This window comes from Lichenostomus cassidix, chromosome 13 (assembly GCF_008360975.1).
Source record: "Lichenostomus cassidix isolate B80296 chromosome 13, HeHo_3.0, whole genome shotgun sequence".
Taxonomy (NCBI): domain Eukaryota; kingdom Metazoa; phylum Chordata; class Aves; order Passeriformes; family Meliphagidae; genus Lichenostomus; species Lichenostomus cassidix.
In genome coordinates this window covers 18166594-18297678 of record NC_139494.1, presented here as the reverse complement: position 1 = coordinate 18297678, position 131085 = coordinate 18166594, and the positions used below count along the sequence as shown (strand labels likewise).

The 131085-nt window shown below is 48.1% G+C and overlaps 5 protein-coding genes and 1 long non-coding RNA gene across 12 annotated transcripts; 3 read left to right on the top strand and 3 right to left on the bottom strand.

The window, feature by feature from the left end:
* Window positions 1-1829: 1829 nt before the first annotated feature.
* POU4F3 (POU class 4 homeobox 3) lies at window positions 1830-3404 on the bottom strand. Its single transcript, XM_085073209.1, has 2 exons — window positions 3114-3404; window positions 1830-2840 (listed from the first exon to the last, which is right to left on the bottom strand). Exons 1-2 carry the CDS (start codon window positions 3231-3233, stop codon window positions 1980-1982), a joined length of 981 nt encoding a protein of 326 aa, XP_084929335.1. The 5' UTR covers window positions 3234-3404; the 3' UTR covers window positions 1830-1979.
* Window positions 3405-10134: 6730 nt separating this feature from the next.
* Window positions 10135-32189, bottom strand: RBM27 (RNA binding motif protein 27). 4 transcript variants are annotated; one of them, XM_085074107.1, is made up of 22 exons: window positions 32029-32189; window positions 29212-29330; window positions 28288-28412; window positions 26392-26498; window positions 25633-25823; window positions 25137-25220; window positions 24553-24816; window positions 23756-23989; window positions 22536-22670; window positions 20439-20588; window positions 18405-18552; window positions 17974-18127; window positions 17217-17474; window positions 17001-17126; window positions 16072-16194; window positions 15569-15643; window positions 15296-15460; window positions 14773-14877; window positions 14485-14679; window positions 14137-14223; window positions 13586-13696; window positions 10135-12945 (listed from the first exon to the last, which is right to left on the bottom strand). In XM_085074107.1, exons 1-22 carry the CDS (start codon window positions 32085-32087, stop codon window positions 12859-12861), a joined length of 3102 nt encoding a protein of 1033 aa, XP_084930233.1. In that variant the 5' UTR covers window positions 32088-32189; the 3' UTR covers window positions 10135-12858. The 4 variants fall into 4 exon arrangements, with proteins under 4 accessions (XP_084930233.1, XP_084930231.1, XP_084930234.1 ...); XM_085074105.1 differs by having other exon boundaries at window positions 17001-17474; XM_085074108.1 differs by lacking the exon at window positions 20439-20588.
* A 145-nt stretch (window positions 32190-32334) lies between these two features.
* LARS1 (leucyl-tRNA synthetase 1) lies at window positions 32335-56647 on the top strand. 3 transcript variants are annotated; one of them, XM_085074102.1, is made up of 32 exons: window positions 32335-32589; window positions 33443-33561; window positions 35395-35482; window positions 36134-36214; window positions 36661-36801; window positions 37905-38066; window positions 38713-38825; window positions 39227-39290; window positions 39808-39875; window positions 40221-40446; window positions 40978-41065; window positions 41156-41232; window positions 41912-41965; window positions 42658-42798; window positions 43147-43224; window positions 44126-44211; window positions 44302-44367; window positions 44455-44537; window positions 45033-45171; window positions 46159-46371; window positions 47227-47284; window positions 48027-48090; window positions 48690-48873; window positions 49094-49184; window positions 50017-50157; window positions 50703-50843; window positions 50927-51037; window positions 51888-51998; window positions 53889-53993; window positions 55084-55179; window positions 55528-55660; window positions 56346-56647. In XM_085074102.1, the coding sequence occupies exons 1-32, from the start codon at window positions 32584-32586 to the stop codon at window positions 56549-56551; spliced, it is 3534 nt and encodes a 1177-aa protein (XP_084930228.1). In that variant the 5' UTR covers window positions 32335-32583; the 3' UTR covers window positions 56552-56647. The 3 variants fall into 3 exon arrangements, with proteins under 3 accessions (XP_084930228.1, XP_084930229.1, XP_084930230.1); XM_085074103.1 differs by lacking the exon at window positions 32335-32589 and adding an exon at window positions 32659-32804; XM_085074104.1 differs by lacking the exons at window positions 32335-32589; window positions 33443-33561; window positions 35395-35482 and adding an exon at window positions 35686-35712.
* Window positions 56648-61191: 4544 nt separating this feature from the next.
* SH3RF2 (SH3 domain containing ring finger 2) lies at window positions 61192-84769 on the bottom strand. 2 transcript variants are annotated; one of them, XM_085074101.1, is made up of 8 exons: window positions 83342-84769; window positions 72317-72574; window positions 70282-70605; window positions 66617-66711; window positions 64539-64709; window positions 64148-64362; window positions 63293-63654; window positions 61192-62822 (listed from the first exon to the last, which is right to left on the bottom strand). In XM_085074101.1, the coding sequence occupies exons 1-8, from the start codon at window positions 83711-83713 to the stop codon at window positions 62535-62537; spliced, it is 2085 nt and encodes a 694-aa protein (XP_084930227.1). In that variant the 5' UTR covers window positions 83714-84769; the 3' UTR covers window positions 61192-62534. The 2 variants fall into 2 exon arrangements, with proteins under 2 accessions (XP_084930227.1, XP_084930226.1); XM_085074100.1 differs by having other exon boundaries at window positions 61192-62825; window positions 83342-84767.
* Window positions 84770-92488: 7719 nt separating this feature from the next.
* Window positions 92489-97131, top strand: GRXCR2 (glutaredoxin and cysteine rich domain containing 2). The gene is made up of 3 exons (XM_085074098.1): window positions 92489-93670; window positions 95143-95358; window positions 96404-97131. The coding sequence occupies exons 1-3, from the start codon at window positions 93326-93328 to the stop codon at window positions 96581-96583; spliced, it is 741 nt and encodes a 246-aa protein (XP_084930224.1). The 5' UTR covers window positions 92489-93325; the 3' UTR covers window positions 96584-97131.
* An 11543-nt stretch (window positions 97132-108674) lies between these two features.
* Window positions 108675-114387, top strand: LOC146431452 (uncharacterized). Its single transcript, XR_014854839.1, has 6 exons — window positions 108675-109967; window positions 110444-110518; window positions 110750-111018; window positions 112289-112585; window positions 112773-112839; window positions 113018-114387. It is a non-coding gene; the product is annotated as an uncharacterized LOC146431452 (long non-coding RNA).
* Window positions 114388-131085: the final 16698 nt, after the last annotated feature.

Here is a 131085-nt window from a genome sequence, read left to right as displayed (position 1 = left end):
CAGGAAAGAGCAGATAAGTTTCCTGTGTCACAGTGGGTTTACTCCAGAGCACAAAAGCTTTGGGAGCCAAACCCAAGGACAGACTAAGGCACCAGTGATGACCAACCAGCACGTACCTGACCTCCAAAGTAAATCTCAAATGAAGCGATCAGGTCCTGTATGTGATGTCTGGGTGCAGCAAGGCGTGAACCTGCACATGTGGAGTGAAAATAGACCTGGGATTTGCAGGCTGAAATCTGTGCAGAGCCCCTGCAGTACTGGTGGGAGAAAAGGAGCCGGGAGGGAGGGACAGTGAGTGAGAAGGTCCAGGGGCTTCAGGTCCCCTTGGCGAACGTGTTGGAGATGAGGAGGAGCTCACAGGATCTGCTTTCTGGGACAGTAGCTGCAGGTTTGGGAAAGTTCGTTTCGGATTTGTTTTACATCTTTAAGGCACTCTCCGGAGCTGTGAAAAAGGGACAAATGCGGAACCATCACAAAACCACAAACCTAGGCGATACCGGAACAGCCGCAAGTAAAACCGCGGTGATCCCTTTGCCATTGTAAGAACAAGCCCGGTCCGATCTCCCTTCTAGAGGCCAACAGGGACAGAGGTGGCGGCCCTGGAACTGTGAGGGAGTCCTGCCATGCCGGGCAGGAGCGGGGACTCGGCGAGGAGCAGACTGGGTTTAACCCAAACCGGGAAGGACACTAATCCCATCTGAGACCAGCGGTAGGTTTGTATCTGCTGGACGCTGGAACACAAAAGACGTGAGCCTGCATATCCCCGTGGCAGTGGCACCCCCTGGCATCTGAGCTGGATCTCCGCTCCCGTGTCAGGAAATGCTTCCGGCCCCGCGCCCGCTCCCGCCGCCGACCCCCGGGCCAGCGCGGCCGTGTCCGCTCGCCCGATGCCCCGACGGCAGCGGGGCCAGTCCTCCACCCGCGGCCGAGGCGGGGGCCGCTCCCAGACACGCACAGGGACGAGGGAAGAGAGAAAAACACCTCTTACCTGTAAAAACACTGCCCCGGAGCCGGGCGGTGCAGAGCAGCGGCGGGGGAAGATGCCGTCGGAGTTGCCTTCTTTATAGTGCGGAAGGCGATTAATATTGCATCGCCTTTATTCTAAATTTTCAGACCCCACAAAATAATGTAATGACATAAGGGCATTTATTATTAAAGGACATTAGATTGGGGCAAAATCATTGAGGCTGATTAGAAGAACTCAGTGTCAGGAAGCCTTACCGGGGGCCCTGCGAGGAAAAGGTGGATTCGTGAGATTGTTTCCTGACGGGGGAGGAGACTGAGACCTGGTTCTCAAGTTCGATGTTTGTCACTCATTGAAATGCTAAAGTGGAATATTCAAAGGAGGCTCACGCTTCGAACATTAATCTTTATTCGTTAAGGTGCTTCTGGGAATCGCAAATAAAAACCCTTTCCCCCTCCTGAACAGCTTCAGAAACCAACCCGGCATCGGTTTTTGTGGGGCCTTGTTTCCGTTTCCCCCGGGCCGGTGGCAGCGCGGGGCCCGGCGGAACGAAGCCCGGTCCCATATCACGGGGCGTCGCCCAGCTGAGGGGAGTTTGTTGACGGTGCGATCTCTCTTGCACGTTATTTACGGTATTCCCGTCGGCGCTGCGGCGCGGGGCGGCGAGGAACGACACGTCCCGGCAGGTTGAAAAATAAACCTTTATTGGGGAGCGGGGCGCGGAGCTCACCCGCCGCGGCGGGACGGGGCGGGACGGCGGGGCGCGGTGGGAGCGGCTCTGCCCGGGGCGCGCCCCGAGGGTCTTGCCCGCCGCGAACGGAGTTAGGAGACCCGCGGAACTGCCGCCGCGCCGCTTCGCTCCTTGGCTCCGCTCCCCGGCTCCGCGCCCTGCGGGGCTGCTGTCCCGGGGCGGGCTGGCTCGGCGGGGCAGTGCGCACTCGGGGCCGTCCGTCCCGTCCCGTCCCGTCCCGGGGGCCGAGGGGCCGCGCCGTCGGGGCGGTCGGGGCAGGGGCCGTCAGTGCACCGCCGAGTACTTCATGCGCTTCTGCTTCTGGCGCTGGTTGCAGAACCAGACGCGCACCACGTTCTTCTTGAGGTCCAGCTTCTCGGCGATGGCCGCGATCTTCTCGGCCGAGGGCCGAGGCTGCAGCGCGAAATACGCCTCCAGCGAGCGCCGCTCGGGTGCGGCGATCGAGGTCCGCCGGCGCTTGCGCTCGGCGCCGGGCGGTGGGTCGGGGCCGGCGGGGCGGGCTCGCCGGGCTGCTTCGGCGCCCTCCAGCCAGGCCTGGAGCACCGGCCGCAGCGCCGTCATGTTGTTGTGTGACAGCGTCAGCGACTCGAAGCGGCAGATCGTGCTCTGGCTAAGCGAGCCGACGCCCGGCAGCTTCAGCGCCGCCAGGGCCGCCCCCACGTCGGCCTGGGTCACCCCCAGCCGCACCCGCCGCTGCTTGAACCGCTCGGCGAACGCCTCCAGCTCCCGCGGGTCCGCGGCGGGCGCGGGACCCCCCGGGGCGCCCACGGGCACGGGCAGGGGTCCCGCGGCGGCGGCGGGCAGCGGCGGCGGCGGCAGGGGCGCGGGCAGCGCGGGGGGTTCGGCCAGCCCCGCCACGGCCAGCGACGGCGAGAGGTGCTCCAGCAGGTCGCCGCCGTCCAGCGCCGGGTGCGGGAGGGGGTGCGGATGGGCGGCGAGGGCGGCGGGGTGCGGCAGGGCGGCGGCGGAGCAAGGGACGCCGCTCATGGCGTGGAAAGAGGCGTCCGGCTTGAAGTGGGGGTGGAGGTGGTGGCCCTTGGCGTGGGGCGCGATGTCCGCGGCCGCCAGCGCCTCGGCGCGGGCCAGCAGGCTCTCATCGAAGCTCCCGAATATATTGCCCTGCAGCTGCGAGCAAGAGCACGCATGGCGAGGTCAGTGGGGAATTCTGTCATCTCTGCCTGAAAAACCAGCCCCGGCACCGCGGGTCCTCCCCGGAGCTCAGGTCATAAAAATTAATAGGAAGGCAGCGGCCCCGCTCCGCATCGCGCGGATCAGGGGCGGGCACGGGGGGGGCGCGGGGCCGCGACGCGCGATGGTGCTGCCGACATGAAAAAAACATTAACCCGGTGCCTGTCAGAAAATGTAGCTTAGAGCGGTAGCTGCGCTGCATCCACGTACCTGCGGGGCCGGGAGGCAAACTCTGCGCATCGCCTCGGCGCCGGCGTGCAGGCTGGGGAACTTGGGGTCCTGCAGGGCGGCGGGCACGGCAAAAGGCTGCTTGGCGTCCATGGCCATCATCTCCACGCGGCCCGCGGGCGGGAGGCCCCGGACATGGGCGCGGAGCTGTGTCTGCCCTCGGCACTGCCCGAGCGAGCGGTGTTCGATGGCAGAGCTCCCCCGGCGCCCGCCCCCCCAGCGCTCCCTCACTCATCTTACACGCTGCCCGCCCGCACGGGCCGCGCACGCGTGATGCGCCCGGGCAGGACGGGCGGGACGGGCAGGGCAGGGCAGGGGCGCATCACTCCTCAGCCCCCTCTCGGGGCTCGGGGCCGGGCGCGCCGTCGCGGATGTCCGCCTACCGCGTGGGGCCGGGAGCGACTCGCAGTCCCCGGGCCGCTCCCACTCAATCCCGCTCTTCCCTCGGCCGGCAGCTCCCGGGGGAAGAGGGGCGAGTGGGCGTTTCTCCGTGGGCAAAAGCCGCGGGCTGACGTTTGGAGCAGAGGGGCAGACGTCCACACCCCCACCCCCCCGGGAAAGGGGTGCTGAAGTCGGCATGGTTCTACTATTGAGTAGCCCTTTCATTTTTACTCTCCCAGTCTTCACACATCTTCAGACACTGCTGGACTTTGAGGGACCAGAGATCAAAATATTTTGTAAAATTCGAAGTTCTTTAGCAAAAATTAAATCCATCCCGAGATTTAAAGTTTCCAAGACTTACAAACCGCGATAAATACGACCAAGAGCAGAAGGAGCTGCTGTCTGGTTTCTGACAAAGGTACTAACTCTGATCGTGGGCAGAGAAAAGAAGTGGCACCTCTGCGGTGAAACGGCTTCCTTTGGGAAACACACACGGAGCAAAGATCACGGAATCAAGGAACGGGCTGGGTCGGAAGGACCTTAAAGATCTCCTCGCTCCCCCGGCTCTCACCGCGGGTCGGCCCAGCCCAGCACCGCGGACAGCGCCGGCAGCGGGGGACTGAGGCTGTCCTGCTCCCGCTCCGCTCCCGTTCCCAGTCGCTCCGCTCTCTCCTCGCTCCCATCCCGCCCCGCTCCCGCACCCGTCCTGCCCGGGGTCCGCCGCTGGGCCCGGGTCGAGAGCTCGGGCCGGGCTAGCAGCTCCCTCCTGCCAGAGGGAACCGGCACGTTGTGGCGAAGCTCCGTGCCCTGATTTATGATAAAACATTTAAAGGAAATCATTTATATTTCAGAGGCCCTAAATAGCTGCATGAAAGTTTTATCTGAAGTGGCACCGCTTTAAAGGCGGCCCTGCTTGCTGGAAGTAATTAATAGAGGGATAAATTTCAGGCCTTTGTCTCGGTTTGGTTTTGTCCCTCCCTTTATTTAGTGCTGTCTATTAACGCCAGTAAACAGAAAAATGCAAAGAGTGGCTGCAGAACCTGATTAGCGGCTGCTGGTCAGAGTCCTACTCCCCTGTCCCAGCTCCGAGGGTGTTCGCACAAGGTTGGCAGCTTTTTCCGTCTCTCTGCTGTCGTTTCATTCTCTCCCAAGCGAGGAGAAGACGCCGGGGACCCCGCGCCCTCCTTCTCCTGGTCCCGGTGTCACTGCACGGACTGTTCACTGCCACAGCCGAGCATCACTTCCGTGACTGCAGTGCTGGGCTCGGGGTGTCACAGTTCAGAGGGTCCCTCTCCCAGCCCACCCCAGGACACCTCTCCTGGCCACCTGATTCAAGCACGGTCCTTCCCTCCCCTCCCGCAGGCAGCCGGGCTGGAGGGAGCTGCCGAACTCCCTTTAATTAATGCTGTAAAATATTGATGCTCCTGGCCTAGTCTGCTGCCGTTACACCTTACAGCCAAGGGATAGGAGTCCAAAGGATAAACAATAACAAGCTAAAGGAGCCCAGATGGTTTGCCATCAGAAACTCTCTGCAGACTCAAAGGTGTCACTGCAATAGATTTCAGAGATCATTCACCTACTGGTAAATAATTAATGGTATTTCTGGAAGAAAAAAACTAAACCCATACCCTGATGAAACATTGCTGGTGACTCATTGGAAATCTGAAGGCAAAAGTCAGATTAAAAGCATGTGCTATTTTATCCTTTGTCACAGTTCATGGATTGTTATCCATTTTTCCAATACATCAAAATATTCTGTTCTTATGTAGATTTAATTCAAAGCACATCACAGAGTGGTGTCAATAGGCTCTTGGTTTCATTGTATTAACTCAATTTAGTTTAAAAAATATGAAGTACATGCTGACACAGGACTGATGGGAAGTTCGAAATAAAACCACGAGTTATTTAATCCACAATTCATGTTGATACCCTCTCTGCCATGGACTGGGAGCAGCACTGTGTGTTACAGTCACAAAGCTGACAGAATTTGCCCCTTTAAATTGCTGTTGCCTCTTCAATTGCTGTTTAGAATAACCACACAAAGTCCTGCACACCCAGCTCCTCCTCCGGAGGCTGCTGCCGTATTTACCTGCGAGGCAGCTAAAACACACAAAGCTCACACAGGGACATCTCCCTTCTGGGGCACAGAGAACCTTCATCCTCCTTCTGCTCCTGCTTTGGAGCCTTTGCTCCTCCCCAGCCCACCTTGAGCGCTGACTCTGGAAGGTTCCTCTAGACCCTGAGCTTGCACAGCACACTTCCAGCACCCCAAAATTGTGAGCCATGCTGCACTCAGATGATATGGTTGTTCCACTGCACAATCTGATCAAGGAAATATCTAGAGTTACCCAGACAGTCAATTATTCATCAGCTAAACGGCCAAGCATCAATTACCTGGCCTGATTCTCTTATTCATTAAGGAGATTGAAGAACTCACCTTAACAAAGCAGAAAGAAAGTTGCTAAGTTACAGGAGCTGTCCGTCAGCGAGGCAGTGTCCGGCTTCCAAAGGAAGTGGTCTGGCATTGATGAAGTCTCTGAGGCTACAGAGTGTCCTCCAGAGTGCCCAAGGCACTACAGAATGTCCTCCAGAGGGTTTGTGGAGCTGTTCCACTGCAGGGCTGGAAACAACTGTCTTAGGGAGAGCAGCTCGAGTTCTGATTGTGCCCTGAGTGGTACTGTGGGAGTCAGCAGGGCCTGAAAGGGAGTTTTGAAGAACTTGAAGGGTTAAAGGGAGGAGCCAGGGCAGGACTCTCATCACTCTTCGAAGTTTTTAATACAGGTGGGGATGGTATGGAAACTGTTTCAGAGTGCAAAGCTGCCAGTGGCATCTCACGAGGATGGGCTTCCTCTGCAGACAGAGAGCACTTGCAGGGGCACACCGTGAGGGCCACAGCACACAAACCCACAAGAGAGCTCCAGATGGACTGAGTATCGGGCCAGTTGCTGAACTTCCTTCCAAGGAGAGGGAAGGGGAAGCATCTGGGGTCTGTGTATTACTTCAGTTTAAATTAGAAGTGCGTGCTCTCCTCTTCCATAATTAAAATCCAAGCAGAGCTTTGCTGGCTGCAGAGGGGCTCTCAGCCAGCAAAGCCTTGGGCGTGTCCTTGGCCTCAGGCGTTGGCACGGGTGGCTCCAGGGGCTGCGCGAGTGTTTGTGGGTGTTAATCGCAGACCAAAACCGAAAGCCTCTGGCATTAGCAGAGCATTGTGGCCACATTACAACATAAGAAGTGCTGAAGCTGTGTTGCAGCTTTTCCGTGCTGGATAATGGGGGCAGGACGAGCAGCCTTAACCAGCAGCAGCAGGTGGAAAAGTTCATCATACTTATTTTTTAATTTCTCAGGAAACAAAGTTTTGATTTGAGGTCCCAGGAAGCCATATTCTCCCTTGGGATGGGCACCCTTTACTCACTTGTAATGTACATGAATTATAGAACTTGTTTCTTGTATCGTTCACAGAAATTAAAATTGTAAAAGAAAGGACACATCCGTGCTTGTTCAGAACAAACTCGGTCCCTCCTGCTGGAGAGAATGGGAGCAACAGGGCAATGCTTTCCAGGGGTGGAACAGAACACTCAGCCACCAGGCATCTCTTCTTGTATTTGCTCCTAATTCTAGAAATACATCAAAATGCATCTAACAGGACTCTGCCACAAGAAGTTAATGAGGAACAAACATTAATTATTCATGCTCTGAAACAGTAGGTCTCCTAATGTTTTTGCTAATCAACAAGTCAAACAGCTGTATCTTTGTCAGGGCAATCTTGGGGGACAGCAGAACAGCACAGACACGTTGGACTGTCCCCAAAGTCTCACCCTCTGTCCAACTCAGTGAAGGGTGTTTATTCCCAGCCCAGCAAAGGTGCCTGGAGTGTAGCAGCACGAGCAGCCTTGGCCCTGCACTGCCCAGGAGCAGCACCTCTGCATCCTCACACCCTGCTCCTACATCCAGGGACACTGACAGGTGGGTTTGGCCAGGGATGCCCCAGGAAATGCAGGTGGAAGTTCCCAATGCCAGGGAAGGCTCAGACTGTTTAAAGTCAGAGTTAACTCCCTTTGGGTAACAAACACCAGCAGCTGGGAGTGAGCTTCTTCCAGGAGTCGCCCTCACTCCTCTGTGACCTGCAGGTAAGCCAAAGTCATGTGAAATAGCAAAAAGGAAGAATGGACGGAAGTGTTGTCTGACAGAGCTTTTGCCACCAGAGAGCACACAGAGGTGTGTTATATGTTGAGTTGACTCCAAATGATTTTCACATGAATTACTGAAGAAATGTATAATTTATCAGTGTTTAAATAAATCACAGGCAGGAGTGCTTTAAGGTTACTGGTGCAGGATTGGCTATAATTAACTCCCACGTCACGGAGCCCAGGGCTGCTCCAGCAGCACCACACGACACCATCAAGGCTCAGAAAGATGAGGTACAAAAGGGATTTGGCTCCTAAAAATAAGATGAATGACACTAGAGCAGTCAAAGCCCTGAGAGGGGGAGATGCTGGTGTCCCCTGGCCCTGAGCTCCTCCTCACCCCTGGCAGTCCAGGGCTTTTCCTCAGGGTCCAGGACAGGCGCTTTCCCCCCAGAGCAGTCCTGGCAGTGCAGCAGCCCAGGCTCCCAGCAGCGAGAGCTGTGACAGCCCCCAGCTGAGCCCAGCTCTGTGGGGTGACATGATCCTGAGGGAGGCTCCTGTCCCCAACCACCCATAGCTGCCACGGGGTCACTGCTGTGCTGCTGGGGGACCCTGCTGGGGTCACTGCTTCCGTTCCTGCTGGGGTTTCCCCTCTGGCTTTGGCCACAGGCTCTACCCCAGCTGGAGGCAGTGAGTGGTGACAGCCATTGTTACAAGCTCTGTTTGGGATGGAATCTATTGACCAGGTAAAACGTATTTTTGAACTTCAAATCCAAGAGCTGTTTCTGACGAAAAATGTATTTGCCATATGCCATGTAAAAGCTTGTTTTTGTTTTTTGGTTTTTTTGTGGGCAAAAGGGGGAAGTTCCAGGTGAAGGAAGCACCTGGCAACATTGCACAAGAGGTCTCACTCCCACCCCACTGTCAGCCCTGCAGTGGTTCTCCCTGTCTGGCTCAGTGCACCCAGGATCCCACATGGATCAGCCCGCCTGAGAATTACCAAGCAGCCACTGGAAATTGTCTGTGGAATGATCCTGGTGGGAGAGAGACAGAAAGTGCTCTAGTTTATGCATTTAGGTTTTGATCAGCACAGTTGTAAATCTGTTGTGGAATAAAGCAGTGGAAGCACAGAGAAACATCAGAAAAACTTATTTTCCCCTTTTCAATGCTCCTTGTGTCAGTGATCTTGTCACAAAGGGCCCAGACATGTTACACAACCTGCTCCACAGGACAGAACTGGGTCCCACGTTTCCAGAGATGAGTTAAAATTAGATCAACACCTTTGGGAACCCTCTACAGAAGTTAGTGCTGTATTCCATAACACCTCGACTGGAGACAACAGATTCTTGGCCTGACAATTACACCAACAACTTACCTTCTTGTGACTGTTCCCTTCAACTAGCTCCTGTAGACATTTGCTTCCGTCCTACAGGGTCCCAGCAGGACTGCAGCCCATGGCTGTGCAGGAGCTGTGCCACCCTGCTGAATGCTGTTGCTGTGCTCAGGGAACTCTCAGATAATATTTGTAATGGCTGGGGGAGAAAATACATCCAAAGCCACACGAAGTCACACAAATGCTACTCTCTGTCCAATTTTTTATATTCCCTTTTTCCATTAAAATGAATTTTAATAATATAAGAAGCAGTAAATGCTTTGGACAAACCTTTCCTGCTCCATGTCAGGATGTGTCTCCTAAAGGACATTGCTGCTTCCCAGAGAGTGAAGATCGTTGGTGGTTGTGGACAGGGAAAGGGTCTGGGGAAGATTCCAAAGTTTAACTCTTGGCACGGAGATGTCTCGAAGTCACAGGTGTGTCATGGAGAGGATCTTCAGTGGCACAGAAGAGCCAGATTGGGTTTTATATCACCCTCCAGCACTTGGACACAGTAGGTACAGGGAGGGGCTGCAGGAGGGAATAACAGGAACGAGTAAAAGGGGCAAAGACCAAGAATAAAGGTAATAACAGAATAAATTAGTCTTCATCCCAATCTGCAAAGGAGTCAAAATTGGCAGGTGTGTCAATTCTGCTAGGATTTGTGTCCAATAGTCCAGGACACTGCAAACGTGTGAGAGAGCAGGAACCCACTCTAGACTGTACAACTCCCTTGTTTCTGTTAAACTTTGAACCCCCTACCAAATGTCAAACAGCCTTTACTGGACTCCCTCCACCCTATGCCCTCCCCCATCCATTCACTTGTCTTAACTCATTCTGTTCCAGAGCACTGAGACCCTTGGAAGATTTATCTCTCAGCTCTGACATGAACCAGACCTGCATACACGTTACACACACATAAATTCCCCTTCACACACCCACTTCCCCCCAAAGAAGTGATAATGCTCTTTTTCTGAGAGTTGTAATTTTTTTGAATGGTTCTCCTTCCATTTTATTTGTTACAATTTTGTGTTTTCTAAATCTTGAACCATTCCATAGTATAACTTTATTGCAAAAAAGTCAACATGCATCTTAGAAATTTGGCTTGTAATCAATGAAACAAACATTACATATAGGAATTTTAATGTATAAACAATTAGAAATTCAACAATATCTCCTATTATCCTATTACACAAGTTCACAACCTGTAAAAACTATAGTACAAGGTTACTATACACCAAGAGGAGCTTTGTTCCTTTTCACATGATTTTATTAAAGTGGTGCTTTCATAAGTAGGTGGTTTCAGATTTGAGGTGGTTTTGCTCAGGCTAAGTCAGCAAGGAAAGGAGAGGAATTCTTCCCACAGTGACTTGCTTTCCCCATGCCGTGTGCTTTGTGTCAGGCTGGTGCACTTGGCTGGGGCACACAGGTACCCTGGGGGTTGTGTTTTGCCCAAAGTACAGGTGAATTTCCAAATAAAGCATCACCATGAACTGAACTCAGCTGTACTGCCTTGCTGCCTATGGAAACACAGAAATCCAAACCCAATCACTCCAAGAGAGCCCAGCATGCCCTAAAATATAGGGGGGTCCATAAGCTTTGGCAAAAGGCAGGTTAGTTTCACACAGCTCCCCTCCTCTTCCTCCAGCCCCTGGCACTGGATGTGGCCCTGCTGACCCCTGGGTACAGCCAGGCTGGGGGCACTTCCAGCCCCAGGGGCAGCAGCCACCCTTGGGATGACACCAGGTACTTAAGCCAGCCTGTCAGGGGTACTCTGAGGGCAAAATGTAATAGGATGAAGCTCTCAAAGAAGGCCCTCGCTCCCTAGCACATGGCCCTGGACACAGGTGCCACCCCAATGTCACTTTAGAGCTAAAACCATATGAAAAGGAATCCATTCTGTGTGTGTCAAAGGCTACTGCAGGTTTTCTTACAGCTTAATTAATCCACTGTAGTTTTCATTTTCCAAATACAAAAATACAACAATTCTTATTGAAATCTATATGCCAGTAGTTTTAGTACACAAAAAAAGCAAAATATTTACAAAATTATACAGCTTAAGAAAAAACTCTGTACAAAAAATATATAAATCCTTTTGATCCCTCTCTCATTTTTTGTCAGGACTTGAACATGTTTGCTGCAATGGACTTCTCAAGATACACACTGTGCCACAGACATTAAAACCCTTAAGAGACGATGTGAGAAGAGCAAGATATTCTTCTAAGTACATGGGGTGGGTTTTCCCTCCATTTCTCCATGCCTGGAATTTAGCCTCAGCAGTAGCAGCACAATCCTAATTCTAGGAAGAGGGGAAGTTTGGAAAGAAAATACTGGAGACACTCCCTTCAATTGACAGGAAAGAGGACATTATACTGGTTGGATAACCCACCACAGCACAAGGATAGAGTCAGCAGGCTGTGATCCCAAAGGGTGCTCAGCACCTGCCCCAGCCACACTCAAGAGCCACAGCCAAGGAGTTTGGTAGATATTGTCCTTCAGTCAGGAATCACTGGAGACTACACTGGCGATCATTCAAGAGAGAAGAGCACTGCGCAGGGACATGGTGTTTATTTTGTGTAGAAATGCACACAAAATGGACTGAGGAGCAGCCAGGGCCAGTGGGCAGTCAGGGCAAGCACTGCTGGGTGCCCCAGGCGTGAGGCACAGAGCCCACAGCAGGCCCAGCCCCAGCTCAGGCACCCAGCCTGGCTCTGTGTCACCATCAGCACACACCCTGTGCTGGGGCTGCACGGCACAGCAATAAGGCCATGGAGAATGGGATGGAGGGAAGCTCAACACCTCGGAAAGAACTGCCCTTGGTCATGAGGGAGCCACTTGGGAGACCCAGCTCTGAGCACCCTCAGCAAGTGCACCCTGCTTTGGGGCCAGGCTAAGCAAGACAGCCCAGTGCTGTGGGCTGAAACACATGCTGCTCTGAACACTGCAGGGCTCTGCCTGGAACCCAGCTGGGAACCGAGGAGGAGAGCTGGTCCTGGCTGGTGGACAGGGACCAGTTGAGCTGCTTTTGAGGAACTCATTCCATTCTTGCTCACCAATACTTAAATGCAATAAACAGTCTGATTTACACTGAGCCTTACATTGAAATGACAGAAGGAAATCAAGGAGTGAAAATCCACTCCAGTGTGTGTACCTGCTGATGTTTTCTGTGAAGCAGAATTTAGAGAAACAGAGAGAACTGGACAACGTTATAAGACGACCCTGTTAAATTGTTCCTTCCACCTCCTCTCACAAAAAGTAGCACAACATAGAGACTGTGTGGCTGTCAAACATACTGCAGTAAATGATTAAGAATCTAGCCACAAGTAATTCCTACAATAAGAGACTCCACAGGAAATAAAATGCTGCCTTTTTTCAACGAGCAAATGAGGCCAGTTTTTCTTTCATAATATTTAATGAAAGTTTGTCTTTCCCCTAACCCCATAATATTGCTAAATAAAACCTGTAATATCTTTTCAATTATAAACTAACAAACCAATCACATTATAAAAAACCCAAAACAAGGTAATACAGGTGACACAAAAAGAGGACAAGAAAATACTGATTTCCACGTCCATCTGTCCTGCCCCCCCCAACCCCTTTTTATCCTTCTTAAATAGAAAAAAATCACCACCCTGGTGAGCTTGATAATCCTGTAAGAAGTTCCTGGGCCTTTGGCTAGCTCAGTCTCACAGCTCTGTGTCCCAAATGTTTTCATACCAACTGCTCATGGTAAATCTTGTGGTTTGAAAAGAAAGTAAAGCTTTTTTAGCTCATCAACTTCCTTAAATAAACGTTTAAAAGATGTAGTCTGAACTATATTCCTAAAATTATACATTTCCAACATCAAGTTTCATCTTCTCCAAGAACGGGATTCATCCTCATCTTCATCATCATCATCATCATCTTCGTGCAAAAATAAATCTGAGGTTTCTGTCTCCTGGAGGAAGGAAAAATGGACTTTTAGACACAACACTAGATCCAAGCTATGCCCTGAGACAACACAATAGAGGACACAGCACCAGCTGTACTGGTATCTGGTTCTGGTGTTATCGTGTGTCTCACAAACACACATGATTACATCCAATCCATTTTAGGGGAAGAACATCAGCCTCATGTCAGGAAAGAGAAAGAGCAAAGCTTCAGAGGAAGCAGGAATAAACCACCACCCACCCTCTCCCAAACAAGGTTTCTGTTAAGTGCCACAACACAATAACCTTTAAAAGCTTAAGGTGGTTAAGAGTGAATTAGAGAAGAACAGACGTAACTTCTGCAGTATAGCACTAAGAGTGAAAAGCAAAAGGCTTTGCAACCTGCACATACAGAACCCGTGGCTTGTTTACATCACTGACAAATCAACAGCCCACCCACAAATTATCATTTTTTCCCCCATTTTCTCTGTTTTAAAATGTGGGAAATGTACCCGACTATTCAAAACCAGCTCAGTTTCTGGTTTCTAAAAATATATTTTAAGAAATTTCTTCAGCATACAGGAAACTGTCTCCTAAGAGCTCTCAGCTGGAATACTGGAATTCTTAGATTCCAGTAAGAATGATCAGGTAATTAATAGATTTTCATACCTCTTCCTTGGACTCCTCTTCCTCGACTTCTGTGGACACGGAAGGTACCTTGGGTTTGTGCCATGAGATCTGGAGCCGCCGGTCCTTGAACCGCGATCCCTGGTTAGCAGCCTGAGTTGTGTTTAAATGAACAGATTTTCAGAGGGAGGATCAAGTAAAGAACTTTTAACATCAGCAGTGAGCCAGATCCAGTGCATGTGGTACAGAGGCATGTTTGAAGATCCCAAATACATAAGCCACAATCACCTATTTCAGTGTTCTCAGAGCAACTTCACCCACACCCAAATCTGCCAAATCCTGCTCCTGCCCTGGCACTGTGAGAGGATGAGCAGAGCTCTGAGCTGCCAGGGACATGCAGCTTTATCAGCCCTGTGTCACTGCTCACAACCATCAGGTTCAATTCCCCTTCACTGGCACTATCTGCAGCAGCACCAAGAACTATCAAACTCAAACTGGGGGATCAAAGCCTTTTAAAATACAAAGGTAGACACAAGTAATTAAAAACTCTTATTTTAGATCTGTGAAAGAAATGAATCCACGATTCTACTTACATTCTCAGCTTCTGAGCGGGACTTAAAAGTTACAACGACACTTAATGGGGAGTCCTCTTCTTGAAGGTCTTCAATATCTCCAAATTTCTGTGAGGGAAAAGTTCATTAGGACTGGCAGTAATGTTTTCCTCCACCCCCACAATCATGTGGTACAATTGTAGTGTACTGAATCGACACTGAAATCTGATTTTTTGGACTGAAGTGAGTCAGACGACTCCCAGCTGCATCAGCCAACAGTATTGCAGCACTTATATTTTTGGGCAAAAGCTCAGCTTTATTGCTATTCTAAGGGGAGCTTAATTTTACAGGAGGAAAGGAAACATGCACTAATTTACAGGTTGCACTTACAGAGAAGTGCTGTAACAATTCATCTTTCTCCTCTTCAATGAAGCCTCCCACAGTGAGTGCTTTGGGCCGATGATCCACCACCATATGGTTCAACATTCCCCGTCCTCTGCCCCCACCACGGCCCCTGCCTCGGCCTCTTCCTTGGGCTGCCACTGTCTTTCCTCGACCAACAGGCAAGATGCCTAACCGGGCAGCCTGGAGAAAGAACACAGCCATCCCCACGATGAGAGGATCTGAAACACTCAGGGTTCATAAATTCATTGACAGCATCAGTGCAGATCAGCTCACCTCCACTTGTAACTGATTGAGCTTTTTCCGCAGTTCAGTCGTGTCCTCTCCAGAGGACAGCCTCTTATGGAAGTCCAACTCTGCATCCAACAGTTCCTTCTGTGCCTGTGAGAAAAAGAGGTGGGAAAATAAAACAGCAGGAAAGGGTAGAACTGCAATGCATGTTTGTAATGTGTTATTCCACTTCAGCAATACATTCATGTAAACGATACAGACAGATCAGGACACAATAGTCATACTTTTCTCTAAATTCAGTTTGTTTTAATTGCCTCTGTGTGTGTGTGGTTTCCCCCCATTTCTTGAAGGACACAGAATTCTCCGCTTTAGAACTGGAACAAGAATGAATGAGCTACAAGCAAAATTAGGTCATGGAGTTCCTTCAACCATGGCTTGTTTGTCCATAGTTATCACACATTAAAATACTGCTTGCAAGTGTTTTGATCTAATGCTGCTGCATTTTTAAGACCTATTATTAGAAATAGTTACAAAAACTAAGCAGGCAAGTGGGTTGCACAATAAATACCTCTGTCTTGGACTTCAATTTGGATGGTGTGGAGGTTGTAGATGAAGTTTTTAATTCATCCTTTAACTGAGATATTTTTCCTGTTAGTTCTTTTAAAGTCTTCATAATTTCTGCTCTCTCTTCTGGTTTCATGGCCTTGTTTTTCTCCAGCTTAGATATCAACATCTATGCAATAATAAAAGAACAGGAACATAAAATGCCAGGAAAAACAGCCCTGGACAGACAGGTATCTAAAAAATCAGAATGCATTTACTAGACACATCCCAGACTTACCTTCTGGCATTCTATTTGTTTTTCTAACATCTCCTGTTTCTTTTTCCTCATATCTTGCTGGAGTTTTATTGCCTCCTATATGAGGGGAAAATTCTTTCCGTCAGTAAAAAGCAGTCTAGCATTATACACACTCATACAGATCATATATATATGAGTATATATCTTCAAGCTATGGAAGTGAAGTCCACGACAAAAAGCACTGTCTGAAAAAAGCACAAGCGTGAAGTGCAGCTGATCCAATAAAGAGCTGGTAATTTCCTGCTGTGAGGTACTTTACTAGAAAACCCAACATGGCCAAGTGTGTCAAGTAAGACACCCCAAAAGGACACTCCACTCATGATTAACCCCAATGTGTGTTTGCAACACCATCCCATAACGATGAGCAACTCCACACCCACATATAAAGCTGTACGGCAGTAGTTGAGATTTCAGGTGCTCATCAAACCTTGCATTTAAAGCACTTTGCTTGCTACACTGTCAGTAACCCATCAATCATTAAGTACCTGTTTTTTTTTAAGGGCTTCTTGCACATCGTGAGGTTTAGACCCTGGACCAGACTTCAGAGTTGTCTTCAAGTTTGGAGAACTGTAAACCATTTTTGAGTGGCTTGTAGAAGTAGGAAATATCTGAAATAGTAAAAGCACACACCAAAATCTGGATTAAAGTGACTGTGATATACTGTCAGGGAACTTCAGAAGATCATGTTCCCTGAAACACCAATACAAATGTCCAGATGTGTCCAATGAGGAAGAAAGACCAAGGCAATTAAAACACATGGGTTAAGATCAGTCCGGTTAAAAGGATTTCTGCAAAAGATACTGTCTTTCCTTCTCAATGGCAGACTCCCTTTGCATCCTGATTCCCACTAGGACACTGCTGAAGGGAATGATTTGCATCTGCCTTCGTTTCAGCTTTGCAGTCACAGCCTAACATCCCACTTTCTGATCAAATAAGGCAGCAAAAGCCACTCCATGCTTCCTTTCTTAAAAGGACTTCCCCATGGCCCAGAATAAATGCTGCACTGTATCAGCATGAATTGAACTGTAGCAGCTTGAACTCTGGGTACAAGTACTCGCTAAGTTCTAGCACTACTGTTAAAACACAGCATAAGCTCAAAAAATCATTGGGAAAGCCATTTCACTTGTCAACAAAAGGCTGGTCTTACATACAGGTTGTCAGATTTGTTTACTATGAAGCACTGCCAAAAATATTTTATGCTATTTAAAACATTGATACTTTGTTTTAAAGTCATTGGTCCTATTTCACATAAATAGCTGATGAAATGAGGAAGAACTGACTGACCATGGCTGCATGGAACATTAGTGAAAAGGAACAAGTGGGAACAATTTCAAAGTTCTTTTTGCTTGTTCCTTCCTGGCTGACAAGGCAAAGCTGTACCTGAGAGCATGATTATGGTGCACCCTCAACATACCTGAGACTCCTCCACTCCAGCCCCAGGCTGGCTCAGCTCGGACTGGCTCCCACTTGCTGCTCCAAGGCGCCGTTTCACTGGAACTTTGTTAAGGACGTAGGCACCAGATGCCAGGGGTTTGTTCACCTGTGCATTCATACATTTGAAAACATGAGGATCAGATACTTTGCTTTTCTGTCCCTTGGGAATGCTGCTGACCTCCCTGACAGGACGTACCTTGGACAGGCTGCTGTGCACAGTCACGGCGGGCGGTGTGGCCAGGGCCTGCTGCTGCAGGTGCTGCAGGGCCTGCGGGGTGGGCAGAGGCTGCTGCTGCTGCTGCAGCAACGGGGGCTGCTGCTCGCTCTCCCTGTGCCACAGCACCCGGATGAAGCGATTGCTCAGCACTGCCTCCGTGCTGGAAATTGCCTTCCTCGCCTCGTCATTACTCAAGTACTGAATGAGAGCAGCTTCGGGATCATTCTGGAAAGCAACCTAAAGCAAAAGTTCATAAATGCATTATTTCTCAAGGAAGAAAACATTTCAATCATGACTTTCATTCATCTCCAAATAATTTGGAATGATGAGTTGGGTATCCAGTGTATCAACAGCTCAAAACACAGGTAAGACAGACATTCTATGTAATTAAAGCCGAGTATCTTTTGGCAATCATTACATGTACTTGCAGCAAAGTCTATATACATTTAAATAAATAAATAAGTAAGACTCTTTCACCAACAGCATCTCATATTCAGAGCCCTGTGCAGTGCCACTGGGGTATGCCTGGTATCACTGGTGCTGACCCAAAGGCTCTTTATCTCAACCTCCTGAAGGACAAGTGCTGCCCGAGGGTGCACAGTTTCTCTGAACTTGATTACCTCCTCTACCAATTTGTCTCCACTAAGATTTCTCAAAGAAAACATGCAGTATTCAATAGGCTTCAGAGAAAATAAAATACCCACACACAGACATAAAACTGGACTTTGGTTTTTACCTGAATGTTTACAATAGTTCCAAATTTGCTGAAGTGTTCATTGAGCTGTGTAATATTGTTCAATTCTGGTGGAATTTTTCGAACTTCTAATTTTGTATTAGTATACTGATTCTTTTTCAAAAATCCTGGCTTATTCTGGTTGTTATTTACTTGCCTAGAGAAAAGGAGAACAGAAGGAGTTCAGTAAAGTACATATGTGCCTAAGGTAGCAAGTGTTAACACACATCTAAATGGCATTTTTCCCCTAACAAGTGCACCCTCTAGACACTAACAGAAGAGAGCTCCCCTACCACCCCACATTTAGTCTCCATATTGTGTGGACACAGATTTTCTGACCCAACCATCCCAAATTAGAGACTGGTGAATAGCAGCATTCACAGCACTGACAGCAATCGAGTACATTCGAATTAGCAACTGCAGCTAATTCTTACTTTCCCAGCCAGGGTTTCTTCAATGGTGGACATTCCATGCTGCTTGGAGATCTTTTCCTGCTATCTGGTTCCAGGACAACTCTAGTGACATTGCTGCTGTTATTTGTAATGGGAATGGGAGGTTCAGTTTGGATGATGATGTTGGCAGCTGGAGGGAAGGAAAAAGGCCTGTGTTATTCCACCACACATAGCAAAGCTTTCACACAGCAAAACAGAACTCAGGTTAAAAACATACATGTTAGAAAGACTTTACCAAATTGGTCAGTTTTGTTTCTGAAGTAATTCCCAGATCATTCCCTAGCCTAACTAAACATCCTGAGAGAAACACAGAGTCCAGCTGAGACAGAAGAGATTTTGACCTTTAAGGTCAGTATTAGCTTGAAGAAACAAAACTAAAGCTTCATCTTTCAGGTACTAAAAACTCAAGATTCTGCAGGAAAAGGAGAGTAAGAAGCAAAAAAAAAAAAACAAACAAAAAAAACCCCAGAAAAAGAAAAAACCCCACCCCAAAATACCAACAGAACAGAAAAGGAGGCAAAGAAGCAAGGGTGGGCTCCCAGGCTTTAGGTTACAGCTCTGCAATGGGCAGGGGCTGAAGTAACATCCAACTTTCCCTGTGTGAACCCTTGACAGGGCAAAAGCAACCAAGTACCTGTTCTTTCCACTGCTGTCCCACTGCCAGCCCTCTGGCCAGGTTTCAGCAACAAACTGTTAGTTAAGCACAACTATTACACTCTTTCAGACATTAGATTTAAAGATTGAAGTAACTTCTACCAACACAAAGTTTGCTAGAAATTTATTTGCAACCTTTTCAAGATTATGCCCTTGGTATTAGTCTCCTGTGCATGTCAAATATTCAACTCCTAAAAAGAAGTCTGAGTTACACAGCAATTTCTGTGGCTTTTATATAAGCCAGGGCTCTGCTGGTTACACTTGTGAGAACAAAGACTGAGTATTTCTGGGTGTGGCTTTAATCTCACTCTAGAGGATGATCTGAGAGCAAACCTTTCACACCTGTGACAAAGGCAGTAAAACAAGTGGTGTGAAGCCCCACAACTGAGCACTCACCCCTGCCTTACCCCTGGGATGGACTCTCAGAGAGAATGTGAGGGGCAGCAATTAAGCCCCAACCCTGCCTCTGTGACAATCATTAAGATGTAAACAGCAACAGCAATTTCTGCAATAATTTTTAACCATGTTCTTTATGGGATGACTCACTTGAAGGAAATACTGAACCCCCTCCCCCCAAAAAAAACCCCAACAACAAAAAGAACTTTCTTATCTACTGAATAAGAAACACTGAAGTATAAGAGTAGAAACCAAATTTTACCATCTTTGCTTTTAAGAATCAGGGCAGGAAAAACAGGTGGAAAAAGAAGTTTTGCTACCACAACTAAACTCTCTTTAAAGAGGCTCGACTTGCTCTCTTCCCTAAAAGATACTTTGTACACATCACCACAAAGAGACGGTACCCACATCCATTCAGGTAGGGGCTACGAATCATTTAAGTGCACACTGGGATTCCCATGGGCTGGAAAATTGGAATGATACTTGCAATGTTCATTTCAGAGAGAACATCTGGCTGACAAAGTCAGACCAAAACATGCCATGATAGTTCCTTTCTTCACTACCATCACAACAGCCAAGGCAAGGAGCTCAGATCATAACCTCTGTGCCAATGGCGAATCAAAAGCAGTCTACAGACTGCATTGCTAAAGCCATCTTTAGGCACCATTTTTCTTTCTAGGAGCTCCCAGTACCTGGAAAATGCTTTCACAGGCTAAAGAGGAATAAAACCCCAACCAGCCAACAAAACCCTTGTAGCATTCCCAAGCAAGTGGTTATTTTTAATCAAAAAGGCTGCTTTGACTTTAATACGGTCATATTAGCACTTAAAAAAGGTAGAAATGTCCAAAAAAGTGCCCTGATAACTAGATTAGTGATAAAAAATTACTGCTTTCAGCCTGAAAAGGGGGAAAAGTGTTGACGGTCTTGGACAAAAATAGCAACAGCAATGACCAGAACCCTTCCTACCTCGAGGGTTTGTATCCATCTCCCCAGATGTTAGGCCAATTAGATTTGGACGCTGCATTTGTGCTCTTGTAAAGAACTGCCGATACTGAGATCTACCAGCACTGGTAATACTAGGAGCTTCAGGGTTATAGCCATCTGGCTCATATGTATCTACAAAAAAAGGAGAGAAACGACAGAATTTTTCAAGTAAGTTTAAGACTCGGGGTTAATTTTCCTTTAAGGAAGTGCATGGATGTCCAAGAGTCAGAAGTTGTTTTGGATGAAGAGAAGAGAGGTGGTACAGCCAACCTGTGCAGCCATTCAAACTCTCACCCGATCTTCAGGCCTAGCCTATCTGGACACATTCTCTTTTGGTTTTTAATCTTGTACTGTTTGTCCAAAGCACAAACGTCATAATACAGAGTATTGCTGACCCACTGCCTGGAAAAGCCTGAGGTGTCTCTCTGACAACCTGCACAACACCTGGCAGTGTTTCAAGGGCAACAACACAAGGCTGGGTTTGGGCATTTATACTGTAGGGTCTAAGATGCAAAGAGATTTTCAGTCTTTGCTGCCCAACAGTCTAATTCTCTTCAGAACAGAATTTTGGGTGAAGAAGATACTTAAATGATTTCAATCAAAGAAAACTGAGAAATGAGGTAATGGAACCAATACTTACCTACTGAATTGTCTTTATGTAAGAGCGAGATCAGCTGCCTAGCTTAGGTAAGGTGCTAATGATCATTTTCATTAGAAGGGGTCACCACAAGAATATAAGATGACACAATCGACTCCTACTGTTCCTCTAGCCCAAGGTCCAAATTGAGGACAATGCATTTTTTTAACCTTAAAAAGGAAAAGCTGTACAAGAACTAGAATGAAGTCTATGAAGAGCCTCCACAGAAGCAGTACATCCTGGAACAGAATGAATGCCTGTACAAGTGAACCTGACAGACGTGAACCCCTCTAAAATCTTAGCTCCTTATTCAGCAGCAATGAAGACAACTCTGCAGTTTAAAACAGATGCCCCAGAATATCCACTCTGATAGCAGAGCCTGAAACTGTAAAACAAGAACTTTCTCTAGTCTCAAAGGAGCTGAACCACAAGCTTCTCTTCCCTGATTTAGAGCATGACTGACTGCAAGAGGGCAACCAGCAGGTGCTACCACAACAGGCCAAGAACAGGACATGAGAATCTCCACAGAGGTTCTGGAGAACAGAATTACTGTGAAGCCCTGTGAGCTACAACCGGCAGAATCACCCATCAGATGCTCTGGAGCTGAAAGGATCAGAAGTTCTGAAAAGCATGGAACTCACAAACAAAATGACATGGACCATGAGCTGAACTAGATCCCCTCTCTAAATAAAAGTCAGAGTATGTATGTTAAAAAACCTGATGAGAATATTATGAAACGCTGACATTTAATTATCTTATTTTGGTCATATAGAACATGGAAATGCCATTAATCCTTTAATTATAAAAAAAAATAAGATTTGTTGTATTTAAATTGAGCAATCAAGGACTTTCCAGGTATTTTTCTACTTTCCCTTGTAAAAACATACTTTTCAGAATTTTGAGCTCTGTGCAGAAGAGTGACATGCCCAATGAAAGCTATCCACTTTAAAAAAGCTAAAGTTAGGGTAATTCTGGAAAAAGAATAGAAAAAGTACTGATGTCTATGTAGTCTGTACAGATTATTGTGATATACAGCTGGGGAAAACAAAAAAAACTCTCATCTGTATTAGTCCAAACTGGAGAGGAATAAAGTCCAAGTTAAACAGCAATTAGAGGTTTGCAGATCCATCTTTTGCCTACTAAGGGCCTACTGAATGGCTTGAAGATGAAAGGAACATTTCTTACACAACAATCTGATTGCTGTGAGCACATGAAACCCAAAGGAAGCTCCCCACAGTGCTCTTTCTCAGACCAGGACAGAACACTGCTGCCATTCCATACTGGAATGGACAATGGGCTGATCCAGGGAGAGCCATCAGACTTCTTTTTAGATTTGTACATATTTGAGGAAGACAGATCATAACTTCTAACCACACATCAACAGAGAAAACTTAATTTTTTTTTTTTGTCCAAAAGATTTAAACCAAAAGGCATTTGCTTACGTTCTGACACTGTATAGAGCAGGTTCTGAGGCAGAGGAGGAGGCAGCCTTGCTCCCACAGGTGCAAGACTGGGCACTGCACTTGTCCCCGGCTGGTCACGATTGTTTATCAAGCTGGACTGCGTTAAAGGTGGTCCTACAATGACACCACAGAACAGATCACATACTGACAGCTCAAAGACAAAATGTGCAAACAATTCAATGCTGTTTATGCCTTACTTTGAGTAAGGTCAGGGTTGGAAATATGTTCAGTTCCACTACAGTAACAGTAAACTGAGAAGCCTGTTAAGGTAAGTTACTCTGATTCCAACACTTTGTCTCAGGAGAGACAAAGTTTTAAGGGAAAAGAAAAAATTGTCTTCCCCAGGGGTTTGTCAGTGCTAGAGATGCCTTAACTACAGCAGCTCCTCCCTCAGCTCTGCCATGGAGAGCCAAGGCTTGCTCAGAGCAATAGATCACATCAGCAGCATGTAGACTGCAGTTCTGAAACAAGAACTGCAGGGCAAGAGGCATTCCCAGACAAGGAATTTATGTAGCTAGTTGTGTTTTGGTTGCCCCATGTACCATACAGACATTGCTACTGACTGTATGCCCAGAAAGGAGCCTGAGTGACACAACACATCCTGAACACTGTCAATTTTCTCACAGCACGTCAGCTCCACCTGCTAAAGGGCTCATGCAAAGTTCAGGTTTAATCCTGTATCAAATTATTCCTCATCCAAAAATTGCTGCTATTGGACACAACTATCACAGCATGTATTTTGTCCCTAGAATAGAGGGCACTGAAACAGAGTGAGCATGTTCCTAATATGCTATTTATTATCAGAATTTATAAGATGCAGTTAGATAACTCAAAAGGCTCAATGTCTCAGATCACTGCCAAGCTAAAACAGATCTTAGACGTGTCAATAATTTATTGTTTTCTAGTGGCAGATAATGTAGCACCAGCACTGGAGCTTTACTAGCTTTAGGAACCTTTAGGAGATTGAATCTCAACATTTTTTGCATTATAGGGGGGAAAAAAAGCTAGTAAGCATCAGTGACCAATCCAATCCCCACTAACTATCACTGCGATGAGCTGAAAGATCCCCAGCTCCACTCCCCTGCCCAATTTAATTCTGTTTGGAGCTCTAGGAATGGCACCGTTTACAAGCTGAGTTTTCAGAATTCTTTTGGTGCTATTCTGAATAGCGCACGGCAAGCACAGAAACTGCAACTCACGCGGGACAGGCAGCACGACGGGCGGCGGTGGCTGCGGGTGGGGCTGTGGCACCGGCAGCCTCAGGCCGCGCACAGGGCCCGGCAGCGGCGGCAGCAGCATCCCCGGCGGCGGGGGCAGCCCTGGTGGTGGCGGCGGGAACGGGATCATACTCGGCAAGGAAACTTCGTCTACCACTAATGGATCATTTCCGTGATCAAACTGGCAGAGATCACCAAGGACACAATAGCCTCGCTCTACAAAACAGGGCATTTCACGTGGTGTTAGAAAATAAATCCAGTGGTTCGAAGCAATTTGTATCATTTCAGATTTTCCTGGAATTTTGAACTAAAGAAAACATGCATCCACTGACACATTATTACAATTGTAAGGTAAGGTTTCACAAAATAATTCAGATTAGAATGACCTTTCATAGAAGCATACAAACTTACATACATTCATCATAAAAGCTGTGGAAAAAATAGTCAGAAGTAATGTGGTTTATTTTAAACACACACACAGACACTGCAATCTGCAGCAGGACTGCCAGTGGTTGAGGTATTTATCTAGCACACAGAGAGCTGCGAACAAACTCCATATGTTCTTATCCAGCAACTGCCACAGCATATGCAAACTGCTTCCAGTAAGACTAGTTATTCTTCCAGTACAATACAAGGTCATCTCTGAATGTGTTACATGCAAGGTATACATCACATGCTACTGCAGTGTCACTTGCTGCTCACACTTAGTGAATACCTAAAAGAAAAAGTCACAGAAACATTGAAATAAGGCATGAAACTGAAGACTAAGCAACAGTTACCATCATAATCTTGACATCTTCTTTTAGGAGGAGGGTTTCTGCCAAATGAACTGGGATTGCTGTGATTGTTGAAGTAATTTGACCAGCTCTCTGTGGTGCTTTCAAGGTGGTGTGCAGGTGCAACTACAGTTACAGCACTGGGAATAGCTTGTGCAGAGGAATACTGTTCAGAGGATTTACTGGGAGATGTGGACACCGGATTGTATGAGCCTTCGACATCATTTTTTTCACTCTTGTATTTTGATCTCTCTCTCTCTCGGTGCTCTGTTTGAAAAAAATAAAGTTAAGTCTTCATGCTCTGTTAAGTCTTTTTGCTCTGTACATCAGAGCCATGAGCAAAAGATAATACACATTTCCTGAAATATTCAGCATTCTGTATGTTAAGCTGTTCCTGAAGGAGCTCAAGCTTACCAATGGAGTAAGAACTAAATACAATGCAAACAGGTTTAACTTCAGAAATATTCAGAAATATCAAAGTTTTCTTTGCAAAATGCACATTCATTCCTCTACTACTTATTTCATTCTGGTTTACAGCTCTCTTTTAAAGGAGAAAGAAGGGCAAAAGCCTGAAACAACAAACCTACCTCTGCCCTTAACTAACGCGGTCTCAAGGTGCGTGGAATGCTGTAATCTGTGCCACTTACTTTTCCGACAGACCTGAACTAGCCCTAAAAGAACAATCATATGGTAACCACCTGCAACTGCAAAAAAGCCTTCTCTAAAAAATACACAGTAACAAAATAAAAAACAGGGAAACATGGCTTTGCAAAAAGCTCAATCCTTAGAAGGAAAAAAAATCAACAGCTTTGTCAGAACACACAGCACAAAAATATGAGCTACTGATATCCACGGGTATACACCTGTGGATAAATTAAGAGGTTAGCAAAGAAGAAAACAAACCCCTTAATTGTTCTACTCTGAAGAACAGCATCTTAATTAACAATTTCAAGAACACAAAGCTATTAGAATTTGCTCCAGCTACTTAAGGGCATCTCCTGCCTGCTAGACCACACCGAATGCAGAAGTCACAGCCGTCACTGCAATGGGATGTTCTCCTGCAGTAGCACCCCAGGTACTCACCACTCCTGCTGCCATCCCGGTCTTTGCTCCGACCCCTGCTGCGGCTGCGGCTCCGACTCAACCCTCTGCTTTTGCTGCGGCTCTTACTCCTGCCCCGGCGCCAGCTCGACTTCTCCCTGTACAAGTCACTCCTATCATAGTACCTGTCATAGTCCCTCCATTTCCCATCATCCCGCTTTTTCTCTCTGGTTCTAGAAAAAAAAACAGACGTAGACCACGTTCACGAAAAGGGAAACAAAATTAAAAAAAAACAAGCTTGCAACATGGTAAGATAACAGTTATCCTTCCCATCCATTTGGGCAGTGAAACACTCTAGTCAGAATTTCACAAATTACATAGAGAAGTATAGAACGTTAAAGGTGAATCACTGGTTTGTAGAAAGCGGGAGTAGGAATTGGCAAGGTGAGACAGCTATGATGCTCAAACCAGAATAGGCTTTAAAAGGGATGCTGATGCGTGAACAACTGCTCCCAGACCCTACAGCCCCCACAATACTCTTCATTCATATAAAAAGGGAAACAGTGGAACTGATGACATTCCTAGGAATTATCATTTGAATACTATCATTTTTTTCTAAGAAACCAACTTCTCGTGAAGACTTCTGATGTACAGGATCCGCATGCACACAATATATCACAGACAAAGGAAGGAGAAAATGTCTATTTTTCATTAAAATCACTACCTACAAGGTAAAAAAACACAGTTAAAGATTGACAGCAAATACAGAAGAATATCTTAATATTGTGGTTCAGAGCTAACCTTTGCTCACTGGAATCTGTACGGCTCCTCTGGGGACTGGAATACTTCTTCTTCCTGCTCTCCCGCTCTTCTTCAACAGATTCTTGAAAATTCTGTTTAACACACAACTACCAAACAAGGACAAGTATCACCCTTTTTTAATGAAGAAAATGACACCAACATGTAGTTCAAGTTCAGACAGCATCCCATATAAAACAATATTCAAGTATTACTTGCCCAGAGTACTGAAGCACTACAAGTAATCAAGCACTGAAGTCTGTTGAAGGGTTTTGGTCTCAAAACTTTTTTTCCTGCAGCGGAGATGCCCTCCGAATAAAACCACTCTGATGTTTTGTTTCTAAACACAATTCATGAAAGATCCCTCTCCACTCTACTGCCTTACTTAGCCACAGCAATTCTACAAGTGAGGTATTTCCCGAACCTTTGAACACAATTCTGGAATCAAATCACCAGGCAGGGAAGTCACTAGCTGACATTTTAAATAACTGCTTTAAGGCAAAAATCTGCTCACATGATGGAACTGGTCACTTTTTTTGCTGGCCTCCACCAAAGCAGGTTCAGAAGTCTGTCAGCTGTACCACTACTGCAAACCACTGACCCATTTTGGACTTCTGCTGCCATTTCACACTGCTCACAAGTTACCATAAAATTTGGCAGAAAAAGTTTACATGTAGTAGTCTTTAGAGGACTTTTTTTTCCAATTGAAACAAAAAGGAAGGCTTCCTGCATCCTTGTGTAACAAGATTATGCAGGCAGAACTGGTAGAAATACTCAAAACTTGGCTTGACAGGGCTCTGGACAGCACCACCTACAGTCCTGCTCACAGCACAAGGCATATCACACAGGACCTGGAGTCCCCTCCAGCCCCAGCCTCACTGTGATTCTACATGTCGCTTACTTTGGAATCACACATGAATCATTGAGCTTTATGACAGATCATGAAGGCCTTGCTGATGACAAAATAATTCATTAATGTCCTGATTCTGTAATGCTGTCCCATAAAGCTGTCCTAGATATCTCCTTTTGCTTATTGCCACTCCTCTTCAGCTGCCCAAACCTCCTCTGCCCCCACCAGAGCACTGGTTAAGTCAACTGAAGGTAGTTCTAAAGGACTTTCATAAACTTTGACAGTACTTTGAGAATGGAGGGGAAAGCTCTTACAGAGAAAGTGTTCTATAGTGGCAAACTATGCACTTCCATAAGCAAAGCTACTTCCATAAACTCTCATAACTCCACATCACATCCTCAGATATAAAAAAAGGACATCAGAAAAGAGAGGAAAAAAAGTAAAAAGCAACTTTAAATCAACTAATGAATCACATTCTGGTAAATAAGAACCTGCATTTGTTTGGGTTCACCTGGGTTTGGTTGCTGATAATTTCTGCAGTTATTTGTCAGCTTCTCTCTAAAACTTGATTACTTTCAATTTTGCAACAGAACTTAAAATCAAGGTAAAAGAGAGAACTGTTGGCAAACAAACTCTGCCTGAGTTTCTGAAGTAATTATTCCAACACAGAGTTTGACATATTTCACTGATTTTAAGCATCACAGAAAACATTTTAAGTAATTTTCATTCCTCACAGAATATACAAAATTGGAAATGTTTTGGAATGGTATTGCTGCTTCTCCCTCTCAAACCCTTCCAAATCATTATCAGCTGGCATTGCCAGAGCTGTGAATTCTGAGTGCTTGATCAAAGGTAGCCTCAGCAAAGGGATTTAAAATGTTCTTGTCTGAATCGTCACCTTCCATTGTCACTTTCCACGGTTCTTTGGGACACAAAGAGATCATAGATCTCATTAATCACAATAGAGTACATTTCTCTTTCACGTTTTGCCTCACAAACGTAGGAGAGCTAATTTGAAAATAAAAGGCAGGCAGAGTAAATAACATTACCTCCTCCTTGACCTCTTCTTTCTCTTGCCCTGCAGGCTTCACCTCTGCCTTTGTGGGCTCAGCAGAAGGAAGGTAACTCTTGGTGTACAAACTTTCAAAAAGTTTATCTACAAACCCTGAAGTTTCTGAAGATACAGAACATAAGAAAATACTGTTACATATGCATTCAAGTGCATGATTACATTTACCAGAGAAGACCCTGAAAACCAGTTGGCCAGGTGGGCTGCTCACAGGGGCACCTCAAACTAATGAGCATTATCTCCACTGAAGGAGGTGGAATTACATTTGTGGCACTTGAGGCTGTTCATTTAGAGGGAGAAATTCATCAGGTGTATCAAAGACAGCAACAGAGGCTTCTGTTCTAAGGGACAAGCATGACTGGAGCCTGTGATCAAAGAATAAGTCCACAGCTATCCACAAGTTCCATCAACTACACTCAGCAGCCTCTTTAGGGCAATTTTTATGAGAGTAAATAATTCTCAGCAGCCCCATCAGCAGCTCAACATCACAAGAAATGCACAATAACTTTCCCAGCAAGTGTCAGAATTTCAGGGGTTTAAATCCTTGGCTATGAAGGAAATTGCCACATGCAAAGCTCCCCAGGAACCTGAAGGATTAATGTGGACCAGGTTTTCAAAAGTTACCGAACACCTCTCAGAGAAGCTTCTGGCAACACGACTGACACTTTAAACTAAATTGCTTTCATTTCAGAGCATTTCCTCCCATCACTGTGGACAGTCCAGGTCACACAGCTTCATCTTACGATTATTATTTTTTTAATCACAAGATCTTTATTCCTTCAAATTCTCTACGAAATATTCATGGATACCAAGAAACATTTTGAAGGCAGTAATGGTGCATCACCCTCCCTCCTCCCACAAAGAGCCAAAGCCCCCAAACAGCTGCAGCTGCAGAGCACCACACCTTTCTGCAGAAACACATCCAGCTGGTCAGCACAGAAAGCTTTCAGCTCCTTCTCGGGCTTGTCTTTCTTGACTAACGCCACGACATAGTTGGCCAAGGCTGAGGGGTCTGCGTCACATCTAGTGAGAAAGAGAGCTGTGCTTGGCTGCTGCAGGATGCTGACCCCAGGGAGAGTCACTGGAGAGCCCCTGCAACAGCCCTGGGCTGCTGGGCTCACACTCAGCACCAGCACAGCTGCACTGGGGCCATGGAGCCAGCAAGGAGCTTTCTGCAACCACAGCCCAGTATCTCAGTTGTGAACCACCCCCAACCCCCTGATAGAGGTCCCATTGCCCTGCTCTTCCTGAGCTTTGCTGAGGGAAAACAACCTTTCTTTTACCCAGACAGACCCACTCAAGGGCAGCTGAGTAGCTGCCACTGCTGCTGAGCCTCCTCCTAGCCCAGCAACCACACCTCGAATGGCTCTGCAGGCACAGCAGAGCACACACCAGGGAAGGCACTGCACAAGGACTCTGAAGGATTGAACTGTGTTTAAAAATGAAAACACTGTTATAAAGTAGTTCAGAAAATGTCACAGAGGTCAGTTTTCAATACACACACAGACATGTTCTGCATAGCTTCAGTGACTATCCTGGGGTTTCCTCCGCAAGGATACTTCCATGCCATATTTTCCAGCAATGTTATAACGCTGGTAAAACACCCCAAGGGGAGCAGTTACTGAACCAGGTTCTCTCCCCACACTCCCTCACCCTTGTCTGACTCCACAAAGACCAAAGATACCAACTTTGTGCAGTGATACTCCACCACTAATCTTTAAATTGGATGTTGCTGTAGATTCAGCTACTAGAAACACTCCAGGTATGAAACAAAGTAACAGTGTGACGTGATTAAGTGACAGCTCCTTGTTTGTCCACTCAGAAGGTGCAGATGCCAGCTATCAGACTGGGGCAGGAACCTAAAATACTCAGAAGATGTGAAGATTTTTTAATTTTAATTAACATTTAGAGAACGGGGTTGTGTATTTTCTGAAAACAGTAAATCTGGAAATAGAAGGAAAAATGATGAAGTATATATGTCAAAATAACCTCAAGTACGAAAAAGATCAAGAAAACAAGCAAACGGCAAAAAGCCAAGCAGAGGGCAACTAGTGACAGAAATAAAAATCCTCAGTGAGCAGCAATCAAGCAGCTCTACTCCCATATAGCCTGCAACAACATCCAACCTCCACTGAAAGCCAGAGTAAATGGAGCAATTAAGAACAAAGAAACCACAAATTGACAGATTTTACAATTCTTACACACACAGAGAAATGACCTGTATGTGATGCATTCACTGTGTGTGATGTACTGGGACCTTCACCGACTGACTATAAACCTTCAATTTCAAATGGAAGAGAACATCCCTCACTTCACAACCATTCCCTTTCCTTCCTCCATATGTCAGTCCCTCTCAAGCATCTCCTCCCATCCCATTATGCAGTACAGGAGCACACAAGGCGAGTGCACTCCTCCAGGTAAGTCTGTACTGTTGCTCTAAGTGTCATTACAGAGTCCTTGACTGTCAGGACCCACTGGGCAATTCCTCGATTGTCTGCCTCACATCCCACAGTACAGCTCAAGTGCCCAGGGAATGATGGAGACCCACTGGAGCTGGCAGGGAAAGTGCAAGAGCCATCCTCCAGTCTAGAGACTTTCACTGGGGCTTGACCAAAGACCACAGAGACCAGCGATTCTAACAACGGAAAAAGGAAGCTGTGAAGAGCTTCCAAAAGCCTAATACTTAATGATGGCAACTGAGCAGAGCTATTTGAAACACTTCCACATGCCTTGGTTGTGCTTCATGGCAGACCAAAGCCTGGAAAGGCACTGACAAGCAGCTTCCCTTGGTGAGACTCACCGACCCCTCGCTGTGCCTGCACCACCAGCACCAGCTGTGTTCAGGCATCACAGAGCTCAGGACCAGCACAAATCCAACACCACTTTGCAGCCAGCATGAATTATCAGAACACATAAAATGCGTTATATGACCTGGATCTATGCTGACTCCATCCCGATCCTACTCTCACTGTAAGCACCAGCAGGATGTAAATGCAGAGTTTCCACAGTAAATGCAGAGTTTCCACAGTTTTAGCATTATTCCTGGTTTTGTCAGCTCCTGCAGCAGCCCTTGGCTCTGCTCTGAGGTAACAGAGCTGGGACTGAGGTCGACAGCACAGCCAGGGCAGCAGTTGGGGGCACACAGAGTCACTGAGGCTGGGAAAGAACTCCTGGACCATAGAATCCAACCTGCGACCGAGCTTCACCTTGTTCCCCAGCCCAGGGCACTGAGTGTCACACCCAGTCTTACCTGGACACCTCCAGGGTTGGGGGCTCCACCATCTCCCTGGGCAGTCCCTGCCAAGGCCTGACCACCCTTTCCATGAAGAAATTCTCCCTGATATCCAACGTGAACCTTCCCTGACACAATCTGAGGCAGTTTTCTCTCGTCCTCTCCCCTGTTCCCTGGGAGAAGAGCCCGACCCCGACCTGGCTGCACTCTCCTGTCAAGGAGTTGTGGAGAGCGAGGTCCCCCCTGAGCCTCCTTTTGTCCAGGCTGAGCCCCCCCAGCTGCTCCTCGTCAGACCTGAGCTCCAGACCCTTCTGCAGCTCCGCTGCACGCTGTGGGACAAAAGGCCCCCGGCAGCTCCCTGGGCCCAGGCTGTCCCGCACTCCGGGCGCGCCGGGCCCGGGCCGGGGTAGGGCCGTAGCGCCTCGGCCGGGCCCGGCCCACGGGAAGCGCTGCCCGCCCGGTCCGCCCGGCCAGCACGCCCGCACTCACATGGGCTCCAGCAGCTTGGCCAGCCAGGACTTGAGCGCGTCTACGCTCTCGATGATCATGGTGGCCCCGCGCCGCCCGCTCTCCAGCTACACCGCCGCCATCGCCGCGGCCTGCCCGGCACCGCCCGCAGCGCAGCCTGCTGGGCATGGCCGGGGCGGGGCCGCGCCGCCAGCACCAATCAGACAGCGCCGCCCAGCGCTACCAACCAATGGCAGCCGCTCCCAGCCCGAGCCGAGGGTCAGGGAGAACCAGCAAGTTCGGTGGAGCGAGCACATGAACCCGCGGCGACATCTTGGGGGGAGCTCTTTTAAAGGGACAGCGGCTCCGCGGGCGCACACCTGGGACAGGCACACCGGGCTCATTTCCCCCTCCCCAGCCGGAACAAGTGGCCGTAGTGATCTCTCCGCTCGCTCTCCCTCCCGTCTTCCTTCTCTCCCCTCCCTTCACGCTAAAAAGAGCCCTGTCTCCCCCCGCCCGCCGCCTTGGTGCGGCTCCGGCTCCCCCGCCCGCTCCCGCTGTTGGTCCGGCCCGCGCGGCCCCGTCAGGCGCGGCAACATGGCGGTGAGTCGCGGAGCAGGGCTGGGGGGGTTTGGGCTTTGGGGCTCTTCGGGGCTCTTGGTGTTCCCTGGGCTTCCTCACCGTCCCGTCAGGGTCACTCCTCGGCGCCGCGGCCTGCGGGAAGAGGGTTCTGTAGGGGGCACTGCCGGTGGCTGCAGCCCCTCGCTGTAAAAGTCTTAGGAATGTCTTGGTTTTGATGGAAAAAAGCTAAATCCTCTGTGAGTGCAGAATCTGTAGTGCTTGTGTGCTTTAGCAATTCCTGTGCGTTATATGGGGAAAGAGTAAGATCCTTTAATACTTGGCATATGTTAAAAAAAAGTGAGGGGAAAGGCTATTTAACACAAATTTAATTAAAATCGCTTGGAATACTTTACCTGAAGAATTCAGTGAATTACAATTATAGTTGTTACTAATCCCTCTTCCTGGCGGAGGGAGTGCTGTTCCCACTTTATGTGTGGCAAGAGGGAGATGTATCACATGGGTTTATGGAGAGTCTGAAATAATATCAGAATTCTACTGTTTTTTTCACGTAGAGTTTATATCCTCTTCTGCCTCCCCAGTTCAGACCTCTCTGAGTTTGTTCTTTATTGGCAAGGAGGTCAGTGTGTGCATGGCTACTGGGGAGTCCTTTGCCTTGGAGAAAGGTTGTTTATCCTTCTCTTGCAGGTCTTAGTTTCAGAAGATCTCGATACAGGTTTGCAGAGTAGCACTGCTGCTCTCCTGTGAGGTGATGCTGCAGTGCCCTGGAGCAGTGCTTGCCCACAACCAAAGGAGTTCAGGAGTGGTCTGTGATAGGTTACAGTTCTGTATTTCGTACCTGTTCAGCCAGGCTTTTCTTCCTTACTGTGTTGAACAGGAGCGTAAAGGAACAGCGAAAGTGGATTTCCTGAAGAAGATTGAAAGAGAGATCCAGCAGAAGTGGGACCATGAGCGAGTGTTTGAGATCAATGCTGCGGACAGGAAGGACCAGAGGAGGTGTAATTGTGTTTGGTTTTCTACAGGTTTTATCTTTAACTGCTTGAAATGTCTTTTCATTCAAAATCTGGGTGGGGAAAAATTGCCCCCTTTTTAATGAGCAGTACTCATGGCTCAGCTGGAGGGACTTACTCACACATTGTTGACATTTCTGTGGCTGATGGCATAAAGCAGCTGAGTACGTGTGTGGCCAAGTTCCAGCAGGATGAGAGAAGCTTTTTCATTCCTTGGTGGTGTCAGCACCCTGAGGTTTTCAAACCAGGTTCACTTTGGTAGCTTGTGCTCTTTGACATTCTGGAGGGTCTTCAGTGTGATGCCTGAGGCCTCACCACTCAGGAGGTTTCCCTTTAAAGGAAGGTCTGTCCCGCTCTGCTACACTGAGAGAACAACAGTGTTACACAAAATCCTGGGTCTTGCTGTGGACCAGCCTCTTGTGTAGAAATGGAGGAAGGCTAGGTGTGTGACCATTACCGTTGGGCAGATGAGGGGTTGTGTTTTCTTTTCTGACATGAACCACATCACACAGGTTTGTCCCACTGCACGGTTGGTTGTGGTGCACTCTGCCTTCTGTCTGTGCTGGGTTTGGTTAATGCTTTGCTTTGATAATGGCTTTCTGCTCTGGTGGTACAATATTCCTGAGTTGCTGTCTGTCGGTTGTGTTTATCTGTTGGGTCGCATTTCCTTCCACCTGGTTGGTTACATGATTGTTCTCAGCTGTCTGAAATTGGCTCTAAAGGAGTGGGCAGGTGTGGCACTCCCAGGTGACACATGAGCACTGCTGCAGTGCCTGCAGCTGCTCTGGCTGAGGGCTTTGCCAGCCCTGTCCTGGGGGAGTTCTGAGGAGTTCTGGCTGCAAGGGCAGTGGATGAGCCACCTTGGTTGCCACTGGGTCCAGCCTGAGAGGGGAGGAAGAGCCATTCACAGGTGCATAGAGTGCTTTGTGCTGTTGAGGAAGACCATATGACTCTCGGTTTTACTTCTGCCCCAGAGTAACCCTGAGAAAGTTGTGTATTCTCTAGGAATGCATAGTATGCTTGAGAGCACAGTTCCTTTGGGATCTGTGGGATCCATGCTCTTCACAGGTGTGGAGAGGCTGCCTGGGGAAACAGCTTTAATCGTGTGGGAAGGTGTCTGACTAGAAAAGCAGTGACCTTGGCAGAGTAAGGTTAATATTTGGTGTGTGGGAAAGTCAGACTAAACCAAGATAATAACTGAAGTGGTGTAACAGGTGGTAGGTAGGTTCTTAAATTGTAGATTTTGTAGGCAAGCAAATGACTTGGCCTTTATTCCTGCATGCTTATGAATTGAGGGAGTGTGTGAAGGGAAGAGACAAGGCATGAAGTAGAGTGCAAAGGTAGAGGTAGAAATTCACAGTGTCCTAAATGTAAATATTGTCTTAGCTGCATTGAGAGCTCAAGTTACAATAACATAGTATGTCTTTGAAATACCCTTAACAATATCCCTGTGAAAGGAGTGACTGCTTGCAATGTACCATTAAAATCTGAATTTACACAGTAGGAGATTAAATAAATGACTTTAAGCCTTTGCTGTAATTAATTTACAGAAGGAGGATTGGAATTTGTCACCTTTGGGAACATATTATATCTATTTCAACATTTCTGTGTGATGTTAGTCCTCGGGTTTTTTTTTCTTTTGTGTGTAGTTTATCAGCTCTTTAAAATCAAAGACTTGTGTCACTGGCAAGGAAAATATTTTAACATCACTGTGGGCTGATAATAGCTGAACATGCCAGTTATCTGTTTTGCTCGTGCATTGTCTGATGGTCATTAAAAAGGCTAATTATGTGTTTTAATTCTTTCACTTTATTCTCAGCAAAGGAAAGTACTTTGTTACTTTTCCTTACCCCTATATGAATGGTCGCCTGCACCTGGGACACACGTTTTCCTTATCTAAATGTGAGGTAAAAATTCTCCTTTGCTGATACCTTTACATACTGCTCTAGCACAAATGCTGCTTCTGTAGTTCAGAAGTTCTGTAGTTTTGAGCTAACAGGATGCCTCGTCAATTCCTTTATAACTTCAGTAATGACTTATTAAACTTTCCTTTTTTCTTGTATTTTTAGTGGAAATATTGCTGGCTGAAGGGAAATGCCATTCATGTCTTTTCTGATATGATGAGATGAGGCTGCAGGTGTTTCCTCCATTTGTTCTTTCAAATAGGATTTGTAGGTGGTGCTGCTAAATGGCTCAAACTTCACAAGAGATCTGTCCCTTTTGTTTGTGCCTGCTGTGCTCTGTGACTTGTGTGGGAGCAGTTTTTGGGCACTAGTGGGTAGGATTCTGCAGCTCCGTCTCTTTGCACCTCTTGGTGTCAGGTCAGAGCCAGCCTGGAAGCTGGGCACGACCATGTCTGAGCAGCCACAGTGGGGCAGGCCTGGCAACAAACTCCAGTTTCACCTTCCTGCCATGAGTTCCCTCCCCAGCTGTGTGCCTGTGCTCACCTGTCTGTCAGGAGCTGCATGCTAGAGCAGAAATCACACCTGGGTTTGAGCAGCTGCTGGCTCAGCCTGGCGCCAGTCGTGTTTCAGCTGTTCTGTTTTCCCTGTCTCTAGTTTGCAGTTGGCTACCAGAGGCTGAAGGGGAGGAGCTGCCTGTTTCCCTTCGGGCTGCACTGCACAGGGATGCCCATCAAGGTGAGAGCTTGGCAGTTGCTGGGGCTGTTTCTGATGGGGTTTTTATCCCTAAGGCTGCTTGGAGTCTTGCTTACTGTCCATCCCCACCACCACCATAGTTTATTTAAAAATTCAGCAAGACTGTGTGTTTTGGAACCTGAATTTGTAATGAAGATGTGTTGTGCTTGAACTATAACACCACTTTCTAGAAGATGATGTGCTGTGAAACTAAATTTTATGTGTTGTATGTTTTCCTTTGCAAGTAAATCCTCATGGTAAACCTCTTCCTGCCCTGGAAGGTGTTCTAGAAGTGGCAGGATCTCCTAGATGTTAATGCAAGGCCCAGAAAAAGTTTAAAGCACTTAAAGCATGGAATGCAAAATGTTATCAGTAAAACTCACTTCCTGGCTGTGATCGCAGCTGGTGCCCCAGAGAAATGCTGACACACTCCCAATAACTCTGTTCAGGCTTGTGCAGATAAGTTGAAAAGAGAAATGGAATTGTATGGTTGCCCACCGGAATTTCCTGATGAGGAGGAGGAAGAGGAAGAAAATTCTGGTAAAAAAGAGGAAGAAATTATCATCAAAGACAAAGCAAAAGGCAAAAAGGTAAAATTTAAACCAAGCCTTCCTGGACTAAGAGCTGTGCTCTCAAAACTTCAGAGTGTGCATTGTTGGCTTTTCCTCTTTGGACTCAGAGAAACCTTGATACAAGGATTTTTACTGTTTTTTCCAAGGTAGCTGAGTACCTTTAAGATAGAATTGAAAAAAAAGCATCAGCTGCATGGTTCCAGAGATGCCATGTTAATGCATGAGCCCTTATTGGTAAGCTGATGCACTGCCTAATAGTTTCCTGAGAAAAAACGGATCAGATCCAGAGTAATACTCTTCTTTTTCTCTCTTTTTCTCTCTTTCTAATCCCTTCATGGAACATTCATGAACAGGTTGTAGGAAATAGCCCTGTTTTCTCAGAAGTAGAGGATGTGTATTCCTGCTCTTCTGATTATTGTCTTTTAAGTTGGTATCTAACCAATTCTGTCTAGATAGGCTCAGTAAAATCATCCAAACTATTTTTGCTTACCAGGTATTTAAATGAGTTTCAGGATTTTGGGAGTATCCCAAAGCAAAGCAAAGACTCAGGTCTATGAAAAGGTTAGAGATGCTCTGTGTGTTGTTTATGAATGCTAAAGAGATTGTCCCATCAGGAGCAGTGGGTTTGGCCTTCTGGCTCTACAGGACAGAAGGTGTGACCTTGACTGCTTGTGGGTCACTGCTGGGGAGAGACAGGAGATACTCAAAGGACAACAGCTGGGAAAAGTACTGTGAGCAAAGTGACAGCAGCAAAGGTTTTTGTACAAGTGTGTAGTGCAGGGCTGTCCACCTTTGTGTGGTGCAAACCCCCAAGGGTTTGAGCAGAGCCTCGAGAACAGGCCATTCCTTGCCACCTTGTTGTGGCAGAGCCTCTGCAGGTGTGTTGGACATCGGCATGGAACAGTTAGGAAGGGGAGGCTTAGGGAATGTACAGTGAATACAAGGTAGGAAAGAGTGTAGAGTGGAAACTCTGATAATTTATCTTCACTGCTAGAAAGACAATATGAGAATATTTGTATTAACTTGAGTATGTGGAATCAGAAACCATAACATGAACAGAGGAAAATGCTGTTGTGAGTACAAGACTGTGGGCTTCTTCCTAATCCCAATTGTTCTTTCAGAGCAAGGCTGCTGCCAAGACTGGCTCTTCCAAATACCAGTGGGGGATCATGAAGTCTTTGGGCCTGTCTGATGAGGAAGTGGTCGGTTTTTCTGAAGCTGAACATTGGTTGGATTATTTCCCTCCCCTTGCTATCCAGGATCTGAAGAGCATGGGATTGAAGGTGACTCTGGGAAATCCAAACCTCAATTACACAGGCAGTCATACCTGTGTTGTTACTGTGCTGGTGAATGTGCTTGTTCTCCTTGAGATTTTCTGCACGATGCCAGCATAATTCTAGGAATGTTTCTGATACTTACAGACTTAGTCATTAACCTCTTAATGGTTTTGGGTGATAATTAAGTGCTTTCTTATATAGAGCTTGTACCCTGTGCAATGATAACAGCTGGAAATGAGTCCAATAAAGGAATTATGACCTATGTGAGATAACTTTTCTGTAGTCAGTTTTGGCAGTACTTTTATATAACATTACATCATTATTCTTCCTAAAAGTACTTGTCCTGCTGACAAAAGATTTTTGAAAATGATGAAACAAGGCAATACTGAAATTCAGCTTGAATGACTTGTTAAAACTACTAGAAAATCTCTAAATTTCTCAGTCAGTGGAGAGACCTCCAGTCTTTGACATCTCTGTTTTGAGAGAGCAGGTACAGGGGTGTGTTCAAGCTTACAGCCTTTGTGGCGTACATACTTGCATTTTCCTTTTGGAAAGAAAGCTTTTTTATTTTAAAAATAATAGGTATGGTATTATGAGATTGCTTTAATTTCTTGATTGTGCTTACTTACCGGAGCCTCTTGCCCATTTTCAGGTGGACTGGAGGCGTTCTTTCATTACAACAGATGTGAATCCATATTATGATTCCTTTGTACGATGGCAGTTCCTCACACTAAAGGAAAGAAATAAGATTAAGTTTGGCAAACGGTAAGCTGGCACTCAGCTCTGAGTTTTTGGGAGTGGATATAAACTCAGCTGTACCAAAGACAGAGCCCTGTGACACATCTCTAGAGTGTGCTTTTAACTCACATGAAGCAGGAATCTTTCATTGCCAGTGCTCTGCCTGACACGATGAAGTGTAGTTATTGTGCCAGCAAAGCATGATTTATCTTCTGGGTTTAGTTTTTCCATGGGTACCAATTCAGAGCAAAAAAAGGTCAAATCTGAAAGCTCTTGTGAACTGAACGTTGGAACTGATGGAAACAGATCTACACAAAATCTGAAAATACCGTTAAGAAGTCTTTTTTTTCCCAGAGAGTTACATTTTTCTTCTTCTTGCTCTATACATTGTTTTACTCACTGCTAAATGAAAATGTACTTTTTCCTAGGTACACAATTTATTCTCCTAAGGATGGACAGCCTTGCATGGATCATGACAGGCAAACAGGAGAGGTAATATTTTTACTTGACACTTTCATGCGTTGCTTATAATCTTAAATACTGAATGGAAAGTAAATTGTATCTTGGAGCAAAACATAGTTTGTATGTGCAGAGTCACAACTGTCAGTTGTCAGTGAAACTTGAATGAACTCCTCTCTTGAGCAGACTTTCTGGAACTATGGGTAGTGTTTTCCATTGTAGCTGGTTTCTGTGATCGTTTGGCAATCTCTGCCAGCAGCATCACTCCATTGTGTTATTGTCTGTTGAAACTAACAAGCTGTTGTTAACTTAGATTTTGCTGAGACAGTGTATGTGACAACTAAATCTTGTCTGTAGGAATACAGTATAACTACTCTGCAGCCAGCATTTTAGTGAATAGCCTTTCATATGAATAGAAATAGGATTTACTCTGAGGAAAGCATTAAATAGGGTTTGGATTAGGTTCCTACAGAATAGGAACCTAATTATTTCTTTCCTGCTCAAGTCAATTTCATTTATTGATTGTTGCATTTTTTTGTGGGAATTGTAGGGTGTTGGGCCTCAAGAATACACACTGATAAAAATGAAGGTGTTGGATCCTTATCCTGCAAAATTGAGGTAGGTCTTGACATTTTAGTGGCAGATAGGCTCTGTCTCCTGGCCAGAACTGATAATTGAATTAAACAGTCTGTTTTGCTTAATGGAGAATTTAATTTCACCTGGTTATTTCCATCACTTCAAAGACCTGGTCAGAATTTTGGGCTGCTCTGTTTGCTATGTCTATGTGAAACTCAAGTTGGAGTTCAAAAAAAGAAAGAAAATGGAAAACCCACAAAGAATTAATGACCCACTTTTGTCTCTTAGGAAATGTTACTGGAAAGTTGATATTAGTTTAAAAGCCTGTTCTGTATGATCCAGAATGATTTTATTTTGGTAACTTACCCTATGCTTTTTTCCCCCCAGTGGCTTGAGAGGGAAAAACATCTTCCTGGTGGCTGCCACGCTCAGGCCAGAGACCATGTTTGGCCAGACCAACTGCTGGCTGCGGCCAGACATGAAGTACATTGGCTTTGAGACTGGGAATGGGGACATTTTCATTTGCACCCAGCGTGCTGCCCGAAACATGTCTTACCAGGGCTTCACCAAGGACAATGGGGTTGTGCCTGTGGTCAAGGAGCTGATGGGAGAGGTGAGCATCCTGCAGCGTGCTGCTCAGGCTTAGCTGGTTCTGTGAGGCTTACGCTTAGAAAGGTGATGGTGGAGTTCTATTGTAAAGAAAATATAGGAGCTGCTACAGAGCTTTTGGAGTGACTAAAATTTTTTGGCAGGCAGCTTCCTTAGCAGCTAAGCCACTGCAGCAGCTGGAAGAATAACCCTGTGCACTTACCTGGGGGCAGATGCATTCCTATTGCCCCAGCATGATCTGGTGAAGGGACAGTGTTGCTGTCCCTTTTCTGCTTGGTGGGAAGAATGAATGGAAAGGGAGGGAAAAAGTAATAGCCAGAAAGGGTTATGCAGAAAAGGCTTTTGTTGGTGCTGACATTTTCAGTACCTGTATGTGAATGAAGCTGTCTTAGCTGAATAGTTGAATGTCAGTGATTTTGGGATTTGCTGTCCTTAACTTGTGTGCGTTGTGCAAGTGTTGTCAGTGGTGTTTATTCATCCTGATACAAAGCACCTTCAGCTTTTTGCTGTAATGCTGTTCCTTTGTCCTGCTCAGGAGATTCTTGGTGCTGCACTGTCAGCTCCGTTGACTGCCTACAAGGTCATCTACGCCTTGCCCATGCTCACCATCAAGGAGGATAAAGGTAACTCTGCAGCCAAGCCTGTTGGATGGCCACTGAAGTTCGGGATGTGGGGACTAATCCTTTCATCTGTTTATGTTTTCCTTTGACAAGGAACTGGAGTGGTGACAAGTGTTCCTTCTGACTCTCCAGATGACTTTGCAGCCCTGAGAGACTTGAAAAAAAAGCAGGTCAGTCTGTTAACTGAATTGTTTCTGTTTCCCTTCCATAGTGAAGAGAGTCAAAAGTGAGTATCAGTGGGTAAAATGGAACTCACTTTAATTGGCATTTTGCCATGGCTAACTTGAAATCAGAGTAGTTAAAAATAAATGTTTAAAGCCACTGAGCTAGGACAGGTATTTTTTCCAGACTTGAAGTCTGAGTTTTGGACAAGAATTAAGTAACTTGTGCTGCATGTTAAGGTAGAGAAGAGCACCAGTGACACAGAAATTAATTGGATATTTGGAAAAAATGTTGTGGAAATGACTTCCAGAAATGAGGTGAAGATTCTCTATGAATTTCAAATGAGACAGAAAATAGTTGTTTGCTAACTGCAAGAGTACATCAGTGTCTGAACAGCTATCCCTGGCTACTGAATTTTTGTCCATTCATTTCAGGGTAGAGCGATAGCAGATTTTCCCCTGTTAAAAAATGTAGACAATTATGGCAAAGAATCACCTGGAAATGAGATGGGGATTGAACTCAGGTGTCAGAAAAGGTGAAGTCAGGGAAGTGGCTTTGTCTGCTTTATAGTAAAACATAATGTATAAAAAAGACACATGAATGGAGTCTTTCATATGAATGGAGAAAACCCTTTAAATTTAGAAGTCTTTTCTTCCATCTATCACTTTTTTTCCCCCAACTTTCAAGGCTTTGAGGGTGAAGTATGGCATCAGAGATGAAATGGTCCTGCCATTCGAGCCGGTGAGTGCACCCAGATGTTTCCATCTATAGCACACAGGAAGTTTTGCTCACTGATGAGAAATGAACCAGGAGCTGGTCCTGCCTTGTCCAGAGTTTCTATCTAAGGTTTTTCTCAGTTGAAAGAGCTGAAAAACTTAGAGTAAAATTTTCATGTTTTCCTGCAGATAAAATATTTGGACTCTTAAAAGTTGTAACCAAGATTTGTTATTCTGAGCTATACTTCAGAGATAAAGGAAAATATCAATTTTTATGGGAATTATTGTTTTGGAAAATGGAATGCATCATAATACTGATAACCTGCTGGTTGATTAAAACTTAGTGCCTTAATGGCCAGAATAGGAGTGTATCTGTTCTGTGTGAGAAGCTGCAGTCCCTCACTGTTAGTGCAGCTTCATGGTTGAGGCAGTTTTCATTAGAAAATGTGGGTTACACATAAAGCCATCCCAGAATTGTGCAGTAGCATTGATTCCACATGCCTGCTCCAGTACTGGGGCTGCTGGGTATGGTGTCATGGCACAGGATACAGCTGGGCAGCTCAGGAGTCACCCTGGGGACTGCCAGGAACTCCTGCTTGATGAGTGGAGTTGCACCAATACATTGGAAGCCCAGTGTAACTTGTGTTAGGTGCCGCGAATTTACAGAGCGAGCAGCACGGTGCAGGAGGGGTTTGACAGCCCTTTGTTAATTCTCAGGTGCCCATCATTGAAATCCCAGGCTATGGCAGCCTTTGTGCTCCGTTTGTCTGTGATGAGCTCAAAATCCAGAGCCAGAATGACAGAGAGAAGCTTGCAGAGGCCAAGGAGAGAGTGTACCTGAAAGGATTCTATGAAGGGGTAAGTAATAAAAGATTTTGGTAAGTGGTTTCTTGGTGAATTTGATTAGGAGGAAAAAAAAGGCAGATAAAGAATAATAATAATAAAAAAAACCTCAAAGAGGGAGATTGTCCTTTTTTCCCAAAGCACTTTTCATTTAGACTCTTCCTGCAGTCGGGTTCTACAGTTGGAACAGTGATGTAGAGTAGGAGAAAGTTTCCATTCATACCTTCCTTTTGCTCTCTGAGTTTTATGACCTGATTTCCTAACAAGTGATCCCCTTTTAGAGAGCTGATCCATTTTGTTGCAAGTATAGATTGGGAAACTAAATTTTGAAAAGAATAATTTCCTGTGACCCATCTTTTACAGGTGATGTTGGTGGATGAATTCAAAGGACAAAAAGTTCAAGATGTGAAGAAACTAATTCAGAAGCTGATGGTGGATAAGGTATGTGACAATGTGCACACAGCTGCTTCTGAATTGTCCATTTTGTCTTTTGCACAGGACTGAGTTGCCAGAGAAGCCCTTGGTGTGGTTCTGCAGCCCTTAGGGTGCTTTGGGTTACTGCAGAGCACTGCAGAGGCGGGGGACCTGGTGTTCTTGGACTGAGTAGCTTAAGTAGGGTTCTCTTATTCCCTATCTTATCCCATCAGCTTGCCTAGGACATATACTGCTCGCCCAGTTTATTATATATAACTGTGAGGATACTGGAAATGTAAGACCTGAACTGTCAAGTCTTTCAAGCCACTAAAGGGGATGCTTGATGTGCAAATGCCCCACTGTTGGGCTCATCCTTCAGAGAAGGCAGAGCAGTAAATGAACAGTGATTGTGCCATCCCTCCAATGAGACTTCCTGCTGAGGATTGGGAGTGGGAGAGGCTTCAGTCATTTAGTCATTATGCCCTTGCTGTTGCAGCAGTGTTATGTCCAGGTTATAGCATAACCCTTCACCCTGCATCAGCACACCTGGTGTGTGCAAGTAGATTTGAAGCTCAGCATCCCATTTCCCTTTGCCTTTCTCTATCCCTCTCTCCCCCAGGGTTTCCTAGGAGCTGTTTCAGTCAGTGGGGCATAGTCAGTGAGGAATATTTTGTGCTTATATCCTCCTTATCCTCATGCACAGCGGCATTCTGTACTAAGTGCAGCTGGTACCTCAGAAGCACACAGTCAAGCCTTACCTCATGTTACCCAAGGGAATACTGAGGCAGAGAGTGGTGAGAGCCACACAGTAAATCTATTCTATTAGATTAGATTAGAATAGAGAGGATGGTTTTTAGTAAATTTTCAGGATTTTCAGGACTTTGCGAAGTACTTAGATCTCAGCTTTCATTGCCCTTTCAACTCCTAGGGTGAAGCCATGATTTATATGGAACCTGAGAAACAAGTTATGTCTAGATCTGCTGATGAGTGTGTTGTGGCCCTTTGTGACCAGTGGTAAGTGAAATAAAGCAGTAGTTATAAAGTTGCTCCAATTGTACCCTACTTCTCGATTGCATTATTGCAATAAACCTTTCCTGGCTGTAGGTATTTAGATTATGGTGAAGCGAGCTGGAAGAAACAGGCGTCGGAGTGCTTGAAACATCTGGAGACGTGAGTTATGAATTTGATTATAAAGGAAAGTGTCTTTGCTGCTGGTGTCTGAGAGGTTTGAGAGCAGTGAGAGCTTCTTTCTTACAGGTTCTGTGAAGAGACTAGGAGAAATTTTGAAGCTACCTTAGGCTGGCTACAAGAGCATGCCTGTTCCAGGACATATGGCTTAGGTAGGCAAAACACTCCTTTCTGGGTAGGTGCTTTGTAAGGATGTACTCATTTCATTTGCAAGGCTTAAGTGTTATGTAACATCCCCACTGGTATAGGGAAGTGTGGGAACAATATTGTGCAGCATCCTGGTAGCTTTTTACCTGGGCCATTGATTTGGAAGGGACCTCATGAGGGGGAACTAATACCATTTCTTGGGTTTTCTCCTTGAATTCAGTCTAGTTTTCACCTTGTGTAGCCTGACATGGGACAGCTGTGGAAGTGGACTATAACTCACAGCAAATGTTCTTGAGCTGAGCTGTGTCAGGAAACTGATTCAAAATCAGCAACTGTCTGCTCTTGAGTAAAATTTTCAAATGCATAATTTAACTTCTAAAGCAATTATTTTTAAAAGCTCAAGCATGAGTACTGTATCAATGTATGTTTACATGTTCCACTGAAAGCCTGTGGACAGTGATGGTGCTGATGGTACCTGACAAGTGCCTCCCTCTCTCCAGGGACCCGCTTACCTTGGGATGAGCAGTGGCTGATAGAGTCTCTCTCTGACTCCACTATCTACATGGCCTATTACACAGTGGCTCACCTGTTACAGGGAGGGAACCTGAGGGGTCAAGGAGAATCTCCTCTGGGCATCAGGTAAGGAGAATAGACCGTTAAGTTCTTATTTAATTGGGTGTTCTCTCCTGAATTGCTCTGCAGAAAGACTTGCCAAGGAGGCTAGATCTTTGCTTTTGTGTGTGAAAAGCATCATTATTAAACTTAACCTACTGAGTTAGAACAGTTAGTGACCTGAGTTAGAACAGGTCTGCAGAGGGGAAATAAGGAAAGAGGGAGAGTGGAGAGATGCCTCTGAAAGCAGAGCTGTGTGGAGAGTAAATCACCTTTTTCAATACTTGACGTGCCTCGAAATGGTCCTTGTCAGGTGATTGGTTTCAGTGGCTGCTGAGGTGTCTCTGCTTGCTGAGACTGCTGTGCACCACAATGACTTGTAGGCTCCAGTGTGCACAGGGGGCAGGACTTAGATCTTAGATTTTGTCACTGTCACTCTCCTAGAAGCTTAGAACCATCTTTTATCTGCAACTTGTCTGTGGAAGTCTTCAGAGCAAGAGGAAGGAGGTGTGTGAGCTCTTGGTTGGAGTGACTGTTGAACTGCAGTGATAGGGATCAGAGAAATGAGATAGTACAGCTCAGTCTGGAGTTGAAAAAACACTTGAGATTGTGCCGTGAATCGTGTGCTCTAACTCTGTGTGGTTTATGAACTAATTTATAGAGTAGTTTACATATTGGAATTGAAACTTTTCTTACTTGATGCTATAACTAATCTGAAAACCATTTCCAAAGTAAAGATTCTGATTCTTACAGACAAAAATAGCTCCGAGAGACTGGGCAAGGCTGTCATTTGGGCTCAAACCTGGCTAATTACAGAGAAGCTGTGCACAAGCTAGTCATGTCTGGAAACAAGCTTTGAAGTGAGCATCCTGGGCCTTGAATCAGATTTGATATAACTAAGCATGTACAATTAGAGTGCTCTCCTGTGCAAGTAGATGACAACATCTTACAAAGGGCTGTGGAGTGTGAGAGGAGCTTTTACTGACATTGCAATGTGGGACTGATTCTGTGCAGGGCGCATCAAATGAGCAAAGAGGTTTGGGATTACATCTTCTTCAAGTCAGCTCCATTCCCTAAAACTGAGATTCCAAAAGAAAAATTGGATAAGCTGAAGGAGGAGTTTGAATTTTGGTATCCTGTGGATCTCAGAGTTTCTGGCAAAGATCTTGTTCCAAATCACCTGTCGTACTATCTCTACAATCATGTGGCTATGTGGTCAGAGCAAAGGTAAGCTGGGATGTGATGCAGCTGTGCAGGAGGTAAAGCTGGAGAGTTTGCAGTTTTGTTGTGTTTACTAATGGCCTCCAGACTGTACAACATTCAGAATTGTGTTGAAAATGTATTCTTTCATACTGTAGCTTTGATACAGTTGTCTGTAATGGAAGTTATTGAAATGGAAAGATTTTTTTTACCATTAGTTCCCCTTTTTTTCTGCAATATCTCCTCCTATGGATTTCCCAGTGTTGAGTTGTCATTGGAATTTGTGTGACTTTTATTAAGTCTTCTTAATTCCTTCTCAAAGATGGTTAAAACAGCCATATATATTCTCATGGACTGTGCAGGACAGGTTGAGAATCTTTGCCCATCACGTGATGTTTTTAGGGTGAAGATACTGTTTGCATTCCCTTGAACTTTGGTTTAAGGGTTGTATAAAACTGTATATAGGAAAAGTGGGTTTCTGATGCACAGTAGAGATGACTGTGGGTAATTTAATATCTCCTTCCTTCATGGGTAGAGATTTGTGCACCCAGCACTATTGTTTGCTCTTGGGCAGTGCTAATCACTGGGCTTTGAATTAAAAATATGTGCGTTGAGGAAGGTGAAATAAATGAACTGTAATTGCAGGTGCAATGCTCCCTGCTTTGCATTGCAGCAATGATAATCCTTGGCCTTTATACTGTAATTCTTTTCATCTTCAGAGACACTCCTTAATATATTAAAGACAACCCTTAGTTTGGGTTTTTTTTTGAAGATTTCACTTAAGGTGTTCATCCCAAACTGGAACATAAAACGTTTGTTCCTTTTTTAAAAAAGAGAAAATGTATTTACTTGGCCAAAGCTGTGTATCTTGTCTTCAAACAGAGAAAAATGGCCAGTAGCTGTGAGAGCCAATGGACATCTGCTCCTCAATTCAGAAAAGGTACGGCGAGGTTTTGTATATTCCGTGGCTTTTGTGTTGTCAAAATAGGCATTTGCTAGCCACATTAGAAGCTTCTTGGGGTTTAAGTGGGGCAAATAGTAACATTTCTTCATCAGTGCTCTCCAGTTTTTCATTCATTGGAGGTAAAGACCTGTCTTTCCCCTGATTCTGTGTAGGACTTCTCTTGAGTTGGCTCTTGTTTAATCTCACCAATTTAGTGAAGAGTTCAGTGCATTTCCACAGTTTATATTTATCCCAAGTTTTAGGGTAATATAGAATGTTTATTTATTTAACTAAAATATAGCTTTTTAGAGCATTGGAGTAGATGCAGTGAGAGGAAAAAGTTTTTGCCAGTAACTTGCTAATATGTGCAAGTTCTGACACTGAACTAAATTAAAAATACCTGAACCCAGGAATTAGGCCTTGGAGACTGTCTGATATGAATCAAAAAAACACCACACCAGACTGTAGCAGGGTCCTTGAAAAATCAATGCAGGGTGAGCTGAAACTGCCAGTTTTAAAGTGGTATTTAATTTTAATTTAGGGAACTCTTGGGATTATATTTTGGTGCTGAGTGCATGCAGAGTTCAGTCTGCTTTTGCTGTGAGACCTTATTTAGATTTACCAAAGTGCTTTTTGCTGTCATTCATGAGAAAATGGTTTGCCCAAACCCTTGTTGGGTCTGACTTGCTTATCCACCAACACAGGGTATGTGTAAGGAAACAAACACTCTTTCTTTCAGATGTCTAAATCAACAGGCAACTTCCTCACCCTCACTCAAGCTGTTGACAAGTTTTCTGCAGATGGTGAGTGCATTCTGACCTGCATCTGATTGTCAGTTATGCCAAAATGACTAAAATGAATGTTTTGAATGAATCAAGGGAGTTTATTGGAGTATTGAATGGCAATAAATCTGCCACTTACCACCTGTTCTTGTTGAAAACCTGAACTCCATTTGGAAGACTGGGATGTGTGTTAGCACAACTGGTTCAGACAGGAGCTGTTCCTGGGCTCCAGGAGAGGCCTGTTTGATCTTTGTGTGTTCACTGAAAAGATCAGAGCACGGGACACACTGTTGGTGTGCACGGGGTGTGTCCATGTGTGTGCCCTGGCTGTCCACGTGTGCCTGTGCTGCTTCGTCCACTCTGCTGTATTTTGGGCAGTGTCTGTGCTGCTCTCCTGGTTCTGGTGTTTGTCTGCTGCCTTCCCAAGGAGGGCAGTGCTTCTCTCCCAGGGAAAGTGTCTCCTTTAAGGCATCTCTGGCTGCCCAGGCAGTTTGTGGCTTCACTTTGCATTTGTTAACTCTGACTGAAGTGAGCTGTCATGGGTGCAGGAGGCACAGCACTCCATGGATATCAGCCAGCTCATGGCATCCAGCCATGGCAACTGATCCTGTTTCCTTCAGGCATGCGTTTGGCCTTGGCTGATGCTGGAGACACTGTTGAAGATGCCAACTTTGTGGAAGCCATGGCAGATGCTGGTATTCTTCGTCTCTACACGTGGGTGGAGTGGGTGAAGGAGATGATTGCAAACAGAGACAGCCTGAGGAATGGCCCAGCCACCACCTTCAATGACAGAGTCTTTGCCAGGTGTAGTACAAAGGTTAATAATACCATTTGGGTCAGCTTTTTCCTTGCAAGGAGGAATCCTGTAGTTACTATTTTTTTCCTACAGATTAACGAATTCCATAAAACAGAGCATATTCCAGAATAAGTTATGGGGTTTGGCTGCACTGGTGACAGTTTTACACAGTGTTTCCAGTATGAGGGGCAGACTATGCGGTATTGATGTTGTCTCTTCTCTCCCCAGTGAGATGAATGCAGGCATAATGAAGACAGACCAAAATTACGAGAAGATGATGTTTAAGGAAGCTCTGAAAACTGGGTTCTTTGAGTTTCAGGTAGGAGTTGTAAGAAACTGACACCTGGCATTTGTTATTTTGTGGATTTATTTTGATCCTTCTGTCTCTGATCCTTAATTATACCCATGAACTGGAATCAGAATTGTGTCAATAAATAACAGTATTTCAGTGGAATAAATGGAATTGTAGTGGTCTGCTTGTGTCAGTTTACAGAGGTCCAGAGGAAAACAAGTGCCATGCTGCAAACAGTCCTGATATCTACTAGGAACAAAAAGCTGCTCGAAAAAGGACACTGTTAAAAAGAGTGTTGCCTTTCTTTAAACCTTTTGTGATAAGGGACTCTTCATAGAAATTCAGATAATACAGCAATGAAATTATTTGGAAGCACAGTGCTTTTTGATATCCTCCATAAACCATGTCTCCAGAGTGTCTGCAGAGCCATGCTGCTCCACTTAATGAATTACAGATGCTCCTTCATGTGGCTGCTTTTAAGATACTCAGGACTAGGGTTAAATAGGCTGAATTATGTGTAATGATAGATCATATTCATTGCCTTTTTCTTAGTCCTTATTAATATCTGTACGTAAGCTATTTGGGATGACAGCACCTGATGCACAGCTGTGGATGTTTTCGGCTTTTATGTTTGTGCCAATAAACTGTTTTTTAAAGTCCCACATGAATCCAAAAATCCAGTGGCCATCTGGCAGATTCACACGTGGGTGCTTCAGGAAAATACAGTTCTTAGAGCTCGATAATGGATTATTACAAGCTGCTCACATTCTGAAGGCATGTTAGAGCCCAGAAGTGTGTGCTTTTTCTCTGGGTGTTTCTCCCTGGCAGCTGAGTGCTAATGGCTGCGTTGTTGTTTCAGGCGGCAAAGGACAAGTACCGCGAGCTGGCGATCGAGGGGATGCACAGGGAGCTGGTGTTCCAGTTCATCGAGGTGCAGACTCTGCTTCTGGCTCCCATCTGCCCCCACCTGTGTGAGCACATCTGGTCCCTGCTGGGGAAGGTACTGACGTTTCAGTTCTGTTATTGATTCTGAAATTTTATGGATTTCAGCAACACCCGTGTGAGGCTTACAGATTTTACTCATGTACAAGTAGGAGAAGTGTGTCAGAACCCAAGGAGTCATACTGGTTTGTTGTCCCTGGGACAGTGACTGCAGGGAGCTGGCCTGTTCCTGTGGTGATATATGTGCAACATTAATACCAGTCACTATATTGCCTGCTTACAAAGAGGTGATCTAAAATTAAGTAAAACAATGCAATAGTCTTACGCTGAAGTGTAAAGCTTAGTTTTGGTTTTTTCAAGCCCTGTGCTTGTAGATGGCATTCTGTAGCCAATGGTAGTTGTGATTGTATATGTAGTCCTGAACACACTTGCAAAGAAGTGCTTGTTGACTGTGTGCCACCACTTTACAACCTAGTTACAGGTGGCTGCCCACTGAGGTCCAGACTGGCTAAACTCCATTTTCCAATCAAGGTATAATGGTTGGAAAACCCACCAGATAATGTGTGTTCACCTGAGTGCATTCATGTCTTCCTCTGCCCGCAGCCTGACTCCATCATGAGGGCCTCGTGGCCAGCAGCAGGGCCAGTGGATGAGGTGTTGATTCGCTCCTCCCAGTACCTGATGGAAGCAGCTCACGACCTCCGGCTGCGCCTCAAGAGCTACATGGCACCTGTGAAAGGAAAGGTGAAGGTCATCTGCTTCAGTGTGCACATGTGATAATTCTGTATCGCCTAGGAACTCCTTCCTAATTCTTTTTATTTCCTCAGAAAAGTACTAAAGAACCTTCCCAGAAGCCTTCTCACTGTACCATCTACGTGGCGAAGAACTACCCGCCCTGGCAGCACACCACCCTGTCTGTCCTGCGCAAGCACTTCCAGGTGCTCTTCCCTTCCTCTGCCCTCCAGCTGCTTGCCTGCTTTTTGTGGGCTCATTCTCCATGTGTAAAAAGTTTATAAGCTGTAACTTGTTACCAAATTATTTAAATAGATTAATTTTCCTTATGCTTTTACAACTGTCCAGCAAGTTTTGATGCTTAATGAAAATGTCCCAGGGACTGTCATTGATTTGACAGTTGGATTTAATTGGTTTTTAAATATGAGTGAAAGCATGCCTGTGCTCTGTTATTTCTTTCATTTGTAAGTGGTTAGCTTTTAAATATTCTTCTTTCCAAGTATATTTTTGAGGAAATATGGTTGACTGACAGACTACTGCTGCCTTACTCTGCAAGTGGGCTTAGAAGCTTTGTTCTGGTCCTTGAGTAAGTGTATACTGCTCAGCAGTGTTACAAGAAATAGGTTGAAATTGAGTAAATCAGTCACAAGAAAAAATACATTAAGAAAGCAGAAGGATTTGTGCTTCTGATGTGGGGAAACTGCTGACAGTGGCTTTTGGGATCCCAATGAACCATCCTCAGCTTGAATGCACCAGGATTGTAGCTGATAGATTAGGGAGTCCTGACTATTCTAGCTTGTGGCAATGAGAACTCAATATTCCTCATATGGAATTTGTTCTTGGATCTATTCACCTTTGGGCATTGTATGGGCTTTTCTTTCTGTGTTAGTGTTAAGTGCTATTTGGGTTTCAAAAGGATGAGAAAATTACCTGCAGAATCAATGATGCTGACAAACTTTGCTGGTATTTATGGGAAAGCTGGAAAGGTATATGATATTGAATGGCAAGTTTTTTGATGGTGCCTGTTCTCTTTAATGATTGTTCATCCATATTTAGGCCAGTGGAGGTCAACTGCCAGATAATAAAGTAATTGCCAGTGAGCTGAACACCTTGCCAGAGCTGAAGAAGTATATGAAGAAGGTGATGCCTTTTGTTGCCATGGTTAAGGTGAGTGTCAAAAGGACAGTTCTGGTACAGGAAAAGCTGTTATGAATGCAGTGTGTCCCCCTTGCCCTTTGCTTATTTGGTATCTTCATGGGTTTGTTTATGAAGGTCTTTAACATTTCTGGAAGAAGTACGTAATAAAATGTCTCTATGTGAATTAGCCCAGGTGAGCTCTAGGTCTGGTTGAGGCTTGGTTCTTTCTCTGTTTGTAGGCGATATAATCTGTGCTTCAAACACACCTATTCCTCTATATTTGGAATGTATTATATTTGACTTCTTCAGTTTTTCATGCTGAAATGAGCCAGGTGTTGCTCTGGAGATATAAAAATTGGAGGTTAAGAACAAGGCCAGAGTTAATTGATTGCAGTATGTTTAAGGGAGGAAAAAACAGACTATTCTGAGCCTTGAATGGAATTGCCAATTTTGTGTGTAATTCTTACGTTTGTCACTTAATATTCTGATAGTCCATTATTTTTCCTGAGTCATGTGAGCCTATGAAAATCTTGGCTTCCATTTATTTAAAGAATAAATGTTGCTTGCTGTTGCAGGTGAAAATTCAGCACAGCAACTAGAGACAGCCAAGAAGCAAAGAATTAGCACATTTTTTTAAGAAATGGGGGGAGTCGCAGAGTATGATTTAAAACCTTTTTGATGACACTTCATGATCTGTAAATGGTGGTCTCTTTGCTGTCTCTGTGGGGCTATTCTGATTGTCCCATTTCATGGAAGCTTGGAAGCCTTCAGAGGAGCAGAGAGCACAGAGCAGCTCTGGAGGTTCCTGTCTAAGTTTGTGAGAATAGTGGGGATGTGTTAGATCCACTGATCCAGCTGAGAAAGGTCAGAGAAGCTCTCAGTCCTAAGAGCTGGAGCTGAAACGTTGCTGTATTTTGGTGTCTTTAGTCTGGCAGCAGTGAGTGATCCTGGGGCACACGGGGAAGGAGCATGCTGGGGCTTAACTCACAATCCATCCTTTCACTTTCAAAGAGCAGTAACCAGTTTCACATAGAGACAGGGAAACATCTGAGCTCAGACTCCCCTGGTCAGTGTTTTTCTCTGAAACGAATTATTTGTCAATTCCAGGCTACAATGAGCATTTCTGTTTGTACTTCCCACTCATCAGAGGAGGGCTGAAATGTAGGAGAACCTCTGTGATTTCCAAAGGGAAGCAGTTCCGTGTTAAAAGGGAAACTTTCACATGAAACTGCCCAGGAAACCAGGAAACCACAACCATGCTGAGGCTGACAAAGCAGAGCTTCAAAGGAGACAGCTGGCTCAGCATGTAAGAGCCAGGCAGGGACAGATTCAACTCCAAAGAGGAAGTTCTCTTTCAGTAAAAAAAAAAAAACCAACAAAAAAACCGTGTGGTTTTTATACTGCCTTTAATACTGTGTCTCTTGTGACTGTTGCTGCTGGCTTTCTGGACTAATTAAGTTACTTTTATGTTAACATACAAAGTGGTTGTTATTTCCCTGCAGAAAATTCACTGTGAGCACATCCAGGTGTTGTGGGCTCGTCCTTTATTTTAAACTGGGTCATAAGCCTGAGTTTCCTGCTGTGAAATACCACTGAAATGCTGACTGATTTTGTGAATTCTCAACCTGCACATTAAGTAGGGATTTAAGTAACTGTGAATGTCAAACACCTTTTCGATTCTATATTAAAAATGTGTTCTAATTGCTCTTACTCCTCCCATCAGTGTCACCAGCTCCCTGTAGAAGAAACCCTGTTACAAGAAAATTATTGCTCCGATGTTAATGTTGTACCAGCAGAGAGCTCTTGGATTTACAAGCCTGTTCTTTCCATGACTAATGTGGATAGTTTGCCATTTTGAAGCATCATTTTACTTGCAGCTTTTAGAAGGTTTTAATACTTTTTTTTTTTTCTCTCTGACAGGAAAACTTGGAGAAAAATGGTTCACGTGTTCTTGATCTTGAACTGGAGTTTGATGAGCGTGCAGTGCTCATGGAGAACATTGTCTATTTGACAAATTCCCTGGAGGTTGGTACAGACTTGGCACCTACTACTTGGCATTTATTAGAATACCTGTAGGAGCAGCCTTTCCTAAGGCTCTAAGCCTCTTTAACTTCTGGGTGTACCTTGCTCAAGTAACAGGTTTTTATCACTTTGTTTCCATTTGTCATGCTTATAAATCTGTCCAATGTTGGCATGAGATACAGGGGTAGATGTGCACTACACAAATACGGTCCCAGAAAACAGGACTGGTTTTCAGTGTAGTACTGAATGTCTCTGTGACAGTCAAGTCCACTGACGCTTTCGAAGAGACATTTTTCTTTGAACCACTCTGTATCTTGCATGTTTCCAGCTGAAGAACTGAGAAGGAGTTGCTTCAAGGTGTTACTAGCAAGAGCAGTCCTTGGGCTCCTACACTGGCTTGTTGGCTGCAGCAGGCTGTGTTCCCTCTGCAAGGAGCAGGCTCTGGGCAGGGCTTTTCCCACTGTGCTGTGTAAAAGGCATCCAGTCTGGTAGCTGTTATGCTGCTTCATATGATGAGCAGAATTTAGTTTAATAGGCAACATGAGGTAATGAGGGGACAGCTCAGGCAGGTGGTATTCAAAAAAACCACAATAAACCCCAACACCAAAAGTCAAAGGCAGTTGTTTCAAGAATTAGAAACGATAAATGTTGCAGAGCTTGATGTGACCTGTACAGTATGAAGCAAGTGTGACTTTATTGGGCTTGTCCCATGCCAGAGCAAAGTGAAGAGTGAGCAGCAACTTTTATTTTAAGCTGTCTGTAAAATCTGCAAACCCCACTGGTGTGGGGGAGGGAGCAGTATATCCTCAGGCCACTCAGAGAGGCTTGGAGGGGTCTCTGGGAATTCCTGTCCTGACAGGCTGACTAGTAGGGTTTTCTGCACCTCACACAGAGAGCAGGTGACCCTCAGAGGTCCTTTCCAAACAAGATGTTGTGGGTTTAGGTGTGCTTTTGTTGCCTTATGTCAGTGCAAGTTTTCTTTCCCCTTTCCTACATGAACAGCTGTTTGATGGGGCTGTAACTTCTGCTGTTCCCTCTGAAGCCATTAAACCCTGCTTATTCCCTCCTCCCTCATTTTTTTTCTCTTTTATAGCTGGATCATATTGAAGTGAAGTTTGCTTCTGAAGCAGAAGATAAAATCAAAGAAGATTGCTGTCCTGGAAAACCATTTTCTATATTTAGAACTGAGGTAAAATCAGAACTTCAGATACTGGAAGTCCAAAAACTTAATTTGAAACTTTAAAAAAACCCAGACAAAAGTAAATATGCCATTTAAAAACTCTGATCAGATAAAAATGTTCATCATATATTAATATTTCTAACTCTTAAAAGTAAAAATGTCATTGATTTCCCTAAATAAGTCCTAAATCCTTGTTATACTGTAGGCTGCATTTTAGAGTTGGAGCAGTGCTGGTGTCCAGCATGGCCAGGCAGGTTCTAAAGGGATTTTATCCCTCCAGAAGATTTATTGGCAGCAGATGTTTATTTGGGATCACAAGCCCAGGCTCTTCTTTAAGGTCTGTGTTGTTTCTCTCAGCCTGGCGTGTCTGTGTTTCTGGTGAACCCTCAGCCCTCCAACGGCCACTTCTCCACAAAAATGGACATCAGGCAAGGGGACAACAGAGAGACTGTGATCAGGCGCCTGATGAAGATGGACAGAGGGATCAAAGGTAAGCACTAGCACAGGTGTACAGCTGTCCCACCTGGTGAGAAGGTGCACACAGGGGTGTGACAGGCCGTGGGACATGCCCTCTGTGTGCAGGGATGTGTGTCTGCCAGCTCCTGTTCACTGGAGGTTTGGGAATGGCTGCAAGCTAGCGGGATGAAACAGGGACTCCCTCGCTGTCTTCCCAGAAGATGTCAGTGTGCTGTTGGGCACAGGGCTGGAAGGCTGCACTTCCAGGAGGGCTTAGCTGAAGGGTCCCAGGCTTCTTGGTCTGCTTAGCAGTCTTTTATTAGTCTGCCTTTTAATAGAGAATTGTATTGAAACCAACTCTCACATTCCTCTTCCTTCCAGTCTCTGCAGTTCATTCCTCAGAAAATGAGGAATAACTGTTCAGTTACTCAGACCTGTCCCAAGCCAGATAAAGCAAATTCAGTGTTTGGAGTGCAGTATTAGGAGCTGATGTTTCTGTGTGGTTTATCCCCATTTCTATTGGTAACTCACTGTGTAACCACTGAAGGACGTTGTTGTATTGGTATAAACCTCAACATGACAGTGATTCCCAAGAAGAATGTATTTCCTTGGAGCAGGTGTGGAAGTTCCAAGGGTTCAGCATTGCTGTGGTTAACTCTGTTGGTGCTGTGGCCTTGTGTGCAACTCCCGTGGTCTGACCAGCTGCTATCTCTGTGCAGATCTCTCTAAAGTGAAGCTGATGAGGTTTGATGATCCTGTGCTTGGGCCCCGCCGTGTTCCAGTGCTTGGCAAAGAGGAAGCAGGGAAATCTCCAATCTTGGAGCAAGCAATCTTCCACATTGACCTGGCCCAGAGGCATGTCCATGTCACTGAGAATGGCCTGACAAGGGACATTGGGGACACAATTGTTTACCTGGTTCATTGAACTGGTGTGTACCAGGCAGTGAGAAGGTTCAGGGAGGGATGTTGAAGCATCTGTATTAAACAAAGAGGAGGATTTGTTCTATTAAAAAAAAAACCACCCAAACCATCCTGAGTTTGTATGTGAGTTGCCCCTGCTTTTTTAACCAGGGATTTAATAAAATTATTTTCCTCTGGTGCTTTGGCTTCTCTTGAAAAGAAAGAGTTACCCTGGAGACTCTTCCTTTCCAGCTGTGGGCAGGGTCTTCAGAAACCAGTTTGAAGCCAACACTTAGAATTCTACTCCTTCGCCAGGGAGCTGTGCTGCTTCTCAGCTGGATTCAGCTCCCTCCACATTCAGCTGAAGGCTTCAATTGAAGAGCCTAGTGCTGCCTGGGTGGGGGAGAGGGGTGGCCCTGGCTGGTGGGAAGTGGTGTGACACAGGGTGAGGAGTGTGGTGATGTCACCTGTGCCAGGCTCAAAGTCCTTCTGGCAGATTGGATGTCTAAGGTCCCATTATTGTTTATTCTTTCCTGGGTAACAACTCAGGGTATAACTTCTTTTTGTTCCTTGTCTTGAGTATGGAGCAGAGTGTCATCCTTGGCTGACACTGTAAATAATCTGATATATAAAAAAAATTGATCTATATAAAAGCCATAGAGCTGAGGAGAGAGGAATGCCCACTGTTGCATATCACCCTGTAAAATGTCTCTCTGCAGAGAGCTGTGGGTAGGAATTCCTTGCTCTGGAATTCAGTTCAGAGCAGTTTATTAATCCCTGTAGGCTTTGCAGGCAGAAGAGAGAATTATTGATTCTGTGACACCAGTGCAGCATCCAGAACTGTACTTTGTTTAAAGCAGCAGCAGTTACTCCTCAGAGAGCCTTACTGAGTCAGAGGGATTGTGTGGCTTTGGGGAATTATTTCCCACTGAAGTGGGGAGCAGCAGAATCATCACCATGAGCTGGAGCTGCACATGGGCTGCTGGGCTGGGGGGATCTGTGGGGAGGAGGCTTTGGAAAGGTCTGCTTCTGTGTCTGGGGATCTCTCTTTGCACAGATCAGCTCCTGCACTGTCTGGGTGGCAGAGCTGGCCTTTGGTTCTGTCTGATTAGTGTGATTGAGCTGAGGGCTTCCTCAGCCTTCCCTTTTCCCCCCATTCCTGTGTGTCCCCCCAGTGCCCCCATTCTGTCCCACGGTCAGTGCTCAGAGGGAGACATCCCCAGCAGCAGCCACAACCTCCCATCATGAAAAATCTGTACTGACCTTTGAAGTGGGAACAAGCAAATCCCCGAAAGGGAACAGCTGTAAGGTAAAGCAAAATGGTATCTTTGGGCAGGCATCATGTCACTTCCCTCCAGATTTCTTTTGTAGCTTTCAAAACGTGTGAGGAGGAGGAGAAAATCATCAGCTGATTTGTGCTGATGCTGTGAGTTGGGTTCCAAGGCAGGGAGCAGTTGGTACTCTCTGAAAATAGTTCTGTGGGTTTTGTTCTGGCAGGGCTGAGCCCTGCACTGCTGGTGGGTGGTTTGTGGTGCTGCCTGGCTGAGCACAGGGGACACGTCCTGGGCAGGGGGTGATGGTCAGGGGCTGGACTGAGTGACCCCAGAGCAGCCTCTGTCATTGGGTTGGGCCCATGAGCTCAGTCTGATGTTGGAGTGATCTGGGTGGGATGTGCAGGGTGGGAAGCAGAAAGCTGTGTGTGAAGCCTCCTCACTGCTCCCAGGGACCCTTGGTGACACTGGGCAGAGCTCCCGGGGGCTGCCCCAGCCTGCAGGAACACTGAGGGTGTCTTGTTCCAACCTGCCTGCCAGGGAGCCTGACTCATGGCTCCTTTCATCTATCCCATCCTTCTCCTTCACCACCCACCACCTTAACGCCTGGTTTTTAAAAATAAAGTGCAGAAGTATTTTACAGCAGTCTGTGTCTCTGCTGCTGCTCAGCCTCTTTGGGAAGTTGAATGTGGATGGAGCTCCCAGTTACCCCAGGTGAGTAAAACCTGTGAATACAGTGCCCAGAGCTCCTATCACAGTAGTTTCCTGACCCAGTGGTGGCTTTGAGAGCTAAATTGCCACCTTCAGCTGGGACTTGTGAGTTGAAAATTCCATGCAGATTTATTTGCTGTTGTTTGATTGTAGATTCCTGCTGGGGCCAAAGAGCATCAGAAATAGCACCAGGAGCAGCCAGAAGCTGGCCATGAGCAGGAGAGCAGAGTCTGTGTTCCCAGCCCTGGAATCAGGCAAACCCCTCGCCCAGGTAACCCTCCTCCCTTGCCATCTGTTCCCAACAAGCAAAACCTGAAATAAGAAAGTGAAAATAAACATTCTCGGGGTTTTTTTCATGCAAAAAGTTTTAATGGTGCCACAGCAGCTCCTGTGGGCTGGTGTCTCACACAGCGAGTGCCCAAAGCTTGCCCGAGCCCTGTGCCCCCCCAGTGCCCACGCTGCTTTCAGTGCATGAGAGGCCATAATCCGTTTGGCCCCAGTTTATTTAATTATCTACAGGCTACAGATCTAAACATTAGTGCTATAAACTTAGATGAATAAACTTCTGGAAACTTAAAATATCTTTAAACCATTGCATTTTCTTTTTTTACAGAAATACAAAATAAATAGCCTGAGGATTAATACAAAACAGGAAACTAATATCTTCTTGTTTATTGACTTTTCTCCCAAATAGTACCTTAAATTCAAAAAACCTTTTTAAAAAAATGAACTTCACTTCATGGAAAAAATATTCAGCATCCCTGAATTTGTACAAGTGTCTCTGAACAATAAACTAAACATATTTGATTTATTCCTCCTACCCATCACCAACTAAGCAAAGGTTATACATCCTACTGTTTCTAAGCTATATATGTAAAAATAGTAATTTATGGTTTCTCACTGATGGTGATGTGGCTGTAACATTTCACTGGAGCATTCCCTGGGCTAGATGCAGAAAGTAGACAACAAAATTCCCTACTAGGTCATGCAAACATCAGGGAACTTTTGTTGACCCCTTCTGCCTTTAAAATCTCTTTTGGCTGTAACTTTGGTGTAAACAGAACTTTTCCCCCTTCATTACCCTTACAGTCCTCCTCAGCCTTTCACTGAGGGGTCCCTCGTGTGCTGTTTTCCAGTCAGTCTCTGATCCACTACCACTTCCCATTGGGAATACATCTGAAGGGATCAGCCTGAGTAGCTCCCACGAGCTTTGCTGGTAAATCCCCATCACTTCATGGACAGTTTGGGGTTCTGAACACTGATTTCATGAATGTTTGGAAATGTTACCTTTTGAACAGGACAGATACAGAAGCTTGTGACAATCCTGGAAAATCTTGAGCTGTGATTGCACTTCAAACATGTTCTTGCACAAATTAACTGCAATGACTGTTGGGTAATGAATAAACCTCCTAAGAATGATAAATGTATATGTGATTTTTCATATTCCCAGGCTACTCTGGTGTTTCTAACTTAGATGTTTTGGAGCCAGTGTTTACATTCCTAGTTCCCAAAGGGATGGAAGGGCTGATGGGCCCCCACTATCCTGGGCTGGCTGTGTCTGGAGGAGCCAGGGGCTGGAAAGCAAAGCCTGCTCATTCCACATAATTTTCTAGGGTTTCTGAATTTAGAGGAGTGAGGAGTGAGAGGAGGAAATTCCTGGCATCCTGCACACTGGGATCACTCCCGGCTTACCAGGATGGAGATATTCAATTTCTAAAGCTGCAGGTTCTTGGAATCATGTGGGGATATTAAAAAACATTATAACAAAATCCTTTTGACTTCCATGCAAAAGGAGGAGCCCACCTGGCAGTAGGAAAGACCCTTGGGAGTGGCTGTCAGAGGCTCAGCAACTGGAAGACAAGTAGAAACTGGATCCCAGCAGGGTCCTTCTGGGGACACTGAGTACCCTGGCCCCACCTCCGGGGAGCTGCCCAAGTGCAGCCTGGCCATCCCCCAGGCTGGAGGCACCTAAGCAGCTCTGATGCTGAATGGCTCCTCTTTTCTGACCAAGCAGCCATTTGATCCTCATAATCACTAATCTGGAACTTCTCCCTGAGGACCCCAGGCTCCCAGGAGAACAGTGTGCAGTGATGCTGGAGCCAGTTGCCATCGGGATGACCCTGCGGAATTCCTTGCAGAATTCCCTCCTGAGACTGGGCACCATCACTTCCACCTTTCTTGTGGCAGGTGAAGGGTGAGTCTCCTCTGGGCCCAACATTCTTGGTGGCACAGAGCTCTGCTGGGGCTGGGGGCTGGCAGTTGAGTCTTGCTGCAGTGCCCAAGTGCAGGGAAGAGCTGATGAGGTGATGAGGCTCCTTCCCCTGCAGCCAGCACTGTGAGGTACTGCTTGGCTGGTCCTGGACACACCGAGTGCAATTCTGTTCATGTCTGAGTGTGCTGGGCGATAGAGCCAGCTGCTTTCTGGTTCAGCTTTAAAAGGATGACAGGAATCCTCAGCAAAGGAGCAGCACATCTCCCCTGAGGCATTCAGCTGTCTCTGAGGTGGCATCACTGAGTTGGACTCACCCTCCTTTTTGTGGCTGCTGCCACCTTTTATGCCTGGGCACAGGGCACGTTTTCAGCTTGTCAGGGTGCTTCTGCAGGAGCTGGAATACTGACAGAGCACAGAGTGAGAACTGATCTGTGCCACTGATCAGAGCACAGAGTGAGAACTGATCTGCAAATCCCTGCAGGCAGACGCAGCTTTCCTGCTCCACAAACAGAAAATCTGGAAGAGGGAAGGTCCAGGGGCTGTGGTGTAGTGAATTGTTTTATCCATTCTCTTTGTGTAGTTTCAGGAGAAAACGTCCTTCTCTGAGGCTGTGCCAGGGCCTCAGAGAGCTTCCACTGACCAGCGGAGTTCCTTCCCTGGGTTTGTATGCAGGTAACCGAGGATGGGATCACAGCAGTTTTGGAGGAGGTACAGCTGTCAGAACAGCAGGCAGCTGGTGCCTTGCAGCTGGGGTGGGAACTGCTGATGGACAAACCAGCAATGAAAACTAAGCATGTAAACCACAATCTGTTGTGCAGAGGTTTGATGGAGAATAGGTGTAGCTGTGAGCCAGCATGGCTCTGCTGGCTTTCCCAGGATTCACAGGAGAATGCTTGGCTTGGTGTCAGTTGGAAACCAGAGCTGGTACTGCCATGACAGAGGGTGCTCTGGGGCACGGTGAGCTCTGAATTCTGCTTTGTCTTACACAGACAGTATTTCATGCATCTGAATGTAGGCTGAAACCCATGAATTCCACTTAAGATATTTACAACAGCCACATCTGAGTGGGCAGGTGGTGGGAAGGGGCTGGAAGGAGCTCATGGGCAGGAGGTAGCTGACAAGTGATCAGAGGAAAACAAGCAATGATTGAGAAGGGAGATTCAGTGTCCCCACTGTAGAGCCTGGGTGACAGCAGTAATGGCACAGCCCTTCCTATTGGCTCTTTCTCCTGCAAATCACCTTTTAGACTGTTCTGTGTTAAAATTCCTGTGCTAAAACCAATGAGAAAAGCAAGCAAGCAACCACCCTAACAAAAAAAATCCGAGTGCCCCCCTCCAGTCAAAGGCAGTGTGAACCATCAGCCAGGAGCTGACTGATTCTGATTTATGGTTTCTTTATCCTGAGACAGGTAGGTAATGAGCCAGTGTTTGATCACTGTGGGCTGCTCCTCCTGCAGCCCTGAGGAGATCAAAACAAATGTAACTCTGATACCTGTAGCATTCCTCCCCTCCCACTGCTCCTGTGGTGCCCTACAGGCAGCGACCCTGGGGAATGTCAGCTCTGTGGAGGCCACGGACCCTTGACACATCTCCCTGTGCTCGAGCAGCCCTGGGGCAGGGTGGCTCCCTCAGAGATTCCCATAGTTCTCTGCAAGTCTCAGACTCGCAGGTCCTGAGGGTGTGGTGGTGTGGGGACAAGGGAACATCGGCCCCTGGCCAGGCAGGGAGCAGTGCAGGAGGATGCAGGGTCTGGGCGCTCACCCTGCCCCGAGGGAGAGGAGCTGGAGGGGAGGAAGGCAGGTGTGGGTTACCCGGTCAGTTTGCAGAGATGCTGCTGTAGCTCTTCTTGATGGGGAAGGTCAGCTGCCCCGAGAGGTCCAGCGACAGCGCCTTGGGGTGCAGCGCCCGGCGCGGGTGCAGAGGGCTGGAGCCCAGCCGGGGTGAGGGTGAGTAGAGCACCAGAAGCTCGGGGCCCAGGCTGGCCTCGGGCAGGAGCCCCTCGGGCCCAGGATCTGTCCTGCTGCGGAGCAGCCTCGGCGAGGGCTGCAGGCTGTGGCGCTTGGGCGGCGGCGGGCTGTGGTTCTGGAACCTCACCGTCTTCACCTGCTGCAGTGAGAAGGAGCCCAGAGTCAGGTGGGAACAGCAGACCCTGCCTGCTTTACCCTGCAGAACTGGGGAGATGTGCTAAGGGGGTGGCTGGAGCCTTCTGGGGGTATGGGATGCCTGCAGAGAAGCCCAGCGTGATGTGCAGTCGACGGCCAGCGGAAGAGAGTCCCAAGCACCAACACGGCAGTGCTGGCAGCTACCGGAGACCAAGGAGAGCTGGTCTGAGAGCCATCGACCGAGTTAGGGGCAGGGAGGGGAGGGGAAGAGGGGGAGGCAGCACAGCACCAGGAAGGCAACACAAATACCAGATTTCTTAATGCATGTGTCAATCCCAGTGATTTCTGCTGGAAAACTGGTGAGGATGGAACAAAGCGCTCAGGGGATTTGGCTCTGGTTGATATTGGCTGGCACTGCTGGTTCCAAGGGGACAGGGGACCCTCTGGGGCAGGGGGAAGCGCTGGCTGTACCTTTTCGGCGCTGTTGCGGGAGGTCTCTGGTTTCACCAGGATGGACGGCGGGGCTGAGGCGGGCGGCTTTGGAGCTGCCTCACTCTTCACCGGGGGCTCTTTGGCATCCAGGATCACCGAGCTGCACACCGAGGGCGTTCGGCTCTCCCGGCCCCTGACCACAAGCATCGGTGAAGCCTCATGGGAGAAGTTTGGCCTCGTTGCCTCATCCACGCCAGCTGCAGGAGGGATGCTGTGCGGCGGGGAGCTGATGTGAGGGTAAAGCTGGAAGTGCTGAAGTCGCCCCGCAGCCGTGGGACGCCTGAGGGAGCCAGTGATCTGCACAGGGGTCCCTGCCTGACCTGGCCGCTGCAGGGATCCGTCTAGGGAACAAGGACCACGGAAAGGAATTTAGTCAGGAAGCCAAAATAGCACAGAGTGAGCAGTGGTTACAGCCCTGCTCACAGGATGCTGTGGGGCTGCAGCTCCCAGGGATCACCACGTGCCAACCCTGTGCACCGGGACTGATTCTGAGTGTGAAACTACTGACAGTGGCTCCTGCCAGGGCACTGCTGCCTCCAGCACGGGCTCTGCTGCCAGTGCCAGGAACACACCACTTTGTTCCCCAAATACTCTTGAAAGCGTGTTACAAAACAGTGTGTATGGAATGAAGATAAATCTTGCAGACTCCTTGGAAAGAACATAACTACTGAGCTCTGCATAAAGCTTTGCAAGGAATTTTTCCATGCTGAGTCAAACCCCCTGGAATTTCCAAAGCAGCCAGAGCTGAGGCCACGCAGGGGTGGGAGACCATTAACCACGGCAGCTGGTGTGGTTAGGGCAATGTGTCCATCTCAGAGCCCCCCGAGCACTCACTCTTCCTGGTGCTGCCGCGGCCGCGCCGCAGAGGTGTTGGTCCCACGGCGCTCCTCCCGGGGGACGGGATGGGCACGGGCAGCAGCACTGGCTTCAGGGCTCTGCTCTGCCTCGGGCCATTTTCGGACATGCTGCCTTGGGAGGACAGCGAGGAGGTTGACAGTGTCCACGAGGTGTATAGGGAAGGCATCTTTGAGTCGGAGAGACTAGATTTCCTGTTGGGAAAGAAGAGAGCTGCCAGATGCCATCCTGCCTGGCGAGGGACCCCTGGCCCTTGTCAGCCCTGTGGGGATCCCTTGCCATAGTTCCTCTGTGGAAACAAGACCCCAAGTCCTATGTGTTACCCCCTTCCCTCTCCACGTGTTTTTCTTTGAGCTAAGAAACTCCAGACCTGAAGAGAGGAGTGACGTAGTTGCTGGGGAAGAGGCCGACTCTGCCGGTGACCAGGGACATGCCCTGCAGCCAGCCGTCCTGCTCCTTCCCGAACACACGGACGCCTTCTCCCTTCTGCAGCTCCAGCTCGTCTGGTCCGTGAGCCGCATACGAGTGGAGAGCCACGCACCTGGGGAGAGAGAGAGGGCGTGAGGGGAGGCAGATCTGCCCCCATGCAGAGTGGCTGCAGCATCTCGGAGCTCCGGGCTGAAGGACGATGCTGCTGGCTGTGAGGGAGCAGCTGCTGTTTGCCCGGAGCCTTTTCAGCCAGTGATGCATCGAGTATTTGGGTGCTGCCATTTGTGGAGTGAACTTGCAGGGAAGAAACCACCTGTTACCTCAGGCCAAGGGGGATATGAATAAAAGAAGAGCCAGAAGGAATGGAGAACAAAGTAGGTCAGGAGGATGGTTTCTGTCCCAGAATTGCCAGCCCAGGGTGACAAATGCTGGGGAGGAGGCAGCTGCTGCTCTGCATCTCACAGAGCGAGTGCTCCATCAGAAACACTGATTAGGGCCTGACAAGTACCTGCCCTAAGGCAAAGCTCTTGAAAGAGCACAGGTATCGTGCCCTGCTCAAGACAGCATCAGGAATATATTCTGCCTTTGAAACCAGAGTCCTTGCATCTGCTTGCCTGGAGCATCACCAGGAGGTGCTGGAGGCCCAGGGAAGAGCAGCACTCTCACCCCATCTTCCTCCCTTCCGCATTCTCCTTGACTGGAACAGCAGGACTGGAGCTGCTGCCACTGGAGGCCGTGAGGAATGAAGGGAATAGAGGTGGAGGTATGAGGAGGTACATGGCTCCACTCCAGGGCAGTGAGGAAATCAAACCAGAAATTAGTCTGAAATCCTCTCTTGACCTCTCTTTTGTGATTCTGGGACTGGGACCAAGGGATGAAGCTTTGTTCTCCTCACTTTGTCCACCCATGTGTGAGCACACAGCAAAACGACAGCAAAAGAAAATGGTGTATTTTTGAAAACTTTCACCTATTTGTTCTTTAAAGAATTTGAAATTGTCTCCAGTGTAACACATTTAATTGCACTATTGTTTTTTTCAAGGGGAATGTGATCTGCTCTAAGTATCATCGAGTTACAGCCCAATACAGCAATTATCAGGTATTATTTACAAAATAGAAACAATAGACTGGCTGTCTGGATATACATGGGCTACCCCAGAACTCTCTTAGGAATGTTTCTCTCTCCCTGTTGTTCAGCACAAGCATCTGAAGGTTTGACCTGCAGGGCCAGTCTGTGTGAGGGGGTCTGGCATAGCCCAGGTGGGCTCAGGTCATTGTCACTCTGCAGTGGCTCATGGCAGCTCAGGAGACACCTCAAGGCAGGGCTGTGCAGGTGCTGGTCTGACATTGCATCTGTGCAAACCAGGCAGCTGGTGGGATGCTCTAGCACCATCCTCCTTCTGCAAATTATTGTAAGGGCTTGGGAGTTGTCCTTTGGATTAGGTGGGTGCTGGAGCCTTGGCTGACCGATGATGGTGTGTGTGGGTGCTGCTCCTGGGCACCAGAGTTCCCACATCCTGGCTTGGCACCAGGGGTGCTGAGTGCCGTGTAAAGAGAGTATTGTGATGCTGTTGTTATTTTAGGTGCATTATTTAAGTGCCAGGCTGGTGAATCTTATTTCCATGTGATCATCATAGAGTGCTATCTGCAAATTTTAACTCTGTGAAAGTTTTCAGAAATTGGGTTGTTCAAAACACCAGTGGCCATGAAGGTTTTACGATAAAGAACTAGAGGCACTTAAGGAGTAATTAGTTTCTTTACACTTAAAAAAAATTAAAATGTATCGTTGACAAACAGGCAGAACTGTTTATCCACAGATAACTGCAGTGAGGCAGAAAGATGCTCTCAGCTGTGATATCAGGTCTCTGCCACCCCTGCTTACACCAACCAGGTCCACTCCTATATAGATCTGCATTTGGATCCAAGCTGTGTTCTGCTCTGTCTGCACCTCCTGGCTGGCAGGAGCAAGCTCAGGGTGAAGCTACAAATTACCCCCCAAAGTATTTCAGGTTCCTTACGTACAGGTAAGCTGGCCCGTGGTGCTGCAGGTGGGGAAGGGTAACGATGGCTGCCGGGGGCCCCAGTGGTCCTGGCTCAGGGTAGTAAGAGGTGCTGACCTATGAAAGAAAGGAAGTAAAGAAAACAAGGTATTAATCTGGTTATCAGCTGGTTATTAGCTGGTTATTAGCTGCTCTTCTTTAGGAAGAGCAGCTAAAAACATTTGACTGGCTTCACCCATCCTTCAAAAAAACTACCAAAGACATTTCAGGAAATAGAAGAGTCTGGAGCTTTTGACTTACAAAAAGACCAGGCACCAAGAGGAGGACTTAGAATCACAGAATTATTTAGGCTGGAAAAGACCTCCAGGATCATCGAGAGCTGTGACCAAGCCCCACCTTGTCACCAGCCCAGAGCACTGAGTGCCACATCCAGTCATTCCCTGGATACCTCCAGGGATGGGGACTCCAAACCTCCCTGGGTAGCTCCTTCCAACACCTGACCCCTTCAGTGAAAAAATTCTTCCTGATGTCCAACCTGAACCTCCCCTGCTTACAACTTGAGGTAATTTCCTTTTCTCCGGTCACTTATTATTTTTCCTTTGCCTGGGAGCAGAGCCTGGCCCCCACCTGGCTGCACCCTCCTGTCAGAGTTACAGAAAGCAGTAAGGTCTCTGCTGAGCCTCCTTTTCCCCAGCTCCCTCAGCTGCTTAACTCATGGTCCTTCTACATGGTGATGCTTCCCAGGGCACAGCTCGGTTGGACTGACGATGCTCACCCTGTCCTTCAAGTATGGAGCTTGCTGGGACAGCAAAACTGGGGTGTGGGGAGGCTCAGGGAGCAATGATGGAACAGGATAACCTTAACCCAACAGCCATGACATAAGAGAGTCACATCTGAGTCCTAAACCTGTATCTGTAGTTAATCCCATAGATGTGAGATCCACTTGATGCTCTTTCACCTCCTTTTGCTTGGTATTCTCTTTATCCCTCTTCACTTGGCTCTGACCAAGAGAAGTGCCTTTGATCTGTTCAAGGTCTCTGGTGATACTTCATGAACTAAAAAGAGTTTGGGAAAATGGCATTTCAAAGCCCAGGCTTTGAAACAGGAGAAGACTGTCACATGTGCTGGGTGAGGACTGGTGTGATCGCTGCTGTTTCACTTGTTTATTTAGCTCCAGCTGCCTGAACCCTAAATAATACAGTCGTTGTCCCAGTGATGTTTAATGACTATGATTAAAGGCATTTACCATGTCTGTGGCGTCCCAGGAGCCCCATGGCACAGAGACCCATGGAATGGGGGTGATGAGGGAGCACTCAGTGCTGTGCCAGAGGTGTGGAGGGACGGTGGCAGCAGGCAGTCCAGCATTCTCAGGATGCCCTTTGCCAAGCTGTCCCTTCTGCAGCACAAAATGCACCCTGAACAGCTGCCAGCAACAGCTTATTCCCATTTGGAATGCAGCTGTGCACGCTGGAAGGTGACAGCTGTGGTGGCGCCTTGGCTGTGCTGTGTTGTGTGGCATGCTGTGGTGGCAGGAGGTGGCCTGCTGGGTGGGGAACAGAGCTCCCAGCAAGGCAGGGTGGTGGCAGCAATGTCCCAGGAAGCTCAGGGCAGCGAAATGTCGCTGTGCTTGGATGTGGCCGGCAGTGGTGCTCTCCAGCAATGACCACAGGATCTTTAATGATGCAAGATGGGGCTTTAATCTTGTGTTCATTTCAAATCTAATTTCTAGTGGTCATGTCTGTAATGCGGTGCTGGAGCACTGGCTTGGCAAGGACCTAGGATAAAAGAAAAGTGACTCACCTGCTCTGGTGCTCTCCAGTAAATTAAATTAATTAAAACACCCCAGCAATTCCAGCTTCTGTCTCGGACCTGGAGTGGCAGGTCAGCTTCAAACCTTCTCTGCATACCTGGTTTTCTTTCTAGTGCAGGCAGGACCAGACCAGGTGTTCATAAAGTCGACTGGAAACTATAATTCTGTTTTATTAATTACCATAATCAGAATGCCTGAAATTTGGGTATTTGGAGTTTCTTTTTTCTGCATTGGAGCAAAATAACAGCCTTTTGCTGGTTTTCCTGATGGAGCTGTGTTGAAATGTCCCCTTCTGGGTGGAAAGCTCCATGTTTTTCATCTCTGTGTTCCCCTCTGCCTGGGAACAGCCATCATTTAGAGCATCCTCAAAGCTGCCATTGCATTTGCAACAGAGAGGAAAAAAGATTGAATGAAATATTTTCAAGCCACGTATAACTGATTTCAGCATTCACTTTTGCTGATCTCCTGTGAGTACCTTGCAAGCCCTTGTTAGTACGAAGGGTTTAATTCCCTGCCTCTCCTGAAATCCCTCTCTCATTCCATCTCCTTTCTAGAGTGTCACCAATGTGATTCCCAGCACTGCTGACACAGGCAAGTCCCTACTGAGATGTGGTGCCTTGTGAGAAGGGAGAACTTCCCCATCCCATCATGGGCAGTGGGAGCTCTTGGTGCTCCTGGACATTGGGCCTTGCAAGCTCCAATCATTTAGTACACAGATGTACCAGGGGCAGCTGTGGGGTTGATCAGCTCCCTTCACGGAGTGGCAAAGGAGAGCAGCAGCTCTCACAGATGTTCCCTGGCTCCAGGATCACCAGGCCCAGGGAACCAGCTCAGCTGTGACAGGGAAGAGATTCCAGTGGCGGAGAGGGAGGGTGTGGGTCCCTCGCTGCCCTCGCCCCACAGCCGCTTGCACAAGAGGCACATGCACAGGCATGGCCACCACAGCCCTGCAAACTGGTTCTGGCTCCACCTGAGCCCGGCTTGGCACAGCCAAGAGGAAGGAAGAGCCGGAGGAGGAGGGCTGGGGCAGTGCTGCTTATTCCCTTTTATGGGCTGAAATGAGTCCGACCTGCTCCCTGGTGGTGGGAATGCCAGGCAGGCAGGTCCTGTTGTGGGGAGCCCTACAACAACCCCCTGGCACAGCTCCTCTGGCTTGGCTTGTCCAGCCACACGCTGGGTGCACCCCCTGCTCCCTCGGCCTCTCAGCTACCCCAGCAGTGCCTACCTGGGCTTGCAAAGGAATCTCAGCTTTGAAACTCAGTCATTGCAGCCCAAACCCAGAGATGGAAAGTGAAAGCTGCATCCTGTGCAGCCCCAGAAATGGCACAGATTGCCCTGCAAACCTCTGGGAGCTACGGTACTGTTTGAAAGCAAGGAATCTCCAAACATCTCTTGTTTCTGCTGCTGGCAGTACTTAACACTGAGACTTTTAGGTAAGATCCCTTCGGGGGTGTGAGACACGCTACAGTTTCAGTTGAATTATGGAACTACTGTAGGGTTTCATTTCCCCTCCATAACCTAGGGTATCACATCCTGGCTCTTTGCAGGCTGCTGCTCTGTACAAAGTGCCTGCCAGGTGTTATTGCCTGGACATGGACTGCCAGGGGCTGGGTGATTGCTCTATAAAATGTTGGAGCAACCTTCAATATGAAGGATGTCATATAAATCTAAACAAACCTCTTTTTCTCCCAATTCACATATCTGTGAAGATTCTGTACTCAGATCTTTAGTCAGTGTGGGAAGAAGGAATGAGACTCTTCTACCTCAAGTGCATCAAGTCCCAAAGGTCAGTCTACACTTCTATCTCAGTCCCAAATTCAATGTGTGTCAGGATCATCCCAGGTTTTGGCTGTAGACCAGCACTCTCCCTGCCTTACCTGCAGAGGAGTTCCGTAGGGAAACTCTGTTTTCTCAGTGCTCTGGGTGGCCACGGTGGGGTTGCTGGAGCTGATGAGCACAGGGGAGCTGATCTGCAGTGCCGGGCGCTCGGCGGGCATGTGGACCATGCGGTTCAGAGTGTTGAGGGCCGTGGTGATGGAGAACTGCCGCAGGCTTTTCCGTCTGGAGTCAGGCACCTTGGGGAAAGCTGTCGAATCCACAGCCTTGGCCTTGGGAGATGCTGTTTGCAGGGAAGAGCCCTTAAACTGGGGGGACCAGTGGCTTTTGGTGGTCTGCAGGAGCTGCCGAGCAGGTGTGCTTGGCTGGAAGAGACCACAGGACAGGTGATGGGGTTTCAGGAGTTACACCTGGCACAGCCCCTGACTGCTCCATTGCCCTTTCCCATCTGGCAGCAGAGCTGCAGGCAGGGATCAGGTGACATTACAGGTGATCTTTAAAATCTTGGGGCTCTGTCATTTCTCTCATTTGTTGTCGGTGACAAATTCTGGGTGTAAAATTTCTGATTCAAAGCTGACAGCAAAATTAAAATTGGTTTGAAAAATTGTGCTAAGACAAGGGGTGACTGAGGATGAGTGTTCCCCTGATACATTGCTAGTCCAAAGCTTTGGCTGGCAGAGGTGCAGGGAGAGCTGTACTTAATAACTCTTACTCTGAATTAGCAGGGATATTTAGACTCATCTCACTTTTCCCTATGTGCATCTTGCAGCAGAACACCCAAGCCCTGTAGCTGATGGTACAGCATGGGCTCAGAGAGGTCCTCACTGATGGTGGCATTCCCAGCACAATTAGATCCACCTAGTTCCAACTCTTTGAACATTCATGGCTTGATGCTGCTTCCATTGAAAAAATCCTGGCTGGTTAAGGATTGGGGTTAATGAGGGAGAGGCAGGCCCCAAGTTTGCATATGGGCAGTGTTCACACAGTATTTCTTGGAAACTGCTGATCAGGGTGTTAGCAGCAAAGGGCATGTGGTGACAGTGTTTTTCACCACGATGGGTGCCAGAGGAATTAATCATGATTTACTGCTGACATTGATGAATTGCAAAACTTGGAGATTCTCACCCACTCGTGGGAGGCAATGTGCTCGATGCCTGGAATGGACAGAGAGACCATGGCAGGAGAGATACAGGTGGCTCCCAGATTTTATTATTTTTTAAAACGGGTGGTTTTCACATTTTCCCTCTCCAAAATAAGGTTAAAAGCCAACAGTGTCTGTGTAGGTACACATGTACCATGGCCATGCAGTAATTTCTGTGTGTGATCAAACTCTAGACTAAACTGGAAACATTTTTCTGCCTCTCTGAACACCTCTCTGTGCCCCATGATAAAATGGGGCACAAACTGCGTGTCAGAGCCAGGAGAAGCCTCATGTCTCCCACAGTAGCCCTACCTTTGCCTTCTCTAGAATTATTTTCTAATTCCTTGGTGGCTCTATGTGTCCCTAACTAACTTGTGTCTGTTAATGCCAGACTTGAATAAGTCATTACTGAAGCTAAAATTATTTCATTAAATGAAGACATTTAAAAAATATATTGGATCTTCAAATAAGATGTTTTGCTTGTGTCCTCCTATAAAACAGCCACAAAGCAGAGCTTGTTGTAATTACGGGCGTTACAAGTATTAATTTTATTTCTAGGAATTGGTGCCGGTGCCATTTACACCCTGCATCTCAAGCTAAACTGCCCAACACAATTAATGTCTAGACCAGTGCTGACAATATTCTGCCAGGGAGAGGGTGGCTGGAAGGTCTCTGGAGCCGCAGCACCAGAGAATGGGAACGCCAGGAATGCTGAGCTGGCGCCGGCTGAGGCTGGGAGCCACCTGCACCCCTCTCTGGATGCTCTGTCACCCTGTGTGCCCACGGCGGGTTAACTGCTGGCAGCACTGTCTGGGGGGCTTGGGAACCCTGCTGACAGCTGAGACGAGCTCCTGAGGAGCCAGGGAGTGGCAGAGCTCGGTGCAGCCTGGGAAGCTCAGCGCGGCCCTGCCGTGTCGCGGTGCTGCGGGAGGTACCTTCTGGAAGGTCAGGCTGTCCTTGTTCTCTGCCTTTTCCCGGCTCCGCAGGTCAAGGCTGAAGACTGGGCGGGGCAGGGGCAGCTGCTTGATGACCTGCACGGAGCTGGCTGGGAAAACGCCGCTGATGCCGTTGACTTCGCCCAGGTACCAATTCTCATCCAGCTGCCGCAGCAGCACGATGGTGTCCCCCTTGTTGAAGCGCAGCTCCCCGGGGTTGTGCCCGCGGTAGGTGTACAGCGCCCTGGCTCGTGGGACCTGGGGGACGAGAAACACCCCCTGCAGCTTGTCCAACACACACAAAATTCCCCAAAAGCGTTTGTAACTAATGGGAAAAAATGCGGAGGTCTAAGGCTTAAGCTCGCATTTATTAGGATTAACTACCCACATCCTTTCTTGATGGGTTTTACTAATGAAGACAAGCTCCCAAATACTTATGCTAAGTTTGTATCAAGATGAAAAGCAGGCTAAACTTGTTTAAGAATATTAAGAAACAGTTAAGACCTTAAAGTAGTCTTCCCATGGGATCTTACTGCCTGCTATAAGGGTTCCTCCAACACAACGTCTATTTTTATGACCCAGGTATTTCTATTTCAGAAGGACTGGAGGTCACAGCCATCATCCAGCCAACCTGGTGGCTGTCACCTGCCAGGAGAACACAGCAGAGCAAGATCTGTGCAGGATCTGCGCTCCTGTGCTTCTATCCCCACTTTAACAAGTGTCTGTGATTTTATTTCAGCTTCTTCCTGGATTATGGGAAGAAGGGGCTTAATGTTGCAGTGTAATATGGCATAGAAGAAATGTGCCAAAACCGAAAGAGATGCAGGGACTTTACCATCTTGACTCTCCCCAAAATGAAATTCCAAAGTTCCCCTAAAACAAGTGCTGTGCTGAGCCCTGCCTGTACCAGAACACTGCGTGGAGCTCCTGTGCTCCCCACAGCGAGGGCTCCCAGCCACAGCCCTACATTTTAAGGGGATAATCCAAATACTGAACTCCACTACTGGCCTCTTAGCTGGTGGCACTCTGTGTGAGCTCCATGTTGGGAAGTTGGGATTTTCTCCAGGTCTAGAATCTTGATTAGCTTTAAGCAGAAGTGCTGGTGCCCAGGACAGCCAGGGACAAGAGGCTGTTCAGATGCTTCCTCACTGGTCTCTGCATGTCTGGATTGTCCTTCTCCTCTCTTTAGAGGCTGCCAAGTGCTGTGCCCTGCAGTTTCTCCAAGCCATAGTCACCCCCTCCTGCTCATCTCACCAGGGATGGTACTTCTGTACCAGTGATGCATTCTGGCTTTTCCTGCCTCTTACTGTGCATTTCTCCAAATCCATCTGTGTTGGTGACCAGGGCTCAGGCAGGACTCCTGCAGAGCTCCCTCTCTCCCTGCCACTTTTGGGTGGTCAGCAAGGTAGAAGTGAGAAACTCAATGTCAGTTGGCAGAAGCGTGGAAAAGAAGCTGTGTAAATTGTTACGTTTTTGGAAAGAGGACATCTTCCAGTGTCCCCAAACCCTGATGTCTGGTTGGGAAAAAGAACCAAAAAGAGAAAAAAATTCATGTACTGCTTTTACTTCAAAGCCTTTGAAATGGGAAGCAATTAGTTTAATGTCTAGTTCTAATTATGTCATTCTGTCTCTTAATTTGTGCTCACAGTAAACACACGCACTTGGCTCAGTGACATGAACAGCACATTACTGGGAGAAAAGAAATGGGAAAAGTGAGGCTTAGGCCAGTGTTGCTCTCCATCAGATCCAAGGGGAAACAGGGATCATGTCTGTGCCAGGGCCATGGAGACTCCCTGCAAACACACACCTGTATGTATGTTTTTTCATGTGGAAAACATGAAACATGGGGATAGCGAACATGGACAGCATTTCTCCTTCAGACCCACTCAGGGTCAGACTCACTGGTGTTACACAAGGATGAGGAGCACAGACCTTGGATTGCCTCAGGAGCAACCAGAAAACAAGCAGGCCTCTTACAAAGTGCGAGAACAGGGCTTGGGAAGGAGGAGCAGCAATGTCTGGGATGTGAGAGAATGGCAGGATACAGCAAAACATTAAAGGCAGCATGAACGAGTTATGGAAATGTATTAAAAATAAGAGAAACTCTGAAGTGAAATGCATACCTGATGCTAACTGGGAACAGGGAGCAAGCAATGGAGTGCTGAAAGTCTGGAATAATATTTCTTCAGCAGGCAAAGGGATGAGACAGCAGGGCAGACTGGGATAAATACCAGAAAACCGGGTGGGACAGGTGTGTTTGTGGTGTTAGGGCTGGCTGAGTGCATCCCTCTGCTTGGATGCATGGATGGTTGGATGAATGAGCTCTTTCTTCTTCTCACCACGCTCACAGCCTTCAGCTCTTCAGCTCCTCTTTAACCCTTTCCTCACACTTTTCTGCCCTTTCAAATCTCACGACCCAAGTCAGCTTTTCCCAAAGTATGTAATTTTTGCTATTTAATTTTTTTTTCTAAATTTTGTTTGGCTGCTCAGATACTGAGCCAAAAATATCCCATCAATTTCCCAACTTTATTTAGGACATAAACTAAGCTGTTACCTATCCACAGGGAGCAACTAATGTGGTTTTTCCTGTACAGGCCCATCACAAAATAAAGCTGCAAGCTGAAGACTTCAGAAAGACATGCAGAGTCTCTGTTTTTTAACGTTTTTGTAGGGTGTAGGAAAGACAAAGAAGAGCAACTGAACCACGCTGTGGCAGCCATGGTGCTGGAGCTGGGGTCAGGCAGCACAGCCCCTGTGGGTGGGTGGTCAGTCTCACAGCTCATCGCGGTCCTGTGGCTGCAGGTCTGATCTGATCTGATCCCTGTCTCAGCTTGGGCTGATTTCTGTCCACTCCTGGTGTTCCAGATCCTCTGCAAGGGATCTGTTTTGCTTTATTTAAAGTAGGTTAATTGCAAAGGCAGAAACTGGGGTGCTAATTAACCTGGCGATAAAGACAAGGAGTGCCTGGAGGTGGCTTGCTCTGGGCTGAGGGCAGGAGAGGCTTTCTCAGGCCAGAACGTGGTCCTGGCACTGGGGAGGAAGGACCTGCTTTGTTTTGATGGAGTATTCTCCCGTTAGCATGTCCAGTTGCCTTTAGCTAATCCAAAGGAGCATTTCATTTTAGCAGGGTAGTAGTGACAGCGAAATGTTCAGCCAAATATTGCACACACTGCCGGCTCCCTAGTGCAGGCTTGGCTTGTGTCTGAACATCCCATTGGGAAAACACCGGGAGCAGCTCTGTGAAAATCTCAACTAAAGGTTGCTGAAAATTTGTGTAGAGTATTGCTGCCCAGTAGCAGCGAAAGAGAAACTACAGTGAAAAAACCCATTTTCTGGGTGGCTGCAACTTTTTTCAATGCTGCCTCATTTTTTCTGATTTTCCTCTGTGTTTTTTCATCCACCATACCCGAGTGAGACCCAGGAAGTACTTCAGGGTCTCAGAGCAGCCGAGCCCAAAGTGCCCTGTGCCACAGGGCTGCCTGCAGAGAGCACGGGAGAGCAGGCAGCAGGTAACGCCAGGTGTGGAACCAGAACCCTCTTGCATCAGCACTATCTCTGAGGGAGATGCTTTTCTCTCCTCGGCCACTCCACCAGGAGGGATGGTCATGGCAGATGCACCTCAACTCCTTGTCCCCATTCTCAGTGGATTTGAGGCCAAGAAAGGAGAACAGATCTTATTTTTTTCACTATTTTTGGCATTTGGCATCATTTGTGCTGGGCAATCATCCAACGCCTCTGAGTCTCCCTCCGCACAAAACAAAGAAGATTAAAAATACGTACGTGTGTGTGAGGAAGTAATTTGGGGCATCTCTTCCTAGCAGAAAAATGCACTCTGTAATTATCTGAAATGAACTGGTTATAACTCCTCACGATTGGCAGCAGGGGACTCATGTAAGACCCGTACTCAGCACGGGAATTTACAAAAAAGAGAAGGAGAAGCAGCGTGTGAGGCTGCCTGGGAGGGGATCACTGCGAGCAAAGCCAGGAGCATGGGAAGAGGAGAGGCTGCTGATGGAAGCTGGGAATGCCTGCAAACCTTGTCCCAGGCAGCTCCCTTTAAAACCCCCCAGAGGAGCAGCATGGCCCTGTGGCAACACCAGCTCTGCTAGAGATGGAGCTGCAGCCTGGATAGCCCAGGGGAGAGTGAGGCTGAGGCCAAGAACATGTCTGTGCTGGGATCCACTGACTCCTTCACCCAGCTGCTCGCGTGGCTCAGTCAGACACAGCTGGTGACGTTGGATGGAATCCTCCTGTGTCCCTAATGCTCTGACTTCACCAACATCACTGACATGTGCAGATGGACATGTGGGATGAGCGACATGTGGATCATTGGCACAGCTCATTACTCTAGGTGTCCAGAGCTGCTTCCTTCTGATTTACTGCCACTGCCTGACACAGCACTGGACCTGCCTTCCAAACCTCAGCAGGTGTCCTGCTGGCTCCTGCAGTGGGAATGCTGCTGGCAGATGGATCAGGAATGGCCTTGGATGGGATTGGACTGGTGTTTTCCCAGCTTTGATTTTCCTAACCCCGGGCAGGGAATGCCCTGGAGCAGCTTCCCCCTGCACCTCTGCATTAAATCCCAAGGGACTGATCCCAATCTGGGTTTCATGGGAGTTGTCCCACAGGGCAGCTGTCCTTTTAATTCCCAAGGACCTTGTGCAGGACACAGGGCAGCACTGGGCAGCTTGAATGTCTCACCCTGAAGCAATCAGTGACTCCAGGACAGATCTGAGGGCACAGCCCAGGCCATGCTCCTGCAGAGCTGTGACTTACACTGAGCATGTGAGTATTATCCACATGCACTGAGCACTGAGTATTATCCACACACCGACACTGAAGGGCACTGACATGCTGGCTTTTCATAGAAATGATCAATAACATCTCCATCCATTCTGATTACTGAGAGCTGCCTTCAATATCCTGCTGCAACTGCCCATGTCTTCATGGGATGAATGAGCCCCATCACCTGCTTTGTGTGCTCAGCTAGCACAGTTCAGGGCTCTGCAGGATCCAGGTAGATGAAAAGAGCTATTTGAATGTAAATTAATTGCCATTACAATTCTGTTTTTCTGCATTTCAGCAGAGGAGATAACTTCAGCCTTGTCACAGAGAACAAAACCTTCAAAAGTGAACTTGTCATTTCAATCTCTTCGTATAATTATATTCTGAGGATTCAGACAGTTGGGTGGTTTCTGAATTATTTCTTCCCTGAGGAGGATTGTTCCCGTCTTCCAAGCACAAGTAGACTGTGTGCAGCAGGGAGAAAAAAAGCCAGTCCCTCCTGCTCATGCCAGCTCTGGAGCTGCCCCATTCCCTCCTGGGCCTGCCAGAACAGGAGGCCAGCACAGGCCATGGCTAACGCTAGAGGCCACCTGCTCCTGAGCCAACTGGCCATCATGGGGACATACTGGAGATGTGAATTGTATGGATTTAGCTGGTTTTGTGCTGCTCCAAGGCTGCAGCTGCTGGGGCGATGGCAGAGAGACTGGGAGCACTTACCCCTCTGCCCACTCACAGCCCTGGGGTACCACTGCATCAAGGGTCATGTCACTCCTGAACGTGGCCTGTTGTAGTTCTGGCTTTGTACTGCAACGGTGACACGGAAAATTGGGAAAATTATTTAAAAAACCACAAAGCAGCTTCTCTGATGGAGAGGATGAGAGATGCTGAGGCAACACTGCCAGCACCCAGCCCTGAGAGGAACACCTGGCCACGTGTTGGCAACATCTCCACGGCTCCCCAGGAGGACACAGTTGGATCAGGCTTCACTTTGCCTGTGTGAAACACTGGAGAGATTCAGGTGAGCAGGAGGAATGCCCAGGGCTGGAGCTGGACCTGAGTGTGGCTTTGCTCCTGGGTGGTGGCAGAGCCCCATTGTCAAAGGGAGGGCAGGGACAGGTCTGTGACAGGAAAGAGAGGACATGGCAGGGGGATGCTGGGGACCAGGACCCAGCAAGCTCAAGCTGCAGTGTCTGCATGAAACCCTTTCACGCCTCCTCGCTTGCTGCTGCTCTATCAGACGTGTCTCTGCTGCCGTCAGCACTCCCGGGCAGTGGTTAAGTTGTGTGTCATGGGTTTAAGCCGCACGGAAAACAAACTGTGTCAGCCCTCGGCGTGCCCGGTCATGATGCTCTGCCTCAGCACCACCATTCTCAGAAGTGGCTGTTTATTGTGCAGGGAGGAAACCTGCATCCTGCTCGCTCCTCCTGCTGCTCTCTCCCTGCTGGTTCAGTGCCCTTCCTGTGCTGGGAAAAGGAGCGCTGATGTGGCTCCTCAGCCAGCGCTGCCAGCCCTGGGCAGCATGGCCACCTCTGCCCGTGAGCACTGGGCCTGGGCACTCTGCAAGCCAGGATGGTGCTGGCAGCAGGGAGAGCCCTCACGCCTCTCAGGACACTCACTACCTCCAGCCCTGGCACACTGCAGAGCAGCACGGGAATGTGCTTCCTCTCCACCCTTCCCTCTAGAGGGAAAATGACAAACTCAGGCCAGTGACCAACTCCATGGACTCGGGGCCAGTGGCCAGTGACCTGATGATATGTGAGGAGGACTCAGACTTTGAGGCTCCTGGCTGACCTCGGCACTGCGCAGGTGAGCTCGCGGAGGAGCCCTGCTGTGCTATTCCTGACTCGCCATCTGAGCCTGACTCATTGCCTTGGAAACAAATTAAAACACTTTTATGTGTTTGCAGCTTGGTACCTAATTTTGTAAAACCAGGGAAACTGGCTCCTGCTGTTGGCCATGGAGGTCTTTTGGCTTTCCACCATCCAACGGACTACCCAGGAGCACCCTGTGCCTGGTCTGTTGCTCACACAGCTTTTGGGGTGTGTGTTGTTCATCAGTCTATGTTGAGGTGACCCCACTCTCTTTGCAGTAGATGAAAGTGCTAAAATTACACGCAGGGGGACAAAAGATACACACCAATGTCCTGCACAAGGTGCCACCAGCACTGCAGGAGCAGCTCCTCATTCTGCTAGAATGAGATAAACCCTGATGGGATGCAGCAGTGGAGGAGACTTGGGACAAGTCCTTTCTCCAGAAAGGCCATAACACCACACAGAACTCTGTAGCCAAATGAAGCCTCTCTGTGTCCAGCTGAGGGGCTCTGGGACACATCTCCACCAACCCCAGCAGCTGTGGGGTGCAAGGATGCTCTGGTGGGAAAGAAGCCAACACCACCACCTCAGGCAAAGCCCAGGCATGGGCAGCATCCACAGGCATGTGACATCCCCACAGTTCTTGTCCAGCCCAAGGGAATGTGACACACATTTTGAGGTCATTGCTGTGACAACACAGGAACTGCTGGGGGTTTTTGGAGGATGGGGAAGGGGGTTGGCTCAGTGAGGGGGCCAGGAAATGTGCTTGCCTCTGCCAGGTGCAAGCATGGAGTTTGCTTTGAACAAGACTTCAAGAAGCTCCAGCAATCCAAGTCCTGTCTGTCAAATGCAGAAAGGAGTTGGAGATGACTCTGGAGGAGAAGAAAATACCAAGACGCAGGCACTATCTATAGACGTCCGTGTGAAGGTGGGACGTTGGAGTGCAAAGTATTTTTATCCCAATAGAGGTGTTATCTGTCTATCTCCCATGAAATGCTGGAAGGGGGTGTTGAGCACTCAGTTCATGAGAAGAGAAAATAGCCCAAGTCACAGTTAAATCTGCGTGGTCTGTGTTTTCCTAAGGCAAGCTGTCATACTTGGAACTTTTTTCCTCTGGCTCAGTGTCCCATGTTTGTTGCATGACAAAGTTCAGCACCCAAGTAGCTGTTTAGTGGCCTGGATGGAGTTTTGCCGTGTGCAGGGCGCAGCTGGGTCATCCAGTCCCCCTGAAGAGGTGTGGCAGGTTCATGTACACCTCAGCACACATGGTCTGCTTGCTCACCAGCTTATGCTGGGGCTGCAGCCAGGTGAGGAGGAGCTTCAGCCTGTAACCACACCTGGCACATGCCAGGGGTGGTTCCTAAAAGTTCAAAGGCTTCAGCGTGGCTTATTTACGCATACACCTCCTAGCAAGTCCTTTTATTCTTAAATTCCAGACAGTTTATTATGTGGACATCCTGAAAATCCCGAGTCTTGTCCTCTCTGCACTTGATGTTCAAGATCTGAAGGCCTGGCCTGAGGTGCCAGGAGCAGCAGTGGGGCTCAGAGCTGGGGGCTCCACAGGGCTGAGCAGGACCCAGCATGGCCAGGCCGTGGTTACGCACGGATGGCTCCACGTGCATAAACCCAGCACGTGCCCACACCACGTTAGCTCGTAGGAAGTGGATTCAAAAGGGATTTAAATGCCAGCAAATAAATAGCTTGGGATGGGCTGTAATTAGAAAACTCCCTGTTCTTTAACAACTGGCTCTGGGAAAGTCCTGACTGCAAACTGAGTACTGTATTTGTGCCAATCCAGCAGCTCCGTGGGGCCTGCTTGCTCTTCCTGCTCAGAATGAGATGAGCTCTTGGCTTGCTGGTGATGAGGGACTTTTGCTTTTTGCCTTCATGGATGCTCATGAGCATGAAGAGCAAAGAGCTGGCAAGGAAACATCTCTGCTGAGAGAGAAACTTTGATCAAACTTGTGATTTTCTCAGCTGCAGGGAGTAAAGGAAATTTATTTATAGAACAGCCTTGGTAAAACCAAATCCTGGCTGCTATCCTGCGCTGGGTGGTGGCTCTGGCTGCAGAGCTGTGTGGGGCATGTCAATTATATTTGCATTGTAGCACGAGGTGGTGGATAGCATTGGGGCAATTAGCAGCCCTCGTAGATTGGGGCAGTCAGGTTTTGGGGAGCACATGGACCCTGTAGTTCTGAGTACCTGGGGAGCGCTGTGGTGGGATGAGCAGCACTGCAGGGGAGCTGCTCTCACTGTGATTCCTGACAAAAAGAATCTGCTCTGAGGTTCTCGTATCTGGAGGTCTCTGCTTACCCAGATTCCTCCAGGTGAGAAAACCCTGGAACTCAAGCATCCATGGGATAGGGAGATGACAAGTCGCTCTCATCATTGTCTCATCTTTGCACTGCACAGGCACTTTCAAATGTGCCCCTGCTGTGCTGGGTCATGTGCTGCTGTCTCTGAGTGCCAGCTCAGGGGAGGCTCCAAATCCCTCAAGATCCCACTGCAGTACCCAAAGTAACGGCTGGTCCCAAATGCAGGTATTTAAAACCACCAAAACCAAAATGTGACTAATACATCACATTTTCTTCGCCTTGCAGCAGAGGATTCCGAAGTGTTTTATAATTAAGTAACTAATTAAGTCTAAGAGTATTTCAGTGTAATGTGTTTTATATCCCTTGCCAGAGTGGCACAGGAGCTCAGAGGGCTGTCCCAGTGCCAGGGAAGCAGCCACAGCCACTGCTCCCCCAGCGCTCAGTGGCTCGGCTGATTCCCAGGAGTTTGGTCTTAAAATTGGTCTTAAAAGCTTTTGGGAGCTATAGATGGATGGATGTTGCCAATATATACTAGCATTAAGCTCCTACGTGTCCTGAAAACCAGTTAAAGAAACATGAAATGAGTAAGAGAGAATAAAACCAGACAGATGTATTTGTGCTCTTTTATCCAGGGCCAGGGGAGTCCACTTGGAAGAACTACAACCTTCTCCTTGTCAGCTGGAATGCTGCCCGGGATGGCAGTGACTGAAACCTGCCACTGTTGGGTAGTTTGTACCTTGAACGAAGGGCTCCAGCAGCTCCTGCTGCTCCCCTGGAGAGCTGCTGGCTCCCAGCAAGGGTGTCGCTGCCACTGCAGCCCCATGGTCAGAGCAGAGTCCCCATGGACGGAGAAGGTCCTTATGACCAGAGCAGGGTCTCTGTGGCCAGAGCAGGGTTTCTGTGGCCAGAGCCATCGGCAGCCCAAAGTCCCACTGTGCTCTCCCCCTGGCCCTGTGCACCTCCTGGTGCTGCAAGCTAGGACAGCACTCTGGGCTGGGCTGTGTTGCCCACCTGCCCCCACCCTGCTGTCCCTGACTGTGCTGTGGCCAGGCAGTGCTCCCGGGAAGGGGACCTGGTGCCTCTGGCTCAGGCCTGCACTGCCACATGCTCCAGTGGGAACACCAGAGAGAGGAGCTCCCCAAGGAATGGCTGATTTTGGTGTGTGATCCATCCAGATCCCAGAGATTCCCTGGGACACACGTGCCAGCTCGTACCCACAGGACACAGCAACACCCGCACGGCTCCAGCGCAGGGGACAACACCTGTCCTGTGCCTGGCTGGACCCTTCCAGCTCTGTGCTCTGACCAACACTCTGGGATTCAACAGCCCTTACAGCCAAGCTTTGAGTGTTATTAAAAGGTGTGTAGAGACACCATACCGAAGAATAGTTCAGGTGAGAGAAATGGAAATCCAGGAATATAATGTGTGAAAGGTGAAGCCATAAGTCTCTACCCCAAATTCCATCTGAGCCAAGCTCTTCTAACAGATCTAATATCACATCCTCATTATTCAAGAAAAGGTTTTGTATGGTTAAAGAAAATGACAGAAAGAACTTAGAATTTTAAAATTAGCCTAGTAAATCATCCCTAGGTACAGCTGGTGAGTCAGATTTAATATTTTTAACTAGTGAACCTCCAAGAACTTTGGAAGAACAGCAGCATCACTGGGTACCCACCTTCCTTTCCAATGCAGAGAAACTGAGGTGCAGCTATGGAAATACCTTCTCCACCACTAACAGTTACAGCTCTGTAATTACTATCTTAATTGCTATCAGTCAAAAGAAGTGTATTGTCCGAAAGTCAAATCACCTGAAATGCCCTCAAAAGCCAGGAAGCATCTCAGAAAACTGGGGGGAAACAGCTACTGGGAAGTTTTTGCAATGAGAAGGGCAGGCTGACTTTGTCTCAGCCTGGGAGTCAATTCAATTTCTGCTCTGATGAACTTGAAACAGTCAAATATCACACGGAAACAGCAGCCAGATTTGCAAACAAAACACTCACTCTCACTTCAAACACTCTGCAGTGCTGCTAACAGAGCAAGTTCCTGGCTCTGGGCACACAGCAGGAACCTTTCTATGCTCTTGGACAGAAGAAAGATCTTAAGAACTTCCTTACCCCTTCCATGTGGATCCTGGGATTTGTTGCCAGCCGATGCTGATGCAGCTGCAGCCCCCTGGGACCTCTCCTGATGGAGGCAGGGGAGGACAGGACCCCCGACCTCTGGATGGAGCCAAACCTACTGACGTTTTGTCCACACCTGACTCCATCCAGGAGGCGAATGAGGAGCAGGTTGGAGGGCAGCTGCTCAATACTGCACAGGACGAGGGTCCTACACTCGGGGCACCGGAGCTCCTTCTGGGATTTCAGGATCCTCTGCAGACAGGGCTTGCAGAAAGTGTGCTGGCACGGCAGCACCTTTGCTGTGGCGTCAAGCTTTTCAAAGCACACGGGACACTCCAACAGGTCGAGGAGAGCCAAGTCATCCATCTTCAGCGCAGAGCTCCTTGAGGAGCGGAGCTGGAGCCATCCACACCCCACATCCACCGGAGCCCGCTGAGATGCGTTCGTGCGCCTGCGAGAAGCAGATCCTGGGCTCAGGCTGCTATCGTGCTCGGAGGGCGAGGGAGGAGGGAGCACAGCGCAGAGCTGCGCTGCTGGAGTGTGTAAGGCAGCCACCTACATCCAGGGCTGTGCTCGCCAGCCAATCTGCAAAAGCACACGCTGCGCTTGCAGCCCAGTTCGAAATGAGTCACTCCTGACTCAGTTGGTGCGAGGGGACGGAAGCGCTGATGGCAGGACAGGAGCCCCGGGAGCTGCCGGCCAGGCGGAGGAGAGGCTCCTGGAGCCGGGCCGGGGCAGCGGAGCGGGCCGGGCGCTGCCCCGAGGCCGAGCGCAGGGAAGGCTGCAGCGCTCCTGCTGCGCGCAGCGCGACTGACAGGACACAGAGAAATTCACCAGCTCAGATCAGGGGATGAGAGTCCCTGATAACCATCAGCCCCGACCTGTTTGTGCTGCGCTCCGGCCGCACCGCCGCTCGCTGCGCGCAGCCCTCGCACACCCCCGCGCCGCCTCCGTGCTCACACAGCCCGGCTCGGCTCGCTCCCTGCCCGATTCCACAGCAGTTCTATAAAAAGTCCTTCAAACGCCACCACTCGCCGGGGATACCTGGCAGGGCCGCGGGTGGCTCCGCGCTGCCATCCTCGCCCGGTTTGGCTGCCTCAGCGCGCTGAATCAACCCCGAGCGATTATTCCTCCCACAGCCTCGAGTCGCCCAACCTGTTCGGCTCCCGGCTGCGCTGGCTGAGGCCAGGCGCTCGCTCGGCGGGGCTCAAGCCTGGGCCTGCAGCGGCCGCGAGGCTCCGCAGCGCAGCCGCGATGTGCCGAGGGGCCCAGGGCGGCCTGGCACCGGAGCTGGCACCAGGAGCTGGCACGGGCCTGCGGGGGGAGCAGCGTGTGCCAGAGCCGATCCGAACCCGTCTTGCTATGCCCAGCGCTCCAAACGGGCAGCGGACGCTCCAGCCTCCCACTCGCCGCTCGCCTCGCCGGCACCCGCTCTGTGCGACAGTGGGGCACCCGGACAGCGTTGGCACGGCCGCGCTCTGGCCCTTTGCGTGACTGCTGCCATCACCTGGGCTCCAGCAGCTCCCCCTGTTCCCACCTGCAGTGTGGTCAGCAGTGGGCTGGGGCCGGGGCAGGGGGGCCGCAAGCGGGTGCAGAGCATGTCCGGCAGCTGGCACTGCTCCCGGCGGGAAGGTCTGTGCTGGAGTGAGAGCTGAACCCAGCAGCAGCCACGGGGGTCTGAGGGGAGCCTTCCCGCCCAGAGAGGTGCTGGTTTTGGCAAGGGAGGCCAGGAGCCATCTCATGGTAGCTGCAATTTGCATTCCCTTTATCAGCGGAATTCCTATCTCAGGTCTGCCTGCTGCACAAATTGATGGATTGCCTAAGGAGCAGGAGAGGCAGTTAAGGTCCAAGACCATTTTCCTTACAAACCCTGCCATCTTTCAGTCCTGTGTTTACAACGCACAAGTACTGCAAATATTAGAGGACAAAGCTGTAAATCTGAAGATCTCTCAGATAACACCATCAGGCTGTAGCAGTCGCTGCCTTCCTCTCAGGATTCTTCAGAAGTACAATGTGCAAAGGGTTCATGTGTATTTTCAAAAGTTCTCCCCCCAGATAATGGTCTTGTCAAAACAAAATATTGCTTTTATTTCTTTAATATAGTTGCCATTTGGCTAAATTATAATGTTGACAAACATCTTCAGGATAATGCCAGGAACCAATGGCCTCACTCTGTTTCATCTCAAATTTCCTTTTGCTTTGGTGCTTCTTTGTAGTCTGTCATATGGTGATGTGTGCTAGGCTGGCGGGGCACACACTGCTTAATGAATGATGCAGCAAATAGCATCAGCTCATCCTCCGGCAGTGCTAAGTGCAATGCATGACATAAACTTTATTGAAAACAAAGGTTGTGAAGGTTGTTTTCCTTTTTACATATTCTTCCCTATTTGTGCTCTGTGATTAGCACTCAGTTTGTATTTTCATCTGATTAGAAAGGAAATAGAATTATGAAGTACCCTGCAGTGGGGAGGTGCTGGAAATGAAGGTGGGTGGCTGGTTCTCTGCATGCTGGCTCCTGCTCATCTCCAACCAGATCTGTTTGGCGAGTGCTCCTTTGCCTTTTCCTGAACTTTAAGGGCCAGTCTGTGTTAGCTGCACTCTCACAGCAGGGGTGGGACTGCGGCTCTGCTGGGGGAAGTGTCTGCACAGTGCAACTCACAGTTCCTGCTGAATTCCCAAGGGAAATCACTGGTCACTATGATTTCCTGGTCACCTCGCAGGCACCTCAGGAGGGCCCAGGCTGGGGCATCCAGCAGTGCTGAGCACATTCAGGGAATCAGGGGTCTGGGGCTCCCTGAGGGTCGTCAGTGACATGGGTGGTTGCTGGAAGCCCCCTGTGCTCTCCATCTCTCAGGAATGCCACTAGGGATATGCTCTCGGCAAGCTCCCCTGAGTCTGTCAGTGACTCTGGCCCCTCTGCCTGCCTGGGACACAGGGTGCTGATCGCCCAGGCAGGGACAAGGACTTTTCCAACCAGCAGTTTCTGAACTGCCAGAACAGCCAAGTGAGGCTCCGACCTGGGCTGCAATCTCTGGTTCTGCTGCAATACAAAAGCTGTCTGTGCTAACATTTACATTTATATAACATGTTAAATCTTCAAAGCACTTCCCAAAAGCTAATTCATCTGTGGAATGCCCCTTGGACTAAGCATCCCCCACTCCCCAGTTTACACGGAGGAAACCAGGAGATGGGGCCACACAGCATATCAATATCCAGTTTGGGATCAGGATGTGAGCCTTTCCTGGTTTTCCGCTTCACACTAACCATTCAATTGAACTTTATTATCTGCCACTGCCTCTCCCTTCCAACATGACTCGTAATTGGGGTTAAAAAATAAAGGCAGAGCTAGAAAGCTGCTCATACTTCCCTTTCATGTCAACAGTCTCTGATGCAGATGCTGTAATTAACTCGGGGCTGGATGCAGTGGGATGCCTGGTGTGCAGGACGCTGCTCTGGGGCCGCAGGCGGTGCTGCTGCTGCAGAAGGCTCTGCCTGGGCATGGCCCCACTGATCCACAGGAGCCCTCTGTGGCTTCCCAGGGATGGATGCCTGGTACTGAAGGGATGGAACAGCTGAAATGTGTATTGCAAGACTCGGTTACTCAAAGAGATTTATCATGGAGATGGAAACTGGGAGACAATATTGAGAGCAATGTGCCTGCCTTTTCTTCTTCACTGGGTGGTTGCACACACGTCTGCCCCCCGGGGAGTTGCCTCTTTTGCCTTCCCCTGACTCTAACATTGGCTCAGAAAAGAGTTCCAATGGATCCCAAAGCAAAGAGCAAACATGATTTGTCCTCATCATCCCACAGGAGCTGCAGGGGCACTGGGCTGTGGTTCAGTGACCACTGGAGCACAGCTGCAGCCAGGGCTGTGTGTGCCATGACAAGGCACAGCACAATAGCACTTCCAGGGGGTATAAAAAGCCTCTGCCACTCTGCACCATGCAAGTGGATGCCACATGCCTCCTTCCCGGGGGAAGAGGGACTTTTCAGACTGTTTTTAGCTCCTGGAGGGCAGGGAGAGGGGGTGCCTCTTACAAGCTGCTACAGATTATAGATCTGAGCTGGCAGCTCATCCTCCCACCCACCCACAAACACGGCGCCCAGTGCTGCTGCTGAAAGGGGCAAATGGCAGGACCTGCCTGTGCGTCCAGAGCCCAATGGCCAGGACAGGAGTGCTCCTCCTGGCACAGGATTGCTGATCCTGTGGCCAGTGTCCATTGACTGCGGGGAGTGGCTGCGGCTGTGGGCTCTGAACAGCGTGGTGCCAATGGCAGAACCTGGCGCATTTAGTAAATAAGTTGTGTTTGCTTGAAGACATAATTAGGCCAGCGTGACTCTGCAGGGATGTGCAGAGTGTGGGGACCTGCAGCCAGCAGAGAAAAAGCCACTCTAAAATTTTCCACCTCTCAAACCAATGCCTAGTCTGCTCTGCTGGGCAGCAGCCAGCAGCCTCCACCTCGCTGCTCCCAACGCCCACTGTACAGCCCCCGAGGGGCACACGGAAGGACAAACCCTCTGGAAGCTTGGTGTTTCAGGTTTTCTTCTCCTTTTTCCCCTTCATGAGGTACATACAGATCAGCTGGAGGACAGAAGCCAAACACTGAGACCCCATCTACACTTCATAAGAAGAGGGGTTATTAATTCTTAATAAACAGCTCCTCCCTCACAGAGGGTTGAATGCTGTGTTTTGCTGTTAGAGCCTTGTGCAGTCTGTCTGTTGAGTACTGTGATGCTTCAGCTGATTCTGAAGTAGCTGGAGCAGAGTGGTGCCTGTCCAGAAATAGAGAAGTATTTTTAAATTAAATTTATTCCCTGATTTTCGTGAAGACAGATTGTTGTGTGTTTGTTGAAGTGTCATTAGGAGTAGTTGGCGGTGGAACCAGGCTGAGCAACAGTGAGAGAGGATGAACATGTCCTTCCTGTGAGTGGGGAGGTCACCCGGGCCACCTCCTTCTGCTCCTCCTCCTCCTCTTCCTCCTCCTGCCGCCTGGTCCCTGCACCTGGGAGGAATGGAATGGGGGTGATTAAAGCTGACACCAGGCCTGTGAGACTGTGGGGCAGAATCAAAACAGGCTCTGACACCTCTGAGCTACACAGCCTGGGGCTGGAGCTTCCTCAAGGGAAGGGAAGAGCAGTGGGCAGCCCCTGCTCCTCTGCTGGGAGCTGAATTTCTCCAGCAGACAGCGCCTGGTGCCTGCCACCAACCCAGGGCTTTCTGGTACATTCATTCCTTTTCCCTGCAGTGCAGAGCAGAACCACAGAACACCAAGCACAACATCCTGCTTTTCTGGGATCTGCTTGGTAAATGCTGAACCTGCAGGAATGCAGTTTTAATTCTCTAAGACAACAAGAAATAGGGATTTCTAAATAGTATGGACTTGAACACCACCTCACAGGCCTTTGGAAGCTGGTCTCTCTGCATGTTTGACCACAGAAGACATCAGGTTACAGTTACCTAATTAAACACAGATACAAATCACCCCACTGCTTGCAAGGCCGCATCACCTTTAGTGCTCCCAGGTGCTTCTGGCTGCCAGTGACTGCTGCAGCCAGGAGCAGGTTATAAATGCTGCTGCTCTAAATGCCCCAGCCCTAGAAGGGGATGGTGTGGTGTGAGAGGGGTGGCATGGAGGGGTGAGTATTGAACAAAGTACTACAGCTGTGCTGCTGCTCTCAGCCCTTGCTGTTCCTTGCCCAGTGCACACATGTTCTCCTGGGCTCTGGTCCCAGGCTGTGCTGCTGCTCTTAGGAGGAGCCCAGGGAGAGTTGTCTCCATAGGTAAAACTCAGCCCTTGGGAATTTTCCTCTTTGAAGCTCTTTTTCCTGTTTTTTCCTTTGTTTCTTTGTGACTTCAGGATTTTTGTGCTTACTTAAGTTGGTGCAGAGTAAGCTGGCTTTCATCACAGAGCCTGCTTGCTCTCCTGGGGCTGCTGGGCGTCCTCCACTCCCACTGACTTCAGCCTCCAGGAATGTGTGGCGGGCCCTGCCTTGTGCCCACAGAAGGAAATCTTCTTAGCTTGGATTCCTAGAAAAATGGAGTCCTGTGAACTCGTGGTGTGTGTGAAGATGTGTACATGAAGCTCTGTGTCTGTGTACCCTCATTACTTGTGAATTCAGCTCAGTGGAGTGTTAAAACATCCAGAATTTTAAATAACCTGTGAGTTTGGCATTTTTGTGAAAACAGGAGGCTGAGCACAAAAGGGAGCCCTGTCAGCCCCTTCATGGAGATGATGCAGCATGACATCACACCTTAGTTCAGACCTAATTAAGTGCTCAGAACTCCCCTGTGGAGATGTTAGATGTCTGCTCCAAAGGAGAAGATGTTTGCATCATAATAGACATCAGGGAATCCAACCCTGAGCTAAATCCATACCCAATCAGGCTGGCTTTAGCTGCTGTACACGTGAGGCTGCTGGCTCTCCCCGCAGCACCCTGGTTTCATTCCTGCTGTGTCCCAGTCCCTTGGCCTGTGTAGCGTTTACTGATGGAAGGCTTCATCCCTCTTTGGAACAGGGAATTTGGATGCAGGAGAGATGCTTGGGAGTTGCTGATGCAGGACTGACAGTGAACAATCAGCTTCTGATTCCCCATGGATGCACATGCCCCGAGGGAGTGACAGGACAGCTCTGGGGCAGTGGGACAGCACTGAGCACCCCCAGCCCAGAGAATGGGGGTGCTGGGCTGGACCTGCCCACCCTCTGCAGAAGCCATGCAGGTCCCTTGGCTGCGGGAGCCAGGGGTGTGCTCTGACTGGGAGGGAAGAAAACTCCTGCTTCAGCTCTTGGATTTTTCATGGGATCTATGCCTGCACCTGTATTTCACAGCAGGAACAAGCCACCTACTAGTACTTCAAGGATTTCTATGGAAGTCCCTGGCAGAGGATGAAGATGGCCAGGAGCTCCAAAAATGTGTGGTGCAGGTCAGGCTGCTTCCACTGGAGACACACCTTAGTGCCTCCTGATCTGATCATCAGTTTACACCTGAGCCAATCCTACAATGTTTTCCATGATTTGGAAATGGTGCTGTCAAGGTAATGAATGCCAGGCCTGCTTGTGCAGGTGCCACCCACTGCAGTTCATGTGTGTTGCTCTTCTGTGCCTGTTTTCTTTCTATTCAAGAATTTCAGTGCTGTGCATCTCTGTAGAAGCAAGAACACTGACCAGGCTGCTTTGAGTGTCACATGGCACGTTGGGAAACATTCTTGGTGTCATGGCACCTTGCTGGAGGATGCTGTGTGCCCGGAGTGATGTGAGCAGGGCAGAGCACTGCTGCAGCTGGAAGCCTGACACTTGTCCCCATCCTGCTCCTGCCTCCCTGTGCACGGGAAGGAGCGTGGCAGTGCTTGCTCTGAGGAAGCATGGCACAACAAAATATTTTCCAGCAAAACCTGCAGGTGGAAACATACCTTCAAAGCCTCAAGTCCAGCTCACTGCAGCTCTTTTTTCAGCCCAGCTTTGTACAGACCCAGCTTTGCTGCTATAGATCTAAGGCAGCGTGTTGTGCTCCTCAGGGCAAGGGCTGTCTCTTTATTCTGCAGAGCCTCTGGCTTCTCCATCCTTCCCGTTCCTGCTGTGGGGAGGAGAGGCCCCCTGCTTTAAAGACAGATGTCATTAAAATGCAGTGGAACTGAGTCTGAAGTCAAATATAGTGCTGTGATGATCCAGGTCGTGAAGCTTAATGATTTCACTGTTGAATTCAAAATTATTTTTGTTGTATTTTTAGTAAGGCTCGTGTGAACTGTGGGAAACAAACCCCCGCTGGCCCCGGGAGCTGCGGGGCTGCGCTGTGCTGGCAGGGCTGTGTGGGTGGCAGGGAACTCCTCCGTCCCACACCCACCAGTGCCAGCCCCACACACTGTGTGCCTGCAGCAGCACCCCGCACTGCGAGGGGCTCCAGGGGCCGCGGAGGGTGCTGGGGATGGCCTCAGCAAACCCCATTGGAAAGTCCCCATTTGGGATATTTGTCATGGAAACGTTGACTTGAGTTATTCAGAACAGCTAAGAAATGCTGAATGGCCATTTGGGGATCTTTTCTTTGCAAAAATCATCAGTACAGGGGCATAAAAGAAGCATGTGTCTGTGGAGTGAGGAATGAGCAGCAGCCTCTGTGTCCCTGCCATGGGGTGACACTAGGAGCATGTGGCTGCAGGACACTTGGGCAGCAGGCTGAGCCATGGGCTGGTCATGCCTGGCTGACAGTCCTGCAGAGGATGGGCTGTTCCAGCAGCACAGTCACAGATCGGGTGGATTTGAGCTGTGGCAGCAGCTGTAAGTAACTGTGCAGCCACGGGTGGCTTTGCTTGGCTCACAGTGGTGCTCATGCTCTGTTCTCTCATTGCTGCTTTGAACTTCCTTTCCTGTCTGATTGTTCCCTTAATCAAAAGAAAATGAACTCCAGGTATCTCACGCAGTGTGATTTGTGTCAGATGATGGCCGCTGGGGACCCTTTGGAAAGCAGCAATTCTGAGGCTTGATTCCCTAGGGTTTGCAGGGGAAGGGGTGGATCAGGCTTCCCAGGTGAATGCAGAGTGTGATTCATGCAAATCAGAGTTTTCATATAAAGTGAGATAGGATGGGAGCCTGGCAGCAGCACTGCAGTGGTGTTGAGATGCCAAGGGCGTCTCCTGGGCTGTTCAGCCAGGCGTGTTCAGGCCTGTGCTCTTGGTACAAAACACATTTTTTACATGTCCTTATGGTGAGGCTTCCAGCAGCCTGAGGGACCCTCAAGAGTGGCGTCTGTCATGACAGAAACTGCTTGTGGTAACTTTTTGGTTGGTGGAAGGTCTGTGTGGTGATTATTAGCAGACAGATTGTAAACTGTTATTCTAGGATTTCATCAACAAACTTTTAAAAGAACATAATGAATTACCTATTGAGAGTATTGAACTTTAAAAGTGCTGGGTTTGAATTGAAAAGTTAAACGAAGCTCTCTGCCTACACCCTGCCAAGGCAAAGTCCCACTTGATGTGTAATGGTGGATATCTACTAAAATCTTGGAACTCAAAAGAAAAAAAGAGGTTTTTACTTGTGTTGAGCCTACTTGATTCAGGTGGGTGTTGGGAGATGTGTAAAGCCCAGACAGCAGTTACCCTATAGATGTGTTTTGTACCCCCCATACTCTTTATTTTATCCCTTGAAGGCACAGAGGAGCTCAAGATGCCCCGCCTGGGATGGGCACAGGAACCAACCCCACTGTGACAGAGACAAGGCTCTGAGGAGGGGCTGTCATGGGAGGTGCCTGGGTCACAGATTGCTGCCTGGGGATGGAGGTTTGGGAGTGTCGGGAACTGAACTCTCTCTGTTGGGGCTGCACGACATGATGACTGTCTCCTAAAAATGAGAAACAAACCCAGAATGGTCCAAAAGGCCCTAAAAGGCATCAAGAATTACAAATATGGATTGAGCACAAAAGAGAGAAAATCTTAATTAGATCTCACAACCTATAGAGGAGCACATTAAATTAAAATGAAACTGCGTTTTGTACTCGCAGGGTTTCAGTGTGAGAATGGGAGAGGAAATATTCACATTTGCAGTTTGTGAGACTGGATTGCTTTTTCTCTGAATTTATCTTTTTAACTTTTTACCTTGTCAAAAAATTAGGAAAAGCTACTGGGAAGAAATAAGTATTTGGGGTAGTTCTTACCACAGCACGTGGCAGAAATATTTCCATGGTTTCAGAAACATGGGCAGAATTTCCTATTTGATCCTCTCCTTCCAGGTTAACTCCTTTCTTCCTGTGGTGTCCAGCCTGGGCCCACAGACCAACCTGCCTTTGACTCCACTACCACTGATATTTTCTCTTTGTGAATTTCTATCAATATTTAATACAGTGGTGTCGGTTTTGCTGTAAGATGAGAGGAACTACTAGAAACCTTGAATTATACATCATGTGGTGGGGGGAAACTGGAAGTGTTTTCTCTTGGACCCAAAGCTCTCGGAGCTGATCTCCAGGACCTGCAGCTTGAAATCCCAGTCATGGATGAGCCCCAGAAGAAGCTCAGCCAGCGGCACGAAGGACGACCCCGCAAGGTGAGGTTCAAAATATCTTCAGCTTACAGCGGCCGAGTGCTAAAACAAGTCTATGAGGATGGGCAGGAGCTCGAGCCGCCGGCCAAAGAGCACTCGAGACGCTTCCTGCACCACAGCTTCGAGCCAGAGGAGCATTTCTGCGGGGCTGGGGAAGTGCCAGAGAGCAGCTTCTACTGGCCCACGGCCCTGACTGCCCAGAGGATCAGCATATTGCGAGAGGATCAGAAACATGGGCTCACGGGGATCTCATCCCTGCTCAGCGACTGCCAGCCTGGCACCAGCCACTGCAGGGTAAGTGATGCCCAGGGATTCCCTCTTTGGGGTCCAGCTTCAGACTAGATCATGCTCAGAGTGATGTGGTGACAGGAGTGTCACACTGCAACCTCATCCAGATAAAACAGTTTTGTCAGGCCAGGACTTGAAAAGGGTGGCTGTAAACCTCCAGCCCTCATTCCAGGAATTCTGTATGCTGAATATGCTGCACATGGCAGGATCCTCAGGGTCTGCAGCAGAGCAGGCAGGAGGGAACAGCATCTGCCAGCTGTGCTCCAGCTGTGCTCTGGCTTCTCCTGGTGCTGATCTGCATCTGTCAACTGGGTAGAGTAAGATAGAACATTTCCATACATATTGATATCTATACATAGCAATCCTACTGCATCTAGATCAGGCAAATGTAAGGAGGATGTTAATTAGGTATATTTAAAATATTAAAGTTGTGTGACTTCAGCTGGCAGGAAGCCAGTGCTGTGGTCAGGGTACCAGGTATCTGCATCCTCTGGCAGCCAGAATTCTGCTTCACCTACTTTGACATCCCAGCTTAGTTTCACTGGCTATTTTTTAATATATAATTATTGCCCCTGATAGAGAAGTGTTTCTTTACTCCTAATAAAGAGGCACTACATGTGTGATATGTGTAAATACTTTTTATGGCCTTGATTTGAACACATAGACAGTCTCTTAATTCTTGGCGCTCATCAAAGCTGTGCGTGGGAAACCCAGATAGCTGATATTTGACCTGTTGATATGCTGGACATGTAGTTTGCCTGAAAACATCAGACCACGCTGAATCTCTCCTGCCCAAGGACAGTGCAGTTCTGTGATCTTATCTGCCCTGTTAATTTGTTTTGCATTCTTGGGTAACACTCCTCTCCCTCCTCAGTCTCCCCAACCACAGATACCTCAAGTAACCACACTGTCCAGCACCATCTTGTGTTGCATCAATGTGCTTTTGGTGTTTGGAGCCACCATGTCTGTGTAACACACACGAGGCTCTCACCTTCTGCAGGTGGGGAGGACTTGTGCTCACCTGCCTCCCCTCATGTTCTCCTCACAGAGAAGCAGTTGTCCCATTGCCAGACAGCACAAGCCACCTCATGTCAGCTGATGTGACTCAGGGCATTTTTGAGGAGAACATCTCCATTTGCACAGCTTCTTGATGCAGACACAGAGTGAAATATGAAGAGTGTGTAAAACAATAGGCCCCAGTAACTCCATATGACACCCAGAGAGGGGGGAGGAGGGACTAGGTCACCAAAATGCTGCTCTCAGGGAAATGTTTGACCATGCCAAGTTCAGCTTTAAAATGACTAGAAAAGAATACAGATTCACCCATTAGGGCTATATCTCCACCAATCTGCTGGATGCTCTGGGGGTGATCAGGGGAGCTGGCCTAGTGGAGGGGATGTTCTTCTGGAAGCCCAGGGATCATCAGTGTTTGCAGAGTGAATTTATATTGCTGAGAGACTGGTAAGTTTCTTCTTCAGACTTCCCCAGTTGTAGATTTTGGCAAGATCATCATCTACACCAATAACCTGAAAATCATCCGTGCACCAATGGACCAGAAAGAGCTCATGAGAAGAATCATCCAGACTGAGGGAATAAATGACTGGACGTTCATGTACCGGGAGAGGAAAGAAAGATTTGGTGGTGGACATAAAAAAGATGTGGAGAAAAAGGTCACTTGCAACCAGCATGTGGAGGTAAGAGAAAATGGAAAGTGCTTTTCCCCCTCAGCCCTGGCCAAACCACCTAAGCCCCATCCATGTCTGTATCTGGCTGCTAACTAAATTTGGATTAAAAAGCATCACTTTGTTCCTTGTTATCCTCAGGAGCTAATGACCAGCACTGTGCTGAGTCCATGCTCTGGGGACAGTGGCACTGCTTCCAGATACTCATGTCTCCTACTGATGTCTTCCCCTGGAGATGGCTGGCATTTACACAGCTTGGCTGGGCTCCATCCCTTGTCACCCCTCCCAGTGGGATAAGGGCAGGCTGGAGTTTCTGCAGCCTGACAAGGCTAAACACAGCTGCTCTGTGGCTGAGACTGCTGCAGGCTAAAATTTTAGTATCAGCTGAAATAAGGTTGTGCCTTACATTTGCTTTCTCATGGGGGAGTCTTTGTTGGTCAGAATCCCAATTAGTCTGACCATGATTTGATCCCACAAAACCCAACGTTGTCATGTGGTGCTGATACAGTTTCATGGAACTGAATCTGGCCTGTACTGAGCACAGATCACTGCAGTTCTTCTGCACCTAGGAATTTCAAGGTGGGGTTTGAAAGAGGCTGCCTGGCACACTGGGAGAGAGGCAGGCACACAGGACAGCTTGAAAGGAGGTGTGCATGGTGGTGATGAGGGATTTGGGGAGAGAGGGTGATGAGAAATCTCTGAAGAAATGAAGCATGGCTCAAACCTGAGGCTACAGAGTGGAAATGGTGTGATGAGAAATGACAGGAGGATGGGCGGAGCTGTGCAGAGGAGAAAGATGAATTTGGAGTATTTTGTTATAAGCCCAGTCACATTAACTTCTCATTTTCTAGCAGCAGCCACAAATTGTGCCCAAGCATATGGGAGTCCTTTTGTCAAAGTCCTTGCTGTGGAGAACTGATGGTCACTGGGAGAGTGGTGTGTCAGGAGCAACTGTGATGGGAAAGACCAGAAGACAGAATTTCCCTCTTTCAAGTGTGTTCCTGACTTTGGTATCTCACACCCACTAACAGATCTTTTCCTCCTCTGTCTGCTTCAGGAGGGCAATGCTGACCATGGTTGTTCCCAGTGCAAAGGCTCAGGCTGTGCTCCCTGCTCACTGTGCCACGGCAGCAAGTTCTCCATGCTGGCAAACAGATTCAGGGAGTCCTACCGGGCTCTGCGGTGTCCGGCGTGCAACGAGAGTGGGCAGCAGCCCTGCCGGATCTGTGCTGCGTGACTCGGCTGCCAGCACCACCCAGGCTCTGCAGAAAACCTGCAATCGTTTCACCTTAGAGCAGCCTTGCTGCAGTGACAAGTTTAAAAAAGATGGGAAAGGCACATTATATGTATCTCACTGTGAGTGTGAAACTGCACTTCTGCTCCCAAGCGTCCCTCCAGCCTTCCCAGTGCTCCTGTCCAGCCTTGGCATTGGGCTGAGCCCAGTGTGTACAGGGTGAATGCAGTGCCTGCAGGGTCCCTGACCCAGAGGGAACATTGGGCATTCAGAGGTAAAGCATCTGTGTAAATGTCTCTGCACCTGGAAACAGTCCCTGTGCTCACACTATCCCTCCCTTGGCTCCTTGGTGTCTGGCATGGCCAGGTCTGACCCACTGGGTGCTCCATCAGCAGGAGCTGGTGCAGTGTCAGTACCTTGTCAGCTGTGCAGGTGGTACTGGGACCAGTCTGTGCAGGTGCAGTTGTTACTGGGACCAGTTGGTAGTGGTACAGGTGTGCAGACATTATTGGTACTGGTTAGTACTGGTACAGGTGTGCAGTCAGTACTGGTACAGGTGTGCAGTCATTGCTGGTACCGGTGCAGATCTGCTCTCCATTTGTCCCAGGAGTGCCTGCCCAGGGTTTAACTTGCTCAACACTGACAATTGCACTGCCACTGCACTTCTCTGCCCATGCCCTGCAGGGTCACAAGCATTTCCTGAGGTTTCGCTGATCTCACAACTGCCTCAGTGACAGAGTGATTCCTTTGGGGTCTGATTTATGGAGGAAATTGAAAACCCTTCCCAAACCTGGAGCTATAAAAAAAAGTATGTGAATTTGTTATTATAAATAGAAGTTATTAAGTTTTTAGCCTCCGCACAAGGAAGGGCTGGACTGAAACTCCCCTGTATGCTGCTCAGCACTTCTCAGAACCAGGCTGAGGGTGAGCAGGACAGCTCTTGCATAATACTAATCCCATGTTGTAATCTGCAACAGGTAAACTCTAATTAATGAGATGAAGCAATGATGGGGATCCTTTGCAGGCTGCCACTGGTGCACAGAGCACAGGGGCTGTGAGAGCTTGAGGCAAACAGGGGAAATGGGAGTTTTTCTCTAAAGCATTAACTTATTACATTTTAAATTCAGGAGTAATGTCAGTGCAGCCTTAACTCCCTTATTACCTCTGAGACCCTGATGAGTTAGAGGCTGCTCACATATGCTTCACACTGAGGCTGCAAGCCCAGGCAGGGTAATTTATGGCCAAGTTTCTGTTTTCCTGTGGTAGGTTACAAGGTTTCTCTGCAGTACTGAAATTATTCAAAATAATACTCTTTTAGCTCCATATTCTACATGTCTTCTGCTGAAATTGTGCTGTGGGTACTGAGGGTTTATTTTTTTACAAAAGTGCATCAATCTACAGAAGGTATTTGATTGGCTTTATTCATCATATCAGGATCTGCAATGTGAAAGAAATGTTGTCCTTGGGGTATCACTGAGGGCAGGTGAGACTTCCCAAATCAGAAATTGCTGGCAGGCAGATCTCTTCCCTCAAATACAACCTGTTTGATCTCAGTTTGTTGGGCTTGTTGGAGAGTTTGCTGGCTTCAGATAAGAAAAAAGTAACCAGGTAGAATTGCCTGATAGTGTTTACAATAAAACTAGATGCAAATATGCACTTATAAAATCAATATTTATTGTTCTTTGGTAATTATAATGTTTCTCAACCACTGTCACTCCCCCTGGCTGTGTCAGCTGTTCCCATCACACAGACATGTCACTGGGGTGATGCCTGCAGCCAGGAGCTCAGTGCTAACCCCACGGGTTCCAGTGTCCTGTGGGCCAAGCAGAGCAGGGGGATTTGCTTCCCCAGATTCCAACGTACTCATTTTATTTTTGGTAATATGCTGCTTGATTTACCCAATAAATGCTCTGATTTCACATGGCAAAAGTTTGAACTTTCCTACAGCATTGTGGTGAGCTGACTGTCGAGGCACTGGGCTACTTGTCACATGTTGCTGGTTTTATTTCTGCTGCATTCAGAGGTGTCTGTCTGTCTATCCGTGTGTCCTCACTGGGCTGGGCTGGTGGCACAGGGTGGAGGTGTGAGCTGTTCCCCAGCACTGCCCTGCTCCAGCCTGCTCCTGTCACCAGCTCAGAGGCACAAATCTGGCTGTGGCCATGGGCCAGCGCTTGTGGGCAGAGCTCAGGACTGACTGGTGGGCAGTGAGTGCCACAGAGAGCCCAGAACTCACTCTGGCTGGTGGGCAGTGCCACAGCTAGCCCAGGACTCTGATGGGCAGTGCCACAGCTAGCCCAGGACTCTGATGGGCAGTGCCACAGTGCCACAGCCACATGCACTGTGCATTACTGACGTGCACTGTGCAGCCTGGCTCCTGCACCCTGGGAGCTGGAGTAAGTCCTGCTGGGTAACCTTCCAGCAAAAATTGTCAGATCTTAAAAAGCTGGATTACTTCATGGGTCAGGGTAGGAGTGGAAGATGATGCGTTGCACTTCTGCCAAAAAATAACAAGTTTTTCCTGTTTGCTGAAAGGCTGGAAAGACGACGTTGGACTTGCTGAAGTTACCCCATGCTTCTGCATGTGCTCTCAGTGGGGTCAGCTGAAGTGTCTGTCTTGTCAGGGAATGATGGATAAAGTACAGGGATCTAAAAAACGTGGTGGCATGGTTTTGGTTTAATTCATCACCTATTTTTTTTCTGATGTTTAATGGCTCAATAATAGAAGTTGCCCCCTGGAGCGGTGTTGGGCTCCGTACCAAAAACCAAACTGTTCTGCATATGAAATTCTTTTACAAAGGAAAAACCCAAATATCCTCACAACTGCCAGGACTTTGAACAGTAAATACAGGCAAAGATGCTTAGTTTGGAATCTATTTCTCTTGGTTTTGTTAACTTTTTACAGCAGTTGTTGTTTTGCCTTAGAACAGGAATATGCAAAGAGGCATTTAAGGGTTTCTCTAAAGAAAAACCAAGAGCAAAAAAGCAATGATTTCTTCTCTCACCCTGCTGCAGGACTCCAGAGCTGAGTCTCTGGCAGGCTCAGGCAGCCTCATTCACTCACTGTTGTTGGCTGCCACACCATGGTGAACCAATGGATGTGCTCTGAAACATGCATGGGAAAACTCAGAGCAAACCTGCAAAAGAGAAGTCAGGGCCACCTCTTGCTGATTTTCTTGAGTGTTTGGCAGTTCAAGTTGAAAGAAGCAGAGTCAGTGCTCTTTGTTGTGAAGGATTTGAACCAAAGCAGAGAAGCAAATGGAATTGTGTCCTGTGATACACATCTGTGTGACTCGGGAGGGGCAGTTGGAGGTGAGCAGTGAGGCTGATGGTAAACAGCCCGGAGTGCAGAGCAGGCAAAGTTAAAATAATCCCCATTTGCACATGGTAGCAAAGTGTGTTGCATGGCTTTAACCCAGAACACAATGGGATTGGAGAGGTGATTCCCATAGTTACTAATAAATGTCTCAGTTAAAGTTGACTTGAGGGCTCCTGCCCTGCTTCTCTCTGTTGTGACTCTGCAGGTGGAACCTTGGAATGTTGTTATGTTGCAGAACAGGGTGGGAAGGTGTGACCAGACAAACTCTCAGAGGAGACCAGAGCCAAAGCTGTTGGGGTTCTTCAAGGGCATGTTTGTGCCAAGACAACTTCTGGCCCACAGAAATCCCACGGGTGGCCTCAGCTGTGGCATTTTGTGTATCAGCCGTGACTTTGATCCACGAGGACGGAGCAGAGGCCCCTTGGACAGTGGAAAGTGCCAGTGTGGGGTTTGGGTTTTTTTGGGTCACCTTTAACTGAGTGCAGGGGTCGTTTTAAAGTGAATCCATGATCTGGGAACGAAACATTTAATTCAAGTATGATGAATTGATCTGTATTTGAAATATGCACGTCTGTATGTGAAAGGCTTTTGTATTTATCGATCTTTATCACAGTGAGTAATCTGTGCAGTGGGTTTTTAATTTACATTTATTAGCAACCACCACCCTTCCAAAGCAGAAACAAGTGAAGGAATCTGAAAAGCTTTAGCTGAATTTGCAGTATCACTGCCTTATTTCCCTGCAGTTAAAAAAGAAAGAATCAGAATATTTATGAATTTAAACATTATTATTTTTGCAAGTCTTTGAGGCTGTCGTTTTGATTTATGTGGGCTCCATTTGATCTGCATGTAAACCCAGCCCTTCACTGCTTTGAAATATTTTGATTTTATACAAACCACTCTGTGTGAGCTGCAGTGATGTCTCTCCACTGCGGAACTCTGTGCAGCCCGAGTGGCCTGTGATTCCCCTCCAAGAACTCCTGAGAAACGCCACTGGGACTGCTGCTTCTAGAAATGATGGCACACATTCCAGCCAGCAAAGGTATGCAGGGACTTAATTCCCTGGATTCAGAATAATGACCAATGAGATCAATTCTGCTCGTTGTTGTTTGCAGAAAACAATCGATGCATTTGCAGGAAGATGAGCGGGAGCACAGAACTTGGTGTAATTTTATTTGCTGGGTTTTTTGCAAGTGGAGAATGGTTGGAGCAATGCGAGGGATGGCCCTGGAACCACCGGGACCCCCGTGCTGGGTGCCAGGGATTTCTGGGCATGGAGGGCTGGTGCTCCTCAGCTGAGCTGTGCTGGGTGTTCTTGCAGTTCTGCACCTGTGAAATGAGCTCAGACACCTTCAGGAAACACTCGAGGCTGACAGTGGGGTGGGAAAAATAATTCGGAGCTCTGGATGAGTTACTGGCAAAGTGAGCTTTGTGGTCGCTTGGGTGACTCAGTGGGATGGAGGAGAAAAGTCCCTGAAATAAGCAGATCACTTTGGAAAGAAATTTACTACAGGAGCTCATTAACGATTTTAGGAGAAGGGTGCATGCTTTGGCGGGATCCCTGTGCCTGTTTCCCCGGGTTTGGCATTCCGAGGATGCTGCGCGGGGCTGCGGGCGGGAGGGGATTGAGGCGGCCGAGGGAGAGCCAGCCCGGTGTCCCTGTGCCCGGTGTCCCTGTGCCCGGTGTCCCTGTGCCCGCTGTCCCTCTCCCGCTGTCCCTGTGCCCGGTGTCCGTGTGCCCGCTGTCCGTGTGCCCGGTGTCCCTGTGCCCGCTGTCCCTCTCCCGCTGTCCCTCTCCCGCTGTCCCTCTCCCGCTGTCCCTCTCCCGCTGTCACTCGGCGGGTCCAGGCCCGGCCCGCCCGCATGCAGCGCTGCAGGATGGCCACACGGTGGCGCCACTGCCCGGGCGATTCCGCCGGTAGCGGGGGTGCGCAGGGCTGGGGGTACCGGGGATACCGGGGATACTGGGGATATTGGGGATACTGGGGATACCGGAGATACTGGGAATACCGGAGATACCGGGACCGGGGCTGCCGGCCCTGCCCCGGAGCCTCTGAGGCTCAGGCTCCCCGAGCTCCCGTCCCGCGCCGCGGTCATGCCGCCCGTCCGGCTGGCAGCCCTTGCCCGGCCAGCCCCGGTGCGAGCGGCTGTGCTGCCTCCCGAGCTCCCGGCGCCCGGGCACAGTCCATCCCGCCCCGGCAGTGCTTCCCCCCGGCCGGGCTGCCCGGCTGACCGCTGTTCTGTCCGTGCTGGCAGTCCGGGAGGATGAGGAGGCTGAGCCAGCCCGGTGTGCGGCTCCGGGGACACGGCCGGCCGTGTGTCACCTCCCTGGCCCTGCTGTCCCCGGGGCTGGGGCAGAGTGACCGCAGCGCTGCGGGGCCAGCCGGGCGGAGCTCGCCTTGCTCTCTGCTGCTCTGAGCTCTGCCTTCCTGGGGAAGGAAAGGGACCTTGCAGGTGGCTGTGCCTGGCTGGACACTCGGTGTCTGGGGCTGTGCGACTCTCCCAGTCATTACATCTCCTTGTAGACTTGTTATTTCTTTCACAGTTCCGTGTAGGAAATTGAGTCTATTTCTGTTTAAATATGGGGTAATAGAGCCTGCTATTTAGTGAAAGATTTATGTAAATGGCTCTTTGTTTCACGTGATTTGGCCTCGGAGAGTGCAAGTTACATCGATAATGTAATTATGCCACTACTGCCATTTCAAAGCAGCAAGCAATGGAGAAGCCTCCAATTTTGTTATAGAACAGGACTTGAAAACCTTGTGCTTTTTAAATCAACTTGTATTCTGCAGGAAAAAAAAATAGTAGAGCTAGGTTATTGAACAGTCTGTTCTAGGGTTGTCAACCTATTTAGCTTAGAACCCAAGATTCCTTTTACAGCAGAATTTTGTTATACCACAGTTTTGGAGCACCTGTGGTTGCACATCATAATTGCACTATGTAGCTGAGTTAGCCTTAAAATACCATTTCCCCACCTTTTCTAAAGCTTCATGTTTTCTTTCATACCAGACTGATGGCAGTATTCCTCTAGTCTGGCATTTGTATTAGCATAGAAATCACAGTAATGATTCAATATTATTTTGAATATTATCTTGTGCTTTACAATATAGAGTTTGTTATCCAGGTTAGTGTTGATTGCCTTTTGCAATAGGGAGTAGTAAGGTCCCTGTAGCCTTCTGTGTCTCATTCGTAGCCAGAGTTTTGTAATCTGCTAACCAGACTGTTCATCCTCATCAGTCCTGTTTTGTGCATGCATTTCTTACACAGGATGGTGCCCTACAGCAGCCTATTCAATGTCTAGGATGTATTAACAGTTGTGGCACCACGTGGGAAACAAGTGCTGTAGGACTTTGGGGGAGGAAACAACCCACTTTCTTCCTAGTACAGGAACTGCAATCAAATGCTCATTTGGGATTAAATAGCAATTCACAGACACTATATTTTTAGTCCCCAATGCTTCCATTGCTACAGTTTTAGCCCCTAAATTCTTTGTCATGCATTTAGAGCTGTGTTCTGTCTTTCAGCTCAGGTTTAATGGTGGTTTTAAAGCCAGGCTTATGCTGTTGGTGAGTGAGCTGCTAGCGAGGGTGCCCAGAGAGTGGGAATGCTGCACGTCTGCTGCTGCTCTCTTCAGGGGCAGGAAACTGCTCTTCCCCACAACACTGCTCTGGGCTCATGGAGATGCTTCATGTTACCCATATGCTGTGTTTGTTCCAGTTCTGAAACCAAACCCACCCAAGTTTCATTTCCCAGATCCCACCAAACGCAGCTGTTCGAGAAGGTGCTCCATGATCCCAGAGAAGTCTTTCCCCTGGGCTGCCTGCCAGCTGGCTGCTCCTCAGGGAGCGTTCTGTTCTTGATCTGGGTCATTAAATATTAAAAGGCAAAGTGATTCTAAAAGCCAGCCGTTTTTTAGGAGTACTAAATAACTGTAATTTGTTTCCTAATAGATAGTTTTGTCCTTGTCACTGAGTCCCACTCAATACAAAAAAAAGTGTGTAATGAGACAGGGCTGCTCTGTAAATCTCATACACAGTGTGTTTGCCTGGAGAACGAGCCTGGGAATAGCAGCTGGGGGGCACAGGATTAAACTAAAGTTCAGTTTATATGTTGGGCTGGTCACTCATTCCCTGAGCTTTGCTCTCACCCAAGTGCTCTGTAATTTGCCAGCATTTCTGCTTGCACATTTGCTGTGCTGTGAAGTCTTCCAATTCTTTGTTTTTATTTAAAAAATGGTAATATATGCTGCTGTGACTCTTCCCTTCTGATTGTCTTCTCTCATCAGGTTTGCATATGGGGATTACTTACTGGAGACTTGCAATGTGCCAGCATGTAATTCCTGAAATTTTAAGAAACATAATTTAGTCAAGTTGTAAAACCTTAATGCTTTGCTGTGGTTTGTCCTGTTTAAAAGGATCACCTTTCCTCAAATGGCTTTTTTTAAGAATTAGAGAAGCTGCTGTTAAAGAGAGGTCCAAGCCTTCCCCTGCTGCGTGGTCCAGTGTTGGGTTGTGCTGCCTTGCATGTAAGTGCTAGAAATTGGCTCCTTTTGTCCTCCCATGGCCTAAATTCGCTGTCTGCAACAGGATGGGAAGCATGAAGTACTGCAGGTGAGGTGACCTGCAGGAGTCTGGGAAGTCTGGCTGGGGGCTGAGCAGCTCCCCTAAACCTTGGAGCATTTGTGTGCCCTTGGGAGTGGCTGAGGAAGTGTTCTCGTTTGGGATAATCTGGATGAATCCTCCATCCTGCCTCTGAGGCCAGTAACACTGTTCAAATACTGACAACTGATTCTACCCTACCTTTTTTGTTTTTTTTTTTTTTTTTTAAAGCTATAATTCTTCCATTCCTCAGATCAGGCTGTTAACCTAACCCGACATCTACTTGGAAAAAGAATCTTGCCTTAGTATGCTCAAAAGAAATACAGCTCTGAAAACTCACTGTCTGACATGGACACAGAGTGTGTCCTCTGCAAGTGAGGAGTCTGAGACTGGGAGAAAGCTGGGAGAGCCCAGCCTGGGCAGTTCTGGGCACTGGGCAGCAGAGTCCCAAAAATGGTTTTCCATTGCCTTTTGAATGCCTGGAATGAGAGGGGTTTGAATAAGGATTTCTTGGGCTCTTGAATGCATCTGAAGCAGCAGCTGTAGGTGTCCTATAGCTCTCCTCTGGCTTGTTCACATGTCAGGTTGGGTTCTTTGGCCAGAGCACAAATAATTGCTGGAAATTAATTTTCTGTGCTGCTCTGCAGTCAGAGCAGGCTGCCTGCTGGCTGCACAGCAGGCGAGGCAGAGCCTCTGCTTTGCTCTCGTGTCTACCGGCAGATGCTTGGACAGAAGTTTAAACATTATCAGCTCTCTCCTGCTTTCCAGCCCTTGGCATGGAGCATTTCCTTTCCTTGGTGGGTGCCTGCTCTGCCCCAGAGGCGTGAGCTGCCACAGGGCTTTGCCTGGAGAGCATGCACTTGTGCAGAGTGGAACCTGGAAATATCTGTAAGCACATTTATGGCAGGATCAGAGTGGAATTTCTGATTCCTGTAGCTTTGAAATGAGCAGGTATGTGACACATGTGACTGTCTTTAAAAAAAAAAAATTCCAGCTGATGTCAACCCCATTAATTCCTACTTTGTTCTGGTGTCTCTTGTAACTCATCGTTGCTTTTGCCTGGTGATATTCCCTCAGAAATGTGGAAGGGTTGTCCAGCAAGGTCCACATGACTTCAGAAAGCTCGGAGGATGTTTAAGGAAAAACCCAACAACTTCAGATAAAATTAAGTCCCTTTGGCTCAGGCATTTTTGAAAGCCCACACTGGGATGCTGGACATATTCTTCTGGATTTTCAAACTGTTTTATTCAAAAGTTTGCTGGGACCCTCTGTCCTTACTGGGGCTTCCAGTCAGTTCCAGGGTAGCCAGGTGTGCACAGCACACTCCTGTCTCCTCCACAGGAGTCCCTGAAGGAAATTGAATAGAGCACTTGCTGGCTGGAAAAACAGGCATGAGATTTCAGCACATAGCAATGTACAGTGACATACAGGGATGAAGGAATTATGCAGAGGGTGCAGCACCAGCAGCACACGACTGTGTGACTGCTCTGGAGAGAAGCAAGGAAACACACAGAGAGGAGATTCCAGTTCATGGCCCTGATTCCCCAGTTCGTGGGGAAATTGTACATTGTGCCCTTAAAGAGAGAACAAGGCTGAGAGAACGATGTAACCTGAGCAGGACAGAAACATGTCCTTCTCCCCTCCTAATTGCTGCTGGCAGGATCCAAGAGCAGTGTGGAGAGCAGGAGAAGCTCTGCTCCTCAGTGTGCTGTCACAGGTGGTTTGCTCGTGTGCCCAGCCTTACCAGGAGCTCTCAGGGAAGCTGAGGAGGAAGGCAGAGCTGTCCCAGCAGCTCCCCTGTCTCTCCCCTCACCTCGGGGGTTGCTCTGCTGGCTCTGCCTGCTCTGACCCTGCCGGGGCTCCTCGGGAGGTGTTGGGGTGTCCCCAACAGAGAGCTCCTGCCAGAGGACATGCCATGGCATGGTGCTGATGGGAATCCAGAGTATTTCAGCTCTGTCAGGTTATAGCTCTGCTGGCTTCAGCACAGCTGCTTTGTAGACCAACATTCTGAAAAATATTCATAAAATATTCAAAAAATTCAAAATATTCAAAAAATTGCAGGGACTAATCCAGTCCCTGCAAGGACCAGTGGCTTAGGCATTGAGCAGAGCTTCATCTGTGGGTGTGGATGAGTTTATCCAGTTTGAGATTGACAGTTACATCCTTTATTATTTTCAGCTAAAGAACTGCAAGTCAGGGAGCAGAGACTGTGACCTTCCAGGTGTCCCTGATGGAACTGGGGCAATTGAAGTGACACTTGCTTAGTCCCAAACAGTCAATTTAACCAGAGCAGAGTTCTTCCTCTTAGTGTCAGGTGTTATTTTGTCCTAAATAAATGTGGATGTGGTGCTGCCAACTGCTCCATAATCTTGCAAAGTGAATTCTTGAATTCTTCTGCTTCCAAGCAGGGCATATAAATGTCTGGAAAGACCTAGTAGCAAATAGAATTAGCATAAATAAATGATAAGCCTTGGAAAAAGGCACGATGAGGCATATCTGTATATCTGGAGACCAGGAAGCACCTGTGTTCTCATCTTGGCTGAACTCTGTACCAGAGCTGTCCAGTGCTGCTGCAGGGATTCAGCCTGGGAAGCTCCAGGGCTTTTGGCCTTCAGTGCTGCAATATCAAACCAGGAGGTGGCTTATCAGTTGCTCCCCTCCATTTGCATGGGTCTGTGTTTGGTTTAGAGACAATTTCTGGAGTAATTCACCCAAGGATGTGTGCTGTGTTAGGTATGACCTCACTTGGGCAGGTCCATGCAGCCAGGAAGGGATCTGGGAAGAGCTGTCAGTGCCAAACTGAGGGGAAAGTCAGTGGCCAAATTCTGCTGTAACTGCCTGGGTTTATGCTGAAGGTGTGTACTGACAATTTTCCATGTGTCTGGGCAGGAAATGCCCATCTTTCTGCAGTGGAGAATCGTGTGCCACTTGAATTTCTGATGTCTTTTGCTGTCCCTCTGTATTGGGCAGATTGCTTTCCTCCTCCTCCCTGGGAACCTTTCTTCACTTTTCCATTTTGTATCTCCCTGTTGCCATCAGATTCCCATTATTGCCCAGCACTTCCCTCATTTCTCGTGCCTGAGGGAGCTGCAGCCTCACAGCACGCTGGTGCAGGGTGGGATGTGTCCCTGGTGGGGAGAGCTGCACATGGTTTAGGAGCAGGACTCGTGAGCTGGAGCTGGAATTAAAGTCCTCTCCCACACAGAGCCCTCCCTCTGTTGGAGAACTTTGCTTTGGATGTAACTTTTAATTTGCTTTTGAAAGCCAGGCAAGCTTTGGAAACTCTCCCCGACACTATCTGAACAAGGATATTGCTAGACTTTTTATACAAAAGACACTTTAATTAAACTCCCATCATGAAAACAATTAGACCAAATTTGCAGTACTTAACTAGTCAATAATTTAGTAGTTGGAGCTCATTAATAGACTTCTCCCTGTGCCTGTGTTGCAACACTGCGGCACTGCCAGCTGCCTGCCACGGGGATCAATCTGGGGTCAATATCCTCCTTGAGCCTCCCTCTTCTGTCCCCTGCAATGGTGCCACTGAAGGCTGAATCAATGAATAAGCCCCTGGCAGAGCAGCTGGGTGCAGTGGTGGGTGCTTTGTGCTGCTGTCCCTCGTGGGTGGAGGGAGCTGCTCACCTCCTGCAGCCCTGTGAGCTCCACGTGTTTGTGTTCTCACCCACTGGCACCCAGGAAAAACCACAGCTGGGAAAAACCCACAGTGTTCTCACCCACTGGCACCCAGGAATAACCCACAGTGTCCTCACCCACTGGCACCCAGGAATAACCCACAGTGTTCTCACCCACTGACACCCAGGAATAACCCACAGTGTCCTCACCCACTGGCACCCAGGAATAACCACAGCCGTGGCTGCTGAGGGCTCTGGTGCTGCTGGCTTCCCATGCTGGGGGACAGGAGCAGCTCCTGTCCTTGCTGTCCCCACAGCCTCTCTCTAACCTGGCTGGGACTGTGCTGAGCACTCTGAATTCATGGCTATATTTCACGGGGCTCTGTTGGCTCTCGTGGTGCTGGAGATGTCTGAGTGTCCCCCAGCCCTCTCTGTGCTGTGGCTCTCTGAGTGTCACCTGCCAGTTGTGTCCCCTCTGGGGACAGTCCTGCTGGACCTGGGAGGGAACATCACAGCCCCTCATTGTGCTGATTCTCCTCTGCCTCTGCCTTTGGGGTTGTCATGCAAAATATGTGAAGGGAAGAGATGAATCCCCTACTCAGGGATCAAACACCAACTTTCTAATGTAGAGTTTACTCTGTGTTAACTAAGTAGACAGAAAAAGGAAAGGCTGTTCTGCTCTGTCCCTGTTTCTTAGACAGACTTCTCACAGACAGGCAGCTGTGTGTTGCAAACACAGAAGTTTTTGGAAACAAGGTGTGAGGAAGATAAGTAATTCATTGTTTGAGTTTCTTCTGATTTTTTCTGTGAATTAGATTCTATTTTTTTCAGATCACCAGATCATCTGTGCTCAAAATTAAATCGATGTTTTCAGTCCTGATCCTTTACGTCTTTTAATTGACAAAAAAAAGGTTTGACCTTTTCTTTTTTTGACAGAGAATAACAGAATAGAAATGGATTTACTTTTATTATGGTAATCGTTTTGTTTCAAGTACATTTTAGAATGGGGCATGTATAACTGTATCTGTTTCTGTAATTCATTCTCATTCCTGATTTCCCCCAGGCATTGAGGCAGTTCTTCTTCCTAATGCCTCGTTGTACCAGCTAATAGTGTAATAGCAATTTGTGGTTCTATGGCACCTTTACACTGAAACAGTCATAAGTAGGCCCTGGCAATTTTTATCATGTCACGCATCTTTCTCCAGCAGTTAGATGGTTTTTGCAGCTGGATGTATTTACAGCAGCCTCAGTCACTTCCCCTCCAGCAGTTCTGGCACTTTAGTAGTTCTGTCTCAGTCAGAATTATGAACAAGGATAAAAGCTTTCCAGCAGAGCATCCTGAGGGAGTCAGCATTCCAAGGCCTTTAATTTCGGGGAGCCGTTTTGGGTTTGCCCTGTTGACAAACCAGATCTAACAGCCACATCTGCAGATTTCCATGGGAAATGGGGTTCAGTGGAAGTCTTGTTCTCTGGAATTTTGTGCTTTGAAGAGATTTGGGGGCTCATGTCAGGCTGTGAACACTATTTAAGATTTACACCTGCTGAAAAAGGAGCAAGAAGAAGAAGAAGGAAGGAATATTTAATGAAACATTTTTAATGAGAAATGAAGAAGGGTCTTTTGTCCCTTTGTTTTTTTTTTCCTTCCCCCTCCCTTCCAGTTTGCCTCATTTCAGATGAATGAAAGCATCTGTATGTACCTGAAAACATGGCATGTTTGTGGCTGAGCTCATGAATCTTATGTACTGCGAGACATCAATGAACCTGGACATGCTATTATTTACCATTTCTTAGTTATCTAATGGAGAACAGTGTTTTTCAGATGAACTGAGATGTCCACAGTTCAGGTAATGCCTTGTGCCACTCTAACTATCCATGGGGACCAAGTGGTTAATTCTACCAAAGTTTGGTTTGATTTGGTTTGATTTTTCAGTGGCTGTAGCAGTGTCCTGTCTGTTTTCCCACTGAAGTGGGCAGGTGTAGGGTCCTGGAGCCTGGCAGCACCCACAGTCCCTGTGGACATTCCTGTAGTCCCTGTGGACATTCCCATGGACACTCCTCTCTGCTGGTGCAGAGCCCAATGGCTCCATCACCTCTGCAGCTGATGGAGTCTGTGCCCTGAGCTGCTGATGGAAATGTGTTTCATTTCCACGGCTGGTAATTAATTTGCTTGTTCTTTGTAGCCCCGAGATGTTTGTGTTGTGGCTTTCAAAGGAGAGAAGGAGCAGTGTGAGCAGTGACTGGGGACACTGTGGTGCTGGCGTGTGGCAGGGCTGAGCCATGGATCAGATGTGGGTGAAAGCAGCTCGTGGTTTCTCTGCAGGGCTGTGAGATCCCTCATCAATTTTGGCTGTGTCTGCAGGTCTGTGAAAAAGGGAAATACAGCCCAGCAGGTCTGGTAAGATGTGTAGTCTCTCACCCCAGAGCTCCTTCTCCCCCAGGCAGCAGCTGGATCTGGCATTGCATTCCTCCCCAGCTGTTCCACAGGGATCCTTCCCTGGCTCAGCCAGAGTTTGGAGGCACAGGTTACCCAAATGCAATCAGTGGCAGTACAGTGATGATACTTAAAGCTTTGAAATGCACGTTGCATGAATGGCAATAATTGATAAATGTTCCCCTTATCTTCCAGCCCTGCCCTGCCTCCTTCCTGCTGGCCTGACCAGGCACTGCTTCCCTTGCCCCTGGTGTGACTGGTTGGAATATGTGAAGATGCTGCTCGCAGAGCCAAACCCTGGTTGCTGCTTTATCTCCTTGATCCTGACAGCACTACACTTCTGCATTTGTCTGTTTGGAGAGCTCGCAGGAGATAAGGGAGTCAGGGCTCAGTGGGAAGCAGCAGTGTGAGGGGACAGGAAATGGAGTAGGGGATGAGCTGCATGATGAGCAGGAGAAAATACTGTATGAATATTAAATTTTGTGAATGGCTACGATAAATTTCATGTATTTACACAGTCCAGATTAAATATCTGTATTTTACAGAAAGAGAGGGAAAAATTATGCTTTGTAAAACTCTTCAAGGACACCACTGGCACTGATTTTTTTAATCATTATTTTTGTAACTAGGGTGCTCCTCACACCCATTGCCTTCATTGTGGCCACTCCAGGCTGCTGCTGCTGGCCTTCTGCAGCCCCTGAGCCCTGACTGAAACGCCCCAGGGCTTGGTGAAGCTGTGGGGTGTGTTAGAGGCATGGGATGTGCTCCTGTCCCTGTCACCTGAGTCCTGCCCAGCTCCTGGCAGATGAGCCAGCGTCACACATGGGCTGCTGCTGGAAGCTCTGAGGTGCTGCTTTGTGTTTGCCTTGTGATCCTGGGACAAGGTGTCCTCAGGGCCTCAGGGACAAGGTGTCCCTCGCTGGAGGGGTCACCCGGAGCTGTTTGTGCCCTGGGGACCTGCTGGGCACTGTCCTTGGGGTGTCCCAGCAGTGAGGGCAGAGTGTGGGCAAGGATGGCAGAATGGCTCTTGCAGGAGCTGAGTGCTCCTCCAGGACTCGTGCCTTGTCCATTGGGGAAGCTTTTAGCTGCAGCTGTGGAGGTGCAGAGTTTAATGGGCAAGTGATGTTTGTTTAGCATTGCAAGTGCATCATTGCCCTCTGAGCAGTGTAAATTTAGCTCCCTCAAACCTGGCCTCCTGGAGCTGAGATTTGTGTTTGAACTTTAGTTGAAAGAAATATATTGATTAGGTTTTGATTTAGTTCCTCCTTGCTGAAAAGACACCAGGTAATGACTTTACCTGCCCTTTCCTCTTTTATTAATTTAATGGAGTCCCCTTGTTCCCCTTTTCCTCCTCAACACCATTTTGCCTGGAAGTCTGCAGTACTGTGAGGAGAAATACAAGAAAAAGCAGTTGTCACACTGCAAACATGATTGATTCCATAAGTAACTCCCTTGGCAAACCTGAGAGGCTTCACTGATGTCAATTAGTGCTTTCTCCTGCAAACAGGGTCGTGCCCAGTTTAGGCTAATGGACTGAGCTACCTGCTTGTTGCCTTCTGCAGAGAACAGGCATGGAGGAGGATCTGGGTTTTACAGACACAAAACAGCTTGTCTGGTTTTATTTTAGAGATGTGAATAGAAATTTTGTTGACCTATTTGTTAAATTGCCTTTTTTTACCTCCTCTCACAGTGACTCAAATGGAGAAATCTCTTGTCTTTTCTCTTGACACACAGGGAGCACACAAGGGTCAGCCTTGCCCCACACAGGTGACAGCTGAGCTCCAGGCTTGCTCCAGCCCATGAGATCTGATCAAGCTTTACAGGCAGGGCTGGCAAATCCCAATTTCAGTGCACAGACCAAAACAAAAAGGGGGAGAGGGAGGGATGGTGTGGATTTTTTAATCTAAAGCAAGTGCTTTTTGCTTTTCACCAAATAAGAAGTTGCTTCGCTCTTGCTTTGTACAGAACCCAGAATTCAAATTGCTTTCAGCACAGGGACATGTCTGGCTGTAGAGCTTTCTGCACCCTGAAGTGAGTGAAGTTTGAGCCCCATGACATCCCCAGGCAAACAAAACCCTTGGATTCAACCTACACTTTGCTGTAATTAATAGTACATTGGCTGGTAGTTCCTCCTTCCTCCACAGATGAGTCCTGGGGAATTCTTCCTCATGATCCCCCAATGGCATTTTCACTTCAATATTCCTTTCCTTCATTACAGCAGAAATGCCAGGGGCATTCCTGGGAGTGTTCATCCTCACACACCCAAAGGCCTGTGAGGAACACAGGTGAGGTTAAAATAAGATATTGGTTCTGTCTAAGGATTTTTACTGAAAAGGAGTATCTTCAGGGGTTATCTGTGGAGGGAAGATTTGGTCAAGTCTTAAATTAGCTCCAGAACAAGAGTAAATGGCTATTGATTGCCTCCTAATAAACCTCTAAAACCTATTTTCCGTGCTTTTGCAGGAGAAAATGTGTTTGCCTTGAATTTCCTTGGTTCTGCATATCTTCATTGCCTTCAGAGTTCCGTGGCTGAACTTCACTGGTACCCTTTTATTGAGGAAAGAGTGTTTAATGTGCCCAGCTGGAAGAAGGGAAGACCTCAGACTGCAAATCTTTTACAAAGTATGGAGGAATTGTTCTACTGCAGGGAATGTTGCTGCTGAAAGTCATGGAGGAGCAAGGGTTGCTTGGGAAGAGCACCTTCCTGTGCAGTGGTGCTGTAACTGCTGCAGACTGAGAGCAGCAGAACCAAAATAGCCCAGGTTGCCACGAGGACACCTTGCAAGTCAAGGTTGCTTTGTTGCTCAGTGAGGGAGGTGCAGGAGCACCCTGAGCCCTGTTTGGTTCCCCAGAGCTGCCACAGCTGAGGAGAGTTCCTCCAGTCCCCCATGGCTTCAGTTCTGGTTGCTGTGTTGGCAATATTTGGTTATTGCACCTTGCCAACATGAGTATTTTCATGGGAAGATGCTTCAGTGCAAGTTTTGAATTCTTTCAGAAGGTATTTCTCTAGCATTGCTGCTGAACAGAAGAATCCTGGAAGGGAGAGGTTCAAGTGCAACTCCTGAAAAGGAGCCTTTTGTGTGCTCCTGCAATTCTTCACACCACATTGGGATAATTCTATTTTGCACATTCTATTTAACCTTCAGATCAGACAAGCCATCTTAGACACCTGCACTGAGCTGGGGTGATGCCACCCTGTAAAAACAGCCCTGCTGATGTCTGTGGGGTTGGAACCCTTTCCTTGGGTCCCCTAAAGCACTCTGATGGGCCTTGTGCTTTTCAGGGAAACTTTGGTTTCTCACATGTGCTGTGGTGCTGCCTGCTTCAATAGTTAGTGGTGTGAGGTCTTGTGCTCTGAAGGAGAAGGAAGGTGGTGCTGCCCTGGTGCTGCAGGCTGTGCCAGCCCAGGGCTGTGCACCCCTGAGCCACCCCTGGCTGTGCTCTGGGGTCCCAGCAGGGTCTGTAGGAAATGGACAATCTTGTGTTGGCACAGCAGAACAAAACACCTGCCTTCATGTTTCTTGTTTTGCTTGGTAACTGATTCTCATGAATTGGGACTCTGAATGCTGAGCAGTAAATATTTATGAAATGTAATGGCCAAGACTAAATACATTCATTAGCATATTTATTTTTATTGAGTTGCTGCTTTGTGTGCCTGAGGAAATTATCAAATTGCTTCTATTTGAACTGCAATGTACAATTTTAGGACTGGCATTTTTAGTCTCACATCACTCTGGATTTTGGAATTAGGGTCAGGAAGCATTTGTGGCCTCCCCCAGCCCCAAAGTAGGTTTATGAATAATAAAAGTTCAATAAATCCATACTCTTCTCCAGAGCCCCAATTACCCATCTGCACCTGCTTGGTGCCAGGAAGAGGAGGTGAGAACTTCTTCTGGGAGCTTTGTGCTGCTGGTGAGGCCAGGGAATGTGGGCAGGGAGCTGGGAGTGCCTCAGCTCATCCCCTGAGTGCCTCAGGTGTGCTGTGCTGGACTGCAGTCACCCCACTGCCCCAGGGTGTCCCTGTTTCCCCGAGGAGCTCCTGCTGGAGTGGTGGAGCCTTGGGCTTTGATGGATGTGCTCCTGGCAGTGAGTGTATCCAGCACCCTGGGAATGGTTGTAACTTCACCCCTCTGTGTTTCTCAGGAGTCACTTGCCTTTGGTTTTCTCCCTGTCTGTGTGTTCCTTCCTGCTGCACACTGGCACATCAGGACAAACACTGCCACAGAAGATGAATGGACCAGACCTGCTGTCCCCTCTCTGCACCCTGTGCTGCTCTCCTCTCAGCTCTTCCCTTCTCCAGGGGCTCATGGATGGTGCCTCCTGTTTGTGTAAATCCACACAGGTGTGTTAAACATCCCACCAGGGCTGGGGCTGGAGGGATCAGCAAAAAGCTGGAAAAAGGCTGAGTTCCCAGCCCTCCTGACTGTGACAGGCACAGCTCTGCTCGCCCAGAACCACAGCATGTGTGTTACTGGAGCAGCAATGGGAACAGTTGGCTCCCAGCAAAACAGTTTCCCTAGGAACAGGTTTCTGCTGTAGACATTTAACTGCAACAAACTCAGTGTCAGAATGGAATGAGCTGCTTTGGTGGAGCTCCAGGGAGGGCTGGGACACGGAGGGGGAGCTCTGGGAATTGGGAGCAGAGGGGAACAGAAGGTGTGAAACTGAAGTGTGACATAAAATCAGCGTTCAGCAAACGTGGCTGGATGACATGTGGGGCAGAGGAGGAGGCAGGAAAGGGAGGAGGAGGAGGGAGGAAGCAGCACTCGCTGTGGGGCTGCTGTGGCCGCAGTGGGGTGGGACAGTGGTGACCATGAGCTGACCAAGGGTCCAGCCTGGCCTGGCTGCTGTGGCTGCAGTGGGGTGGGACAGTGGTGACCATGAGCTGACCAAGGGTCCAGCCTGGCCCAGCCAGTGCTACAGCCAGTCTGCTGTTCCCAGTAAAGCACTGCTGGAAGTTTGCCCTTCTCAGTCCTGCTGCTCATTCCGACTCTGGCAGCAGCTGACAGCTCTGAGTACACCAATTAATTCAGTTCAGGGTAGCTGTGCCGTGATCTAAACCCATCATTTAAACTCCTTGTTCCCAGCTTTCAGCTCTGTGTGATTTTTTGCTGTGTTTATTTGTTGTTTTGTAAATTGTTTCCTGTCTGTCTTGCTAATGGGACAAACATTCCAGTAGGAGTGGCAGGATTTGGAGCATTACCTGCTTTAATATTTATCAGTTACCTGATGGGCCCTGGGGAGCACTGCGGTTCCTTTGCAGCCAGGAGCACCCAGCACAGGGACATTTGGCTGCTGGCTGGGGGGACTGAGAGGGTCTGACCCTGCTGGGGCTGCCTGGTGCCTGTGGGCAAAAGCTGGGCAGAGGCAAGAGGCTCAGCCAGGACACTCTGTGCCCATCTGATGCCATCGAGCCCTTGGTTGCATTGGCTGAAGCACCAAAGTGCCCAGATAAAGGGCCTGGCAGCCCAGCCCAGATCTTCTGCACTCTTTATAACTCAGGTTTGAAAGGTGCTGAACATGTGGTGGACAGTATTGGAGGTTGGAATGAGAGGCTCTTTAAGGTCCCTTCCAACCATTCTATGACTTTATGGCAGCGCTTTCCTTCCTAAAAAAAAGTCATATTATATTTTCAAAGGAAAGAAAGACTACCCAAGACTGGATCCTCTCAGAGGGAAAATAATTGCATTTGCTCCCAGGATCATTAGGTAGAGCTGGGAGAAAGAGTTGCAGTCAGCAGGCAGGATGTGTTCAGAGCTGAGCGCTGGAAAACTCCCACATTTGCTGCTGCCTTGTAAACAGAAAGTGCTGAGAACCTTTGTGACATTTGGAGGGACATTGCTGGCATCTTGGGTCACCCACCCTGGCTTTGGGGCAACTCACAGTACGTTTCACTGGTTTTTTTAAACTGCCAGACACCTTTCGTGTGAAATAGAAATTGTTCCAAATGTCAGGAATTGGCTTTGCTTGGGCAGGAATCAAATGTTTTGTTCTTCAAGGGCACAGGCAGTTTCCTCCCAGGGTCAGCCCTGTGCTGCTGCCCAGCAGGGTGTTCTGGGGTGCCTGCTGGGGCTCTGTCCATGCACTGCTCCTGCAGACAGGTTTGAGAAAGGCTTGATGGAGCAGAGCAGTGAGCTGTGAGCTGCGCATGGACAGAGCACAAACCTTCTGTTTCAGTGAGGGATTCTCTGATTCTCTGTAGAATTCCTTCATGCCGATTTTTCTCTTCATATTGCTTTGGTTCCCATTTGTTTTAAACACCAGCAGAGGCACAACCTGGGTCCCTTTGGCACCTCAGGCCTGTGCAGACGATGCTGAGGCTGTGAGAGTGCCAGGGTTTTATACGAGCTTCCCATTGACACCACGGGAAAGACCTTGCAACCCAAGTGCTCTGCCGTGATTGATTCCTTCTCATTACAGCCCTGAATTATTTGCAGAGGGAAATGACAAGGCTTTATTTTCTCATGGTGCTTTATCTTCCTACAAAATGCACCCAATGAAGCTGCTAATGGAAAAGCTTTTAACCTGGAGTGAGGGTGATCTGTGTCCATCCGGGTGAGGTGTGATGCTAGTGCTGAGGAATGCTCTGGGCTGCAGCAACCTGCTGCCACCTTCACAGCTCCCAGGGCACTGGGACATGGACCAGACAGCCCAAGGTGACTGGCAGAACAGTGGAGATGAACTGTTTTCTTCAAAAAGTGAAGAGAACAGAAAGGACTAATTTATTTCCCTGCTTTGCAGGCAGAGATGCTTCATGACATGTCCTGGTTTCACCAGTGAGTTCCAGATCACCTGGAGGGATGGTGCTGGTTATGCTCCATGGCAAAATACAGAACAGATTCCCAGGGGCATGGGAGGAATTATTGGGTGAAAGTTTTCCTTCCAAACCAGGCAGAGGACCCTGGGATGAGGATCTTCCAGGTGCATCCTGCACCAGCAATGCTTCTCCCCTTGTTACATCTTGTTGGGTTTTACTTTTTAAGCCTACAGCATTTTCTAATGATGAAAAAGCAGGCTGGCTGGGCATTTGGGGAGAGAGATGCAGCTCTGAGGAAGAAGATAAAGAGCTTCTGCAAATATTTATGTACAGAAAATCGAAGGAATGGTAATGAACCTCATTTACAGAGGAGTTGGATGTGTTTATGTGGTTGGAGCAGGTGCAGGAAGGAGCAGCTGCTCACCACAGACTGAGCTGGTTTAGGGGATACCCACTGATGTCCAGAGGTGAGGGGAGAAGAGTTTGTGCTGTTCCCTCCTGGGGTCCCCAGGAATCCCTGGTGCTGGGCTGTGTGCACCTGGGGTGATGCTCCCAGGTTCCCCTGCCATGCCATCAGCACCTTGACTTGCTCTGCAGGGAAGGACTGGGCTGTGCTGGTGCTCCCTGCTCCTCTCCCATCCCGACCTGGCAGGAGGGTGCTGACCCTGGGTCTCTGCTCGCTTCCTGGGGGCTCAGGGCAGCCACCAGCACGAGGTAGGAGCCTCTGCTTGGGGACTTTCCCTGGGAAAGGGGGTGGGAAGGTACACTGCCAGAGATTGTGGATCCAGTGGTTGCAGACCTGGGGGTGGAAGGGCTGTGTCCCTTCCTCCTGGAGAGGGGATGCAGTAAGGATGAAGATGTCTTTAGGTGGCCTTGCAGTGCTTTGGTGCTGGGATGTTCCAGGAGCAGGGCAGCTCCCTGGGTGAGCCAGCAGCCCACAGATGGATTTCATGTTTTGAGATGACCCTGAGCCCATTTTCACCTACAGTGTAAATTTGTTCCCTCCAGTGTTTCTACTAAAAGGTGCAAATATCTGGGAAATTCCATATTGTGCAGTGACCTACTTTACAGCTTTTTTTTTTTTAAAGTACTGGGAAAACTGCCAAAAAGTCAAGTCTTAATTTTTCTGAGGCTGGGTGTTCGCTGCTGCCTGTCCACACAGGAGCAGCAGTGGGGGCTGAATTTGCAGCCTGAGCTTGGTGTCCCCTGGGGAGCTGGGAATGCAGCAGCCTTGGCTCCATGCAGCCTGCCCTGGTTTTCCACCTCTCAGTTTTGAACCTGCTCCTGGTAAAAACATTCAAACTTTCAACTGCTGCTCCTTAAAGTCTGTGTTTGGCACCTCGGTGCCAATGACCCTCGGGGTGTGGGGTTGCTGTGGGGTTGCTGTGGGGTTGCTGTGGGGCTGCTGTGGGGCTGCTGTGGGGCTGCTGTGGGGCTGCTGTGGGGTTGCTGTGGGGTTGCTGTGGGGTTGCTGTGGGGTTGTTGTGGGGTTGCTGTGGCTGTGCTCAGAGTCCATCCCCACCACCATCCATCCTGAGCTCACCATCACCTCCTGGCTGGCTTTCCCCTTTGGGCACTGCAGTGTCTGTGATATTTTGAAGCAGAAACAAGTTGGGCTCATCAGCCACATTAATTTTTCCTGGGTGCATGTGGCTATTTGGGTTTAGAAGGAAGGAAAAGAATTCAACTGAACATGGCAAGGAATCGGAGCTGTTTTCCATAGCCATCTTTGAGTCCTGCTGGAAACATAAACGAGGAGTGGGAGGAGGTTGAGGGGTTGCAGTTCCAATTAGAGACCGTCTGCTCGAGTTCACGGGCTGCAGGTGATTTGTGCAAAACGCTGGCAGGGCTGTGGGTGCCTCAGCTGGCTGGGGAGGGAAGGAGGTCAGTGCTTACCTGAAATATGCCTGTTATTAGCTGTGCTGCTTGCTGTTTCTGCAAGGCATCATTTAAAACCAATTTTTCTGAATTGCACCATCTGGAGGGAGGAAAAAATCCACGAATTATTTCCATGAGGCTCGGCGCTCTCCCCAGCAGGCAGTGCTGTGTGTGGCTCCTGGGCTCTGCCATTCTTGGCTCCTGGAGCTGAGAAAGCCTGAGGATGCTGGGGCTGTCCAGGGTGGTGCAGGGATGGGGAGGGATGTGCTCCCCTCTCATCCTGTGCCCACAGTGTGTCCCAGCTGGGTGGCAGCTCAGCCATCGCCTGGTGCTGTCTCCTGTAAGGATTCCTGCTCCTGCTCCTGTGGGAGATGCTCAGGGATGGGGCTGAGGCCACCTTGGTGGCAATGGAGACCACTTATGCATAATTTTTTTCACTTGACAAAGCTGGTGTGGGAGCAGCACAGGTCTGCAGCATTCCCTGTGCTGATTCCCTGCCTGAGGGATCTGCTGGCTTCAAATGCCTTTTTCAGCTGTCACCAAAATACCACTGTTGCTTGTTGTCCGGGATTTCAGTTTTGCTGGAGCTGTAGATAAACTGAAGGTGAACAAAGGGAGGATTTGAGAAAGGCCAAGCCCAGCTTTGCCTTTGCTGCCTCCCAGCACGGTGTCTGACACCAGCTGGCAAACGTGTAAACACGGAGCCCACGGCTGTAATTATCCTTCTGAGAGCCCAACTCTGAGTGCTAAATTGGTGCTGAATTGCACCTTAAAAGCAGCTCAGGGTGAAACAGCTCATCCTTCCACTGTCCCCCAGTGTGGGGACAGCAGCACATGTCCCTGCAGCCTGGGGACATGAGGCTTTCTTTGTGTGGCTCCCAGGAGCTGGTGACACATGGTGCAGGTCTGTGCTGCTGGTGAGAAGGAAATGCAGACGTGTGGCTGTGGCACTTGGGGATGTGGTTCAGTGGTGGCCTTGGCAGTGCTGGGGAATGGTTCTTAGAGGGCTTTTCCAACCTGACTGATTCTGTGGTTGATCAACTGATTGATCATTCTGCTTTTCAATGTCACTGTAGCTGAGTGACTTCACCAGCAATTCTGTCCTCCTTTTCCCATCCTCCTTCCACAACTCCCCTGGCCAACGCTGGGAGCTCAGAGCTGGAGCAGGGCAGGGAGATGAGGTTTTTCCAGCAGCACCAGGAGATGTTCACAATCCCTTTAGTGTGGGATCGTGGAGGAGGCTTGGAGTGTGTGAGCCAGGAATGTAGGCAGGATAAATTCTCCTTTGTGTCACTCGCAGGAGAATGTACCCAGGAAGGAATGGCCTGGTCTGCTCAGTGCTACCTGTGCTTTTCAGCTGATTGAATTTCATTGACCAGGTTAATATTGAGCCCTTGTGCAATTACTGGCAAAGAATGGAATATCATTTTTTTGCCTTGCTTTTGAGCTGTAGAAGGGAGGTTTATATTTCAAATGGTCTTTTAATCACGCAAGCAGGCTCTTAAAAAAGTCCCTTTAATTTAGGGCAGGCTGGAAGAGTACAGTTCTTCAGGTTTTTCTCCAAGTAAAACTTAAAAAAAAATTTTTTTAATGCTGAGCTATAGCTAGAGAAGGCATTAATCTTCATCACAGAATAAGCTTGATGTAAACCTGTGGGGCCTCTCTGTGACCAAAGCAGTCTTACTGCGTAGCTCAGTGCAGGATTGAGAGGGCTGGTGGCCCTATGTAGGTTTGATTTTTGTTTTTTTTTAATTTTTTTATTCTTGGCTTTATATCTGTTCAAAATATGACTGTACAGGTGCAGGTTTGTTTTTAAAATGGAAATTTAAAAGGTCTCAGCTGCACTAAGAGAGTCTGTTGGCAGGCTAAGAGCAGGCTGGGTCTGCACAGGGCAGGGATTTGTGGCAAGGACAGGTGGCACCAAGCAGGGAAGGAAAAGGTTTTACTGAGGTTTCTGTTTCTGGGTACTCTCACACAGGGTCAGAAACCTGCTATTTTTGCATGAAATTTAAACATTGAATTGAAGTGAAATTTTGAACATCTACGATCAATTCAAACGTTTTCTGTGCTGAATCTGTTGCATTAAAAATAACAACAAACATAGAAATTGAAAACTATGGGATGCCTGTTTTGACACTTCTGACAGCCTTGAATGACATGTTGTCAATGGATTGGTTAAATGTGCTTTGAATGCAGGACCATTTTCCAGAGACAAGCAGGTTCAGGGTGGGAGGGAAAAGCTCTGAGGGTGGGTGGCAGTGTGTGCTCCTGCCTGGGCGCTGGGATGCTGCTCTGGGGGCACTGAGACCTTGTCCTGCTGCTTTTTGGGGTCTCCTGGCAGTGCTGAGCTTACACAGTGCCAGCTGCCCTGCTCCCCACCCATCACACCCCAGAGCTGCCAGATTATTCAGCAGTCAGAGCAGCGAGGTGAGAGCTCTGGAGCAGAGCAGTAGTAAACAGGATCCTACAGGATCCTCAGCCGCCGAGAAAACTGCTGACTTACAGAATGCAGCACTTCCACCTCCCAAAAAGCACCACGAATACGTTTGTTTTCATGTTGTCTTTACATGGTTATGGCTGATGAATCGCGGCAGGTTCAGCCCTGAAAATCACATTCAAACCCATGTGCTCACCCCAGTCCAGGAATCTTAATTATCCAGGCTGCCTAAGCTTGGTTCCTGGTGTTCTAATATTAACTTGTTTGTCTGAATGAGGTTGGGGCAGTCCCATAATTCAGTAAATAAGGTTTTTTAAATTCCACCACTGTTAACACCACTGGTACTTGTAATTGCAAATCTGTACAGTCAATAGCAAAGCTCACCTGGGGAGTGCTGCTGCTTCCACCCCGTGCTGGGCACAGACCTTTCCCTCCTCCCAGTGATGCATGTCTGTCTGCCACTTCTGTAGTATTTGTTTAATTTTGGCTGTCACTGGTTACATAACATTTCACTTTTGCCTGCAGTTTTCAAGGTCAGCTTCAGGTTTTATTTGAACAAGCAGGAAGAGACCTGAGGGGAATTGGGGAGCTCTGGACAGAATGTGTGAGAGATGTAACAGGAGGATATCAAAAAGCTGGTTGCAGTCGTTGTCTGCTGAGTGTTTGGGGAGAATTACTTCAGAGCTGGGGCTTTGCTTATAAATGATGTGTTAAAGAGCTTGTCTGAATTCCAAGAGCTGTGTCTGTTGGTCAGTGAGCTTTCTTACCTTAGCTCATCTTTTATGGCTTCACCTGCTTGCTGGAGACATGGACAGGACAGTGGGTTACCTGTAAATACAGGGAAAGGAGTGGAACCTGGTTGTGAGTAACTTGCCTTGACAACATTTAATTGTAAAACTGAGTCATCTTCCATTAATTCTGCTGATGTTTGCTGAACTTTGGGGTGTATCAAACCTGTCCCTGTTTTCCAGTCGATTCCTGCAATGTTTGGAAGCTGCTGTGGCACTGAAGGCTTTGGACACCAGAGCTCCAGCCCTGTTCCCCACATTTCTCATTCCTTACTTAGTGGTCCTTTGCCACCTATCCAGGGTCTTCCTGAAAATAAAGCCAAAGCCAGTGAAGGCTGAGTCACACAGAGCAATTTCTGGGTGGTTTCCAGCCATGGTGGCACATGACAAAGCCACGAGTCTGTGTCACCTGTCAGCTCTGAGGGAGGAGTGGGACAGATGGAACTTGAGCTGTTTCCAGCAGTGACATCTTGTTTTCTTTTGTGGGGTTGCCAAGGCAGCTGGGCAATTGTGGTAACATCTGCAGGGGTGGAATGCCCTAAACTCTCACAGTTTCTCCCCTGTAGTTTTGATTTTGAGGAGCACCAAGGCAGAGTGACATGGGTGAGGTCAGAGGTGGGATGGCTTTGTGCCTGTGTGCTCATGGGAGCTCTGACTGGGCAATCATCTCCTGTGGGAACGTGAAGGGTTAAAAGCACACAATAAACAACAGCAGCAAAATCCTGAGCTCTGATGTATTCTGCCAAGAGACTGTGCTGTTTTCAGTCCCGTGCAACTGGCAGTTTTGTATTTCCAATCACTTAAAAAGTGGAGCCATAGAATTTCAATCACCTTCCGTCTTACCAAGTGCTTGACTCCTCCAGAATAACTCAGAGGGATTGACTCAACCATATTTTTCATGTTTCCCAAATGAGCAGTGCAATGCCATGGAAATTAGGAAATAGGCAGCAGGGCCATCTCCATCTGAGGAGATGAAGGTCAAAGACACCTTCATTCTTCTCAACATTTTTCCTCCCAAATGGGTTGTAAAAATGAGCACAGTGCAGGAAATTAATTGTGGAGAAAACCAATTCTTATGGCCTGTTAAAGGGTGGAGAGTGAGTTCCTTTGATGGCAGGCTCTGTGTTTGGTGTGTTACCTCCTGCTGCATCTTGGACCTTGAGCACACCTTGAACACACCTGGACACATCTGGCCACACCTGGCAGCATGGTGTTCAGCTGCCTGATGTCCCACAAATCCAGGTGCTGTCACTGGACTGGGAGCACTGTCCACTGCAGTGGTCTGAGCAGCACAGGGTCAAACCTCTGCTCCTGCCTGGTGCTGCTCACCTGGGATTCAGGACTGGCCAGTGAGCGAGTCACTGCTCAGGGGAAAGGGAAAGCTGCTGAAGCTTTATGGCCTTGGCACAACCTGTCCACGTATTCAAGGGAAAAAAATTGCTCAGATGTTTTCAGAGGTTTGGACCTCTTAATTTCAGCTTTTTGGCCCTGACTTAGTGCCAGTAACAACAAACACCAGGCAGAGATGCATGAGCTCATTGAAATGCTGTGAAGCTGATGGCTCAGTGAGCTGCTGAGGTGCCTCTGAGGGGATGCAGCTGGACAATGCCCAGGTGTCCATCTCAGGGGCTGTGTCCAGTGGGCTGAAATCCTCTCTGTGCCCTGCAGTGCCTGCCTGGGCTGGAGCTGCTGTGGGGACCTGGTGTGAGCTGTGAGCTCTTCCATCAGCACTGCTAGCCAAGGGCTGCTCCTCCCACACCAGGGTTTTGCAGCACATCTTGGGACACACTGGTCCTGTGCTAGGACATGGTTAGGCATCCGAAATGTGCTCCAAAAGCAGCACAAAGGAACCTGCTCTTACTACAGCAGTTTTTATTCTTCCTTCTGGCTGCTTTCAACGCAATGAGCACATCCTTTGATCCTCTTATGGCTGATCAGTGTTTGCCAGAACAATATTTCTATAGCTCTCAACTTCAGAGACTGTAATTGCTTTAGTGTGTTCTGTTCCAGGGTTGCTGCCTCTCGATTCTGTTCCCTGTGCCTTTTCCCTGCCGTGGTGCCATGGACTGGCTGATGGGGGTGGATTACAAACACAGCCTCTGCTCGAGTGGAGGGATGGGATAATGTTCAGCGATGTTGAGGCACAACCTGAACTGTCTCAGGCTGAGTAAGTGGTACTGAGCCATCGTCAGGCAGAAATGGCCTTTATGAAATGTTTTCTTTATCAAGAGCTTCAAAGAAACTTTTTAGTTGAGATTGCAAGTCAGATCTTTAACTTCATTATTCGGAAAGGTTAAAAAGTAGATGAATTGTAATATTCTTTCTTCTGGGGTTACTATGCAGTACTCAGCCTGGAAAGGAGGGAGATGCTTTTCATCTCTTCTGAGGCTGAAGCTGTTTTGTAGTAGAAAAACAGCTGCAAGAGCAATGCAATGAATTTTATTAAAAGCCAAAAAAAAAGTATTTACATATGGCAAGTATATTCTACCTGCTACATGTATTGCAGTGTCTGCTGAGCTGCTCTTATTAAAAATGGGCAGAAATTTATAAGGACTATGTTAGTTTAAAGCATGGAAAAAAAGCTTAATATCAATTTTAAGGTGTGTGAGGTTTTTCCAACTCACAGTTGATGGAAACTGTTTACTGAGTTCTGTGTGAAAACCTCCAACCTGTGAATTTCAATTTCATAGTTCATTCGTACGTGGGAAGTTAATTTGCGATGTGAGCAGTTCTGATCTGATTAGCAGCTCAGGTGCTCTTGCATCTCTGGGTGGCAAAGCAGAGACTCTCTGGGTTTGGTGGGTTGGACATGCAGGGCTGAGGGCTGTGAGCTCCGAGGAGATCTCTGCCCAGGGCGTGTCCTGCTGCTGTGTTGGTGATTCTCTCAGAGCTGTTCAGTGTCATGGGAGTGCGAGGGCAAAGGCAGAGGAACATACAAACCACAGAATGGTTTGGGCTGGAAGGAACCTTAAAGTTCATCCAGTGCCACCCTGCCAGGGCAGGGACACCTTCACTGTCCCAAGCTGCTCCAAGCCCCAGTGTCCAGCCTGGCCTTGGACACTGCCAGGGATGGGCCATGTGTTTGTTGCCTGCTGGACAGGTTGTACAGGGTGTGAGACCCCTCAAGCTGCCCCTCTCCTCCATATCCAGATCAGGGGATGCACACTTTGATTTTAGGATTTCTGCCAGGAGCCTCAATTCCATTTTATCCTGACCTAACAGGGAGCAGAGAATGCCTTTTCATGTTTATTACCCAGACCGTTGCCTTGGCACTCCCTAGATTTTATCCAAAGTGACTTGTTCTAACCTTGTGGAAATTGCAGTGATGGAAGATGCATCAGCAATTTTCAATCTTATTTCGTTTCCAGGGGTGCCCATCAGCTGCTCAGCAGCGCAGTGAATGAGCTCACGGGGGCTCCTCTGTTACTCTCTGAAAGGAGCCAGATTTTGCTCAATGAGACAGGTGGGAGAGAAGCAAGATGAACTAAAGTTTACCTTTTTTTCATACGTGTCGAACAGAATACGATTAAATATTAAAACTATGCAGTTAATTCTGCTGTATTTACCAAAAGAAGATTTTCTGAGGAGTGGTTGTTATGGAAACAGTAGCCCTCTGTCCTTCCACTTGGAAAGGATTTATTTTAAGGGAGCTAAAACCCTTTAAATATTCAGCAAGTATAAAAAGGTGAGATCATAATATTCATCTTACATATTCTCTGCAAAGCTTCAAAAACTTCCCTGATACTGAGAAGCAGGAAAGGCTCCAGAGCCTGTCTTTAATGTGAAAAAAGGGAAGGGACTCATAAATAAGGGAATCATGGATAAAGGGAAGTGAGGCTGCTCGAGTGGAGACACATCAGCATGTAGGACCTGTTAGGATCCCACGCTGGGCATTAACCCTTGGGGTTTGGACCTCTCTGCCCTGCTGGCAGTGCTGAGTGCTGTGACTCCCTGGGGAACACAGCTATTCATAGGGCTGCTGTGGGCCTCAGAGCTGGGAGCTGTTGGGGTCTGCTGGGAGCCTTTCCCTCTGCTGTGCAGCACCTCCTGTGGGTCTCTGTGGGGAAGGAAAGGAATTCTGTGTTCAGTGGACCAGAAATCAGCACAACTGCTGTCCCAGATGGCAGCTGCAAACACTGTAATTTGCTGAACAATCACAGGCGTTAAAAAAACCCAACAAACCAGTTCCTGGACTAATGGCAAAATAACCCACCTGAAGCTGCAGCAGCAAAATTGTTCCCTCAAGTATTTTCAAACTAAATATCAAGCTTCAGCTTTGCTATGTTCCTGTTTCTTTTGTGCTTGCTTTCAAAAAACATTTAGAGCTCAACTATAGGTTAGAGGATTATTACTTTTTTTCTCCACTGAAAATGAATTACAAATATACCTTGAATTGGAATTTTCTATTTCTTAACCTTTCTTTGGCTACAGCACACACATTGATGTGTTGTGTTTCTGACACTTCCCTGGCTGGGATTTCTTCCTACAGTAGTTATTTTCAGGTTACCACACGGATATGGTGAATCTGAGCATTATAATGAGTTATAAACCTCGAATTGCTTTTTCTTTTGGAACAAATCCATAATGATTTAGTGCACTGATGAACCATCAGAGCTGTGGGTGGTGGTGTGGGCAGCAGGAGGAGGGATGGAGGAGCTGTGGTGAAGGAGAGCTGCACTTGGGGCTGTGGGATCTGCTGCTCCTGGGCCTTGCTGGACACGGTGAAAAGCAGGGAATGTCAGCTGGAAGGAGGTGCCTCATGCTGGGAGGCAGCTGGCTGAATGCAGAGCATCACCTCTGTCAGGGGCTGCATGCAGTGCTGGCATTTCCTGCTGCTGCTCTGATGGAAGAGTGGGTGGCAAACTCCCAACCCCAGCAGCCTCTCCTGCCCCAGTGCCATGGGTTCTCCACCAACACTGGAACCACATGCCAACTCCAGTACTTTGCTATGCAAGCATTTTGATTGTAATTAAGAAAGACGCTGCTTGCAAACTCCCATCTGAGTTCAACTGGCAATATTTCATTGTGTGCCAGGAAGAGTTTATGGAGCTTCCGGATCAAACAGGAGCTGACGTAGCGATGGGAAATCAATGCTGCTTTAATAAATGTTTTGCATTTGAGAAGGGAAGGGGAACATCACTTTCAGTGGGAAAAAAATTGAAATTAACCCTCTTCCAAACTCCTCCCATGGCAGAGCTTTTGGTAAAAGTCCAGCCATTGCAGGTGCAGTGGAGGAGGGCTGAATCCTGGCACTGGTGCCTCGACTCTTGGGGTCATGGGTGCTCCTGCTGCCCACAGGGAAACTCTTGGGGCACTGGTGAGCAGGTGAGCATGTGGAGCCCTTGTGCCAAGCTGTGCCTGTGGTTTGGTTGTGATTTCTTTAGTTATGTGCAAGCTGGGGGCTGCAGAAATCACTAACATGGCTCCATACACTTGGCCTCTATTTTGCCAGTCCTTTGCAGAGTGTGAATGCCACCTTCAGAGAGCAGAAGTGCAGGTAGCCTGAGGAGGGACAGGATTTCAGTTCCACCTGAGCTGTGCTGGGTTCTGCTCCTCAGGAGGCTTACACTGGCACCGTATCTTCCTGTCAGGTTTTACACCAGAGAGAATGACATTTGCGTGACTTTGAGGACCTTTGTCCTGTCAAATCCATTCTCTACATCTGTTAAACCATTTTTGAGCACTGCCTTTTACTGTTGAGGATGGATTTGAAGGGTTTGGTTATAGGAAGTGCTTGCAGCACTCTCCAGGGCGGAGGAGGACTGGGGAGCTGTGCTGGGGTGGCACTGGCTGCCCGTGTTCCTTTTCCATGTGTGTAAGCAGGAGGTTTTTGGGGACAGATCCCCGGGAGAGCAGCTCGTGTGCCCTCAGTTCCTGAGCTCACAGCTCGTGTGCTCACAGCTCCTGTGCCCTCAGCTCCTGAGCTCACAGCTCCTGAGCTCACATCTCCTGAGCTCACAGCTCCTGTGCCCTCAGCTCCTGAGCCCTCAGTTCCTGAGCTCACATCTCCTGAGCTCACAGCTCCTGATCCCTCAGCTCCTGAGCTCACAGCTCCATCCCATCCACTGGGCTGGTGGGTCTGCAGCTGAAACTGTCCCTGCTGTTCCTCCTGCAGTCCCTGTGGCACTGAGTCCCCTGGGGTGGCAGCAGCTCTGGCTGAGCCCTGGGCAGCAGTGCCACCTTCACAACACCCTGTAATGCTGCTCTCTGAACTACTGACTGTGCAGGAAGCCTTTCTCATCCAGGAAAGAGCAGTAACGACAGGCCACTGTGTTTGTGTAAGGTGAGCGTTGAGCTGAGTGTTTTTGATCAGGCAGAGGAGCTTTGTAATGAACTAAGAAGGTGAATTTATTGCCTGCATATTAGTGTCTGTTTTCTCTTCTCCTGAGGTCCAGTGACAAACGACTTGCTCTGAAATCCAAGATAACTGCTTTGGCTACTGCTGGGCTGATCTTCACAGGCAGTCAGCATTGAAAACCAAATTCCACCCCAAGCTGCTGATTCTGCAGCAAACTGCAAAGCTTTACAGTCCATTTGTTAAAGTCCATTTTAGAAACTCTAGAACAAATGCATTTTGCTTCTCTGCTTTGATTAATTTTTCATGAGGAATAAAATACAATTGTTATTCCTCCCCTCTAAAGACAAGGTGCTCAGAGAGAAGCTGTTTTAATCAGAAGAAAAATTTTTAAAAACAAAATTTTAAAGATAAAGTGTTTTTTGTACCTTTCAGAAGAAGAAGGAACAGCCAGGCACAGAGAAGGTTTGCAAAGACAGGGAAAACCAAACATCTCCAGCCCAGTGAAACTGAACCTTTAATTGCTATGTCTGCATCCTTTCCAAAACTGTTTCATTTCAAACTTTGAGGTGTGAGGCTGCTGTAGCCACTGATGTATGTGATAATTAACAAGAAAAATAATTTTTTCCATATGTTTTTGGAGTAATTTTGAAATTTTTTTTTATATCTGTGTGGCTAGGGGTCATTCCAGTCTGGTTGTTTTATGTATATTTAAGTAGGAAATGAATTCATCATGAAATGGTTCAACACTTCAAATTATTTTAATGGGATACTAGTTTTGACCTCATTGGATCAGAGCCTGGGAATTGAAAAGTAGCTGAGCTCTTTACTGACCCTTTCCAAACTCGCTCTGGGTGCTGCATGGGGTGGCTCAGGCTAAAGAAGAGCTCACAGTATCAATTCATCCTGACAATGTGTGTCTCTGATGTTTAATTTCGTTAATAAAGGAACATTGGCAGAGAGCACTCAGGTTGTGTGGGGCTGCTGCTGTGGCAGGAAGTTAATCATCTTGAAATAAATGATTGCTTCAGGGCACCTGGGGAGAGTGGCAGCAGCAGGAGGAGGAGGAGGAGGATGTTTGGGCTCCAGGAGCCTCTCACGTTCCCTGCTGGTGTGAGGGTGAATGTGGGGCTGGGCATGTGGCACTGCCTGGGGGAGCACAAGGTACCACTGATCTTCTGAGAGTGACAGAAGGAAGTGCTGGCATGGTGTCTGACTTGCTTGACTTCTTCTTTCTTTTGGTTTGCATTCTCTAATCTGTCTACAGTTGAATAGAAATCCCTGGATAGGCTGAATTCCTGGCCATGTTCTTGACTCCCAGGATGGTCTGGGTTGGAAGGGACCTTAAAGCCCATCCTGTCCCAACACCTTCCCCTACCCCAGGCTGCTCCAAGCCCCAGTGTCCAGTCTGGCCTTGGACACCTCCAGGAATCCAGGGGCAGCCACAGCTTCTCTGGGCACCCTGTGCCAGGGCCTGCCCACCCTCCCAGGGAAGGATTTTGTAGCAATTCTCTCTCAAACATACCATAAAAGCACAGAGCTGCTCTTGGGATGTGGTGATTCCTGAATGAATAAGCACCTTGGGCAGGAATGGAAGTTGGAAGGACAAACCCACTAGGGAACTGGAATTTTTGGTAGACAGCAAAAATAAGTCTCTGGAGGGGGAGAAGAAAGAAGGAAAAAACCAGTAGCCTGATTCTGGGATGTATGAAGCCAGCAAGTGGGCAGGGTGGGATGCAGCCTCAGCTGAGAATTGGCTGGTTTTGTGCCCATTTAGAAGGAAGAATTGCAGCTGAGTACATGATTTTAGCACCAGGGTGTAGGGAGATTTTCACCCAAGCATCTGATCCAGCCCTATTTGCTTTATGAGATCTGACAGGAACCCCACATAAAATTTGATGGCTCCAGGCAGGTGATTAGTGTAAGCACAGTGTATAATTAGCAAAGATGTTTATCGTGCAAATTAATGGAAATGAAAGCTTTACTTGTGCACATTAAATTGAAGTGTTTGTGTGGGTATAGATGTGCAATGAATTCTCTTTTATATATGTGTGCAGTGAATTTCAGTTTTTGTGTATATATATGTGCAATGAATTCTATTTCTTATATATATATATATATAAATGTGCAATGAATTCCAGTATTTTTTCCTGCCTGCCCAGCAGTGTGGAGATGAATCCTCCCCACAGCACCGTGGGATGGGATGTGCTTGTTGTTGTGAGGAGGTAGCAGTGGAATGTCCAGGATGTGTTTTCTGGTGCTGCTGTCATTGCAGCCCTGCTTTGCACCCTGCCAGGCTTCTCCCCTGCTCTGCCCCATCCTCCCCTCGGCCTGGTGGATCTCAGCAGCAGGAGAAGGTGCTGTGATAAAGCATCC

Bases quoted from the DNA above. Each gene is read 5' to 3' on its own strand.
- SH3RF2 (XM_085074100.1), bottom strand. From the start codon at position 83,713: ATGGATGACTTGGCTCTCCTCGACCTGTTGGAGTGTCCCGTGTGCTTT. The intron at 64,710-66,616 runs GTACGTAAGGAA...CTCTCTCCCCAG, and splicing joins CACCACGGGCCAGCTTACCT to GTGCGTGGCTCTCCACTCGT. The intron at 63,655-64,147 runs GTGAGTGCTCGG...CTTGTTCCCTAG, and splicing joins CCGCGGCAGCACCAGGAAGA to ACGGATCCCTGCAGCGGCCA.
- GRXCR2 (XM_085074098.1), top strand. From the start codon at position 93,326: ATGGATGAGCCCCAGAAGAAGCTCAGCCAGCGGCACGAAGGACGACCC. The intron at 93,671-95,142 runs GTAAGTGATGCC...TTTCTTCTTCAG, and splicing joins CTGGCACCAGCCACTGCAGG to ACTTCCCCAGTTGTAGATTT. The intron at 95,359-96,403 runs GTAAGAGAAAAT...TGTCTGCTTCAG, and splicing joins CTTGCAACCAGCATGTGGAG to GAGGGCAATGCTGACCATGG.
- POU4F3 (XM_085073209.1), bottom strand. From the start codon at position 3,233: ATGATGGCCATGGACGCCAAGCAGCCTTTTGCCGTGCCCGCCGCCCTG. The intron at 2,841-3,113 runs GTACGTGGATGC...TCTTGCTCGCAG, and splicing joins TTTGCCTCCCGGCCCCGCAG to CTGCAGGGCAATATATTCGG.
- LARS1 (XM_085074102.1), top strand. The intron at 44,368-44,454 runs GTGAGTTATGAA...TCTTTCTTACAG, and splicing joins TGCTTGAAACATCTGGAGAC to GTTCTGTGAAGAGACTAGGA. The intron at 50,844-50,926 runs GTGAAGGTCATC...TTATTTCCTCAG, and splicing joins TGGCACCTGTGAAAGGAAAG to AAAAGTACTAAAGAACCTTC.
- RBM27 (XM_085074105.1), bottom strand. From the start codon at position 32,087: ATGATCATCGAGAGCGTAGACGCGCTCAAGTCCTGGCTGGCCAAGCTG. The intron at 26,499-28,287 runs GTAATGTTATTT...CTTGTTTGGTAG, and splicing joins AAGAAGAGGTCAAGGAGGAG to TTGTGTGTTAAACAGAATTT. The intron at 13,697-14,136 runs GTAAGTAGAATC...AACACAACTCAG, and splicing joins CCCGCTCAGAAGCTGAGAAT to GCTGCTAACCAGGGATCGCG.